We start from the raw sequence: 144,179 nt of genomic DNA on the forward strand, positions 1-144,179 counted from the left end.
TGGTTTTATGTTAAGCATGTTCATGGAATATGTTGTTTATCGTCTCGTTTTGGGTGAGGAATTAATTGTTGGCCTATATTGAGCTACATTTTAATATATCGTATTTTCTATAAAAACCATGAACTGGCAGACTATCTGATGGATGACGATAGGATGCTAGAACATGTTTTAGAAGCCCCTCTTTATAGTATAGATGATGGATGAATTTATACTATGAAGTGGTTATTTATGAGAGGCGTAACTATTTGTGCGTACCTAGTGGACACTATGCCGCTTGGGGCGAGGATCTGGTGTTGGCAGATAGGCCGGGAGAAATAATCCTTAGCTACGGGCTGAGGGACTTGGATTAGGCATTGGGCCGGGAGTTGGTAATCTCTAGCTACGGGGGCAGAGACCACATTGCTGGCATAGGGCCGGGAGTTATATTTATTCAGTGATCTTACTGGCAGCACACCGCGATTACGAGACGATCTATGAGACGATTGATGTTTTGATTTCCGCGATGTTTTTCCGTGATATGTCTTTTAAGATGTTTTTGGCATGCTAGGGTTTTCAGTAAAACTATCACTTATTATGCTAATAGTTTTCTTTTTATAAACTGTGGGAATTAGTATCTTGATAAACTTTCTATTATTATTGTATATATGAACTTGGTCCACTGACCTTTGTTTTGCGCTCCCATTCAGGACTTAGAATCGAGGCATATAATCCCTGCGTCAAGGCACTTCCGCAGCGATATCTTCGAGTGCTCTTGGTATAGGACTTAGGGGTGGTTTGGGAGTGAGGTGCTTAAAAAAAAAGCACCCATGAAAAAAAGCTGTGAGGGTTTTAGGTGTTTGGTAAACTGAAAAAAATGGCTTATTTTGGAAGCTGCTGTGAGAATAAGTTGAAATCAAAGGAAAAAGCTGAAGTTGCTATTTGTAGCTTTGGAAAACTGGCTTTTTTTCAAAGCACACAGAGTTACAATGCTCCTTTAATGAAAAAACCCACTATCAGACTGCTCTTTTTTCCAAAAGTACTTTTACAAAAAAGTTTACCAAACACTCAGCTGATTTATTTCACAGCCGCTTATTCTCACAGCACAGCCGCTTATTCTCACAACAGCTTTTTTTCAAAGCACAGCAATACCAAACCAGCCCTTACTCCTTTGTTCATTCAATTTTATATTATTTCTTTTAGTATTCTGGTTAGTTGTATACTCTGAACACATTCCTTAAATGCATATTCATTATTCTTTTATATTTCTAGGTCTTATCTATTTCCTATTCTCAGCATTTGCATTCAATAAATGGCTTTCGTCACCCTTGGGTGTCGGTCAACACATGCCTATCCTAGTATTCGAGGAATATCGGGATCGGGGCGTGTCACCACAGCCTACCTGCCATTGGCAAGGAAAAGTCAAAGCATGAAAGATAAGGATTAATTACCCAAATCGTATATTTAATACATTACCAATTGAAGATTGACTCCATTCAAGTAAGTAATCCCTATTTAAATGAATTAGGGATATTTACTCAATTATCTCAAAATATTATTTCCTATTTAATGTCACATCCTGGCCCCGGCCCCCACCACATCCAGGGCTCAACTCTGCCGTAACACGATATTGTCTGCTTTGGGCCGCGACCACGCCTCACGATTTTGTTTCTAGGAACTCACACGAGAACTTCCCAGTGGGTCACCCATTCTAGGATTGCTCTCGCGCAAACTCGCTTAACTTCAGAGTTCCGATGGAACCTGAAGCGAGTGAGCTCCCAAAAGTCCTTGTGCTTGGTAAAGATGAGAATATACATATAAGGCTTATAGGATCCACTCCCGTGGGCGATGTGGAATGTTACAATCCACCCCCCTTAGGAGCCCGACGTCCTCGTCAGCACATTTCAGGCCAGGGATTGGCTCTGATACCAAATTGTCACATCCTGGCCCGGGCCCCCACCACATCCCGGGCTTGACTCTGCCGTAGCACGATATTGTCCACTTTGGGCCTCTACCACGCCCTCACGGCTTTGTTTATAGGAACTCACACAAGAACTTCCCAATGGGTCACCTATCCTGTGATTGCTCTCGTGCGAACTCGCTTAACTTCGGAGTTCCGATTTAACTCGAAGCCAATGAGCTCCCAAAAGGCCTCGTGCTAGGTAGAGATGAGAATATACATATAAGACTTACATGATCCACTCCCCTAGACGATGTGGGATGTTACATTTAATATCTTGAGAATATTTCTCTATAAACCTTGGCCAATAGGAGGCCGCCATGTGTAGGGTAAAACCCTAACACTATGGTCAGCCTTCTCCCCTATATATATATCCCCAATTCTACCAAATTTTAATAATCTTTAGCTGCCTCTAAAAGCTCTAAACACTTACTCTTTTTCAAAGAAACTTACTTAAGCATCGGAGATCCATTGGCTTAACCCCCTACCTTGTTGGCGCGTGAGGCTTAGGTCTTTGATCAAAGGTATTGATTTTTTTGTAGGTGCATTTTCATCAAAGATTTGCATTGACAAATTGGTGTTTTCATTGAGAGCTGATTCAAATACTCTAAGAAAACTCTTGCAATTGGTTTTTAGAATTTTCTGTTACGTTGAATTTCTCACAAGTCATATCAATTAATTTTTCCTAGAAAAATTTCTAGATCAATCCCTAGAAAATGGATACAATGGTAGGAAATTCAAAAATCATGACGAACGGAACCCTATACGCACAAGGATTTGGACTGGAGAGCGAAGATGAGGACGTAGCCCTACAACGATGATTCTCAAGACTCAAAGCGACGAAGGGAAGACACATACCGCCACGGAGCAACACAACCTCTATGGCCATCACTTTGCAACCCACGGAAAGGACCACCGAAGCAGTAATAACCTAAGCCAAGTCCCATAGCAGGAGGCCCGACCTATTGCAGCAGCCTTTGCTACCAACCAAGAGACCCAGACCCACGGGAGCCCAGCATAACTGGCCTAGCATCTAGGAGCAGCCTATGGGTAGGCGGCCCAGGCCCAAGCCTAAGCCGTTGCCAGCCTAGCCTATTGCAAGCGGAGCCTAAGCCCGCAAGGAACCAACGCGAACCCATCGCACAACAGGCCCAAGGTTAGCTGCCACACGCACGAGTCCAACGTGTCCCCACACGTGCTCTGGTCACCCAGTTGGGTTGGTGTCACATCCTGGCCCCAGCCCCCACCACATCTCGGGCTCGACTTCGCCGTAACACGATATTATTCGCTTTGGGCCCTAACCACGCCCTCATGGTTTTGTTTATGGGAACTTACACGAGAACTTCCCAGAGAGTCACCCATCCTGGGATTGCTGTCGCGCGAACTCGCTTAACTTCAGAGTTCTGATGGAACCCGAAGCCAATGAGCTCCCAAAAAGCCTCATGCTAGGTAGAGGTGGGAATATACATATAAGGCTTACAGGATCCTCACCCCTGGGCAATGTGGGATCTTACAATCCACCCCCCTTAGGGGCCCAACGTCCTCATCGGCACACTTTTGGCTAATGATTGGCTCTAATACCAAATTGTCATATCCTGGCCCAGGCCCTCACCATATCGCGGGCTCGACTCCGCCGTAGCACGATATTGTCAGCTTTGGGCCCCGACCACGCCTTCATGATTTTGTTTCAAGGAACTCACACGAGAACTTCCTAGTGGATCACCCATCATGGGATTGCTCTAGCGTGAACTCGTTTAACTTCGGAGTTCCGATGAAACACTAAGCCAGTGAGCTTCCAAAAGGCCTCGTGTTAGGTAGAGATGTGAATATACACACAGCACACACACACCCCTCGCAACCTGCTTTGGTGACCATAACGTAACCTAATCCAATCTGAGGCCACCTCTGGTGATTTCGATTCAGGCCACCCGTCTCACAATCGACCCAGGGTTATTTTCACCCCACTTTTCTGCAAGAATGCCCGCTCCTGGCTTAAGTTTTGTACCTGCAGTCCAATACACTTCCACCACACATGGAGATGCTTATTATCCAAACTCTTCCAGTCCAAATGGCGAACATCACCTGCCTCAACATGTTGCCAACTTGACCAGCGACCTCGCACAACAGACCACCTTGGTGAACCTGTTCATTTGAGCACATTGAGATGCAACACACCCTATATGAGGTGTCCCAAAGTAAGACAAGGGCAGATGATCGTGACTCATTCTAACGACGTCTTAGTAAACAATAACTCAGCTCGCCACGACCTTGTGTTTGGGTAGTGTGTGCTTCGTTTTGACACTCAGAAAAATGTCTTCTCCCATCTTAGTGCATAGAGAAGTGTTCATTCCCGACTCGGCTCGCGAGTCAATATGCATTCAAGGTTGGGTCCACACTTCGAATAACATTTCAAACATTCTAAGCGTTCATTCTCGACTCGACTCGAAAGTCAGTATGTATTCAAGGTTGGGTCCACATTCTGAAGAGCACTCCAGACATTCCAAGCGAAACATCTACAAGAGGGTAGGCCCACAAGGAGATCTTCTTGCAAGGCATCGGAGTAGGCAACCATATGGCAGACCGAAGAGAGCACGAGAGCAGTCCTGATCGAGTTCCACTGGCAGCCGCTGCCAAGCATAACGATGAGTAGCACAGAATGAACCACGTGCGCCGCGACCATGGCAGAGACGAGTAGGAAATGCAGAATAACAACTTAGACCAGTAGGTTAACACCAGAGGCAGCTGGAGGCTCTGTTGCCCTTCCAGAGGCAAACCCAGGAGGAAGTACAAAGGCTTGTAGCATAGCAGCTGCGTGAATTCCAGAGCATTGAGACCATAACGATGTTATTCGAAGAGATGTGGTAAACATGAGCATGTCACCGTTCATAGATGAGATAGAGCAGACGGAGCCGCACAGAAGTTTAGCTCGTCACATACCTTGTTCAAAGGATATGAAGAAGGACCTGAAGGAGTCACTCCACACATACGTTAAGAGGTTCAAGGTAGAGAAGACAAAAATCGTCAGATGCAATGATAGCATTACAAGCTCAATCTTCTAAAAGAGGCTCTCAGCAGACCACCCACAATTTGAAAAGCTGATCATGGGCAAGAATTTGACCCTGGTAGATTCTTATGCTTTGGCAGAAAAACACTCCCCTGGAGATGAGGTTAAGTGCTCCTAATAGCTACCTGAGCAGCCGCGCAAAGACATAGAGCTAGCTCAGAAGAAGGCGAGCGATAAACCGCTCAGTGACAAAAATAAGCTAGGAAGCAGACGCAGGGGCCGATCCTTGGCGAAAAAAGGCTCAACGCCTAAGGTGTACACCAAGTTCTCAATCCAATTAACCAGATCCTTTGCGACCTATGAAGGGACATACCTCCAAGATGGACTAGATGAAATATTGCACATTCCATAGAGGTTCAGAGCAAGCTACGAATGACTGCATCACATGAATGAAATACCTTGAGAAGCTCATGAAAGAAAGCAAATGCAACCAGTATGTCAACATACCAGTTACCTAGCCGAGGCGAGAAGTAGACATCGATGCCGAACCCTGAGCCAAGACAATCCGAATCAACGACATCTTCGCTGAATCCGAGCATCTAGGGGCCACCAACAATTCCAAGAAAAGGTAGATCTAGCAGGTGAGATTGGTTTTTCATGTTCATGCCATAAATGTTATACCTGGACCAATCGTCAGCTTCATAAAGCAGGATGCTGAGGAAGTAGATTTTCCCCATGACGATGCCTTAGTGATATCTGTCTAACTGGCCCATGCCATCGTTGACAGAATCATGGTGGACAACGACAATTTGGTCAACATTCTATAACTATTAGTCATCTAGAAGATAGGCCTGGAAAGCACGATCAGATGCAAATAAGAGGTCTTGACCAGATTCAATGGACTTACCTCAACTGTGATTGGCACAATCACACTCGATGTAACCAGGCCTCCAATTAACTCATTGTAGACCTTCATGATTATCAGCGACCCATCCCCCATAACAGGATTCTGGGCCAACCTTGGCTAGTGAAGATTAGAGCTGTGACCTCGATCGAGTATTAGAAAATCTAATTTCGAATCCCGAGAGAAGTAGTTTGAGAAATCAAAGGCGACTAGGCCATGTCTCGGTGATGTACTATACAAGTTCTCAAGGAGTCAAAGAATAAGTCTTTTGCACTAGCAGTAGCAGCTGAAGTGCAGAAAGATGATTCTACCTACACCAAATAGCAATCACAGCAGATAGGTCAAGAATGTGGTGTTAAGGTCAACAATGCCTTGGCATATGAGATGAATCAGGACTAGAACCCGAAGAAGACACCAAGCACATCTTCCTTGACCCTAAGCAGCGGTCAAACCACGTCAAACACATATCCAAAGAAGATCTGAGTGATCCTGGATATGAAGTCCCCTACTACTCTGAAAGAGATCCAAGGTCTGACCTGACGGCTGCTGCACTCAACCGTTTCCTTTCACAACCTACCGATCGATGCAAGCTTTTTTCAAGGCGACCATGAGGTATAGCGAGGCAAATGGAATGACAAAGTGTGAGAAAGCATTCCAGCACTTGAAAAGGTACCTGACATCATGTCCTATACTATCCAAGCCAAAAATAGCGGAAGACATATACATCTATATAGTGCTATTTGAAGCAACAATGAGCTTTAACCTTATACGAGAAGAGCTAGGGCCCGACTACCTGTATTCCACAATTCAAAAGCTTTCATCGATGCGGAAACCAGATACTTGAAAATCAAAACTTTGATTTTGGTGCTAGTTGTTGTAACCCAGAAGCTCAAGTCGTACCTTCAAGCACACGTAGTCATCGTCATGATGCAATATTACGCACAATTAAGATGCACAATGACAAAAGCGCAGAACTTGGTAGACATTTTGACGAATGCACCAAGCACACTGTAACCACACTAGCCCCACCTACAGGAAACTTCTAGCATTTACACATCATAAAATCATTTAACTATTAGAGATCTGGAGTAGGCCTAGTTCTCATTATCCTAGCCGGTTAGATCTCGAGCAAGCAATCACTCTAAGCTTCAAAATGTCAAACAACGAAGCAGAGTATAAAACATTATTAGTAGGTCTCTTATTGGCCAATGACCTAGCGGTGAAAAAGCTCACGATCTATTCTGATTCCCAACTAATCACCAACCAAACTTCAAGGGAGTATGCATCGAAGCATCCAAGGATGGCCCGATACCTTGATAAGGTACGAAAGTAGTTAGCGACGTTCCAGGCATACATAGTCACTCAAGTTCCACGAGCAGAAAATGCCTATGCATACACACTAGCAGGCCTAGGCTCTGCCCTAGACCATCAGCTCAAACACTCAATCCCAGTTAAGTACATGGAGAAGCTGAGCATAGATGCAAAACCAGTAGTTAAGGTGGCGCTTATTAACATGACCCCGAGTTGGCAAGATCCCATAATCGACTACATAGCCAATGGAATGCTCCTACAGACATATTGGAGTATTGGAAGCTCCAGATGAAGGCAATATGCTATTACATGTGGAACAACATGCTCGTTCGTAGATGCTTTTCAGGACCACATCTTTGCTGCATATCGCCTCTCGACAACTTGAAGATTCTTAGCTTAATCCATGAAGGCGTATATGGAAACCACTTTAGAGGCTGCTCCCTAGTGCAAAAAGCTTTTAATGCTGGCTACTATTGGCCAACCATGCATCAAGATGCTAAGAAGTATGTTCAAAGGTGCAATAGCTCCCCAATGCTTCAAGCTCGTGCCCGCACTACCTGCTTGTGAACTCTACTCGCAGATAAGCCCTTAGCCATTCATGCAATGTACGATCGACCTGGTGGGACCTATGTCGCCTACCACTAGGGGCAGAGGCATGATGATCGTAGTGACCAAGTACTTCACAAAATGGGTCAAAGCTAAACCCATGACCATAACTACCCAGACGGACATAGAGCACTTTGTATGGAAGAACATCATCTGCCGCTTCAGCATCCCTTACTCCATCGTCACTGATAATGGCTCGTAGTTTGTGGGCAAATACTTGGAGAAGTTCTTCGAAAAATATGGCATCAAGCAGCATATGTCCACAACCCGATATTCGTCAAACGATGGGCAAGCCGAGATGTCCAACAAGACCATTCTCGACTGCCTAAAGAAGTCCCTCTCAGACAAGAAGGGCAAGTGGCTAGACGAGCTCCCTAGTGTTCTATGGGCGTATTACACCACCAAGAGACGAGCAACCGACGAAACTTTATTTTCCTTCACGTTTGGTTCTAAGGGTATCATTCATCCCAACATCAGTACTATACTGCCAAATCCTTAGTAGAACAAGAAGGAGATCACCATAAATTTAGACTTGGTAGATGAAAAGCGTTAAAAGGTTATCCTCGCATTACGGCCTATCTACAGCAGCTTCTCTCCAGTTACAATAAGAGGGCGAAGATCCAAAAGTTTAAGCCAGGAGACTTAGTCCTCAAAAAAGCCTTCATAACTGCCCGCTGGGAAGGCCAAAAAGATAAAATTAGTCGAGTAGGCGGGAAGGGTAGCTACACCCTTACCACTATGAGCAATAAAGAGATTGAAAGGCAATGAAATTCCTACAACCTGAGAAAGCACTATGTGTGACCTCCTACCATTCCTTGGACCCTATCCAAGACAAATAAAGTTCAAAGACTTAAGCAGCTCAATGAACAAGACCTCGCACACATCGGATTATCAATTGTTATGCTATTTCTGCCTACAAGCAAAGTTAATACATTTCTCTATTTTCAATGAAGATCGAAGGAATTATTTTACAAGCTTGGGCCAAATGCATAAACATCCCAATTGTCCACCCCTGTCGAAGCAGAAGACGCCCCTACCCTAGCAGACATGGCATCTGTTGTCCCATCAAGAGTGCGTAAACTGATCTGGGATATCCAGACATGTATGGGTTGTTCGATTGCTTAGTTCCTCTCAATGCTTTGACTATCTGCGGAGGACACTCCCAAAATTGGCCACAATAGACTCTTTCCTAAAAAGACTTAGCCGACTAAAGTATTCAATTCCACGGAAGCCTGGGTTTCTAACCGGAAAAGACGCTAAGTGCATGATCCCTGCCCATGAAAGATTCGCGTGACTAGATGGTTCACCCACGACGTGCAATCTTCATGAACATAACTCAACTTTAAATTGTTGCAATACTAGTTAAGCGACCTGTAGAATTAGTTACAATTGATGCACAAGAGATCTATATCGAGCTGGGTGCAGCTTAGAAGATTAAGAAATAGCAGCTCGAAAGGATATGACCATTGAGTGGCAATTTTGCATACAACTTAAGCCTAAAATGCCTCCGAGAGTTAGGGTCAACGCGTAAAGTGGTCACGTGGGTCGTCTGCTTTTGTAAGTAAGATGCTGAAGGAAATATTTGTGAAAACAAGTTCATTTGAGCAACATCTATGCATGCATTTAACAATTAAAAGGTAGAATCATGCTTGTATGCACTCAAAAACAAACTTTACCCATGAAATTCAAGGCCTAGTAGTTATGTTGAGCCAAAACTCAACTCAAATCTTAAAGAAAAGAGTTGAGAAACTTTTATACCTTTGAAGCACCTCTTTGCTTAGCAAATGATATTCACCCATGTGAGGACTTTCTTTCCTTAGTCTCATTTCTCCTTGACTCCCTGGATGTGGATGGAGGAACTTTGCTTCTTGGCTCCATGACATTTTGAATGGGTGAAGGAATGGATTCTCCAAGTTCCCAAAATAGGGAACCTTTAAGTCTTTACACCAAAGAGAGCATTGAGGAAGAGATGAGTGACCTAGAGGAAGAAAGATTGCTAGCTATTTTCCTCTAGGGTGGCCGACCTCTTAGGGAGAAAAGAAAAGCTTGTGTTCTCTCCAATTTAATCAGAATAGGTGGAGAACTTATTCAGTTTATTCATGTCAACTATCCAATGTGATTCATTTACTTATATGATTACCTTGAATATGATTTGGAACGACTTCCTAAATCTCATTCGTAATTTGGCCAGAGATTCTTAATCATATCATAGAGTATTCTCCCTCAAATGGTTTGAAGGTTAGAGATCCCTTGTTGTGCATTCACTTGTCTTTATGGCTAAGTGGCTTAACCCCAACTATGTCGTGGACACCCTTTGACAGAGTGACTTTGACATAGTCAAAGATCAAGGACCTAACCATAAGATAACTTTGATGCCTCAGGTCAAATGACTACTTTGCATTATCCCAACCATGAGTTCTCATGTGACATGAGTATGAGAACTCCTTGTTGATCCCGTTCAGTGGACTCATTCTCTATTGAGCACCTACATGCTTTTCTTGGTGTCAATCACACCAATGACTCGAGACCAGTCACTCTGTAAGAGAAGACATAGCACATACTGATCTTAACGGACTGTCAATGCCCAATTGGCAATCCTATGATCAGGAATGTTTAGGATATGTATACGAAAGAGAATGGTCTCATGAATCTTACTTCTTTAGATCACATTCTCCCAATTACATATTCCTTGGTCTTATCGTTTAAGCATATAATATTTATATGAGATGACTTTAAACAATAATCTTTCCCTTTATATTAAACTATATTACTTTAACATGTGAAATGTCTGTACAGTATCATCATATGATTGGCTTTAGGGCACATTTCCAACAATCTCCCACTTGCACTATAGCCAATTAGCTTGGTCATCAGTGATGATACCTCTTATGAATTCATTTCAAAAAAGGTTGAGCAGTAGGCCTAGACAATGGATATCTATATGTTATCCATAGAAGAAACCTTGAGAATAACGACATCACCATTATACATGATTCTCAATCATGTGGTTCAGTCTCTCATTTGAGTTCGGTTCTTGATAAGACCTTGATTCATTGGCTTGAGCTATCGTCCTATTAGTGTTATAGTGTCGGTACACTAGAGACACTTTCTGGTTAGAATTGAATGGAGAGTTCATAAATGAACTTTCCCATCCAAACAACATTGTTGTAAGCTTCTATATGGTGATATATTTTGCATGATGGAACACACAAAAGTCATTACTTTTAACGTTTCCACCCAAATATCTCTTTAGTCATAATAAAGAGATATTCAATTATCTCTTCATTCAAAATGAAGAGACATCCAATGATGGATACGATATTAGATTCATAATCTAATACATTTACGCTTCCATTGCGTTACTCTAATTCTTCCTCATTCTTGAGGAATCTATCCTTTAGTATTTCTTAAATACTTAAGGACTCACTTGACAGTTGCCATGGTTTTGATCTTGGGCTTGCACTGATATTGTCTTGTACCATTCTTGGCACAACTCATGTCAATGTTTTTCATATAATATGAAATACGTAAATCACCTTTCTACGTATACATAAAGGATTCTATTTACGCATTATGCTTCTTTGGGAGTCAAAAAGGTACATTCTCGTTTAGAAGAGCAATTTCCCAGTCTAACTAGAATTATCCTTTCATTTGAAGTTTATCATTCGAGAAACTTCCTGCATCTATCGTCTATCAATAAGGATTGAGGTAATCCAATTACATCTTGAAATCTATCATTATAGATTTCCAGCCCATGTATATAGACTATGTCTCCCATATACATTCTATCATTATAGAACGTTTAAAGTCATAACTTTAATGAAGAAGAATTCCCTTCATTTCCAAAATTAATATATCATGTAAATGTTCAAATTTAGGAATATGATTAACTCCCACTAATCTTTTGTAAACCTAGTAAACAAAAATTCATTTACATCTTTATGAGAAATCAAACGATTTGATCTTTCTCTCTGATGTGAAAATTAACTTGACACACAAATTAAACCCTATTGTTGACAATTGTAGTAAAGATGTAAGTAGGGATCGTTCTAGACCAGGGATTAACTAGGGATGCTAATTAACACAAATGAGACCCAAAAACACTAAACTAGACTTTAAAACAGAAAACTAGACTCTTATGACTCAAAACTGACTCAAAACACTCAAAACAGCAACAAACAATCAAAAAGACTCAATTCTAGACCTAACAAGTGATTTTGACGAAAATAAGACTTAACTTGACTCAAAAGACTAAAAGAAAACAGATTATGACTCAACTAACAAGACTTAATGAATGGGGGATTGTTTTTGACGAATTTAAAACTTAAAACAGAAACTTTGCATAAAACACTTTAAGAAAACGAATTTGATGAATTGAAAAGGGTAAAAAGCTAGTTAGAGGGTCCTTCTCCACACATGACATATGCAAACAAACCAATTTCTAGTTATTATTCCTTTAAACCATGAATGACAACACCCCAAGTTAACCGTGATAGCACAAATTAACCATCAGATTTTCCTTATTTCATTGAATTGGACGGGATACACATCACAACCAAATTATCCTTCTCAAGTCCCCTAACTATGAAAAGCATGATAGAAAACATATCAAAGGTCATTAAGTTCTTTGAAAATCATAAGCATTGACGAGGCATTCGTAACTATGTAAAGCATGATACTCCTGCTAAGGATTTACTTAACACAATCATGACTAGTGACTTCCACTACTTGTGAATATAAGTTCCTAACGATTAGGTGAAACTCCCTTATACTCTAGCATCAAGTTCATGCATGCAAACTAAGTATGCATCCTCAATCAACATACATAAACAAGTTTTGATAACTTAGATAAGAAAATCACATTCAAGACTCAAGAAACAATAACTGGATGTAATCAATTTATATAAAGCATATAATCATGGCTTCGAATTCACCTCTAACTAAAAAGAAATTAGCTCCTCATGTTCGCAATTAAACAAAGATAACTTAAATTAGACTTTGAAAATAAAAGATAGAAAACACCTAAGAACGCTCCAGCAATCCAATGTTGAATGGCAAGGCACGGAAAAGGTCTCTAAGAACTCTCTCAATTGTATCTGAATATATGGGTGTGTGGTGTAGGAAAATATGGTAGAGGGTGGTGGTTTGAGTTGTGCGGCAGAGATGTATATTTATAGGGCTGAGGTGCGGCACAATCCCTAAGGATTAGGCTAGGTTTTAGAAATCAAAGTGGGACAAGGATTATGTAACCAAAACCCAAGTGGAATGGGTTTAAAACAATCAGAAACCAAGGCTAACAAGGATAAGGGACACACGGCTTCTAGAAAGAATACTATAGGGATCAGGCGCCAGGTTTTAAGGACAAGGAATAAGGCCTTCTAGAAAACTTAAGGGAAAGGTCTTCTAAAAGGGATAGGTGTGGCGCCAATGTAGGATAGGGATAAGGCTTCTAGAAACCAATTTTAATGTGTTTTAAATGTATAATTATCCCTTAGAAATAGCTGGAATTAAGGCAAATACTGATTTGGATAAGATAAGGTAGGATAAGGCTAGAATAGGAAAGGATAAGATAAGATAAGGTTAGTTTGGATATGATAAGGTTGGATAAGGTTTTGGATAATGACTCATTCTTTTGAGCTGATTCCTTATCTTCTTTGTCTTGAATTTATTTTCTTCATCTTTTCAGCACATTCCTAGTCTCTTGAACTTCAATTTCGTCCATCCACCTTGCTCCACTCATAAGCTATCCATTTGATGCCCAAAACTGCTTCAAAATGCTCCAAAATGCATTTTCTTTCCAACTTTGTTATTTGAACCTACAAACACACAAAAATAACTTAAAACACTATAATAAGTAGAAACTAGCTATGAAAATGCAAGAAAACAAGCTAACTAAGTCGCATAAATATGCTCCTATCAAATTCCCCCACACTTAGCTTTTGCTAGTCCTCGAGCAAAACAAAGAAAACAAAATATACAAAGCATAACCTAGACCTTCCAACTTTCGCCTTAGGGATTTCCAATGAAACATGACACGTTAAAAATCACTACTCCCATAGATTTTAGTTATCCTTACCCTCAAGCACACACTTAATCACAGTCACCACTCACTAGCTCGCATTTAAACAATTAAAACAACATTTTGAATGTAGTAACATGCCTTAGAGAATTCCCTCAATTCCTCACCGGATATACACTCTATTTTCACATAGATTTTCTGACTACACTCCCTATACTAGGTATATGTGAGAAGATTAATGTAAACATGTAGACTATCACTCACATATGTTATAATCAAAGAAGGCACTTTCTGGAATTACTAATGCATGTATAGATATATGATCTCATTAATGGAATGCCACTACTTAGACGCGAGAACCAGGGATACTATATGCTCATACCAATCCCAAACTCCACATATTGAAACACACAACAACCAAGATTAAAGTGTAAGGGTTGTAACGGGGCTAAGGGTATTGGCTAACAAAGAAAGGTAAGGATAAACAAAGGTTCTTAAAGCAATAGTAAGCAAAGTAATGAAATCAACTTAGAATTCACTCTTGAATGCATCAAATAACTTGAAACACTAAGGGGATTCCGTACAACTTAAGGTCATAGTCAAACTTTTTGGACCCTTTCTTCAACAACCAATACTTATGAGTTTATTCTCACTTATTTCACAACTCTTTCTTTTTTTTCTTTTTCACTTTTTTTCTCTTTTTTTCTTCTCTTTTTGTTTTCTTTCTACCCGTGTACATAACCTTTCCCGACACTTAATTTATGCAATATGTTTGATCAAAATGAATTCCCTCTAAGTCATGCTCCACTATACATTAAGAACAAGGGTATGGATAGTCTTATTCTAGGCTAGGTCGGGGTAATGTGGCTAACAACGAAAATAGGCTAAATCAAGCTCAAAGGGGTTAAACCTACAAAACAAATGCATGGGATGAAGGCTTTTTGGCTCTGGTGGTAACTACTAAACAACTTCATCTTGTTATATGTTATGTACTCAATTTTAAGCTTTGAATGAAATGGCATGAGTTCTAGTATTTGGAACTAAAGTGATTAAGCGCATTCTAAGTAGCAACCAAGCAAAGAATAATGAGATCATGCAACAACTTTAGAAAACAAGAAATCACAGATTAATAACTCTTCAAATAAAGGTTAGGCTCAAGTTTCTCAGGATTGTAGCGTTAGTTTGAGTTCCTTCCTTCAAGCATGTTACAAAAACTGATTTTTTTTTTCCTTTGTGATTGCATGTGAATTCGTTAATGACAACTACAACCAAGCATAAACCAAAGAGCATGTCAAACTTCCACCCATGTTTGTAACTTTCTTCAACATTCATGCAATTAAAAACCAAGTCCTCATCATTGTGTTGGAAGGTACCCTAAGACACAAACACACAAAAACGACTTTAAAACAACTCTTTTTGGGTTTTTCAAAATGTTTTCTATTTTTTTTTTTTCAAATTTTCGTATTTTCTGCTAAAGACACACTAAAATAGTTCAAAAAACACTAAAACACTTAAAAACAGTGAAAAGCAACTCTAGAGGGTATAGGTGATAAAAACCCACGAATTTGCAATAAAAACACTTGTTACCCCCCCCCCCACACTTAAACCAAACATTTTCCTCAATGTTTCAAACATAGACTCACATAAAAGTAAGCAAACGACACAACTAATAGTCACGACAAGCATGGCAAAGTGAAAGCAATAAAGAGTAGAGTTTAAGAATGCAAATCTGGTTATGATGCTGGAGCTTCCTAGTTCTTCTTTATTTGCATGGGTTGCCTCCCAAGAAGCGCTTTCTTTAACGTCTTCCAGCCAGACGATACCTCCATTTAAGCTTCAATAGGGCCAACGGCATGGAGGGGTATGTCCTACACGGCATGCTCCTCAAAGTGCTCATAGTATGGCTTCAAACGATGTCCATTCACTTTGAAATCGTTTCCAGTCTTCAAACTTTGAATTTGGACTGCACCATAAGGAAAAACATTAGTAACAACAAAAAGGCCAATCCACTTAGAACGTAACTTACCCAGAAACAAACGAAGGTGGGAATTGAAGAGTAACACTTTCAGCCCTACAACAAACGTCTTGGTACAAATCATCTTGTCATGGAATGCCTTCGACTTCTCTTTGTAAATAAGAGCATTCTCGTATGCCTCATTCCAAATCTCTTCAAGTTCATTCAATCGAAGCTTCCTATGAATTCCAGTGGCACCTAGGTCCAAATTGAAAGTTTTGACGGCCCAATATGCGTTGTGCTCCAATTGTGCTCCAATTCAACTGGAAGATGGCATGGTTTCCCATAGATGAGCCAAAATGGGAAAACTCCAATTGGTGTTTTGTAGGCCGTACGATATGCCCACAATGCATCATTCAAGCACAAGCTCCAATCTTTCCGGTTTGGCCCAACGGTCTTCTCTAAAATCTGCTTGATCTCCCGATTAGAAACCTCGGCTTGCCCACTTGTTTGAGGATGATAAGGTGTTGCCACCTTATGCGTGACGTTATACTTCTTGAGCAGCGCCTCAATGGTTCGATTGCAAAAATGGGAACCCCCATCACTGATAAGAACTCTTGGCATTCCAAATCTAGCAAATATGTTAGTTTTCACAAAATCTGCAACCACTTTGGAATCATTAGTATGGGTGGCTTTTGCTTCCACCTATTTCAAAACATAATCAACCGCAAGTAAAATATAAACAAAACCATGAGATGAAGGAAAAGGACCCATGAAATCAATGCCCCAAACATCAAAAATTTCAACACAAAAGATAGAGGCCTGCGACATTTGGTCCCTTGAACCAATGTTTCCGGTTCTTTGACAACGATCACATGTTATGCAAAATATTCTAGCATCCTTAAAGATTGTAGGCCAATAAAAACCATATTCAAGTACTTTACGTGCAGTCCTTTGAGTGCCAAAGTGACCTCCATATGCATAAGTGTGACAAAAAGTTAAAATTGAATTAAACTCAGAATCATGCACACGCATACGAATGATTTGATCAGGGCAATATTTCCATAAATAAGGATCATCCCGTACATAAAATTATGCATCTTTCTTAAGTTTATCACGTTGGTGCTTGTTTAGAGTGCTTGGAACTTGTTTAGATACCAAATAATTCACTAAATCGTCATACCATGGCACACTTACCTCAACGGACAGCAGCTGCTCATCTGAGAATGTCTCTAGGATAGGCACGACATCCTCTTCATGCACTATACGGCTCAAAGGGTCAGCCACCACGTTTTCACTTCCTTTCTTATCCCAGATTTCGATATCGAACTCTTGGAGAAGAAGCATCCAACGAATAAGCCTTGGTTTGGCCTCCTTCTTCATAAGTAAATAAGAACGAAACTTATCTAAAGCAAAAACAACAGCAAGAAGTTCTTTTTCCTTCGTAGAGTAGTTCAATTGAGCGTCATTCAAGGTCCGAGATACATAGTATATGACGTGTGGCTGCTTGTCCTTCCTTTGTCCCATTACTTGATCTCTCCTCTAGTGCAAGCCCAAAATGGTATCAGCCCAGCAGCATTCCAGGCCCCACAACCAGACCCCAGCTCTCATTTCTCTTGAGCCCAGCGTGCCCAATAGGGCCCAAGGCCTCTCAGTCCAATTTGCCAACATCAGAGACCCGGCCCATGCCGACCTCTCTTTCTTTTCCTCCATAGCAAGCCCAAGCATGTTGCATGATGCTTGGCCCGTGCCAAGCCCAACCAGATAGGCTAGAGCTTCACGGCTCACCCAGCTCCGCGCCCCCACACTCCAAACCGTGGTTCTTACCACGCGTCACCTCAGCCCAGCCAAGCCGGGCCCATGGCCCATGCCAGCTGACTCCCGCCCCAGCACCACCTATAGCATAGCAGCACCATGGCACCCATGCCACGTTTCTCATGCCTCATCGGCCTTCGTCGAGCCAATTTTTCAAGCCTTGGAGTTCCAAAAAATTCTGAAGAAGAAAATTCAAACTTTCTTACCTTGGTGCGGCACTAAGAAAAAGAACAACAACGAGAGACGACTCTTTGCAAGGGCAATAGATGGAGAAAGCTAGGGGTGGGGGAACAATTTCCTCTGGCTTATCTCTTCCTTGTTGGAATGATGATTGTTCTACAAATTTATTTAATCCTCTGCTTAAGGCAGAATTAAATAGGTATTGGGGGCAATTGGTTTCCTTTTCCTATAAGAAGTCTATCTCCAAATCAAGGAAGGATACCTAATTCAAATTGGGAAACAACTTTACAAGCCCATGCAACTTGAGATTTCTACAGCTACTACTCTTTTCCTATGTGTAGCCTAACAGGTGTGAGGGCATTTGTGGAGACTAAAATAATCCCAAAAATTATATAGGCAACACGTGGACTTTTGCTCAAGAAAGACAAGATTGCCCTCATTAAATGGGCAGGCTCCTCAGATACTCCCATGCACAGCTCACACCCCTCAATGTCGATGCTGTTAAATACGACTGCCCATAGCTCACCTGCCCTTGGCAAGGAAAAGCCAAAGCATTAAAGATAAGGATTAATTACCCAAATCCTATCTTTAATACATTCCTAATTGAAGATTTACGCCATTTAAGTAAGTAATCTCTATCTAAATCAATTAGGGGTATTTACCAAATTTCAGTAAGCTTTAGCTATCTCTAAAAGCCCTAAACACTTCCTTTGTTTTTTTCAAAGAAACTAACTCAGGCATTGGAAATCCATTAGCCTAACCCCCCCCCCCCCAAAAAAAAAACCTTGTGGCCACGTGAGGCTTAGGTCTTTGACCAAAGGTGTTGATTGTTTTGCAAGTGCATTTTTGTCAAAGCTAGAGACGGCAAAAATTTGCCTCGACAAGAAGTATGCTCGCTCTCTCACTCTCTCCAACTGTCCCTAGCGAATATGGTATGGGCATCATTTATACTGTCATTGTTCAACCGTTGTTTCAACCCCAAGTTTTCTTTCTCCTCCTCCTCTCTATACGCCCTCCTTCTCTGTCGTTTTAGATGTTTCTCTCTTATTTTCCTTGCAATTCTTTCCAATTGATTGATTGTATAAGTTTATCTTGAATCTAATTATTGTTTTCACTCCAATTTTTCAATTGATTAAAATTAGTGTTTGCAAATTTTTTTTTGGGAAAACTAATAAAAATGTCCTCACAAACTTTTTTCCTTTTTTTACCAAAAACACTTAATCAACTTAATAATATATATATATATATATGTGTGTGTGTGTGTGTGTGTGTGTGTAAAGGGAGAAAGCAAAAATGGTAAAATATTTATTATCCCAAAATTACCCTTTCCCATTAAATTTTCAAATAAAATAAGAAATTCACAAAAACAAAACCCACGGAGTGGTTGGTACTAACTTTTTTATTTTTTAAAATATATTGCGATCGATTGCATCCTTGTTAGAAAAGTCTAATTAAGGATAGTCATATATTGTTTAAACAAATTTGCTATTTTTTTTTTTTTTGTTTTTTCAAATAAAAAATCAAAAGAGCCAATTGCCACACGCATAGGCCTGGCAATTCCTGACACGACGCGATAATCCAACACAACATGACACGAAATTAACAGGTGTTCGGGTCGACAAAATAATGAATTTGGTTGTTATCAGGTAACCCGATATGCACCTGTTAAGATAACGGGTTGTTTCGGGTATACACATGGGTAACACGATATACGATAAGCAAAATATTAATTTTATAATTTTATAACCCTCAAAAAATACTATAATAATTATCTCTACTAATTAATAAAACCCTCTTTGTCAACCAAAAGAGGGTGAAAAAACAGATTAGTCTTCTATCACACAAAAAAAAATGATGGGCAATAATGTAATTTCACAGGTTCAAATTTTACTTTTTTTTTATTGAAGCCTTACCTACATGTGATGTTAAAATACCTCCAATCTTAAAAAAAACAAAAAACAAAAAAACAAAAACCTCCCACTCCCCCACGTTCTCTCTCTCTCACTCTCTCCTTATTTTCTAAAAAAATGTGTTCATACACACAAAGTGTGTAGGCAAATACTAGTATATAATGAATGAACTCGACCTTCAATTTAAAATATTTACATTAGTAGATACCACAAAATCTTACGCTATACTTAATGAAAGTATGACTAAACTCTTAAGTGTTAGTTAATCTATTGTTTTGATGGGATACGCATTCTACGAAACTTGTTTCAACGATCCAACCGTCAAACATGTTTGTATATACTTCAAGATCGCATACGCCAAAAATTGCAAAAAAACAAACATTCAGAGATCAAGTAATGAGACAAAACTTTCCGACGGTTATAAAAAAAATCACGATTTAACGGTTATTTTCACTCCGATTCTGATGATTTTTTACACTTACACTCCTTGACCCTATATGAATACAATGAATGAATTCGATATTCAATTTAAAATATTTACACTAGTGGATACCACAAAATCATATGTTATACTTAATGAAAGTAGGAATAAACTCTTAAGTGGTAGTGAATCTATTGTTTTGATGAGATAAGCATTCTACGAAACTAATTTTAATGATCCAACCGGCAAACTTGTTTGTATATGCTTCAAGATCGCATATGCCAAAAATTGCAAAAAACAAACATTCAGAGATCAAGTAACGGGAGAAAACTTTTCAACGGTTATCAACGAAAAATCACAATTTAATGGTTATTTTAACTCCGATTTTGATTTTTTTTTATAGTTACACCCCTTGACCCTATATGACTCTTCAATTTAAAATATTTACACTAGTGGATACCACAAAATCTTATGTTATACTTAATGAAAGTATGAATAAACTCTTAAGTGTTAGTGAATCTATTATTTTGATGGGATACACATTCTACAAAACTAATTTCAGCGTTCCAAACATGTTTGTATATGCTTCAAGATCGCATACGCCAAAAATCGCAAAAAACAAACATTCAAAGATCAAGTAACGGGACAAAACTTTTCAACGATTATCAACGAAAAATGACGAATTAACGATTATTTTAACTTCAATTTTGATGATTTTTTACAGCTACACTCCTTGACCCTATATGAATACAATGAATAACTCGATCTTCAATTTAAAATATTTACACTAGTGGATACCACAAAATCTTATGTTATAGTTAATGAAATATGAATACTCTTAAGTGTTAGTGAATCTGCCATTTTGATGGGATACACATTCTATGAAACTAATTTCAACAATCCAACGGTCAAACTTGTTTGTATATTCTTCGAGATCGCATACACTAAAAATTGCAAAAAATAAACATTGAGAGATCAAGTAACGAGACAAAACTTTTCGACGGTTATCAAAGAAAAATCGTTATTTAATAGTTATTTTAACTCCGATTTTGATGATTTTTTACAGCTACACTCCTTGACCCTATACGAATACAATGAATGAAATCGATCTTTAATTTAAAATATTTACACTAGTGGATACCATAAAATCTTTTGTTATATTTAATGAAAGTATGAATAAACTCTTAAGTGTTAGTGAATCTATTGTTTTGATGGGATATGCATTCTACAAAACTAGTTTCAACGATCCAACCATCAAACTTATTTGTATATACTTCAAGATCGCATACGCCAAAAATTGCAAAAAACAAACATTCAGAGATCAAGTAACGGGATAAAACTTTTTGACGGTTATAAACGAAAAATCACGAGTTAATGGTTATTTTAACTCCGATTTTGATGATTTTTACAGGTACACTCCTTGACCCTATATGAATACAATGAACGAATTTGATCTTCAATTTAATATATTTACACTAGTGGATACCACAAAATCTTATGTTATACTTAATGAAAGTATAAATAAACTCTAAGTGTTAGTGAATCTATCGTTTTGATGGGATACACATTCTATGAAACTAATTTCAACGATCCAACCGTCAAACTTGTTTGTATATGCTTCAAGATCGCATAAGCCAAAAATCACAAAAATCAAACATTCAGAGATCAAGTAATGAGACAAAACTTTTCGACGGTTATCTAAGAAAAATCACGATTTAACGGTCATTTTAACTCCGATTTTGATGATTTTTTTACAACTACACTCCTTGACTCTATATGAATACAATGAATGAATTCGATCTTCAATTTAAAATATTTACACTAGTGGAAATCTTATGTCATGATGATCGATGAAAATTGAGGATTTTGTAAAAGGAATAACATGCAAGCTTTGAGTTCCATTGGCATGGTTTAAACTTTTGAGAAAGGCTTCACAACCTTGAAAACAAAAACTCTTTCATTTTGCATATCCTTGCACATTTAATATTTTGTAATAGACTAGTAGTGTATGGATGTTTGTTTATTAGGCTCTTATGTTCGAGTGTATCTGTAGTACTTAAACAACAAATGTGTTTTCATGTTTTGAAGTAATATTTATGTGGCAATGTGTGGTATGTGCAAATTTAAGAATTTTTTTTTTCTTAACGGATCATAACGGGTTGGGTCACTTTACATGTTGGGTAAAGTGACCTGACCTGTTAAGGACCCGTTAAGATAACGGGTGTGACACGACACGACCCATTAAAATAACAGGTGTTACACAAAAATGACACGAACACGAAAGACATGACCCCGTTTGCCAGGCCTACACACGCGTGTGGCAAGATGCTAGTATTAATAATAAGAACAACAAAAAAGGCTATGGCAGTTTTGTAAATAAATTGAACTTTGGTGGTGTCAACCTTTTATACATGATTAGGTCAACCGTTTATACACAGGTCACCAAATCCTAAACCCTAAACTTTGACCTAATTGTGTATAAACAGCTGGTGACACTAAAGTCCAACTTATTTAGAAAATGCGATTGCTCTCAAACTTCAACTTATTTACAAAAATGTCACCAATATTTTTTTCATGAACTTCAACTATATTTACGATACTACCACTAAACTTCTATTTATTTACAAAAATTCCACCACCTCTTTTTTGTCCTTATTATAATAAATTTCCTTTAAGTGTTTTTGATTAATTATTTTTAATCTCAAGGGATGCAAAGCTCTTTTTTTCAGATATGAAAATTAAGGAGAATATTTAATTTGTGTTTTTTCTGGTCTGGTTGTTATGGTTTATCTTACCATTATTTGCTAAACTGATAAACTTTTTGCTTCCACACCACACCTCACTTAAAAAAGTCATTATTTACTTAATCACACTCTCTTCAAGTCATTGATCCATCCGAGATACTTCCTATAGCACGCTAATTCTTTCGAGGTATTCTGGGACTCGGTACGTAAACGAACCAGGGGAAGCAAAACAGCGTCACCAAAGCTCAAGTCTAGCTCAGCCTAAAAGTCCCCTAACAGGTTTTGATTTCTCTCATTAGGAGAGTTTGCTAGTTTTATTCTCTCTATATAGAGTTACTTCATTTTAATTTTTGTTTTGGTGTGCTACATCTTTTTTGGATCAATGTATGAATGAATGGTGGAGCTGTTTGATTTACTAGATCTACTTCACTTAGTGGTCTGGGTTTATGGTGGTGATTAGGTTTTCGATTAGGCCGATTGGCATCATACTCTCTATCCAAATATGATTTGAGAGTTTTTCACATGCTCTTCACATAATACGAGGTTTAACGATTTTATTGATTTGTGTTGTGTAATCGTGCAATTTCCAATGAGCTTGAAATGTACTAACTGTTTATGATTGATGAAACTTTATTATAATATTTTTATATTTAATTTGCAAAGAACCTCGTACTCCATAAAATGTTGTAGTCACTGAGATAGTCATTTTATTTTGGCCAAGATTTTGATCCAGTTACACATTGGATGTTGAGTTTGAAGCTAGAAATCATGAAAGATGTTTGTGCGTCAGGATTGGGTTTAGCTAGTATGATACTATGTGTTTAGTAGTTGTGGTGCTATGACTTTGTTTAGGGATATTGGGAGAATGTGGAGCGGCAAAGTGGTTTTATTCTCTTTTGTTTTGATTATGTTTAATAATTTTCAAGAATTGTCTTAGAGTTTGGTTTCGATTTATCTCTTTAGGAGAGTTTGCAAGTTTTGTTTCTCTTTATATAGAGGTACTTAATTTTAATTTTCGTTCGGGTGTGCCACATCTCTTTTGGATCTATATGCGAATGGTGGAGCTATTTGATTTGCAAGATCTACTTCACTTGGTGTTTTGTGATTATGGCAGTGATTTGGTGATTCGATAGGTCCATTGGCATCATACTCTCTATCCCAATGTGATTTGAGAGTTTTTTCACAAGATTTTCATGTAATACAAGGTTTTATGATTGATGATGCCTTGTTATAATATTTTTAGATTTAGTTTGCGAGAACCCTTTTGGGCCAAATATTTCATAGAGTATGTTAGGTAGACCAACTTTTTAGACCACATTTGCAAACTGTGTAATGTGTCAATAATGGAAAATAATAATCTATAAACACTTTTAGTAATAATCCAATCATATAAACCACGTCATACAATTTAGGGAAATAGACAAAGCTACGCCTTTTTTCTTAATCTTGGGATAAAAATAAGCCAAACGAGTTATGCACACGCCATGCACACCATGCACAAAATCAAATTTATTAAAATACCCACATATAAATACTAAAAACCCTAAGCTCATTTCATAATTTTTGTCATTTGAAAGAAAGCTCTATGAACTTTGGGTTTCTAGGTTGAGCTTAGATCTCTGAGCTTCGATTTCGAAGAGAAGGAAGTCGAGAGTGAAGCTTCGAAGTATGGTTTTCTGGTTTGCATCAGTCTTTGATCCTTAAATATATGACCTTTGTACCAGATCTTCCGTTTTGGCCAGAAAGTTTTATTTTTTCCAGCAAGTGAAGCTTCAGCAGTCATATTTCCACAGCCATCCGGTTCGTCCCTCTCCCTCCCATCTCTTTCTCTCTCTAACTTGGTCTTCATCTCCATTTATGCATCTAATTACTTGTTTTTTCAATTAGATTTTTTGGATTTGCAGAGATAGGAAGTCGAAGAAAAGAGAGATAGGGAAGAAATGGCTCGGAATGTGTTATGGAAATCTTTATTTGTATGAGGGTTTTGTTATTTTAGATTCGGGGTTTCAATTTTTAGGTTTCAATCTTAGAGTTTTGCATTTTAATTTTTGTTTAGGGTATTAAAGGTTCATGGAGTTGTGTTGGTGGATTTGGCTTTGTGGGTTTATTACAGAATGCTCAATATTTGTTAGTTTTGTTATGAACTTGCAAATGTTCGTGAATTCAATCCCAGATTGGTGTTTGTTTGAAAAATGTTTGTGAATTACAAGTCTTAGTTCAATATGTAAGAAATTGTACACGATATGCACATGACATGCACATTTGTCATCTCCATTTGATTCGCCTTGTGCTTCTATATTGTTATTAGTATATACAAGGTGTTGGATTTTGGGTTTCAACAGGTCCTTCAGATGATGAGTTAAAACCATAAGAATGGGTTTAGAAAGAAACAAAAATGAAGTAAAAACAACCAAGTTTCGAACCATGTCTTGTTGAAACTATCAATAGTATAGTCACCAACTGGCCGGACGCTTTATATTGTTTATATTTGCACATTGTTAATGCACAAAATCAGCGAGACTTTGGAACAACGTAAAGTGTCAAGTTTATGACCTTCATTCGGTTGCTCCGGACACCAGTGAGGATATGTTAAGAGATAGAGATAGGGAAGTAAACACAAGATGTACATGATTCACCCTAAGTTTGGCTACGTCCACCGAGTAGAGGAGTTCTCATTAAAGCGAAGGGTTAGCATAATACATGGGTTCAAGCATAATCATCATTAGTGGGTTCTAATGACTAGTTTAAGTATAATAATGACATTGGGGGATTAATTGTAGGAGAATGGTCTTCTTTTATAGTTGAGGAGAGCCTCCAACTTTAGTTTGTAGTCGATGTGTGACTCTAGGAGCTTTCTTCTGACGTTGACACGTGTCATGTTGTGATTGGCCTCCTGAGTGGAGGGAAACTCTTGTGCTTCGGTAAGAGTGGCCTCAGCATGAACCCCTCATTAGGTCCTTGAAGGTATGAAGTTGACTAGTGCTTGGTAGTTTCAGGATTGGTCAAGTATGGTACAAATAGTGCTCCCCTAAGTTCCCGAATGAGGAAAGCTTCTCAATTGGGAACTTGAAAATCCAAGTCACTGAGTAATCACGAAACTTCTGAGTACTAAAGTGTAGTACCATACAGAAGGAGTCCCCCAAGTTTCCAAGTGAAGAGGATAGCCGAAAGAGGTGGCTTGATATTCTTGAGTCATTGAAGAAAAAGACTTCAAAAAATGTTCTCCTCTTCTTTTTTTTTTTTTTTTTTTTTTTTTGGGATGTAGCCCAAGCATATATATATATATTTTTTTTTTCCTTAAGTCCAATTTCTTCTTTCATTTTGGTGAGAAAAGAAAATGTGGCTGAAACTCTTTCCTTTATGTATATAACTTGAATGGTTGAAGCTTTTTCCTTTGGACACATGACTTGAAAGCTTGAAGCTAGCATTTTCCTTTGTGCACATAGCTTGAGTGGTTGAAGTTAGTTATACGACCCTATAAATTGATTTTGCTTCACACTGTCTTAATCAAGAGTGTATGAAGCTTTCTACATGTTGTAGTGTTGAAGCTTTTTGGTTGAAACTTTTTGCTTAGGCACATATCTTGAGTAGTTGAAGCTAATTGTAGGGCACCATAAATTGATTTTGCTTCACACTGTTTTAATCAAGAGTGTGTGAAGCTTTTGACATGTTGTAGTTGCCTCATGTGTGTTGAAGCTTTGTTGGCCTCCTCCACATGTCATAATTAGGCAAACCACATATTGTAGTAGTTGAAGGTTCGGAGGAACCAAATTGATTTTGCTTTGTAGTGATTGCATTGTTACAGAAGGGAAATAAGACTTTGTTGGTGACTATAACCCTTGTTAGGCATAAGTGCACCCTTAGTTAGGTTAAGTTAAGCTTGCTTATCCCCCTTTTTGAGTTGTAAGGCTTGATGGTTTTTGATTATTTCTGAAAGCTAAGAGTTCACATGTACAAGTTGTACTACTCCTCACCTAGTTGGTGGGAAGAATGGTGAGTTGCCGAGGCAAAAACATTTACTAATGGTACTAGTTGTACCCTTCATTGCCTGGTTGATGATACGAAGGTAAGTTCCTTCCTCAACTAGTTGGTGGCAAGAGTAACAAGTTGTCGAATGACAAAAGTGTATATTAGAGTAAGGGTTGTACCCTTCATCACTTGGTTGGTGATATGAATATGAGTTCTTTCATTACCTGGTTGATGAGAATAACGGCAAGTTTCCAAAACACATTGTAGCAAGTGTTGAAGGGCAAAATGTATGTTGACACTCCTTCAAAGCTCAGTTGGCTTATGTATAAATGTGTTAAAAGGTTTGATATTTATTTTGATCGACATAACTGATGCTTATGAATGTTTTGCTATGCATGAAGGAATCCATTGTTTGGATATGTGAACTATATTGGTTGTAACACTTAGTTTCACTTACTTTATGTCAAAGTACGTATGTTGAAGCTCTAAGTTAGAGTATAAAGGTAGGTCAGCATAGACCAAGTGTTCCAGTGCTAGGAATGTAAAAGACTCAGACGAAGTTGTTAGAAATCCCGCTTCATTAAATATTTGCCAAATGGCTTGTATTACAAAGGATCTCAAATGGTTGAAGGTTAAAACATTTGTAACGTGTATACCTTCTTATAATAGCATTTCCTTCAGCACTTAGTCCCCTCACTTTGAAAGAGCGAGGCTTGATCCCATGGTCATAATAGTTGAAGGTACATTCACCCTTGGTTGTCTTGATACAAACCATTATCCCTCTTGTAGTAATGAGCTTGCTGAGAGTAAAAATTCTTCCTCTTGCCAGAGACGAATACGTTTGGTGACTTAGCGGGTAGTTAAGTGAGGCAATAGAGGATCAATGGGTATCTGAATGGCCCAAACCGTTTCACTTGGTAGAACTTGACTTATACTCCCCACTTGTTGATAAGTGTTAATCATATGAGGGTTCTCTTGGTATGTCATTGCCTCGGTAAATGCATGATTGTAAACTTGCATCATCATCTCAGAGTAAGTCTTCCAAGTGTTAACATTGATCATGTACTTGAAGAAGCATTCACGTATGCTTACCATAAAGGCCTTGAGTGCTGTTTTATCATCTACCTCAGTGCAACGAGAGTACTTATGGTTGAAGCGACGGGCATATTCACGCAATGACTCGCACAACTTCTGACGAATGATGTATAACTCATCAGCGGAGTGTAAGCGATCAGCTTGGAAGATGTGTTGAGCTACGAAGAGTCTTCTTAGCTCAACGAAGGAATCCACAGTATTAGGTTAAAGACAATAATACCAATTGAGAGCTCCACCAAAGGGAGTTGAGGGGAAAATGAGACATCGTTCTTCATCATTTTGTCTTCAATATGCCATGGTGGATTCAAAGATGTGGATATGCTCAATTGGATCTTCCCTCGCAATATATGATTGTAAACCAAACTTCTGTTTCATTTTCCTTGTAGAGGGGTGCAAAGGATCTTCCTTGTTTGAGGGCCTGGCCTTGGCTGATTCCAGTCAGGTATCTTGTCTTGAAGCTCGAACTTCAACTTGTTTACTTCCTTAAGAAGCTGCAGGATAAAGTGGTTATGAGTAAAGTCAGGCACCATTGGAACCTTTTTTCATAAGTTTTCATCATTTCTTGAAAGTAAGGAAGCTTGGTCAAGGGCATGTTGTATTTCCTTAGATTCATCGTACTGCTTGTCGGGATGTGCCTATTGAAAGTCCCCCGAATCTCTTACACCCTCTTGTTTCCCTATCGTTCATTTCTTGAATTGGGGGCTAGCTTCGGTTGTTGATTCTTGAGCCTATATGGATAGGTTTTTCTCAACACTGCCTTAAGAAGTCTTGATAGTTGCGATAAATAGCTTTAGATCCTTCTATTCCTTTTGCGAAGAGATGTCTACTTCCACATCTCATGCTTCGGTTTGAAGCAGTTGGGTTGAGAGAAGTCTCATGTCGATCAATATTTGGGTGAGAATGTCACTCCTTATTAAGAACCTCCATGTTGAAGACATGTAAACCTTCACATTGATGGGTACTTATAAGGTGATCCACATAAAACGGGTTGTTATTTTGTTGTTTTGAGCTTCCAGCTCCTCAACTTTAGCTTAAATAGAAACCTTATTCCTTTCCCTTCTTCGTTGCCTTGCATTAGGCATGAGAAGGGTGTCGTTATGCATGCCATGACTTCCTTCGCTTCCCATGTTGGACAGGGGTGCTTGATCAAAGGAGAGTGTACGAACGATGGAAACCAACTAGACAAAGCTGGAGAGAGTAGGAATAAGTGTCGTTCCCATAGACGACACCAATTGTTGATGCACAAAATCAACGAGACTTTGGAACAACGTAAAATGTCAAGTTTGTGACCTTTGCTCTGGTCACTTAGTGAGAATAAAATGTAAAGAGAAAGAGATAGGATAAAATGTAAAGAGATAGAGATAGGAAAGCAAACACAAGATGTATGTGGTTCACCCTAAGTTTGGCTACATCCACGGAGTAGAGGAGTTCTCATTAATAATGAAGGGTTAGCACAAATACATAGGTTCAAGCATAATCATAGAGTCTCTGGCTTTCATTCACGGTTGATGTGGGACTCTAAGAGTTTTATTTTGACGTTAACACGTGTCGTGTTGTAATTGGCCTCCTAGGTGGAGGAAAACTCTTGTGCTTCAGCAGGGATGCCTCTGCATGAACCCCTTAGTGGGTCCTTGAAGGTATGAAGTTGACCGATACTTGGTAGTTTCAGGATTGGTTAGGTATGGTACAAACATACTTTTCAATTTTTCTTTGTAAAGATACACAAACAAGAAGCTTTAAAAACTAGGCATAATTACAAAAAAACTAACCCAAGGTGTCATAATTGTTGGAAATGTGCCCTAAAGCCAATCATATGATGATACTTTACGTACATTTCACATGTTAAACTAATCTAGTTTAATATAAAGGGCAAAGATTATTGTTTGAGCCGTCTCATATAAATGTTATATGCTTAAACGATAAAGTCCAAGGAATATGTGATTGGGAGAATGTAATCTAATGAAGTTAGATTCATAAGACCATTCTTTCGTAGACACATCCTAAATGTTCCTGATCATAGGATTGCCAATTGGGCATTGACAGTCCATCAAGATCGGTACGTGCTATGTCTTCTCTCAGGGAGAGTGACTAGTCTCGAGTCATTGGTGTGTGTGACATCAAGACAAGTACGTAGGTGCTCAATAGAGAATGAGTTCACTGAACGTGATCGACGAAGAGTTCTCATACTCATGTCACATGAGAACTCATGGTTGGGATAATGCAAAGTAGTCCTTTGACCTGAGGCATCATAGTTGTCTTGTGGTTAAGTCCTTGATCTTTGATTATGTCAAAGTCACTCCATCAGGAGGGTGTCCACGGCATCGTTGGGGTTAAGCCACTTAGCCATGGAGGCAAGTGAATGCGCAACAAGGGATCTCTAACCTTCAAACTGTTTGAGGGAGAATACTCTATGATATGATTTAGAATCTCTGGCCAGAGTATGAATGAGATTTAGAAAAGTCGTTCTAAATCACATTCAAGGAAATCATATAAGCACACGAATCACATTGGATAGTAGACATGAACATATAAACTATCAAACCAAACAATGTGGTCAAGAGTATTAGATTAGAGAAAGACCGTATTGCATTTGTAATCCCAAACTGAATAGGTTCTCTAACCTCTTCTGATTAGCTTGGGTAACCATGATATGCTGCTAGGTGTCACTCATGGTTTGTGGAAGCCCTAAACGTGTGTAATCACTAAAGGGAGAATTGAAAGTAAGTTTCAATTCACAATCGATGTAAAATGGTTTTAATCGCCCACTGCCTCGCTAAAAGGAACCTAATGGATCGCACACCATAAGAGGTGGAGATTGGAGATTAAACGGAGATGAGTAAGAATGATTAAATGGTTTAATCATTTATTTATGGCAAGGATTAATTAATATGTTAATTAATCAAACGAATAAGTTCGTTAAAGACCTCGGGATAGTTTTGGACCTTAAGGCCCAATGGGCTTCGAACGTCAAGCCCATTAACTTAAGTTGTATGACAACTTAATGAATAATGATTCACAAAGGCCCAAACAACCCAAAAATACCCCAAGGCCGGCCATGATGCTAAGGGTAGTGAACTTGGACTTAATTACAAGTTTGCCACTCAAATGTATAAATATGACTTTATAGCCTAAAATTCATTGGGGTTTGTTTTGGGGAAAATTGGAGAGAACATGTCTCTCCATTTCTCTCTAAAGATGCCGGCCACCTTGGGGGGTACATCTAGTAATCCTACTACTCCAAGGTCACTCATATCTTCTCCAATCTAACCTTGGTGAAGAGACTTAGAGGTTCCCTATTTTGGGAACTTGGAGAAACCTATTCTTCCATCCAAATCCATAGATTTAAGATGCAAGGAATGAAGGCCCTCTCTTTGGGTGATTAGCCTTTGCTTATGCAAAGAGGAATCTTCAAAGGTATAAATTTCAACTCACTTTGTTTTGAGTTGATTAATGGTTCACCAATCTACTAGGCTTTGAATTTCTTGGTTAATGTTTTGTTTTTAAGTGCATGCTAGCATGATTCCGCCTTTAATTGTTAATTGCATGCTATATGATGTTGCTTAAATGAACATGTTTTTACAAAATAATCCTTCAAGTGGTATCAGAGCCTAGGTCTAGTAGTTGGTGAATCCTTTTGTGTTTTGTAGTTCATAGTTTGTGATTTAAAAGTTGTAATTGTTACAAGCTTTATTCTTGCTTCTTTGAATGTAAATTTTGTTTGAAAATTTGCCATCTCAAATGTTGTAGATGTAGTTCATATGAGCATGAATATTGGAGCTAAAATTTGGTGCCATGACTTTGGGGATTTTCGGCCAAATCCAAAGGGTGGATTTTTGGGTTCTTGTTTGACTTGTTAAAAGTGTTTTCAAGTGACTTTTGGAACCCCTATGTACCCTAGTTTGGTTAGATGTTATTTCCCTAAAGTTTGAATGGTTTTGGGATGTTTTTGGGTGAAAAAAGTTCATGGAAAAATTTTGGGTTTTTCATGAATGTTCTTCATTGTTCTTGACATTTTTGCCAAGAACAAAAAGTTTGGTGTTTTGATTCAAAGTTTTGATTAATTTCATAAAGTCTTTGTTTTGTGTTGATTGGTGTGAAATATCTATCATCAAAACATTTATATTTTTGACAGGTGATAGAAATTGTGATGGGTGTGTAAGACCTACACACCTTACACACCTTACACACCACATGCATGGTTTTATGATTTACACCAACCAAAAACCACTTGCAAGGCATTATGAAATTGTTGAAAAAATTTCCAAATTTTTGTGGACTTATCTCCACTCCCTTTCCCTCTCTAAAAACCGGCCACCCTATTATTAGGGTTCTTTTGGGTCTTTTATGATATTACATAAAGTTTTGATACTTTTGTGTATTTGCACTTTGGCCCAAAAGTTTACGTTTTTACGTTTAGGTCCAAAAACGCTAAATGACAAATTGTTTTGCTCCTTTAATGAAGTTTTTGCATTGATTAAATTTTGGGTTCTATTGTAATTACATGAAGTAGTGGACTTTTGTGTCTTTACAAAGTGACCCCAAAAGTTTTGCAATATAGCCCAAAAGTTGAGGTTAATTGCTTTATGGCCCAAAAGTTGTGGTTATTGCATATTGGCCCAAATTAGGTAGAGAACAAAATTGTTTTGTCTCTTTAAATGAGAATTGGATTTTCATTTTGTTTAGCTCCATTTAAATCAATTTTATGGATACAAAAACCAAATGAAAATGTTGCATTCAATTTAATTAGTTAAAGTGTTAATTAATTAAAGGGTGATTATGAACCTAAGCCTAATATAATTGAGCTATGTGAAAGGCCGTTTCAAATTTGTTTGAACCATGGGAATGTGTAGATTAATTTTGGTTGTAATTTGATTTGATCAAATGTTGTAAAAGGGCTTAAGCTCTTCTTTACTTTAAAGTAATTTGTTTTATGCAAATGTTGTAATGAGCATAAGCTCACCTTTACTTTGAAGTACTTCTTTCTTGCTTTATTTGATATGCATGAAAATGAAGTAGTTGGGTCCAACGCCCCTAAGACAACACGCCTTAATGTGATTAAACGCGTAACTAAAATCAATCACCATCCCTAGACCGAGATTCAACACAAGGCTCGTGTTGAATCTAAACAAAGGTTCATAATCATCCTAAGGCCCTAAGGCAACTATATAGTCCATCAAATGAATGCAAAGGTTATGTTAGTAGTATCATATACTCTTGCTTTAAAAACCGTTTTATAAGCATAGTGGGAGTATTATGTACAACTAAAAACAATCATATGGACCAATAGTTGTAATAGGACCAAAATTGTTTTAATAGAGATTAAAATGTATGTTTATATGTGATGAGACCTAAAACCCTCAACCAAACCATTATTAAGTTGATAAGCGGAGAGTGCTTTGAACACTCTTTCGTGGCCTTCCACCGTGGTAGGCTCCAATCGTTTGTGACTTGTACACCGGCTTCACCCTATAATGGGGGAGTACAAAGTGCGTGCTTACACTCAGGAGGAGTTCTATATACGTACATGATGAAGTGAGGTAGGCAACGAGTTTAGCCAACATGATATAATTATGAGGCTATGCTTGAACCCCTACACGAACTAGGCATGGTGGGAATGACTTAACTAAGTGCAATGACGCCAACATGATATAATTCTGAGGCAATCATTCTCTAGAGGCCAAATAAGATGGGTACTTGCATTAGATGCAAATGAGTAAGCGTACTCTCTCATTATTATTAACGCTAGCCAACATGATATAATTCTGAGGTGGGCTTGGTAATAGTGAGCCTCCCATAACCTACTAAGAGTTTCCTCCAAAACTCTCGAATTCCAATGAGGGATATGGAATTTGCCAAAAATAGTGGGTGGTGCTATTTGATTTAAAGACCCGGATCAAATGGCTTAAAATCAATCAACTTATATTCGTTATGTATTTGTTCACCAATATATTTGCAAACGCTATCCAACACTTGACAAATAAAACCGAATGTTTTAGTTTCCGGACTTAGTACAACAATCCCAAAGAATGTCTTATAAAGATTGCATATGTATCTAAGTAGTCTCATCCTCACAATCTTCCTAATGATAATGTATCATTGGAAGAACATGTTAGAAAAGTCTATCATGAAGAGGACAACACAAACAACCAATGCTTAATCCTTTGTTAAATGAACAAAGGAACTTACGAAGATTAGCATAATGACAAGGACACTTATAGTGTTATTAGTTCTTCACTTACAAATCGTTGTATGAAGAAATAATAGTTGCTTTGAACAACCCTTAGTCAATGCAAACACTAGTGCTTGTTTCTTTGAAAAATGAACAAAGAACTTGAGAAGAAAGCACAAAGGCATGGACACTTTATGTGCCATGATTCTTCACTTACAAATTGTTGTATGAAGAAATGAGAGTTGCCTTGTACAACTCTTGAAGGTTTGTAATTATGTTTAGAACATAATGGTTGGTTGACAAAAATAGTCCATTAACATGGACTTATAATGATTTTGAATCATTAAGTGTTGAAGTGATAAACCACTTAATGAGACGGAAACTAGGCAAGGACTTCACCTTTATGTCCCTATACTAATGGTTCACTAAGTTTATTGTAAACTATATGGTGAACAATAACCACATGCTCTCCAAAAATGTTTGATGTGTATAACACAATTGAAATAAGTTTCAAGAGAGATAGTGGGAGTTTAGGGACCATGACTATTGTAGTCAAAGGAGAAGTCAAATGAAGAAGATAAAATTAACTCCAAGGGAACAAACTTTCTTTATGAAAGGATGGACATTGGAAGGGGTATTTGCAAGAAATGTCTTGCAAGTGTCAAGAACACACCTTTCGAAGGTGTTGTAAATTGTTCTTGAATAGTTCAAAACAGTTGGTTCTTCTACTTGAATGCTTGATTCCGTATTAGTAACTATGTTTTACAATTGTTGTAAAAGTGTGGCTAATAAGAAGTAGAAGATTAATGAGAGAAGAGAAAATACTTCACATTCGAAACGTGAATCAAATGTAGATCTCTGCGAAAGCAGATGGTACTTACTTCCTCATATGAACTACCAAAGAAATTGGAAAAACCAAAGATTGTCTTTACATTCCAATTTTAAGGAACTAAATTCCGTCACTATATGAAATGGATAAATGTTTTGTTTGACAAAACATTGTTCTTTATTAATCAATGATTGGATTATAGTAATCTAATTAATTGTCTCTATAGTAGAGATAATATGGTAGTGTTAACTGTTTAGAAAATAATGATGCTTAAAACCCAAAAGGTTGCAAGGTAGTGACTAATCCCAACTAAAGTTGTGATACCTCTAAAACATAAATTACGAGTTGGTCATAGATGGATGCTTTGGATCGTTAGATCCGGATCCAATACCTTCTTGTTAAAATTGTATAGAGGCGAAATGTTCGAATCTTTATTCTTTTGGAAAGAAGAAAGAATCACAAAGTTGTTGAGGTTAATTCACTTAGATGTTAGTGGCACTTGTCCACAAACATAATACTACTCATGTTGTATGACATTCACCGAAGATCACTCTCGGTTGGACTATAGTTTATTTTGAATAAACACAAGTCCGAATACTTTGCAAAATGTTTCAAAGAATTCAAGTAATGTAAGTTGATGAGTAAGACGTCTAAAGTATTTACCTCCTTAGATTTGATCCAAGATAAGGTAACACTTTAGAACAGTTTCCTTGAAAGATATCAAGGAAATAAGCATCATAAGATAATGTATTTCTCCATTAGGAGAAGAACGAACTCGAATAAGATTTAGTTCGTTAGATGTTATCTATTACCCATATATAGGATATATACTTCTAAAACAATATGATTGTCAATGAGAAGATCTTCCAATATTTTCATGACTCCATAAGATGTAGTTGGAAAGAAAGACAAATCTCAAACATGTTAAGATTTGGGGTTGTGTGCTAATAAACGATATTTGTTTGATAACAATCTTGTGGGATATCCTTAAATTAACTTTTGGATATCGCTTCTACAAATCAACTAACAAATGTTGTTTTGTTGGGTAGTTCATTGTAATCCTACAATGTGATTTGCCTAAGAGCAAATGAACGAGGGATAGAACTCAAAGAATGGTTCTTTGAGAGACAAGATAATAATCAACAAATATAACAACCTAGTTCCTATACCAAAAGCTCGAAGGTAGTCGATAAGGATTTATAAACCGTCTCAGTTGAATGGTTTTGAACTTTATGACTATGTCATAGAGTTGCACCTCTTAATTCGAAAGAACTAAGAATGAAAATCCTTATGACTACATTCAGTGTATATATATGATATATACTCAAGAAAATGGTAAAGTACCATTTGACTCGAAATAATGAAACCTTAATAGCTAATTGGTAGCTTAAGGTGACTACAATCAAAGTGAATGGTTGACTTTGAAGGAACCATTTTTGACGTAGTCTTAGTTTCAATTAATTCGAAGATTGCTAGCTACAACTAAATGGTGATTCAATGTTTGGACATAATATGGGTTTCCGAAACCATTATTAAGATAGTCTTGATAATATATGTCTAAAACTATAAATCACAAGACATGTAAGTTGTAGAGATCCATCCATCATGAATCTTAGCAAGCTAGTGGGAGCTATAAGCGTCTTATGAGAGAAAGGTCAAATCGTTTGATTTCTCATAAAGATGTAAATGAATCTTTTGTTTACTAGGTTTACAAAAGATTAGTGGGAGTTAACCATATTCCTAAATTTGTATATATATATATATATATATATAAATATATATGTGATATATATATATATATATGTGATATATATATATATATATGTGATATATATGAATATATATGTGATATATTAATTTTGGAAATGAAAAGAATACTTCTTCGTTAAAGTTATGACTTTAAGCATTCTATAACGATAGAATGTATATGGGAGACATAGTCTATATACATGGGATGGAAATCTATATTGATAGATTTTAGGATATAATTTGATTATATCAATCCCTAATAATAGACAAAAGATGCTAGGAAGTTTCTCATATGATGATAAACTTTAATTAGAAGAACAACTCTAGTGAGACTAGGAGGTAGCTCTTCTCAAAGGGAACGTACCCTTTGACTCCCAAAGAAATAATGCGTAAATAAGAATCCTTTATGCATACGCATAAAGGTGATTTATGTATTTCATATTGTATGAAAAACATTGATATGAGTTGTACCTAGAACGGTACAAGACGATATCAGTGCAAGCCCAGGATCAGAACCATGGCAACTGTCAAGTGAGTCCTTAAGTATTTAAGAAATACTAAAGGATAAATTCCTCAAAGATCGAGGAAGAATTAGAGTAACGTAATGGAAGCGTAAATGTATTAGATTATGAATCTAATCCATCATTGGATGTTTCTTCATTATGAATGAAGAGATAAACAGATATCTCTTTATTATGACTAAAGAGATATTTGGATGGAAATATTAAAGTAATGACTTTAGTGTGTTCCATTATGAATGCAAGGTATATTGCCATATAGAAGTTTGCAACAATGTTGTTTGGATGGGAAAGTTCATTTATGAACTCTCTATTCGGTTCCAACCAGAAAGTGTATCTAGTGTATCGACACTATGACACTAATGGGGCGATAGCTCAAGCCAGGGAATCAAGGTCTCATCAAGGTCCGAACTCATATGAGAGACTGAACCACATGATTGAGAATCATGTATAATGGTGACGTCGTTATTCTCAAGGTTGCTTCTATGGATAACATATAAATATCCATTGCCTAGGCCTACTATTCAGCCACTTATGAAATGACTACAAAAGAGGTATCATCACTGATGACTAAGCTGATTGGCTCTAGTGCAAGTGGGAGATTGTTGGAAATGTGCCCTAAAGCCAATCATATGATGATACTTTACGTACATTTCACATGTTAAACTAATCTAGTTTAATATAAAGGGCAAAGATTATTGTTTGAGCCGTCTCATATAAATGTTATATGCTTAAACGATAAAGTCCAAGGAATATGTGATTGGGAGAATGTAATCTAATGAAGTTAGATTCATGAGACCATTCTTTCGTAGACACATCCTAAATGTTCCTGATCATAGGATTGCCAATTAGGCATTGACAGTCCATCAAGATCGGTACGTGCTATGTCTTCTCTCAGGGAGAGTGACTAGTCTCGAGTCATTGGTGTGTGTGACATCAAGACAAGTACGTAGGTGCTCAATAGAGAATGAGTTCACTGAACGTGATCGACGAAGAGTTCTCATACTCATGTCACATGAGAACTCATGGTTGGGATAATGCAAAGTAGTCCTTTGACCTGAGGCATCATAGTTGTCTTGTGGTTAAGTCCTTGATCTTTGATTATGTCAAAGTCACTCCATCAGGAGGGTGTCCACGGCATCGTTGGGGTTAAGCCACTTAGCCATGGAGGCAAGTGAATGCGCAACAAGGGATCTCTAACCTTCAAACTGTTTGAGGGAGAATACTCTATGATATGATTTAGAATCTCTGGCCAGAGTATGAATGAGATTTAGAAAAGTCGTTCTAAATCACATTCAAGGAAATCATATAAGCACACGAATCACATTGGATAGTAGACATGAACATATAAACTATCAAACCAAACAATGTGGTCAAGAGTATTAGATTAGAGAAAGACCGTATTGCATTTGTAATCCCAAACTGAATAGGTTCTCTAACCTCTTCTGATTAGCTTGGGTAACCATGATATGCTGCTAGGTGTCACTCATGGTTTGTGGAAGCCCTAAACGTGTGTAATCACTAAAGGGAGAATTGAAAGTAAGTTTCAATTCACAATCGATGTAAAATGGTTTTAATCGCCCACTGCCTCGCTAAAAGGAACCTAATGGATCGCACACCATAAGAGGTGGAGATTGGAGATTAAACGGAGATGAGTAAGAATGATTAAATGGTTTAATCATTTATTTATGGCAAGGATTAATTAATATGTTAATTAATCAAACGAATAAGTTCGTTAAAGACCTCGGGATAGTTTTGGACCTTAAGGCCCAATGGGCTTCGAACGTCAAGCCCATTAACTTAAGTTGTATGACAACTTAATGAATAATGATTCACAAAGGCCCAAACAACCCAAAAATACCCCAAGGCCGGCCATGATGCTAAGGGTAGTGAACTTGGACTTAATTACAAGTTTGCCACTCAAATGTATAAATATGACTTTATAGCCTAAAATTCATTGGGGTTTGTTTTGGGGAAAATTGGAGAGAACATGTCTCTCCATTTCTCTCTAAAGATGCCGGCCACCTTGGGGGGTACATCTAGTAATCCTACTACTCCAAGGTCACTCATATCTTCTCCAATCTAACCTTGGTGAAGAGACTTAGAGGTTTCCTATTTTGGGAACTTGGAGAAACCTATTCTTCCATCCAAATCCATAGATTTAAGATGCAATGAATGAAGGCCCTCTCTTTGGGTGATTAGCCTTTGCTTATGCAAAGAGGAATCTTCAAAGGTATAAATTTCAACTCACTTTGTTTTGAGTTGATTAATGGTTCACCAATCTACTAGGCTTTGAATTTCTTGGTTAATGTTTTGTTTTTAAGTGCATGCTAGCATGATTCCGCCTTTAATTGTTAATTGCATGCTATATGATGTTGCTTAAATGAACATGTTTTTACAAAATAATCCTTCAATAATTACCGTTATTATATCTAGTTTACCGTCACTTTTTCCCACTCATCAATGCTTTCCTATCTTTTTATTATGTTATTGGGATATTGTGCATGAGTGACTGACATGAACAGGAAATACATATGCCATGCACATAATATGCACAAAAAATACACCATGCACATTAAATACACATGCACATGACATGCACAATATATGGACACGGCATCTTCATGTCATGTGAACGAATACAAAAAGTAGAAATAATAGTCAAGGATTGGTCTCATAGGTTTGTTGTGTGGTTGGGTTCTCGAGGGTTGTCTGAATTATGATTGATGACGGTTGGTTATTGTGTATGCATGGTTGGGTTGTAAAGTCTAAACCACCTCATCCAGTTGGTTATTGTGACAAGAAGCTTAAAAAAATAGGCATAATTAGGAAATTGTGATAATTAATTACGAAATTGTGCATGAATGACTTTTGGGTTGCATGAGAGGTGGTGTATTTATTCATGCTTGTCCAAGCACAAACATCTCATCCGGTTGTAGAACAATGAAGAAAGGCAGAGCGATGAAGAAATGAACAACGACCAAACTTTCATACAATCTCTTCCGGACGACTTCTTCTGGAAATACTCACCAAGGTTGCTTCCCGCTCCTTTTGTTCCTTATATTCAGCAAAAATGGTGTGCAAGAAATTCAACCAACTCATCTAACATGACTGCATCTTCAAACACATCAACATTTGGAGATTTGAAAGGGTTAACCCATTAACTTCACAGATAAAAGATGAAGAAGTGTAGGTGCAGGGAGTGCAACAATCCTGAGGCCCTGTATAGCCAAGGGATGTGATGGTACTTCAGATACAAAATTCTGAACTTGGAATTGAGTCTCTGAAGATGGCGATCTCCAAGGGTCATCAAGCATCAACGTACGTCTACGGTGTGATCTTAGTGTGCCATAGGGGGAATTAAAAAGAGAAAGGCTTGAAGCTTCTGCATTATCTCAATCGTCAGAAATTGGTGAGTGTAATGGAGTGTAGAGAAAGAGCTCGGAATTTTTTTTTTGTCAATTTGGGTGGATAGGGAAGTTAGAGGGAGAATTATAAAACTTCATGATGATAATGTTGTCGTCAAAGCATACAACGACTGTGGAAGTGCACAAGGTCCTTTCACAATCCGACCACATTGGGATTATTGGTGCCATGACAAATTCAGTAGCTGCAATTCGTGTAGATGATATCAGGAAGTGAGCATTTTTTGTGATATGTTAAATAGTTTTAGTAGGGACTAGATTTTTTTCTGTTCCTTTACTTTTCTTGAAATTTAGTTGTCATGTACTTTTTGTTAGTAAATGGAAAAGGGAGAAGTTTGTGGTAACATTAACAATGCCTACTTTCTTAAATGAAAAATGCATAGCACAAAGCATGCTTAAGTATCCAAAACCCGATGTCGTAGGTTCGATTGGTATAGGGCATGTTTCTGTGTCGTTGTTAATCTCGTTAGGTCAAAATTAGACTAAACTAATTGAGCACAAACACAAATTTGACCCCCTATATGCATCTCGTGTGCATACAATGTATAATTTTCTAGAAAATTGAAGGCAAAGCCAATAAATATTTGACTTGAGCCATAGAACATATGAGCTCCCAAAATACAGGCAAAGCCAAGAAACTCCTACACTTTTGAATCAATAGATTCATTGGTCAAAATTATTGAGTTGGCTGAACTAATAGCACAAGATTTTACTACTCAAGCTCCCAGCAGCCATAAAACATACGATCCCAGAAATTAATACTCATAAATATTCCACTTTGAAATCAAAACCCATAATCAAACCTTGAAAAAATTATTCCCCAAATATCGTAAAAAACCCGCATTACTCGTAGTGGGCTTTGGCTCATGTTGATTCATCCAATCCCATTGTGCCTTGAAACTAAGAATTTAAAGGAAACTGGCAAGAAGGTCATGAGTTTGGAAGTGCACTCTTCACATACGACCTTTGATGAGTCAATTTCATATTATATATTTTACCCTATTCTTAGTATATTTTGGAAGAATTTTGATACTTTGAGTTGTATTTTCAATATAGGACTTTCGACTTCCTTTAGAGCAAAACATGACCAAATGGACGAATTTTGGAGTCATTCCAGTTGGAGCTGTTCGTGAGTTGCTTAGCTTGATCGTATCAAAAAGTTAGATTTTTCCACCAAGTGGTTATTTTCTGGCAATAGAATAAAGGAGCAATGCGCGGTGCGGGAATAGTGACGTTTTGGGCTTGACTTGCATTTTTGGAGCCCAGGATAACCTCAACTAGGTTCGTGGCCTTCTGGAGATGTGTTCAGAACGTCCTGATCTTCAAAACAAGCTATCAAGGGCTAGATTTGAAGGATATTTGAGATAAAAACGTGACTGGACAGGTACTTGGCAGATTATCCTAGTTTAATTAGGATTTTATTTTCTAAGATATTTTATTATTTTTCTTAGTTTCCTAATTGGAATAAGAGACCTATGTTTTAGGGATTTTGCGGGGGCATAGCAGATATATTGCTTTGCCGTTCTCACTTTTACATGCGCTTTCTTTTATGCAACTTTGGTGATAAAGAGAATTGCTAGGGTTTTTGGAAATTTTCTACTTTAATGTGTTTTCAATCCTTTTCTTAATAATATTTTCTATGATTTTAATTATGAATATGCGTAAATAATTCCTTTTGTTAGGGCTGAGCCTTGAGCCTTATCATGAATATGTGATTTTTATTTGATTGCTTATGATTGATTGCATGCACACTTGAATTATTAATCACCGTGATTAAAACTATCTAATTGTCTTAATGCCTGATCACCATTAGGATCCTTAGACAAGTAATTTGACGCAATTTTGGTCGGAAGGTTTCCTGAAATTGGCGCTGGCTTCTTGTGATTAATAATTGTAATTTCACTTAAGATGAACATCACGTCTTAAGGGTTGCATGGTTTTTCAAAGGGTTTTCATAAAGCATAATAAGTCTCTCATGTTCAGATTTGATCCGAACGTCCAGACAGGTTGCATGTTAGATATATGTTCTATGTTGGAGGTTCCAAGTAGAATATAAATTAGAAAAACCTAACCTTCAATGTGGCATGTCTAGATCATAAGTAATTGGTAAAAGTTTATAGGATTGCTAGGTGATGGTGGAACCTTAGGTAGCGTTTGGTACGCAGACGGGATGAGATGAGATGGTACGGGACGAGACGGAACAAGACGGAACGGAACAAAAATTCATGTCATGTTTGGTACTAACAAGATGGAACAGAACGAAACTAGATTAAATGACTAGCTTACCTTTTTATTTGACTCTCTCTCTCTCCCGTTTCTCTGCTTTCTCTTCTTCCATTTGACTCTCTCTCTCTCTCTCCCGCATGCTCAGATCTCCCAGTAAAAATCAAACCCAGTAAATCAAACCCATACTTTCTCTTCAATTCCAGTAAATCAAATTACTTTTCCCCAATTTAAAACCAACAATATGAAAAGGCTAAGGGAGGCGAGTGTGGACTGAGTTGCATCAAACTATGATTTCCCTGCACTTCGCAAACGCTGCGTCGTTCCGGCCAGCGCAAGTCTTCAGCCAGCACAAACGCCGAGTTTTTCCTAGAAGGAAGTGCGTTTCGGTCTGTTTAGCCAATATTTCGGCAGATTCGTCTGCGACTCAGCCTGGAAAGCCCGAAATCTAGCTCGAATTCATCTGGGTTGCTGGGTTTGTGGTGGAGGAGGAGGTTACAGGAGAGAGGGAGGGTAACGAAGCTACGAGAGAGGGAGGCTGCAGGAGAGAGAGGGAGGGTAGACAGTGGAATTTTTGTGTTCCACATACGTGGAACAACCCCTTCTAGGGGGAGGCGGGACGCAAAAACACCCAATTTCTATCCCGTGGAACAGCGCGTTCCACCCATTTTTAGTGTACCAAACGCGAGACGGAAAGTCTCGTCCCGTTCTATCCCGTCCCGTCCCACATACCAAACGCAGCCTTAGTGCTTTCTTAATTTGATTTCTCCAAAACTGATTCCTTTTTCTTCATCTTTAATATTGCAGATTAGTTTATTTTTATTAGTTAAATTCGTTTTTATTAAATTAGGTCATAAAAATCAATTAAATTAGGTCATAAAAATCAATCATCTCATATTTATGTTTTACAATAATTAATTGAAATTTGGTTTACTTCGAATTATTTAATAATCATTGTGGACCTTCATGAGAGCTTTGGTGGATGAATTATTATTCATTACACACCAAGCTTTTGGGATTGTGAGTTGGACATTGTACTCACCTAAAATTTAGATGCGATTTGAATCTTGGGTCACTAGTTCGAAAAGAAAGGAGAGAGGAGACTGGTGAAAAGATGGGCATCATTGAGAGAGAAAGGGTTGCCGCCGATGAGGTGGGTTGTCAAAGGGTGAGTGTATCGTTAGGGTTCTTCAAGAGAGAGGAGAGAGAGATAATCAAAAAATTGGAGGAAATAACTCATTTATATACGAAGGCAATTAGGTTATTTTCAATTGTAGAAAAAAATCCTATTTCTATCCCAAAATTAAGAAAAATGCCTATTTTTACCCATTTTCCTATAATATATATGTACGTGAAACACAAGCGAACCGAAATGAAATTTGTGCGTCTCCGACAGGCTATGTGGTGGGAGCAAAACTTCCGGTTGGAATGGAATGATATTGTATAATACTCTTATGTTTGTATCGTTACTCACAAGCTTCCGTTTCCTCCTCGTCTCTAAGATCCCTCTCTATCTGCATGCGACTGCTCTTATTCGAATTTCGCTTTCTACAAAAGCCTGCGTGATTGATTCTCTCTCGCGTTCCACCTCCCAATCCGAAGATCTGCGTCTGTAAGAACAATTCCAACCCCGATGTCCTTTTTCCCGAGAAAATTCCCACAAAATTTCCCATATTTTCCCAGAAATTTACCATGTTCAGCTGCTGTGCTTTGCTCTGCGATGGTTTCTAGGGTTTTCTCGTGTTGAAGCTCTTGTATGTGTTTGCTTAATTTCCTTTTGTAGCTCAACCTCGTGTATTTATTTTGCACCTGTCGCTGTCAGATCTCCATTTCTTAGTGTTTTTTTATGTATGCAACTTTAAATTTTTTTCATTGGAGGGAGTCTGTTCGTGTTGTTTCGTATCTCAATTGCCTCTTTTTCTTGTTTGAGAATCTGAATTTGGATACTTGGTTTAGATTTTGATTTGTTCCGAAAGGAGTTGGCATTTATTGGGATGTTTGGTATCTTAGCTATTTTTAAGGGTAAATTTTAGGGGTTGTGATTCTTATAGATGGACAAGGACAAGTCCCATGCCCATGGTGGAGGTTTCCCACCCCCATCAGGCAGGTACTCGAGTTTCTTGCCAACCGGAGCTGCTTTCAATGTGAAACCTGAGCCATCCTCTTCATCGTCGTTTCCTCCGCTGGCCTCGGGTGCTAGTGCAGACTCTGGTCACTTTAGCCATGATATTAGCAGAATGCCAGATAACCCACCTAGGAAATTGGGTCATAGACGTGCCCATTCGGAAATCTTGACCCTTCCAGATGATATTAGCTTTGATAGTGACCTTGGTGTTGTGGGTGGTGCGGATGACCCTTCATTTTCGGATGAGACTGAGGAAGACTTGTTCTCTATGTACCTTGATATGGAAAAGTTCAATTCATCATCTGCTACATCATCCTTTCAGTTCGGGGAGCCATCATCTTCTGCAGCAGCACCTGCTCCAGTAATAGCACCAGTATCAAGAGCACCCACCTCATCCGCGGAGAATATTGCCATTGGTTCCAATGAGAGACTCAGAGTTAGGCACCAACATAGCCAGTCAATGGATGGGTCGTCAACCATCAAACCGGAGATGCTGGTCTCCAGTTCAGAAGATATCAATGCAGCTGATTCCAAGAAATCCCTGTCAGCTGCTAAGCTTGCTGAGCTTGCCCTGATTGATCCAAAACGTGCAAAGAGGTATTAATTCTTGAGTAATCATATATAATGTTACTCTTAACTAGGAATTCAGCTGTTAGTATTTTTTGGTAGCAAACTTGAGTTGATAGTACTTTGAATTGCTATTGCTTTTGCATGTAATTTTAACATGTGTTCAAGCCTAGGTAGTCATTTTTTAAAATCCTACTATATTAGAATTCTTAATTGTTAGCCTCTTAATAAACGTAGTTTATTGTTAAGTTTTGTCGATGAGTCTACTTTTCCTTTATTGATAGCAGTAGTGTTTCATATGCAAGGACACGTGTTTATTCTCTGTGTATCCAGACACATGTGGCATGGATTGAGGATTATGGTGTTCTAAAATTATTAGCGTTTGTAATTCCAGACAATAGTCTGTGTTTTTTGTTTTGAGTTCATGCAATGTTTTCTTTATGGTTTGCAGTCAAAGTTCTTAGCTTTTTAAGAATCCATTCAAGGTTGTTATTGTAGTGTATCAGTGGTGAATAACTTTGTACTTATTGCATAGCAGCTCCAAATAATTTGATGTATGAGGTGTTTGACATTGGTTTACAGCCAGATGTGATAGACAATGCATTTCCTAGTTCTCTTACTAATTGACTTATACCCTGCTTTTATTTTTTAAATGTTAAGTTGCTTTCAAGTTCTAATGTACCAGGTTTCTGTGTTGCTCATTTTTTACGTAATAGTCATTTACTCTCCTAATTGGACTACAATAAATTAATTGGGTCCCTTAAGATGCGTTCTTGTTAGAATTGGTATTACTTTGATCGAGTTCAATAGAAATATTGTTGTTCAAACCAATTGCTCAAGTGGTTGTGGACCATAGTTCATGACATGTAGCAGTATCATTCAATATATATTACTCTTTCTTTGAAAATTGTCTGGGATGAAAATTTTGTGAATCATATGTTATACTCACATTACCCAAGAGTAAGATTATCTGATGACTTCATCTCATCATATTGTCTGGTTCATATCTAGAAGTATGCCCCTTATGATTCTGTCTCTTCAGTCTTCATATAGACTGATTTTTAAGGCAATGGAGTTGGTCTTTCAAGAATCATGTCTAGATAGTATTAGGTGGTAAGGGTGGTTTGTTTTCCTTTTTTCTGTTAATGCCCCTGTGACATCTTGTTACCCTTGAAGTGGATCTGATTTTCTTTGGTGCTTTCTAGTTTTTACCCATCTTCATTTTCCCTTCTTAAATGAAAATAAAAGAGTTGGTTGCTCCCTTGTTTTGCATGTTGCTTCAACCATCATGTGTAATATTTTACGTGTGGTTGACATGCATTAGGATCTGGGCAAATAGGCAGTCAGCTGCAAGGTCAAAGGAAAGGAAAATGCGATATATTGCTGAGCTTGAACAGAAAGTCCAGACGTTGCAAACAGAAGCAACTTCCTTGTCTGCTCAATTGACTCTCTTGCAGGTAAATTTCATCGGCTTAACCCAGTCCTTTATTAGACCAGGTTCTCTTCATTGGACTGCTTAAATGACTCTTAGCTTATGATTTCCCTTTGTTTTCACTGCATTAGTCACATGGCTGTTTTATCTAGCTTACATAATGAGGATATAAGTTGATTATTCTTATGAATTTTTGTTATGAGCAGAGAGATGCAAATGGTCTGACTGCTGAGAACAGTGAACTGAAACTGCGCTTGCAGACAATGGAGCAACAGGTTCATTTGCAAGATGGTGAACTCCTTCTTCCTTTCATGATTAGAATTAACTTTCATGTGTAGTATTTCTTTCCTTATCATTGTCATCTGTCTTCTTCTTTTTATAGTAATGACTAATGTATAGAAAAACTCCGCCTGTGTAAGTTTATCTTACACTGCCGGTCCCAAGCCCGGATAAAGGAGGGGGAGGGCGTCAGGTAGTCGACAGCCGGCACTCCACAGTTACGTCGAATCCTTATGACAATGAATCCATAACGAAATCGCGCTAAAGCTAGGACGTCACCCGTAAGTGGCGCGCTGTGTGGCCCGAGCACAGTGATAAGTGAGCAAGGGTCGCTGTATCTCCATCGGCACCCGGATGCAGTGTTAAATGAGCAAGGGGGCCATAGAAACTTCTTTTCGAACAACTCCACTCAAAGTTGTTTGGGAGCATATGCTCCTATCAACTTTACACAGGACACACAAAAGAAGTACTTTGATCCTATTAGACGGGGGATGGTGAAGAAGTTAGGACAGAAGGGTAGAGTTCAAGAGAGTAGAATGCGTTTAGGAACGTGGAACATAGGAACCTTAACGGGAAAATCTATGGAAGTAGTGGAAGTTATGGTGAGGAGAAGGATAAATATTATGTGCCTACAAGAAACTAAGTGGGTTGGTCTTAAGGCAAAGGATCTAGAAAACTCAGGGTTTAAGCTTTGGTATTCGGGCACAAATAGAACGAGAAACGGTGTTGGCATCATTGTGGACAAGACCTTGACACAAGATGTTGTAGATGTCAAGAGGGTAGGAGATAGAATCATGGCAATCAAGATTGTAATAGGACAATAACTCATCAATGTGATTAGTGCGTACGCACCTCAAGTAGGGTTGGATACGAGTTCGAAGGAGAAATTTTGGGAAGACCTTGGAGACTTGGTGCAAGGAATTGCTCAGACGGAGAAGTTATTTATAGGAGGAGATTTAAATGGACACGTGGGCAGGGAGACAGGCAACTATGGAGGTTTTCATGGTGGCCATGGTTTTGGGGAGAGAAATTAGGATGGGGAAGCTATCTTGGATTTTGCAATGGCATATGATCTCTTCTTAGCCAACACCTTCTTTAAGAAGAGAGAAGAACATGTGATCACCTACAAGAGTGGGTCGTCAAAAACACAAATAGATTTTCTTCTAATGAGGAAAGGGGATCGTATAACTTGTAAGGATTGCAAAGTTATACCGGGGGAGAGCTTGGCTAATCAACATCGCTTGTTGGTGATGGATGTACATATCAAAAGAGTGAGAAAAAAGAACAAGACTTGGAAGTGCCCAAGGACTAGATGGTGGAATCTAAAAGGAGAAAAACAAGTCATTTTCAAAGAGCAAGTAATCACCCAGTGTGTGTGGGATAGAGAGGGGGAAGCTAGCCAAAGGTGGGATTCCATGGCTAGCTGTATCTGAAAAGTAGCAAAAGAGGTATTAGGAGAGTCCAAGGGCTTTGCTCCACACCAAAAGGAATCTTGGTGGTGGAATGAGGAGGTACAAACAAAGGTGAAGGCTAAGAAGGAATGTTGTAAAGCCTTATACAAGGATAGGACCCATGAAAATGGTGAAAGGTATAGAAGAGCGAAGCAAGAGGCGAAGAAAGCTGTGAGAGAAGCTAAGTTAGCAGCTTATGACGATATGTATAAGCGACTAGATACCAAAGAAGGAGAGTTGGATATCTATAAACTAGCTAGAGTAAGGGAAACGAAGACAAGGGACCTAAACCAAGTGAGGTGCATCAAGGATGAGGATGGAAAGGTTCTTGCTACAGAGAATGCGGTCAAAGACAGATGGAGAGGTTATTTCATAATCTTTTCAATGAAGGACATGAAAGGAGTACTCCTTTAGGGGAGTTGAGTAACTCAGAAGAGTGTAGAAACTACTCCTTTTATCGTCGAATCAGGAAGGAAGAAGTGGTTGTAGCTTTGAAGAAGATGAAGCATAGAAAAGCAGTGAGCCCAGACGATATACCGATTGAAGTGTGGAAAGCCTTGGGAGAGACAGGTTTAGCATGGCTCACTGACCTTTTCAATAGGATTTTGAAAACGAAGAAGATGCCAAACAAGTGGCGAAAGAGCACCTTGGTGCCTATTTACAAGAATAAGGGTGACGTACAAAATTGCATGAACTATAGGGGTATTAAGCTAATGAGTCATACAATGAAGCTCTGGGAGAGTCATTGAGCATAGATTGAGGCAAGAGACACGGGTTTCGGACAACCAATTCGGGTTCATGCCAGGGCGCTCAACCATGGAGGCAATCTATCTCTTACGAAGATTGATGGAAAGATATAGAGATGGGAAAAAGGATTTACACATGGTCTTTATAGATTTGGAAAAAGCGTATGATAGGGTCCCAAGAGACATTCTTTGGAGGATTTTAGAGAAGAAAGGAGTACGAGTAGCATATATCCAAGCTATAAATGATATGTATGAAGAAGCAAAGACTGCCGTAAGAACTCATGAAGGACAAATCGAAAGCTTCCCCATAACTGTAGGATTACATCAAGGCTCATCCTTAAGTCCTTACCTTTTTGCGTTGGTAATGGATGAGTTGACAGGACATATTCAAGATGATATTCCTTGGTGTATGCTTTTCGCAGACAATATAGTGTTGATAGATGAAACTCAGGAAGGGGCAAATGCGAAGCTTAACCTTTGGAGAGAAGTGTTGGAATCTAAAGGTCTTCGCCTAAGCCGATCAAAGACAGAATATATGGAGTGCAAGTTCAATGCAAATGGAGGCCAAAATGAGTTAGGTGTGAGGATCGGAGATCAGGAAATACCAAAGAGCCACCGTTTTCGCTACCTAGGATCTATCTTGCAAAAGAACAGAGAATTAGATGGAGATCTCAACCATAGAATACAAGCTGGATGGATGAAGTGGAAGAGTGCATCCGGCGTGTTGTGTGATCGTCGTATGCCACTGAAGCTTAAGGGAAAATTTTATAGGACGGCAATAAGGCCGGCGATGCTGTATGGCACAGAATGTTGGGTGGTGAAGCATCAACACGTACACAAAATGGGTGTAGCGGAGATGAGGATGCTTCATTGGATGTGTGGGCACACGAGAAAGGATAAGATTAGGAATGAGGATATCCGAGATAAAGTAGGAGTAGCCGAAATTGAAGGAAAACTGAGAGAAAATCGGTTACGGTGGTTTGGACATGTGCAAAGAAGGCCTACTGACGCTCCGGTTAGAAGATGCGACTACGGGACAGAGGTTCAAGGCCGAAGGGGTAGAGGAAGACTTAGAAAAACTTTGGAAGAGACTCTAAGAAAAGACTTAGAGTACTTGGATCTAACGGAGGACATGACACAGGATCGAGCACAATGGCGTTCTAAGATTCATATAGCCGACCTGACTCAGTGACTTGGATTTTTCAAGTCTCTAATCGAGAAGTTTTCCCCACTCGGGAAATTAAGGGAACACTACCTCAACCTACATGCTCCACTCACAAAGCTTCAACATACAAGCTTCAACAAAAGAAAAATTCAAAGAACTTAGTGAAGAAGGCTTTGGTGTATTTAACACAATACGTTGAAATGAAACAAAGCTTATTTATTGATATCTCTAAGAAGTTACAAATATGTACATATACACGAGTCAAAATAAACAAACAAGAGGGAGCCTTCACAAAGGTTGCTTAGGAGAAGTTTCAGCAGTCGGCAGAGCCCCAGAAAGAGAAGGCACCGGAGGGGGATCATTCGGAGCCTCAGTACTGGACAGCACCCTAGAAGGAGGAGGCATCGGAGGTTGATCATTTGGAGCTTCATTACGCGGTACAGCCCCAGAAGACGAAGGCAATAAATGCCTTTGGAACAAACCCACAGACCTCTGATGATCATGTAAAATCTGACCATCAGATTCCTTCATCTGGTCAAGCTTCCTCTTCATGTTTGTAGCATAGTCATGTGCGAGCCGTTGCAACTGTTTATTCTCATGCTTGAGCCCTCTAATCTCCTTTTTTAGACTCATCACTTCAGCCGCCAATGATTCAACTTGGCGGGTTCGAGCAAATAGGCGTTGGGCCATATTAGACACAGAACCTGCACACTGAACACTGAGAGCCAGAGAATCCTTAATAGCCAACTCATCAGACCGTTTGGAAAGTAGTCTGTTATCTTTGGGAGTGAGAAGGTTCCTGGCCACCACCGCAGCGGTCATATCATTCTTCATCACGGAATCCCCAACGATAAGAGGACCAGTAAGGGATATGAAGGATGGGCGCCATATGTTGTCTGGAGAAGGTGTGGCTGCCTCTTCAACAAGGTTCAAGTCAAAAGACTGTCGGAGGGGCCAGACATTTTCAAAGGTGTTGAAGAGAAAAGAGGTCGGACAAATCAAGATCTTAGAAATGCAAGAAGGGAGCTTCTACTGGTGGAGATTCAAGTGTGCTTTGGAACTTAATACCAGCCTTTATAAAAATCTGCACTCGATGGAGCTTCAGAAATCGAAGAGGCGCCTGCTCAAAAATTGAAAAGGCGTTTGCTTTCTCAAAAGTTGGGCTGCTCAGAGACCACGAGGGCCGATCTCAGGAATCGAAGAGGCGTTTGCTTTCTCAAAAGTTGGGCTGCTCAAAGACCACGAAGGTCGATCGCAGAAATCGAAGAGGCGCTTGCTTTCTCAAAAGCTGGGCTGCTCAGAGACCATGAGGGCCGATCTCAGAAATCGAAGAGGCACCTGCTTTTTCAGCCTTCTCAGCACCTGTTACATGCACACTCAACTTTGCGGAAATTACGGGCATTCTGTCGAAGATTTCTGGTGAAGTAGAAAGCACGTGAATGTTACTGTTCAATCATCCACTTTCCACACGCAACATCAGCTCACGGGTACCACAGATAACTTTGCCAAAAATCTCTGACAAAGTTTAGTCACGTGAAGCTTGCAGCTCCCATTACATCGCTATGACCAAGAAGGGTAAAAGAATAGCAAAGAAACAGCACTAACAAAGTTGACACATAAATTTTGAAGGTCTAGCTACCATATTATTACCCACAAGGGTAAAGGAATAGGACCACTGCTGGATAATTGGAAAGTCCCTGTGTGTCAACCTCTGTGCTCCGTGGCAAGGTAGACTAGCAAACAGGCCTAACCTTTACTCACATTCGAGAAAACACTCCCAACAAGATTGCTTGCTTCAAGATCGAAGAGGCACCGTCCTCCGAATCTCGAGAGCCAGACTCCCAACATGATTACTTTCTCAAAAAGCGACGAGACACCGCTCTCCGAATCTCGAGAGCCAGACTCCTAGCAGGATTGCTTTCTCAAAAATCGAAGAGGCACCGTTCTCCGAATCTCGAGAGACAGATCCCCGACAGGATTGCTTGTTTGAAAATCGAAGAGGCACCGCTTTCTCAACTTCGAGAGCCCCTTAGATAAAGCTTGTCTGTAGTCCTCACACCGCTTTCTCAACTTCGAGAGCCAGATCTCCTTGGATAAAGCTTGTCTGTAATCTTCACACGTAACATTAGCTTTCCAGATACCACAGACCACTTTTTCAAAGTGCTCTGACAGAGTTAAAACACGTGAAGCTGGCAGCTCCCACTACCGTGGTATGACCAAGCAAGGTAAAAGAATAGTATTACTCCTTCTTGTTAGGGAGACTCCTATATATGTCGACCTCCATCCTCAACGGACAAGCAGACCTGCAAAAATGCTCAACCATTCCTCATATCTGAGAGGGCACTCCCAACGAAGCCTCTCGAAATACTCAGCTTTCTTTCCCCCCCGAGAATACCTCTGTAAACAAGCTACACCAGAGCAAGAATATCTCATATCATCAGGGTTAAAAGCAAGAGTATCCCATATCATGCTTTTTCCCTGTCTTTTCCTTTGGCCTTGTTCTTACCTGCAAGACAAGGAGAAAGAGAGCAATCAATCAGCACTTGGAATCAAGCTTCCAGTCCGGAACTGACTGCCTGGAACCCCATTGCTCTCGAGTACTCATCTTCAACATCTTATGCTTCCCGAGAAGATACCACATCTGCTTGAGGAACAAATAGGGCAAGTGAGAAGGATACAAGGAAGCATGTGGAGACAAGCGTAACAGAACACGTGCCGATACATCCATTACTTTGTCAACAGCAAAAGTATTCCATATCAGCAGGGTCGAACGTACTCTAGATTTGATGGACTTGTTTTGACCCTCAAATTCTTCAGTCGGCCTTATACTCTGGCGGAAACAAGAAAACCCTCCGGCCCAGTTCAAGAATAAGCCTGTGGAAAGTTACTTCTTCAAAAGCAAAAGTATCTCACATCACATTTTCTCCTTTTCTTCTCTTTATCCTTCATGCTACCCTGCAAGATAAGGAGAAGGATAACAATCAGCCGGAACTCGAAATCAAACTTCTAATCTGGGACTGATTGCTTACCTTGTCTGTCACCTCTTTCAGCAGATCCCCTAGCTCGGCGACTTGGGGGACTCCTACTACATGGTTTGTGTCGCGCTTGACCAAGCCTGAAACTACAAGTAAGCGTCAAGTGAAATTGATACATTACCTTGTGCATCTCCACCAGTTAAAGATACCACCCCTGGAGGGAGGAAGAGTACTTCCAAAGAAGATGCCACATCTACCTATGAGACAGATAAGTTAAGTGAAGACGATACCACACTTCGGTACTTAAAAGTTTCGTGATTACGAGATCATTCTTCCACAATATTTCCTAATGTCATTTGTACTAAATCATTCACTTGTACTCACTAAAGGAGAGCTTGAACCTATATACTGTGTAAACCCTTCACAATTAATGAGAACTCCTTTACTCCGTGGACGTAGCCAATCTGGGTGAACCACGTACATCTTGTGTTTGCTTCCTGTCTCTATCCATTTACATACTTATCCACACTAATGACCGAAGCAATCTAGCGAAGATCACAAACTTAATATTTAAGATGATATTCTTTGGTGTATGCTTTTTGCAAACGATATAGTGTTGATAGATGAAACGCAGGAATGGGTAAACGTGAAGCTTAACCTTTGGAGAGAAGTGTTGGAATCTAAAGGTCTTCGCCTAAGTCGATCAAAGACAGAATATATGGAGTGCAAGTTCAGTGCAAACGGAGGCCAAAATGAGTTAGGGGTGAGGATCGGAGATCAGGAAATACCAAAGAGCGACCGTTTTCACTACTTAGGATCTATCTTGCAAAAGAACGGAGAATTTGATGGAGATCTCACCCATAGAATACAAGCTGGATGGATGAAGTGGAAGAGGGCATTCGGCGTGTTGTGTGACCGTCGTAGGCCACTGAAGCTCAAGGGAAAATTTTATAGGACGGCAATAAGGCTGGCAATGCTGTATGGCATAGAATGTTGGGCGGTGAAGCATCAACACGTAGGTGTAGTGGAGATGAGGATGCTTCGTTGGATGTGTGGGCACACCAGAAAGGATAAGATTAGGAATGAGGATATCCGAGGTAAAGTAGGAGTAGCCGAAATTGAAGGAAAGAGGAGAGAAAATCGGTTACAGTGGTTTGGACATGTGCAAAGAAGGCCTACTGACGTTCCGGTTCGAAGATGTGACCACGGGACAGAGGTTCAGGGCCGAAGGGGTAGAGGAAGACCTAGGAAAACTTTGGAAGAGACTCTAAGAAAAGACTTAGAGTACTTGTATCTAACGGAGGACATGACACAAAACCGAGCGCAATGGCGTTCTAGGATTCATATAGCCGACCCCACTTAGTGGGAAAAGGCTTTGTTGTTGTTGTTGTTGTTGACTAATGTATAGAAACAAGAAAAGCCAGATGTCTTAATTTTATTGAATTGTCTGGTCATTGGCTGAAAGGAAGAATTGAGCATGATATAAGCACGCTGACACACTGAAAGGAAGAATTGAGCATGATTCAAGCACGCTCACATGTAGTACAAAGTGGACGATCCAATAAGTAGATGCTAACATACATATACTTGATTTCTGTTGGAGATTAGAATCCAAGATGGCAGTTCACAAGATGCCATAAGTGATTTTGGCAGACATTGTTTCCTCTTGTTAACTCAGAATAAAAATTGGTTGCTAATTCTGATTTTTGTCGATGATGATTTTTTTCTGCATGTACTTTTACCAAATACCTAATTTCTGGTAGTCTACGATATAAGATTCTGCAAACGAACTTTGGTCCCTTGACATTTCCTATTGCATAATGAGTTTATGATTTTGTGGTTTATTCAACTTATCCAGAAGGTACTAAAATTAAGTAGAATGATTCTTTCTTTGTATATTTTCATTTTGGTTTAGTGTTTGTAAATTTATATTTGCATGAATTGAGCATCTTTACGATGAATGCTTTGTTTGAGGGGTTTACATGTTTGATGCTTTTATTACTGAGCTGGAAATGTATAATTGCATTGACCATTTTACTGCTTGTCTATCAAATCTATCAAATTGATTACATTTTTGTTCTTAGTCCCCTTATTTGCTTCTATGACGTAGCCTGTGTACAGTCATTGGATCTAGTTTCGTGGCTTGTATAAGCTGTTCTGGTCCTACCTCCACCACCAATATGGGCAAGAAAGATTTACCTTGAATTTATGCTCGTTTACAATGTTCTAGTAGCCATAAACATGTTTTTTGTGTTGTAGCATTGAACGATGCACTGAAAGAAGAAATTCAGCATCTGAAAGTTGTTACTGGCCAAGCTATGCCAAATGGTGGACCTATGATGAACTACGCTTGTTTTGGCGGGGCGGGCCAGCAGCAATTCTATCCAACCAATCAAGCTATGCACACCCTTCTAGCTGCACAGCAGTTTCAACAGCTCCAGATTCATTCTCAGAAACAGCAGCACCAATTTCAGCAGCATCAACTCCATCAACTTCAGCAGCAACGGATGCAGCAGCAGCTTCAGCAGCAGCAACAGCAACAACAACAAAGTGGGGACTTGAAACTAGGAGGATCCGTGCCTTCGCCAAGCCAGAAAGAGAATACATCAGAGGTCAACCAATCTGTAACGAAGGATTGTTGAGAAGTGTTTTCCAGTTAGCATTTGTTTGTAGTCAGTTGTATACTTATCATTTTAGATGTAGATCGAATTATCATAGTTGTAGCACCTTGTGATTTGTGTTTTGTTCTGGGTATTTACGGTGGATTTAGATTATGAAGATTTGTTTACTGAATATTAGAATGTGTAGTCGTTGATTTATCCTTTGTAATCCCATAGCTATTGCCCTCCGTTGAAATAGGATGCAATCAAGAGTGGTGGATAGCGTGATGATCTTGTCATGTCAAACCACACAATACTGTAAGCGCTCTAGGGCGCCTGGAAGATATGTTTTTAAATATCGCTATACAATTACAACCTGTCTTTGCTCAATGGATTACGTCTTCAAATACCGGTATACAATTACAACCTGTCTTTGCTTAATGGACTACGTTTACGATTTGTAAAACAGTTGGATTTGATAACTCCCAACATTTCAATTCAAGGAATAAATGTAGTTTTGTAAGAGTTGAGTTTAGAAGATGAATTAGTCATTGATGAGTAGATTTTAAATTATATATTGAATTGTATTTTCAATATAGGACTTTCGACTTTCTCTTGAGCAAAACAGGATCAAATGGACGAATTTTGGAGTAATTCCAGTTGGAGGACGTTCATGAGTCACTTAGCTTGATCGTATCAAAATTTGGGATTTTTCCACCAAGCGGTTATTTTCTGGCGATAAAATAAAGGAGCAATGCGCAGTGCTGGAAAATGATATTTTGGGGCTTAAATTGCATTTTTGGAGCTCAAGATGACCTCGGATGCGTTCGTGGCCTTCTAGAGAAGTGTTCAGAATATTCCAAACATTAAATCCAGCTATACTGGGACAGTTTTGGAGCAGCTTATGGGTCCAAAACGTCTCTGTTCAGATTTTGGACGAATTTTACCATTTTAATTTAGGGTTATGTTCTTTTTTTTTTTTATGGGGATTAGGTTTTGTGTGGTGGCTTAGCAAATATATTGCTTGGCCGTCTACAGTTTTTGAGGACGCTTTATTTTATGCAATTTTGGAGACAGAGAAAAGTGCTAGGGTTTTGGAGATTTTCTACTTGAAGGTGTTTTCAATCCTTTTCTTAATAATATTTTCTATGATTTCAATTATGAATATGTGTAACTAATTTCTTTTGCTAGGGCGAAGCCTTGAGCCTTAGCATGAATATATGATTTTTATTTAATTGCTTATGATTCATTGCATGCATACTTTGAATTGTTAATCACCGGGATAAAAACTATCTAATTGTCTTAATGCCTGATCACCATTAAGATCTTTAGAAAAGTAATTTGATGCAGTTTTGGTCGGAATGTTCCCTGAAATTGACACTGGCTTCTTGTGATTAATAATTGTAATTTCACTTAGGATGAATACCACGTCTTAAGGGTTGCATGGTTTTTCAAAGGATTTTCATAAAGCATTATGAGTCTTTCATGTTTAGATTTGATCCGAACGTCCGGATGGGTTGCATGTTAGATATACGTTCTATGTTAGAGGTTCCAAGTAGAATATGAATTAGGAAAATCTAACCTTCAAAGTGGTATGTGTAGATCATAAGTAATTGGTAAAAATTCATAAGATTGCTAGGTGATGGTGGAACCCTAGTGCTTTCTTAATTTGATTTCTCCCAAAATAGTTTTCTTTTTCCTCTATTTTCAATATTGCAGATTGTCTTATTTTTATTAATTAAATTCGTTTTTATTTTAAGTAGTTTATAAATCAATCACCTAAATTTCTACTTTACAATAATTAATTGAAATTTGGTTTGTTTCGAATTATTTAATAATCCATGTGGAGAATGACCTTGCGAGATCCGTTTATACTACAACAACATTGTGATTCTTGCAAGTATAATATGAGTTTTTAGCCCATTCACATGAGTAGTAAAATCCCTATCAAGAAAATGGCGCTGTTGCCGAGGATTATTTAAAATAATTCCTACTGATCAAATTTTCAATTAGTTACTATTTCCGTTTATACATATAAAAAAAATTTAATTTTCGTTTTTATTTTATTTTTCACAGATTACAACAGTACAGTTCAGATTACAAAGATAATCTGTGCATGGTCAGCACCCATTCAACAGTGCAGAAATTGATTCCATTTGATCCAAAACTTGAGCAAATTGTACGGAGAGGACGCCGGGAGCAAAATTTGCAGTGGGTTCCGTTACTACAGGAGACTTTTCTGCAACCTTCATTTTCTGGGGACCTGCACAGTAAAGAAAAAATGGCATTTGTAATTCTAGAGGCAGGTCAGCCTTTGGGTGAATCTTAAACAGCCCATACCACAAATATACCAAGTAGCATTACTTATCCGGCAGTGGAGGAAGGGTCTACATTTGAAATAAAGCAGCACATGTTGAATATTCTACCTACATTTCATGGGTTATCATCTGACGATCCAAACATGCATATTGCAGAATTTTTAATGGGATGCAAAAATATTTTGGTAAGGGGATTCTCAACCGAATCTATTAAGCTGCGTTTGTTTCCATACACTCTAAAAGATCAAGCAGGAAGATGACTCCTCACACTCCCATCTGGTAGCATTAGTACTTGGGCCCAACTTAGTGAAATTTTTTTAAACAAGTATTATCTTGCTTCAAAGATTCTTGACATGAGAACTCAAATTTTATCTTTTGCCCAAAAGTCAAATGAGGAGTTTCATGATGCATGGGAGCGGTTCAAAGAGTTGATTAGAAAATGTCCACATTCGGGTATTAACACTACTGATCAATTGCATATATTTTTCAGATGGTTGAATATGACTACAAAAACTCTTGTCAACGCTTCATGCGGAGGTTCGTAGAAAGATAAAAATGCACAGGAGGCTTGTTTGTTATTTGAAAAAATGGCAGCAGATGCACAACAGTGGGCAGTTGAGCAACCACAATCTAGGTCTGTTTTTGAGATGTCTAACAGTTCTCCGTATGTTACAGCACAAATTGAAAAAATGGAGAAAAGGCTTGATGCAAAATTTGACATGTTATTACAAAGAATACCAGGTTCACAGGTTGCTGTACAGCAGCCCTTACAAGCTGCTTGCAGCATTTGCAACATGATAACTCATGATTTTATGAGCTGCCCACATAAAGATGTTTGTCTAGATTTTACAACAGAGCAGGTTAATGCATTTAACAATTTCCAACGTCCCCGATATGACCCGTATTCAAATTTCTACAACCCAGGTTGGAAAGATCATCCTAATTTAAAGTGGGGCAAAGATCAGCACTCTAGGCCTCAATTTCAACAGCAGATACAACAACCTGATGCACCTAAGGCTGCTTGGGAGGTTGCAATTGAAAAATTAGCAAGTACTACCACTCAAGAAATCCAAAATATACAGGCAGCAATGAAAAACATGGAAAAACAAATTGGGCAGATTGCTTTGCAGGTTTTAGAAAGAGCTCCGGGTACATTTTCTAGTCAAATAGTACCTAATCCAAGAGGACGAGAAGAATGCAATGCTGTACATACTTTACGGTCTGGCAAAAGTTACGACAACAGACATGAAAATTCTGCTGGAAATTCGTAGGCAGCAGAACAGCCCCAAACTAAATCTGCAATTTTTGCAGATTCTGCAATTTCTAGGCAGCTACAAGACAGATCCGAAAATACTGCAGAAGCTACCACAAAAACTGCATAACATGTTTATGAGCCTCCTATGCCTTATCCTGAAAGGTTAAAGCCTAAAGCTAAAGATCAACAGTTAAAAGATTTTATGAAGACTTTGGCTAAAGTTCAAATTAATCTTCCATTAATTGATGCAATGAAGAACATTCCATCTTATGCCAAGTTTTTGAAGGACGTTTGCACAAAGAAAAAGAAGCTTGGGGATTCCGAAAAAGTTATTCTAACAGAACAGTGCAGTGCGGTCCTATTGCATAAATTGCCTCCAAAGAAAAAAGATCCAGGGAGTTTTACTATCTCTTGTACTATTGGCAATTGTGATTTTAGTAGTGCTTTAATTGATTTAGGTGCTAGTGTAAACTTAATGCCTTATTCTGTTTTTAAACGTTTAGGTGAGGGTGAGCTAAAACTAACATCCAACATTATTCAATTGGCTGACCGTTCAATTACCTATCCTAGAGGGATCATTGAAGATGTTATTGTGAAGGTTGACAATTTATATTTACCAGCTGATTTTATGGTGTTGGACATGGATGAGGATTTGACAACACCCATCATTTTGGGCTGCCTATTCCTAGCAACAGCCCGGACTTTTATTGATGTTGAAGTCGGAACACAAACATTTAGGGTCGAAGATCAAACAGTTGTTTTTAGGTTGTTTGAAGCAAGCATACATTCAGGTGATAAGCAAGAATGCATGCGTGTTGATGCATTTGATGGTTTACCAAGTGTCGAGTTTATGAGCAGATCATCAACTGACCATTTGTCCATAAAGCCTCCAAATTTGACTCATGATTGCATAAGTCCTAAACCACAGTAGCAAAGGGTGCTACATGATGACCAGCCAATTAACATTATGAAAACACATGAAAATTTGCCAGGCAGACCAGATTTTAAGAAAATACAGCCTGGTAAAAAGGTGTGGCTATTGAGTACCAGTTTCAAGTTAGTTCCAGGGAGACAAGAATCTCGGTGGAAAGGCCCTTATATGGTTAAGCGGGTTTTTCAAAACAGTAACGTGGACATTGAACCAGAGGGCAGGGGTTGTTTGCTCAAGGTCAAGAAATATCAACTAAAACCATGCATAGGGAAATTTGGTGCAAGCAAGTCTTTAATTCTGAAAGAACCAGTGATCTAGCCACCGGACTTCTCAACGTCTAGCTACAAACTTAAAATAAAGCGCTTATTGGGAGGCAACCTAATTTTTTTTAAACTCTTTCCTAATTTTATTTTTCGTTTGATTATTCACTTTAACAAAAACACAAAAAAAATAAAATAAAATAAAAATATAAAATACAAAATACCAAAAAAAAAAAAATTGAAAAAAAAAACGAAGAATTCAAAAATGGAAAATTGCAGGTTGATTTTATTTACCTAGTTGATTTTATTTTAATGCATATCGGTTAATTGCAGGTTACGAACGTGGAAAATAAAAAGCATCTTATACTGGAATCATGCACCTAGCAGCAAGTCTACATTAACATCAACCACATCTACACTATGCTGGAAATTTAAAGCAGTCAATATAAAGTCATTCATAGATGCAAGTTTGGGGTGATTGTCGCAGATCCAGCACATAAACATAATTTTGAGGAGTTAATTTTTTGCAGCTCAGTTTTGCAATGCATGGAGAAGCACAGTTAAATCACAGATCCATACACCACATAACTGAGTACAGCTATTATTACCAGATCTACAACAATTAAACTTGCAGGAATTCGAATTTTACCTCCCAGATACACAGATCTGGGTCCTGAGGCCTTTGTTGTTATTGTCCGTTAAGCTTGTGTGTTTACTTATGTTCCCTCAGCTCTATCATGGATCCGCATACCCTGCACACAGAGCACCGCAATGAAACCATGTTGGGACATAAACATCATCTTTGCATATCAAGACACATCACAACCCAGTATTCGTTTTACCTTCGGATGGGAGGCGGAGTTGTGATGTCCGAGTGGGTGCGGTCTTCCACCTTTGTCCTAAGGCCAACTTGCTGTCCTACACAGCTCACACCAGAAAGCTTGTTGACATTATGACTTCTATAATCCATGTTATGAATCACTTAAAACACACAATTTTGTGAGAGTCATATTTTCTGAAGGTCTTATTCATTGTGTTATATGTTCATCAGATCTGGGGTCCTTTACTTTTTAGGGTCCATATTTTTCGTGCTCATTTAGTCTTCGTTAAGTCTCACACATTTCGTTCCACTTTCATCGTCTACATGTTAGTCCGTATGTTCTTAGTTCGATGCATGCTCAAACCCGCATATACATATGGTTTTTGTTAGCATTTTTCACAAATCCATGGACGAAATTAATCATGACATTTAAATCAGAGCAGGGCTGAGTTTATACCTTCATAATCAATAGATCACAACTTTTAAGATGTGTCATGCTTTCTGTCCAGTGGATTTTCTGTTGAGATTTCTTTCTCTCGGATTTGTCACGGGTCTCAGTGTTCTGCACAAATACCACACCATTATAATTACATGTAGAGGTAATGACGCTATTTTCTCACAACATGGGGTTCATTAACCTACGGAGTATAAGATTTTTACCTTTGCAGGAACCGGATCTGCACAGTCTTTGCTGTTGTTCCTTTTCATTGCCGTTGCAGAGCTTTGAGGTCATGAACATTTGCACATTCATAATATACACAGACCTGAGACCAAAATGCACCAGTCACAAAACAATGGTGTTCGACCAGTTACTCAGAGACTATAAAAAAAAAAAATCATCAACTGTGCACCTATTAAACTGTTAGCATACAGACTATGATCTTGTATGAGTGTTTCAATCAATTTATATATATTGAAGAAAGGAAGAGAGTAAGAAATCTAGAGAGAGAGTGAGAGAATTCTGCTTGGGAAGAAGAAACAAACTCTGCACACTGTTTCATTCATTCACACACACTTAGCACATGTAGCAAGAGGAAATATTAATTAATCTAAGATTACATCTTAGCTGCACACTTGGACTATGATCCAAGGGCTGATATTTAAAACTGACTTCTTATTATATTTCAGCAAATACACTTATAAACTAACACTCCCTTCTAAGTGATGTGCTGAAATCACTCCCAAAGCTGTCCTCAGTACTTCAAATCGATCCCTTGCCAAAGCTTTAGTGAATATATCTGCAACCTGCTCCTCAGTCTTGCAGTATACCAGATCAATCTCACCATCTTGAAGTGCATCTCGGATGAAATGAAATTTCCGATTAATGTGCCTGGTTTTGTGATGATGGACTGGATTCTTTGATATGGCAATTGCTGAAGTATTATCACACAGCAACTTAGTTGGTTCTGCTTGTTCTTCCCCAAAATCAGAGAGTACAAATCTTAGCCAAATGGCCTGTGCAGTAGCTTCTGCTGCACTGATGTATTCTGCCTCTGCAGTTGAAAGAGCAACACTGCTTTGTTTGATTGAGGCCCAAGAAAACACACCAGAACCAAGATTGAATGCATAGCCAGATGTACTCCTCATATCATCTTCACTTCCACTCCAATCACTATCACAATAACCAACCAACACTGCTCCTTTTCCCTTTTCATAGACCACTCCATAGTTCACAGTGCCTTGTATGTATCTCAGAACTCTCTTAGCTGTCCCCATATGCTTCTTGGTAGGATTGTGCATAAACCTAGCCAATAAGCTTGCTGCAAACATAATATCTGGCCTTGTTGCTGTCAAATATAGCAAACTTCCCACCATTTGTCTATATAAAGTCTCATCTGCCAGATCACTTCCATCTATTTTTGTAAGTTTTTCATTCATAGCTAATGGTGTTGCAACCGGCTTACAATCCCTAAGTCCAAATTTCTCAAGCAAAGTCTTTGCATATTTCTTTTGATGCAAGAAGATGTAATTATCTGTTTGCAATACCCCAAGACCAAGGAAATGATGAAGTAATCCTAGATCAGTCATCTCATATTGTCTCATCATCTCACCTTTAAACTCAGCTATCATCTCTTTTGAACTCCCTGTGTAAATAATATCATCTACATACAGTGACACAATAAGAATGCCACTGTAAGATGTCTTGATATAAAGAGTAGCTTCACTCGGACTTCTGTGGAATCCAGCCTTTGCAAAATAGGAATTTATTTCTTCATACCAAGCTCTTGGAGCTTGTTTCAAACCATATAAAGCTTTCCTGAGCCTGTACACTTTGTCTTCCTTGCCCTGTATAACAAAACCAGATGGTTGATCCACATACACCTCTTCATTCAACACTCCATTTAGAAATGCAGACTTTACATCTAACTGAAATAATTTCCATCCTTTCTGTGCAGCAAGGGCCACCAAGGTTCTCACAGTATCAAGTCTTGCCACAGGTGCAAAAGTTTCATTGAAATCGATTCCAGGCTTCTGAGAGTACCCCTTTGCAACCAACCGTGCTTTGTTTTTCTGCACTGAACCATCCAGATTTAGTTTTGTTTTATAAACCCATTTGACTCCAATGATTGGTTTATCAAATGGTCTATCAACAAGATCCCAAGTATGATTCTTCTCAATCATAGAGATTTCATCTTCCATAGCCTTCTGCCATGATTCATCCTTGGCAGCCTCTTCAAAACATTCGGGTTCTATTATGCACAGATTACACTTTTCATATATTTCTGCAATGTTTCTATACTTGAGAGGAGTGTGATCAAAATCCTGTGGACCTGTCACTCTTTCTTGATCAGATAGCTCAGTAACTAAATCTGACCCAACATTCTCTTCACTGACTTCACATTGTGTTTCAGAATCACAAGCACTTCCTTCACAGTTTTGTTCTCCTGCAGACATTTCAAAGATCTGGATACTCTCCCTTCTTTCCTTCTGTGCATTCCAATCCCAACATGCTTCTTCATTAAACACAACATCTCTGGAAATAGTCACCTTTCCAGATTCAATGTTATACAGTCTATATCCCTTTTCACAACTACCATATCCCAAGAAAACACACCTCTTGCTTGCCAAATCGAGTTTTTGTCTCTGTTGACTTGGTACATGAGCATAACACAAAGAACCAAACACTTTTAGATGCTTAATTCCTGGTTTTCTCCCACTGTAAGCTTCAAAAGGTGTCTTCTTATGTAAGGCTTTGGTTGGGCATCGATTCAAAATGTACACAGAGGTATTGACTGCCTCAGCCCAGAATTCAAGTGGAACCTTCTTCTCCAACATAAGACACTTAGCCATTTCCACGATGGTTCTGTTCTTTCGCTCTGCCACACCGTTTTGCTGTGGTGTGTATGGAGTGGTAAGTTGTCTTTCCATGCCTACATCTTCAACAAACTTGTTAAACTCCATTGAAGTGTATTCACCTCCTCGATCACTCCTAAGCTTTTTCAGATTATAACCACTCTGTAATTCCACAGTGACTTTGAACTTTTTAAACACACTGAGAACTTCAGATTTATGCCTTAAAAAATACACCCAACACATTCGAGTACAATCATCTATGAAAGTAAGAAAATATCTATTTCCAGCTTTTGTAGTTTTCTGCATTGGACCACAAATGTCACTATGCACAAGCTCTAGAGGAATTGCAGCTCTAGTATTAGCTTCCTTTGGAAATGCTTCTCTACATTGTTTGCCGAGAACACAACCTTCACATACTCCTTTAGCTACTTTGATTTCTGGTAATCCTACTACCATTTCTTGTTCCTGCATCAATTTCAAACTGCTCAGGTTTAGGTGTCCCAACCTTTTATGCCACATAGTAGTAGAAGCACATACATTTGCCTTGAAAGCAATATGTATTCCAGTCTGTAATTTCATTGGAAAACTTCGATTTCCCTTCATTGGAACTTTAGCAACCATGTTGGAATATGAACTGTCATCATAGATTTCCACCTTGTGACCTCCAAACACTAAATAATAACCGTGCTCCATCATTTGACCCACACTGAGCAAATTTTCCTTCAGTCCAGGCACAAGCATAACCTCCTTGATATATCTCTTGCCTAGTTTAGTTTCAACTACAAGACTCCCTTTACCAGTTACATCAACAAGCTGTCCAGTACCCATTTCAACTTTTGCAGTTACATTCCTATCAATATCCACAAGTAAATCCTCCCTTCCAGTCATATGATTGCTACACCCACTATCTACATACCATACATCATCACAGTCCTTTACACTAGTAAAAGTTTGATTACTAGCATAAAACATGGTGGGTGTAGATTCTACCTTGTTTGCATAATTGAGCTGTTGCACTGGTTTCTTGCTATTACAATCCCTTGCAATATGACCAAACTTATCACAGTTATAACATTTTGGTTTACCCTTGAATCGGCATTCACCAAAATGTAGCTTATCACAATGTTTACAAGGATTTCTAGCACCATCAGTGGGTTTGTTATCCCACCTCTTCCCTTTTTCTTTCCAATTCTTATGATACCTTGCACTTTGATTTCCTGTGAATTTAGCTGGTTTGGGATTTACATTGAGACTAGCAAATGCTTTCTCAGTTTTGTGCTCAGAATGTCTATCTAGACGTAGCTCAAAACTCTTCAAGGAAGCAACCACTTCTTGTACCTCAATCACATCCAAATCTTTCGAATGCTCAATAACAGAACAGATAGAGTCATAAGCTGATGGCAAACTGATTAATAATTTCTGAACAACTCTCTCTCGAGATAATTCCTCTCCATAGCTCCGCATTTGATTTATCAGATCAAATAGTTTTGTAAGATAAACAGAAAGTGATTCATCATCTCGCATTCGGGTATATTCAAATTCCCTACGAAGACCTTGCAATTTAACACTTCTAACCTGTTTATCACCGTGGTATTCTTGCTGCAGAATGTCCCATGCGCCTTTTGAAGTTTCTTCATGAGAGATTCTGGGAAATATCTCATCTGAAACAGCGCCCTGAATCAGACCCAGAGCTTTAGCATCCTTCATGAGCACCTCAACAAGCGTCATCCTCCCAGCACCACTAGACTCTTCTTTGTCTTTCTTCTTCGCCTCAGATTCATCAATCTTCTTCAGATCTGATTCATCGAAACCCTTTTCAACCAGATTCCACAATCCGTAGGACTTGAAAATGGTCTTCATCTTAATACTCCAGAACTCATAATTTTCACCATTGAAAATTGGTGCTCTCACCTCACCACTACCCGATCCTGCCATGTTAGACTCAGATCGCAATCAACTCGATCGCAGCTTTGAGTTGCTGGGTAGCTCTCTTCACAAATCCAAACGCCCAGTATCAATTGATCGAACACAGCTCTGAGGCCATGTTAGCATACAGACTATGATCTTGTATGAGTGTTTCAATCAATTTATATATATATTGAAGAAAGGAAGAGAGTAAGAAATCTAGAGAGAGAGTGAGAGAATTCTGCTTGGGAAGAAGAAACAAACTCTGCACACTGTTTCATTCATTCACACACACTTAGCACATGTAGCAAGAGGAAATATTAATTAATCTAAGATTACATCTTAGCTGCACACTTGGACTATGATCCAAGGGCTGATATTTAAAACTGACTTCTTATTATATTTCAGCAAATACACTTATAAACTAACATAAACAAGGACAAGGACGAAGATTACCTTTGTAGGAAGATTTGAGCTTCACATGTGCTACGATTTCCATAGCCGAGGCATTGGTTTTGGGGTTCTTGCAACGGAGCATGTGTGTGGTTGAGCGGCTGAGGGTGATGAGAGGTAAGGAAATGAGAGAAAGAGAGAGGTCTGAGATGGATGGGTTTGAAGTGAGAGCACTGATAACATTTTCTGCTATTAAGAGAGAGAGAGAGAGAGAGAGAGAGAGAGAGAGAGAGAGAGAGAGAGAGAGAGAGAGAGAGAGAGAGAGAGAGAGGTTGAAGGTTTTAGGGGTAATAGACATGGGGACTTGGGACGCTTCATTATTACTTCTCTTTCTACACGGATTGGTTTGAAAAACAAAAGAAAGAGAAGAGCCGTTCGGCTCGGTGTTCCAATGCTTTCAAATAACCGAGCTCAGGTTTGTGCACGTGTGTGGCCTGCGTGCGCAGCCAAGTGGGCTGCATTATGTCGCGAACCCATGCCATTTTCTTTGTTTTTCTCGTGGCCCACTTCAGTTGTTTTATCAACATTGCCAGGGCTTGCATGGGAAAGCCCCGCACGTGATGGCTATCGCTTTTTGTCCTCACCTTCCTAAGTTCGAAGCTTCAGGTCACCTTTTTCTTTTCTCCTTTTATTTTGTTTTTCTGTCAGCTTATTTTCATCTAGTTTTCATTTTCATGTTTTTCCATCAGCTTAGTTTATTTAGTTGACTTCAGGTTGTTATGCACTATCGTTTTTTGTGTCAATTTTTTTTATTTTAGTTTCCACACCTTGAGGACAAAGTGTGAAATAAGTTTGGGGGTGGGAAAGTAAACTTTTAGGATTTTAATTTTTGTGTCAGTTAAGCATTTTTATTTTTTTTAAGTTAATATCCATAAATTATTTTAAACGTTAGAACAAATGGACATGATGAAGATTAATCCTATAATAGAGTCTTTTCTATTTATCGTTGTTAGACACTAATTCATGAATTATACTTTGAACTTGGCACTTCACACCAACATGGTTTGTGGGGAGTGAGATTGGAACACTTGCTTTTAGTCTAAGTTTATTTTTAATTTTTGTTTTAAGTAAAGTCAGTTATTATTGTGAATAAAGTAATAATTCATAGTGACAAACTTTACAACTTTTATGAAGGGGTCAACTTTGAAATCCAACACAATAATTCATAAACCTTAAATTTATATTTAACCGTCGATTGCCATTTACGCTTTATTCTTCTTACTGAATTTCATTTTTAAAATTTTCTTTTTTGAAAACGTGATCATCTGGCGGATGTAAGAAGATGAACGGTTCAGATTTTTGATATCACGTTTTGATATTTACAATTAACTGAAATATGAGTCGATGTCATAGAGTTTGTAGAAACTTTATAAACATTAAACAATATTTTCACTAACTGTAAAACTCTGAATATAATATCAATGATCCAAACTGTTCATCTTCCTGCATCCTCTGATAGATCAAGTTTAAAATAAAAAAACAATTTGAAAAAACAAAATTTGATGAGAACAATGAAGCGTAATTGTAAACAATAATCAACGGTTAAATTTTGATTTATGATTTATATGATTATAGTGGCGAATTTCGAAGTTAAGTTCTTGAAAGTTGTAAAACTTGTCATTACGAGCTTTTATATATTTTTTCTATGTTTTTTTTTACACTTCTACATTAATTAAAAAACTATTAAAGACTTTAGGTAAGTGAAATAAACTTAAAAGATAAATGTGTTTTTATGTTTTGGATGTGACAATATGATATATATATACTTATTTAGTATTATGTTTTTCATTTAATTATTTATTGGTTTAAAAGATATTTTCCTTAACGGATAATGGATCGGATCATATTACCTGTTAATATTATCAGGTCGATTTCAGGTCGGATCATTTTACCCGTTTATTTTAACGGGTATTACACGACACGACCTGTTAAGATATCGGGTATGACACGAAAACGACACGAACACGAAAAACATGACACGAACACGGAAAACACGACACGAATGCCATGTCTAGTCTGGTTTTCCATGCTTCAGTGTCCAGGAAGCTATTCCTTTCATTATATAGCTGATGGGCAGTGGCGAAGCCACGTGAGGGCGAGGAGTGGCGTCCGCCACTCCCCTCGCCGGAAAACACAGCCCCAGCGCAGGTTCAGCCCCTCCCCTCCTGGAAAACCCAACCCCTCCATGGCTGTTCTACCTCCGCCACTGTGGTGCACCACGGACCTGTCCTCGGTTCGAGTTCTTGCTTGGGAGGGTCCTAGGGTGTGCGTGTGTATAAGATTGTGGGTATGGATGTTGCTCACAGGTAGAGAGGGAGAGGGTGAGGGCGACTTGAGGGAGAGAGAGCTCGGGGAGCTTCGAAGAGCATAAGAGGGAGTGGGGAGAAAGGAAGAGATATGAGAGAGGGAGTACAGGAGAAAGGGACAGATATTAGGGGGTGGGCCCTTGGGCTCACCAATTAAGACCCAAAAACTATTTTTAATTAGGAGTGGGGTGTGACATCACGTGTAGGCTTGTTTGTATTAATACATTATGAACGACAACCGTTGTAACTTGTTTGTATTAATACATTACGAACGACACTTAAATTTTTTACTATATAAAAGGATTTTGTTGTCTACATATTTTTTGGAATTTTGTACGCTTTTAAATTTCGCCCCTCCCCTAGAAAATTTCTAGCTTCGCCACTGCTGATGGGCAGAAAACATTGGCGATTAAGGTTTGAACGAAAACTATATTATGAGACAATACTAATCAAAGTAATAAACAGCAACAGGATCTCACTGTTCTAGAGCACTTAAAAGGCCAGGCCAGGAATAAGTCCATGCTCAAAGTCCAAAACAGAAAGCAATGGATTTTTCAACTAACTGGTCGGAAGTTGTGAGCTCTGTACAGTTCTTCCCATATCCATGAATTTCTTAAAGCATCCCAATATTTTTCCATGCTTGAGCCTCCATTAAGTACACGGAATGTAGCTTCTGCAGCTAGCATGCCTGTAGGTAATATAACCAATAAGTTAGACATTTTCATGAACTTAAAAGCAATCCATAGAAGTAAAAGCACTTCTGTAACACATCAAAAGATTCTGAGTTTTCCAATCCATGATACCACTATGTCCCTTCAGCCATGACAAATATGTACTACAAGCTGGACTACGAGCTGGACCATTTGGACCACTTGATGTTCCAACAGAAATGATAAACCGTGCATTATGTGACTTAACAAATATAATCTACCAGCATTTGTTGTAACAATTGAAATTTTGAGCATGCAGAATTATTTTCACATAATTAGACATAATGAATAGAAACAACTATTTGGTGAAAGATACCTGATTTCATTGCAGTAAGAGTTCCTTTTATTTTGGGTACATTTAAAAATCCAGCTGAACATCCAATATCCGCTCCTCCAGGGAAAACTGGATATGGGATAGACTGAAATTTAACTAGCATCATATTTGTATTTGTATAACATATTAACATGTAGAACTGAAAAATGGTATATGCATAGTTACGATCGCACACACACATTATATAGGAAGCGGAGAGAGTAATGTTACCTTATCATATATCAGATATGTCGCAAGACTATCAATCTGGCACCACAAGTTAAGCAAACATCCATCTTATCAATGGTTCAGAATGATAGCCTGACCACATACACCAAACTGTAATTCTAAACCATTGATAGGTAAACTTTTGCCTCAATGTGTGATCCATTTACACTGTCTCTATGTTGCCAGAATGTCTAGCAATAGGGTATCACCCTATATATTCAAAAGTTGAGAAACCAAGGGAGAAAGAATTGTCTCCTTGTGCTTGTAATGTGCTTTAACTACATCTTACAGTGGTGACAACTGTTTGTACTCAAAATATACCCATTTTTACTTATTTGGGCAATTTGGGTAAAATATGGCATTTGGAGGATTAATGAGCAAGAAGACTAACTTTGAAGATATTTAGCTATCAAGTGGAGGGGTTTGACACTATAATATTGTTTCTCCTATTTGTTTGGGGTGGTAGAGGTTTGCTAAAAGAATTGTTTAATCAAGACAAATGCATGCTTTTTCATGCAAGTGGATGAGAATGCACCATGAGAGTTTTCGGACAAGGAACATGTGAAAGAAGCCAACTTGCTTCTTTTAAATGTTAGTTTATTACAAGTGGGAAAAGATGTGATGAAAGCATGTGGTAGAAATGCAAGTTCCTCTTTTAATATTGTTTCTACATGCAAGTTGGCAAATGCAATGCAAGCTGCCCAATCAATGAAATGCAAGCTGCCCAAGCTTCTTTCGGGCAAGTACAAAGATCTCAGCAAGGGGGCTCTTTCAGACCTCTATATAAAGAAGCAGATGGAGAAGGATTATGGACACTCAAACAAACAAACAAATACAAGCACAAACTCTGCTCAAGCCAGATTTGCCTTCAACGAAGCTGTAGTCAGCCCAAGCCTTCATCCCTTTCGGGATCAGCCCTCACAAAAGCCATCTTTTGTCTAGTTTATTAGCTCTGCTGCTCACTTGCAGTATCGATTTCCTTTGTAGTTTTCATGTACAAGCAATCTACAATATTAGTCACTTTCCTTTGTCATTTATATTTCCAAGCAACCTTGTCATTTACATATTGTTCTATCTCTTCATATAAGTAAAGTCCTTATTTTTAAGGCAAAGAAAGAACCTTGATTTGAGCAACTCCCACTCAAATGGCACAATCTCTTGATTTGAAGTCAAAAGGCGCAACCTCAATCATTCAAATCCCATCTACTGGCATCTAGTAGTGGCACGCCCGCACCCACCAATCTCGTATGTGAAGTAAATCCCCGGCTTACCCGCAAGGCCCCATGGCGGATTTAGGGAGTGAACAACAACATACTTGTAGGGGATTTTTTTTTTGGATATTTACAATTGTTGTCCATGGATATCCAACTCAAAAGGGATAATGATGCAGCCATGTGGAGAAATTTCAGAGTGATAGCATTCCATTGAGCTTCTTTCTTGATGTACACATATCATGTAAATATAACTTGAAATGAAATTACTAATTTACCTGAAAACCACCCTCATTCAAGGTGCGAGCACAATATTGAAGAACAGTCCCACTTTCTAGCAGTGTTTTGATTGCAGGATGATGTTTGAATTTCTATTGGGAGAATACTAAACAGTCGTCAATACAATTCTAGTACATATAATTAAAACACATCAGAAATTTCTCTCAAACTATTAACTTCCCCCGGCCCCCCGCCCCCCCCCCCCCCCCTCCTCCCTCCTCCCTCCTCCCTCCTCCTCCCTCCTCTCCCCCTCCTCCAAACCCAAAAAAAAAAAAAATGAAAGATTAAACTCCATGTATACTTCTCCAATAATATAAAAATATCAAACAAGATAAATTACTACATCAGCCATTCAAGCAGAAAAGGAGGGAGTGCAGACTAAGTCCTGTCAATTAAAATCACTGTAATATCAATTCTCACGTGTGCACAAATTAAAACTATTGATAGCAGCTTGGCAATGACTGTCATTGTGCACTAATCCTGAAATGAAAACATAGCAATGGCTGAAACGTCTAGCTGAAACAGAAGTAAGAATACAACTGATATTTAAAGTAGGAATAATTTATTTGCTTTAATCAGTACGCTACCTCTTTAATTCCCAAAACATAGGTCTGATGCTGAGAATGCCCCTTCTCTCTCAAGTATTTATTTCAGGGAAAAATAATGGAGTGCATGCAGGAAAAATATGCCATATCCATTTGTTCAAAATATGACTGTAAACATGCAAACTGTATCAGAATCAATTTTTACAAGCTTCCACGAAAACTTTTTTCTATTGGAACTTCTTTTGGAGGCCAAAGTATTCAGCTAACCACAAACAAGTAAAAGTAAAAGCCTCCATTTTTATTTCATATTAGGAATCTACTTGATACGACCACATAGACTGTCCAAAACTAGATGGGGCTAAACAATAGCAAAATCAGCAACAATGGCGATGTACAATGCAACCAACAATCTGATCACCTTCCAATCGTAATTTGAGTTAATTGCAGATATGAAAAACATAGTAACCCGAAGCAATCAACATCAATGCACAGTAAGATTTCAATAGCTTAGCAAAAAAAAAAAAAAAGGAAAAAGGGTATAGGGTTCAAGTAAATTCTTAGCCTTGGGGAAACAGAAACCGGAGGGAAGGTTAATGGAGGAGGATCCGTACCTCTTCTTCCTTTCATTTCATTGAGGGCCTGGGGTTCAAAAACACTACCAGAAATAATGTGAGCACCTATTATTAAGGCTAATATTGTAAAAGATAAAACTTAGAAGATATTTCTCTGATATGGTTAGTTTTCATGAGCTGTAAATTAGTTAGGTGAGCTGTCATTTTTCATAGGTTAAATTGGTTGTATATATAACCTTCTGTTGTAATCTTATTGATCAAGAAATATAATCATAAGTTTTCTATCATGGTATCTCTCGCCATCTGTCTCACGACTCTTTCTTGATCCTTTCCCTAACGGCTTTCGCACCACCCTTTTTCCCTTTGCTTTTCTTCCCCAAATCATAACCCTAATCGTCATCAATGGCGGCATCTGCATCTCCTTCCTCTGAAAATATCTCTCTTTCTCCTCCTTCTCCAGCAGTATCTTCGTCACCTTCTTCCATTACAATCCATAATATTGGTTCAATGGTGCCGCTTAAGCTCACTACCACCAACTATCTCACCTGGAGTGCGCTATTTGCTCCGATCTTCCGGTGCTATAATCTCACCAGTATTGTCGATGGATCTCAGGTGGCTCCGCCGAAGTATCTCTGTGATTCCTCTGGAAATCGCACTTCTACCTTGAATCCTGATTTTGTTTCTTGGTATGAAAATGATCAGAATATCCTATTCTGGATCAATTCGACTCTTTCTGATTCATTGATTCCTCACACTGTTGGTGTCAATTCTTCTCCCGACCTCTGGTCTAAACTTGAATCAAGACTTGCAACGGCATTGCACTCTCACATTCATGAGCTCCGATCTCGGCTTCGCACCATTACCAAAGGCGAGTCCTCCACTGCTTTCTTTTTACAACGGATTAAAGAGATTGCTAATGCTTTGGCCAGCGCTGGTGCTCCGGTTGATGATTCTGAGTTGATCTCTGTCACACTTCATGGTTTACCTCCTGAATTTGACTCATTTGTTGATGCTGTTCAGTTCCGAGTCGGTTCTACAACTCTTGACGAACTACACGGTCTTCTGTTGAGCAAAGAAATTCATATCGCAAATCGAAAGAAATTTTCCTCTGCACCGATCCAAGCCTTCAATACTTTTACTGGTATTTTGCCTACACCTACTGATCCTCCTACTTCTCAGGCCTACATTGCTCAGAGTTTCTCCAATTTTTCATCCAATCAAGGCCGTGGCTCGCATCTCCGAAATTCGCCGAATCGAGGAAATTTCAAGGGTAACAATCAACGTAATCACTACACCAGGTCCAATAATCAGAGGTATTCTCAGAATTGTGGCTTCAGATTCAACAACTCCAATTCTTTCACTTTTGGCAAAAGATTGACTTGTCAAATCTGCAAGCAATTTGACCATGAAGCTATGGAATGTTCTCAGCGCCTCAACCCTAATTTTGGTGCTCCATCCCAATCTGCTTTCTGTGCTACTACCTCTACACCTCAACACACATGGTTGCTTGATTCTGGCGTTTCTTCTCACATGACAAACTCCTATGCAAAACTGCAAAATCCTGAATCCTACTCTGGTCTTGAACAAGTCTACATTGGCGATGGCAAATGTTTGCCTATTCTTCATCTTGGCTCTTCTCGTGTCTCTACTAATACTCACTGCTTTGATCTTAAGAATGTTTACATGTTCCTGCATTAAAGCAAGATTTTCTTTTTGCAAACAAATTCATTCTTGATAATCAATGCTCAGTTCATTTGTATCCTTTCCACTTTCTTGTGAAGGACCTTTCTTTGGAGAAGGTGCTTTTTAACGGACATGTACGTGACGAACTCTATCCCTTACATACTACAATTCCCTCTGCTGGTACTCAACACGCTTTTGCAACAACATCCAAGGCATCTCAAGATATATGGCATCAAAGATTAGGCCATCCTTCATCTAGAATAATGAATAAGATTGCTTCAACTTCTTGTATTTCTTTCACTAGCAGTTCCCATCAATCTTTGTGTTCCAGTTGTGCAATGGGAAAATGTTCCAAGTTACCATTTTCTTCTGTTTCTTGTTCATCAAGCAAGCCTTTGGGGCTTTTACATACTAATGTATGGGGACCGTCACCAGTTAGTTCTATTCAAGGTTTCCGCTACTATATCATTTTTGTTGATGATTTCTCCAAATATTGTTGGGTTCTTTCCACTTAAATACAAATCTGAAGCTTTCATTGTGCTTACTCAATTCAACTCTATGGTTGAGAATCTTCTGTGCACTAAGATTGTTACTTTTCGATCTGATTCTGGTGGGGAATTTACCAGTACTCAATTCTCCAATTTTTTAAGAACACATGGTATCATACATCAACTTATCTGTCCCCACACCCCCGAACAGAATGGTTGTGCTGAAAGGAAGCACAAGCACATAGTCGAGACCGCAAGAACCCTTCTTGCAGCTTCTAAAGTTCCCCATGAATTTTGGGTTGATGCTTTTGCTACAGCTATATACTTGATTAATAGGCTTCCCACTGCTTCAAAGTGTTCTCCTTGGGAATCTCTATTTCACAAATCTCCAGATTATCATACACTCAAAATATTTGGTTGCAAGTGCTTTCCCTAGTTGAAACCTTATGTTTAATTGAAACTTGATCCAAAAAGTCAGCCATGTGTATTTTTGGGATACAGTTTGCAACATAAAGGTTACAACTGTCTCGATGATGTTACTCGAAGGATTTATATCTCCCGCCATGTGATTTTTGATGAACTCCGATTTCCATTTCATCACATTCCCAACCCTCCATCTATGTCTCCCCCTCTAAGTACCTGTCCCAATCCCATTCCCACATCTTTAACTTTTACCAATCCCATTCCCCAATCTCTGTCTCCATCCCTTTCTTCCTCTTCTTCTAATCCTTATCCTGCACCCCCTACTCCCACACCCTCCTCCCCTTCCTGCCACCTCAAGTTCCTCACTCTTCTTCACCTCCGGTCAATATTCACCCTATGCAAACCATGTCTAAATCTGGTATTCACAAGCCTAAAACCTACACAGCTACCAAACATCCTCTTCCATCTTCTCTATCCCTAGACTATATCCCATATACCTACTTACAAGCCTCCAAACACGCTCATTGGCGACAGGCAATGTAGGAAGAGTACAATGCTTTGATCAACACTAGGACTTTGTCTCTTATTCCATCACAGCCCTCTCAAAATTTGGTCGGTTGCAAATGGGTTTTCCGCATCAAGATAAACCCAGATGGTACTATTGCACGGTACAAAGCCCGGCTTGTTGCACAAGGGTTTCATCAACAACACGGTCTGGATTATACAGAGACCTTCAGTCCAGTTGCAAAGCCAGTTACTATTCGGTTACTTCTTACTATGGCTGCTCAATTAGATGTCAGCAATGCTTTTCTGCATGGGAACCTCTCTAAATCTATGTTTATGGTTTAGCCCTTAGGCTTTGAAGATCCTACATGTTTGTCAACTGCACAAATCATTGTATGGGCTAAAACAAGCCCCTGGGGCCTGGTATGAGAAGCTATACTCTGCTCTTTCTTCTCTTGGTTTCCATGGTTCGCAGAATGATCATTCTCTTTTTGTTAAAAAGGATCCTACCTTGGTATTCATTCTTGTATATGTTGATGATATCCTTGTTACCGGTCCTGATGCTCAAGCTTGTCAAGCTACAATTGATGTGAAAAATAAGTTAACACACAAAATTAAACCCTCTTTTTATCAATTGTAGTAAAGTATGTAAGTAGGGATCGTTCTAGGCCGGGGATTAGGAGGGATTGCTAAATCACTTGGAAACTGACTTGAAAACGTAAAAACAAAGTTTAAAACACTAACTAGACTCAAAGAATGCAAAACTATACTTTAAAACACTAAAACAAACCAAAAGACTCAAAACAGCCCCTAAACACTCAAAACTACCTTAAACACACAATCTGGGCAGTTTTGGGACTCTAACACAAACTTGGACGAATTTTGGTTTTCTAATGAACTAAAACACTTAAAAACATAATCTAAGACAAGTTCTAATTAATATGACTCAAAGAAATAAGATGGGGTTGATTTTGGACGAAAATAATTAAATTAAGACAAGAACAAAGTAAACAAATTCTTAGACAAATTTAAGTGAATCAAAATAGATTGTAAAATGAATTTGAATGAAACTTATGGATGGAAGGCTAGCTAGGAGGTTCTTCTCCACACATGTCACACTTGCATACAAAACGATTTCCAGTTGCTTTTCGATAAGCTATGAATACTCAACGCCCCAAATTAACCGTGAATTGCACTAATTAACCCTCAGTTTTTCCACAAGTTATTGGATTGGATGATTGCATACGACAACCCAAAACATTCCCTACAAGTTCCCTACATGAATTGCATAATAGAGATACAAGCAAGAATCATTAAGTTCTATGAAAAACATAAGCATTGACGAGGCACTCGTTACTATGATTTGCATGAAACTTATGCCAAGAATTTACTTAATGTGATTGTGACTAGCAACCTTCACTACTTGTGAATATAAGTTCATAACGATTAGGTGAAACTCCCTTATATTCTAGCGTTAAATTCATGCATGAAAATTAAGCATGCACTCTCAACCAACATACACAAATCATTTTTTATACGATCGGATAAGTAAATTGAATTCACAACTTATGAATCACAACTGGATGTAATCAAATCATATTGCAAGTATGAACATGGTTTCGAATCACCCTCTAACTAAGAGGGGTTTAGTTCCTCATACTCACAAAGCAAAGATACATAAAATTAGACATTAAAATCAAAGGAAAGAAAACACCTAAAATGCTCCAACTTGGGTAGCAAGTGCATCCAAGAATTCTCCTTTGCTTGCTTGCGGCAGATTGCTTTGTGGACGGATTTTTGGGTAGTTTTATGATGTAGAATGGATGGGGAATGGTATGGAAAGGTTTAGGGTAAGTGTGGAGGAGTGTTTGAGGGTTGGAGGGTGGTGGAGAACTAGGCAAAGAGGGTGGAAGAAGGTGGAGTGGCTGTTATGTTTTCTAGGCACTAAAATGGTGTTTTTGGGGTGTTTTGCTACCTAGGGTGAGTATGGACGAATTTCTGTGATGAATGGTGAATATGAGAGTGTGAACCCTTTGCCAAGGGGTGTAAACATGTATATATAGGCCCCAAAAACCTTAGAGAATCAGGTTAGGCTAGGGAGAATGCACGACAAAGAGTGTATGTGGTGTGCAATGGTCCAAGGGTGAAAATGAAGTGATGATGCAAAGTGTGAAGGGTAAAATGGAGTGGTCTTGTAGCTAGGGGGCATGAATGATTGTGTACATTGCATAGAGATGGAAAGGGAGGTGAAAATGTGTCAATAAATGGGTCAAAGGTGCAGCAACATATGGTACACAAGGCATGGGATTCCAAATGTGAATGATGGAGCATCAATTGGTGCATGTTATGGTTGTGAAAGTTGTATAAAATTTTGTGGGTGAAGGGAACAAGAGGTATCAAGCAATTAAGTGTAATAATTAAATGAATTGAAGCATGAAATCAGAAATTATGTAGGGGACAAGAGTGATCAAGCATGGCATGGGAATCCAAAGGGAATTCTATGTTGTTTTGCATGGCAATGAAGGCAAGTTGGGGTGACAAATTTTTGGGCTGAGTTCTTCATCTTTTGGACCATAATTCTTCACATTCTTGGCCTCTTTAGTTCTCAAATTCGTCCATCCACTTTGGCCCAAATATGTGACATGCATTCCAAGCTCCATTTTGCTCCAAAATGCTCCAAAATGCATCTTCTTGCCTACTTTGTCCATAAAATCTGAAAACACACGAAAATGACTTTAAACATTAAAATAACTAAGGAAACATGACATAAATGCACAAGAACAAGCCAACTAAGTCGCATAAATATGCTCCTATCAAATTCCCCCACACTTAGCTTTTGCTAGTCCTCGAGCAAAACAAAGAGATAAAACGAAACAAAGTAAAAAAAAAAACACAACCTAAACCTTCCAACATTTGCCTCAGGGATTTCCAATGCACATGACATGTTAAAAATTATTATCCCCACAGATTTGAGTCATCTTCACACTTAAGCACGTACTTAATCATAGTCACCACTTATTTGTTCACAATTAATCGATTAAAATAATGTTTTTGATGTAGTAACATGCCTTAGAGAAATCACTCAATTCCTTACAAGATATGCACTCAATTTTCACTCAGATTTTCTAACTACACACCCTATACTAGTTATATGTGAGAAGATTGATGTAGATATGAAAACGAACGCTCACATATATGTATCACAAAGAAAGCAATTTATGGAGTTAATAAGCATGTTTAGATATGATCTCATGAATGGAATGCTACTACTTAGATGCGAGAACCAGTGACACCATATGCTCATATCAATTTCAAACTCCACATATTGAAACGCATGACACTCAAGATGAAGTTAAGGGTTGTAACGGGGCTTGGGGTGATGGCTAACAAATGAAGGATAAGGATAACAATCGTTCTTAAAGCAATAGCAAGTAAAGTAATGAAATTGAAACTTAGAATTCACTTAGATTGCAGAAATCAGCTTTTAGACACGAAGGGAAAATTCAAGCAATATTTAGGGCCGAATTCTATGTTTTGGACCCTTTCTTCAACAAGCAGCACTTTAAAACTCTTTTTCGCATATTTTTCAACTCCTTTTTTTTTTTTTCAACTCTTCTTTTCTTTACAACAAGCATAATAACTCACACTTCCCCCACACTTGTTTTCTGCCATACATTAATCAAAAGAAATTCAATTTGAATCATGCTTTACTATGCTTCAAGAATAAGGGTATGGATGGTCCTAAACTAGGCTAGGTAAGGATAATGTGGTTTAACAAAGAATGTAGGCTATCAAGGCTCAATGGGGTTAACTTAAACATATAACGATATGGGATACATGGCAGTTTGGCTTTGGTGGTGGTAACTACACAACTTCATCTTGAATATGTTTTATGCAAATCAATAGCATGCTTTGAATGAAATAGGCATGAGTTCTAGCATTTGGAACTAAATGATGAAACGCCTTCTAAGTAATAACCAAGCAAAGAATAATGAGATCATGCAACGACTTTAGAAAACAAGAATGCACAGATTTTAACTCTCCAAATAAACGTTTAAGCTCAAGTCTCACAAGGTTGTAGCGTTAGTTTGAGTTCTTTCCTTCAAGCATGTTACAAAAACTAATTTTTTCTTTTATGATTACATGTGATTTCATAAGTTATAACCACAACCACGCATAAATAAAGAGTAAATCAAACTTTCATCCATGTTTATAACTCTCTTTAACAGTCATGCAATTACAAACCGAATCCTCATCATTGTGTTGGAAGGTACCCTAAGACACAAATAAGCTCACAAAAACAACTCTTTTTTTGGATTTTCAAAAACAATTTTTCAAATTTTTATGAATTTTCGGATTTTTATGTCAAAACACACTGAAACACTCCAAAACAGCTTAAAAATACTTAAAACAACAAGGAACAACACTAGAAGTAATGGGTGATAAATTTCTACGAATTTCATGCAAAACAATGGTTACCCCCCCACACTTAAATCAAACATTGTCCTCAATGTTTCAAGCATATACTCACACCAAAAACAAGCAAATAACAAACGACAAATAAACATGACAAATATGGCAAAGTAAAAACCAGACAGAGTAGAGTTTAAGAACGCAAATCTGGTTTTGGAGATAGTTGATCTTGTTGACTTTCCACAGCTTTGATCTTGAACTGGATTGGAATTGTACAGCGAAGCTTTGCTCTTTGGTGATGTTGCAGTTCCTTATTTGTTCTCCAAGCAGATGTGGCAGCTTCTTTAGTTCTTCATCTCAGACTCCTTGTGCTGGGTTGATTGTGCAAGCTGTATTCTTCTCTGCTTGTTTCTTCTGCATGACGGGCGGGCACGAGGTAAAGGTGTTGGTCTGTTTCTTTCTTCAATCTTTCCAAGTGCCCACCTCTTGCTTTCTTTCTCCTTGTCCCTTGTTGAGGATGAATCAGCACGTTGTCTCCACATGCTTCGAGGTATCATCTTCACTTCCCTTATACGTGAGAGACGAAGCGGAAGCATAAGATGATGAGTACTCGAGAGCAGGTGCTGGCTGGAGAAAGGACAGGGAGAAAGCATGATATGAGATACTCGTGCTCTCAACCTTTATGATATGAAATACTTGTGCTCTGGATGGGTTGTTTGCAGGGGTATCCCAGGGGATGAAAAATACAGAGTGACTTGAGAGGGTTTGTTGGAAAGCCATTTCAGAGAGGATGAAGGGTTAAGTGAGGCTGAAAGTTGGGTGAGACTGCTTCACTTTGAAGTTCAGCATTTATAGAATTTTCTTAATGGCTGGGAAGGCATTGTTCCATTACTCGTGTCGGCAAGCCTGGGATAATTTAACAGTAGTTTTCACGTGCATTCCGCTTCTCCAAAATTTTTTGACAGATTGCGCGTGATTTACGCAACGCAGATGTGCAAATTGACAGATGCTGACACGTCTCGATAAAGCAGAGGCCTCTTTAATATCCGGAATTTACGCTTCGAGTTCTGAGCTTCGTTGAGGGCAGAGATTGCATGTGACAAGTGCTGACGAGGCTAAGAGAGACAGATGGTTGGAATCGGTGCTTCGACAGACTGCTCGTAATTTTCGCAAAGCTGAGTTGCGTGTGATGGGTGCTGACGAGGCTGAGACAGTTGACACTCTTCGGTATCTGGAATTGGTGGTTTATGAGCAAGCCCAACTTTTGAGAAAGCTGGCGCCTCTTCGATCTCCGAATGGCTTCTTCGATTTCTGAGCTCACCTCTTCGATCTCTGAAATCCCATCGCGTGCTGATTTTTATAGAGGTATGCAGGACGTTCAAAGCACTCTTGAATTTCTGCCTGTAAAAACTCCCGTTTTGCACTTCTACGATCTTGACTTGTCCGATCTCCTCTTTCTTTAACACCTCTGAAAAATGTTTGGCCCTTCCGACTGTCGTTTTGACTTGAACCTTGGTGAAGGAGCAGCCCCTCCTTCTCCAGACAACATATGGCGCCCGTCCCTCATATCCCCGACTGGTCCTCTAACCGTTGGGGATTCGGTGATGAAAAATGACATGACCGTTGCGGTGGTGGCCCGGAACCTTGTCACCCCCAGAGATAATAGACTGCTCGCTAGACGGTCTGATGAATTGGCGGTTAAGGAGTCTCTGGCTCTTAGCGTGCAGTGTGAGGGTTCTGTGTCCAACATGGCCCAACGCTTATTTGCTCGAACCTGTCACGTTGAATCGTTGGCGGCTGAAATACAGAGTCTCAAAGAGGAGATTAGAGGACTCAAGCATGAAAATAAACAATTGCACAAGCTTGCACACAATTATGCCACAAACATGAAGAGGAAAATTGACCAGCTGCAGGAAACTGATGGTCAGATTTTACTTGATCACCGGAGGTTTGTGGGTTTGTTCCAATAGCATCTGCCTTCGTCTTCTGGGGCGGCACCGCGTAGTGAAGCTTCAACTGATCAACCTCCGATACCTCATCCTTCTGTGGCCCCACCGACTGCTGAGACTCCGCCGACTACTGCAACTCCGCCGACTACTGCGACCTCTCCCAAGCAGCCTTTGTGAAGGCTCCCTCTTGTATTATGCTATGTTTCTTTATTTCCCAGTTTGCTGTTCATTTCCACGAAGTTTAATGTTAAAATCCTTTGCATATTTGTTAATGTTTCAAAATAGAAAGTCACAACCAAAAATAATTAAACAAGTAATAAAATTGACAATCACGCAGAATAAATGGGTTGCCTCCCTTAAAGCGCTTGCTTTAACGTCTTCCAGCCGGACGATGAACACCTTGATCAACCTTCATGGGAACCCACGGCATAGTGGGTTGTCTCCTCCACATCTTGTTCTACAAAGCTCTCGTACATTGCATCCTTGAACGGAAATGGATAGTGATGTTTGTTGATGGGTGTGTTGTGTTGCCTAAGGTTCATGTTCCTGTGCCCACCGTCGGGGATCTGCTTGGGTATCTGCACCAAAGAAGGGAACCACCTATCAACTTTAATGGGAATTGGATTTAGATTAGGTGGCTTACCTATGTGATGTGATGAAGTGGTAGCAATGTGAACATTCTTCCCCATGGTGCTTTCGGCCAATTTGAGCACTATGAGGGCAGTGGCCGTATGGTCCTTGTACTCCACTCCAATTCCCTCGTCTTGCATGGTTGTTGATGCATCCTTTGTGCTTGGTGCTGAACGGTCCAGTCCTATCTTTTCAATTTTATCAATGGCACAACAAGAATGAACAACATTAGGAGTCTCAATGGATTCAGAAATTTTAAAACTAATCATGTCACCACCAAATGCCATAGTGACTAATCCTTTGGCCACATCAATCTTCGTTTGAGCCATTTTCATGAATGGCCTTCCAAGGAGGATGGGCAATGAAGGGGCATGGTCCGATTCATCCATTTCGAGGACATAGAAATTTACCGGGAAGATTAAATGATCAACCTGCACTAAAACGTCTTCCAAAACTCCCTTTGGATAAGCGTTAGATCTATCGGCCAATTGTATGATTACACCATCATTTTTCAATGCTCCTAAGTTCATAGATGCATAAATGGAATATGGCATAACATTTATAGAAGCACCTAAATCAAGCATGGCAGATTTGAAACGGGTATTACCAATGACACACGGAATTGTAAAACTCCCCGGATCTTTGCATTTGGGGGGTAGTTTATGTTGCAAGATGGCGGAGACATTCTCACTTACATGTACCACCTCTTTCTCCCGGACACGTTTCTTTGTTGTACAAAGCTTCTTTAAACACTTGGCATACTTCGGGATTTGCTTTATGGCATCAAGGAGGGGAATGTTGACATGCACCTTTCTAAATGTCTCTAGAACATCTTTTTCCTCCTCTTCGTTCTTTGATTGAAAAAATCTGCTAGGAAAGGGGACATTCAAAGGAAAAACATTAGTCGGAATTGAATTTAACACATTCTTACCCTTATTGGACAGATTTGAAGGTTTAGGGGCCATGGACACTTGCGGCATAGGTGTGTCCATCCTTGCCGTGGGTGGGCTTGATTCCTCCTCTTCCATTTGCAACATTTCATCCTCTTTGGGACCTGTTTTTGATGAAGAACCTACCCCAACCTCCTTACCACTTCTTAGGGTGATTGCTTTGGCTGATTCAAACCCTCCATTTGGATTTGGAATGGTAGAACTAGGGAGCCTTCCTTGGTCTCTAATCTGCCCAACAACCTCGGCAATCTGTCCCATTTGTTTCTCTAGTTGGTCCACCCTTTTGTTTTGATTTTCCTGCCCATTAGTCAAAGTGGTTAGTAACTTAACAAGTGTATCATTATCCAAAGCATTACTTGAAGTATTTGGGGCAGATTGTGGTTGGAATTGAGGGGGTGCGTATGGTTTGTTGTAGAAGCCCGGGGGTTGTTGCCTAAAGCCTCCTTGTGGTTGGGCTTGTTGTGGCTCTCTCCATTTGAAGTCTGGATGGTCTCTCCACCCCGGATTATACGTGTTGGAATATGGATCATGTCTTGGCTGATTTTGGCTCTGAAACCCAATGGCATTAGCGCTCTCCCATCCACCATTCTCAATGAGTTGAGGACACTTTTCGGATGCATGTCCTTGGATAGAACATACGCCACACACCATGGGTCCTTGAATCTTCATTCCCTCGGCCATCTGTGAAACAAGAGAAGTAAGATTAGCTAACTGAGATTGAATATTGGAAGTGGAACTTACCTCATGCACTTGTTGCCGTGGGGGTCCTCTTTGGCCTACACCCTCGTATTGTTGAGCGTTCAATGCTCGATTAGCAATCAAGATTTTTGCAGCCATGGGCGTTTTGTCTACCAATGCTCCACCCACCGAGGCATCGAGCATTTGACGTTCTAGTGGTAGGAGCCCTTCGTAGAAGTATTGCAAAAGCAATTCCTCCTTCATCTGATGCTGTGGACAAGAAGCAACAAGTGATTTAAATCGTTCATAATATGTAGGAAAAGACTCACCTTCATCTTGTTGAATTCCACTTATTTTTTTACGAAGAAGAATGATGTGAGAAGTTGGGAAAAACTTCTCCAGAAACGCCCTCTTCATACCCTCCCAAGATGTAACTGTACCGGGAGCCAACTCGTATAACCAATCCTTGGCTTTGTCCATTAAAGAGAATGGAAAAGCCTTCATCTTTAAAATACTTCCGTCAATGGTAACCAGAGTCATACTTGAGCACACCACTTCAAATTCTTTCAAATGTTTGTTCGGATCCTCCATGGACAGCCCATGGAACTTTGGAATGTGGTAGAGCAAACTTGACTTTAACTCGAACTCTTCAGTTTTACCTTGAGCAGCCATGGGATATTGGATACACAATGGGGCGGCATTATCCAAACCCGAGGCGGCAAGCTCCTTGAGCGTACGGTTGTCCATGGCTATACCTTGCTCTTCTCCACCCACTTGTGCCGTGGGCTTCTCTTCAACCTCAACTTCTTGCTCTTCTAATTCAGGCTCGGGACTAGGAGGATTAGACTCTTGCAATTTCTTTTTCCTTCTCAAAGTCCTCTCAAAATCACCGTCAAAGTCGGAGATATGCTCACGAACAGGTTGTGAGCTACGGGTCATAAACTAGTACCTGCACACAAGAGCAACAAAGTTAGTAACCAACCTAAGAGACTCGGCACAAGTAAGGAATTAAGGTGCCTATACACGGCACACAAACAAAACACACAAACACGGTGCAAAGAAAAAAAAAAAAAACAAACAAGAAAAACTAAACAATTTAAACAAGACTCAAGACAAGGAATTAGCGACTTTGCTAATCCCCGGCAACGGCGCCAAAATTTGATGTGAAAAATAAGTTAACACACAAAATTAAACCCTCTTTTTATCAATTGTAGTAAAGTATGTAAGTAGGGATCGTTCTAGGCCGGGGATTAGGAGGGATTGCTAAATCACTTGGAAACTGACTTGAAAACGTAAAAACAAAGTTTAAAACACTAACTAGACTCAAAGAATGCAAAACTATACTTTAAAACACTAAAACAAACCAAAAGACTCAAAACAGCCCCTAAACACTCAAAACTACCTTAAACACACAATCTGGGCAGTTTTGGGACTCTAACACAAACTTGGACGAATTTTGGTTTTCTAATGAACTAAAACACTTAAAAACATAATCTAAGACAAGTTCTAATTAATATGACTCAAAGAAATAAGATGGGGTTGATTTTGGACGAAAATAATTAAATTAAGACAAGAACAAAGTAAACAAATTCTTAGACAAATTTAAGTGAATCAAAACAGATTGTAAAATGAATTTGAATGAAACTTATGGATGGAAGGCTAGCTAGGAGGTTCTTCTCCACACATGTCACACTTGCATACAAAACGATTTCCAGTTGCTTTTCGATAAGCTATGAATACTCAACGCCCCAAATTAACCGTGAATTGCACTAATTAACCCTCAGTTTTTCCACAAGTTATTGGATTGGATGATTGCATACGACAACCCAAAACATTCCCTACAAGTTCCCTACATGAATTGCATAATAGAGATACAAGCAAGAATCATTAAGTTCTATGAAAAACATAAGCATTGACGAGGCACTCGTTACTATGATTTGCATGAAACTTATGCCAAGAATTTACTTAATGTGATTGTGACTAGCAACCTTCACTACTTGTGAATATAAGTTCATAACGATTAGGTGAAACTCCCTTATATTCTAGCGTTAAATTCATGCATGAAAATTAAGCGTGCACTCTCAACCAACATACACAAATCATTTTTTATACGATCGGATAAGTAAATTGAATTCACAACTTATGAATCACAACTGGATGTAATCAAATCATATTGCAAGTATGAACATGGTTTCGAATCACCCTCTAACTAAGAGGGGTTTAGTTCCTCATACTCACAAAGCAAAGATACATAAAATTAGACATTAAAATCAAAGGAAAGAAAACACCTAAAATGCTCCAACTTGGGTAGCAAGTGCATCCAAGAATTCTCCTTTGCTTGCTTGCGGCAGATTGCTTTGTGGACGGATTTTTGGGTAGTTTTATGATGTAGAATGGATGGGGAATGGTATGGAAAGGTTTAGGGTAAGTGTGGAGGAGTGTTTGAGGGTTGGAGGGTGGTGGAGAACTAGGCAAAGAGGGTGGAAGAAGGTGGAGTGGCTGTTATGTTTTCTAGGCACTAGAATGGTGTTTTTGGGGTGTTTTGCTACCTAGGGTGAGTATGGACGAATTTCTGTGATGAATGGTGAATATGAGAGTGTGAACCCTTTGCCAAGGGGTGTAAACATGTATATATAGGCCCCAAAAACCTTAGAGAATCAGGTTAGGCTAGGGAGAATGCACGGCAAAGAGTGTATGTGGTGTGCAATGGTCCAAGGGTGAAAATGAAGTGATGATGCAAAGTGTGAAGGGTAAAATGGAGTGGTCTTGTAGCTAGGGGGCATGAATGATTGTGTACATTGCATAGAGATGGAAAGGGAGGTGAAAATGTGTCAATAAATGGGTCAAAGGTGCAGCAACATGTGGTACACAAGGCATGGGATTCCAAATGTGAATGATGGAGCATCAATTGGTGCATGTTATGGTTGTGAAAGTTGTATAAAATTTTGTGGGTGAAGGGAACAAGAGGTATCAAGCAATTAAGTGTAATAATTAAATGAATTGAAGCATGAAATCAGAAATTATGTAGGGGACAAGAGTGATCAAGCATGGCATGGGAATCCAAAGGGAATTCTATGTTGTTTTGCATGGCAATGAAGGCAAGTTGGGGTGACAAATTTTTGGGCTGAGTTCTTCATCTTTTGGACCATAATTCTTCACATTCTTGGCCTCTTTAGTTCTCAAATTCGTCCATCCACTTTGGCCCAAATATGTGACATGCATTCCAAGCTCCATTTTGCTCCAAAATGCTCCAAAATGCATCTTCTTGCCTACTTTGTCCACAAAATCTGAAAACACACGAAAATGACTTTAAACATTAAAATAACTAAGGAAACACGACATAAATGCACAAGAACAAGCCAACTAAGTCGTATAAATATGCTCTTATCAACAATCTCTCAGCTCAGTGCCTTATTTCTTATCAAAGATTTGGGACCTCTTCACTATTTTCTTGGCATTAAAGTAAAACGATCCTCCTCTGGTATTTTTATTTCTCAGATCAAATACATTTTGGATATGCTTCAGAAATCTAAAATGGATGGTGCTAAACCTTGTGCTACTGCCCTCAGCACTTCCTTTCTGGATCATGAGTCTCCCTTATTATCTGATCCCACTGAATATCGATCCCTTGTTGGTGGGTTGCAATACCTCACTTGGCCTCGGCCTGACCTTTCCTTTGCAGTCAACTTAGTGTGTCAGTTCATCCATCAACCGAGGGAATCACATATGCAAACTGTCAAGAGAATTCTTAGGTACCTAAAGGGTACTCTTGAGCTTGGTCTTTGGTTTTCTAAAACTGCCACACCTCTTAGCATCACTACATTTTCTGATGCTGATTGGGCCGGCTGTCACCTGGATAGAAGATCAACTGGTGGTTTTTGTATCTTTCTAGGTAACTCTTTACTTAGCTGGAGTGTTAAGAAACAGCCTACTGTGGCCCGCTCTTCCATTGAAGCTGAGTATCGTTCTCTAGCTAATTCTGCTGCTCAACTAACCTGGATCTGCAAGCTTTTAGTTGATGTTGGTCTGAAATATCTCTTCAACCACAACATCTCCTAACATCATTATGTAATGGTAATGTACTCTGCCTCTGTAGTAGACAAGGCCACACATTTTTGCAATTTAGATTGCCAAGACACCACTCTGATAACTCGTATATTTCAAATATTTATACCATCCATTCCTAGTTTCTTTGTGATATTTTTGAGTTAAACTGGTTGTGTTTTACTCTCTTTTGGGTTAATGTGTAGTTAATTGTATTTTAGAACCATTTGAGGTAAATAAGGCAAAATGGTGCTGAAAGTGGAGAATTGAATAAGGATTTTGATGTAGAGAGCGATTCAAAGTGTACAATTGAATATGGTGATGAATATGACCCTTTTAAGAGAACAATAACAACAAAAAAACGTGGGAATTAAATGCCCAATTACTAGGATGCATTAGCAATCTGTAATAGCCTCTTTAACCTTATAAAACTAAGAGTTTCAGCCACTTTTAGACAAGCCCCCATTGGGGTCACCTAGAGCTCTCTCTCTTCTCTTTCTTTGGCCTTTCTTCCAGAAACAAAACCCTATTTCTCTTCACCATCCACTGCCACCTAAGAAACCATGCAGCCGCGCTGTTCTTGGAGAAGTTCAACATCAGAATTGCTTCAAGGGGGTTTCTTCTATGAACTTTAATTTCACTCATGTTGTTCTTGATATTTATATATTTTGTAATCATGTTGCGTAATTAAGTTCATAGCTGGGGATTTCGATGTAGCCTTGCAAACCTACTGTATGTTATTAAGTTAAAGTATTCAAACTACCAATCTATGTTCTTGTTTCATTCACTGATTTTATAGTATAATTTGTTTGTTAATCTTAATGTTTGATCACCATTAGGGCTGCTTACAAATGATTTGATCAAGTTTATAGTACACATCATGCTTAATCTTGGTAGACATGTGAATGGATGAAGAAACTGCTATGCATACATCCTGACATGTGATTTCTTTGGTTCTTTGAAGTTTTCTTGTTTTTAACGGATTCTTATTTGGTAATCTAAGTTGAACATCACAACTAGGTTGCAGATTAGGAGTACTTGATCACAACCACACATCAAATGGATGATCATAAATGAGTAAAACAAACCCTAGTTGCAGATTGGAGAGTTGAATGCGTTTTGACTTAATTTTCATGGAATTGGCTTGTAATGGTGAAATTGGTATCCCTACTTTTGTCTTATTGTTTCTGAATCAATCTATCATTCATCTTTATCTTGTTTTGCATTTTAAGTTACTTTAGCTTTCAAAACAAAAATCTAAATTCAGTTTTCATTTTCATTGCTTAGTTAGGGTTCACATAAAGCTAGTAATTTGTAGAGGTCTAATTAGTCCCTGTGGTTTGACACCCTTACTTGTGCCGTTATACTATCCTTATATTTTCACTTGAAAGGAACACAACAAAATTTTGGCGCCATTGTAGGGGACTGATTTCAGTCCCCTCTAATTGCTTGCTTTATAAACACTATCTGTTTTTGTTTTCTTAGTTTAGATTTTTCATTTACAATTTAGTTCCTTTTGATTTTCAATTTGTAACCAAGATGTATGGTGAATATCCGTTATGTGCTAAAATTGGCCATCCTCTTCAATTCTACCCAAGGAGAGATGAGTTTCCTATGTTTGTCTGAGAGCACTCACACTGCATGTGTTTCTCTAACAAAGGGCCACTACAACCATTGCCAAATACATACAGCCCCGCTTGGAGAAACTCTCATGATGACTCTTGGAACAACATACAAGCTCCAAATCAAACATTTGCACCTCCCCCACAGCAGACCCTCTTTGACACTTCGTTGGAGGACACTTTGGATCTACTTGCTCAAAGCACTTCACAATTTCAACAATCAATGAGTAGCATGATTCAAGAACACTTTATTGCACTTACCAAGTTGGAAATTCAATTGGGGCAGATTGTCCAAGCTTTAAATGAATAACGATGTGGTGATGGTCAAGATGTGAATGGTGAACAATCATTGGAATCTAGCTGTGCCGATATACATAGAGAAGTTCTTGAATTTGAAGCTCTTTCCCAATCTTCTAATTCTCTTGATTTTTTCTCAAAAGTTATGTTGGATTCTCCCTGTTGTTTTACATCTTTACATGTGCCATCTTTGGAGTCTTTTGGAGATGATTTGCTGCCATATCAAGAGAAAAACAAATTGAAGTTGGATGATGAATCATTATTGCCCATTCATCATAAGAAAGAAGATTCGGAGCTAGACGATGAGGTTGTTGCCTTGAACAAATTTCATTCATCCATTGAAATCATTGCTCCAGCCACACCTTCAACAATTTTCGAGGATATGTTTATTTGCAAGGAGAGACAAAAACACCATCACAATCAAGTCCTTGTGGAAATTTAACACACCATATTCAAAGTCCCTCGAAAGAAACCACTTCTTTCGACCAAGGTTCAGAGGTACCTTGATTTCCTGCCACCCTAGGTGTTCATCCATCATACCCACTGCATCTTGCCTAGACGTTAAATAAAATGCTTGCTAGGAGGTAACCTAGCTGGGTTTGTGTTCTTTCCTTTTATTTGTGTCTTTTTGTTTTTGTTTTATTTTCATTCCATGTGCACTCTACCTATTCGCATTGCATGCATTCCATTCATTTTTAAGCATAAAGGACAATGCTTAGTTTAGGCTTGGGGGTGTTGGAAATTGAAAATTTTCTTTTGATTTTAGTTTTGGTTAAAGTTTGCTTTTGCATACTAATGTGAATGTGTATGATGGCTGTGTATACAATCTGACTATGGTGCTGTCATGAAAAGTTCCATATCATAATTTTTGTAGTTCACAAAGTTATTACTCTTGAATGATGGTAAAAGTATCATGCTCAAATTATGGAAGAAGAATAGTGGAGACTACCCTAGTGGGTTATTTTGAGCCTATTTGCTTCTTTGAGAGGGTTTAAAAAGCTTTTGCTCCTATCTTTTTCTTTCAATTTCACTTTAAATGATCTCATTATTTCTCTTTGATTGAATGCTAAGAATAATCCTATGTTGTAGATACCATGTGTTTATTATCACCTATGAATGAACTCATTGAGATGATGTTAGGTTATGCATGTTTTTAACCACCAAATGGCTTTATTCCCAACCCTTTGTGTGTTCCATTCATTTTTTTGTAGTCAAACACTTTTAACCTGATTCTTTCATCACCCACGACAAACTCTACCCATCTTAGCCCATTATAGCCATACCTTATAGTTTGGGGAATACCAAAGTGATGAAGACAGATAGATTGAGCTCTAGATTAAGAATGTGGCATGTACCAAGGTAACATGTGTTGGAATTGCAAAAAAAAAAAAAAAAAAAAAAAAAAAAAAAATAGAAAACAAGAAAAAAAGAAAAGAATAAAGATGATGTAATTTCCAAATCCTTCACTATTGCACGTGTGTCCTGGTCAGCAAGAACAAATAACAAAGATCAATTTAAGTGAAGAGCTTGCTTATTTCATAACAAAGACACTTTGGTATGTCCCAGGCTTTAGTATTTCTTATCCATTCTTTTGTAGCCCCTAGCCTAAGCCTTACCTTACAACCTTGTGAAAGACCTAGCTGATCTTTAGGGATATATTCATGGGTGCTGGTAAGTATGTATGCTATCCATATTCTTAATGTTTGATTCCTTTCATAAGATATATTAAAAAATTGTGCTCTTATTTCATATTTCATATGTGAGAATTTTGATTCCCTTTCACATAACTTCACTCATATATGTTTGATGAGAGACAAAACTTTAGGATCTAAGTAAAAATTTGAGTGACAATTTGAGAGAATTAGAGTTGAAGCGAATTCTATCTTTGGCATTTGAGTATGGTGTTTTTGAAGTAATGAGTCATGGAGTAATATTTTTACACTATACACATGATACGATTCATTGAAGTGGCAGACTTTTGGTTTAAATGTATGACTAAGCTTTCATTGGTTCTTATTAGTTTGTTTCAAGTATGCTTTAACCAATTTATTTGTCGATTCTGTACATGTTTATGGGCGTCATCGCTGTAAACCCTCAGGAGACACAACTCCTCCTACTAGGGACACCTAGAGGTTTAAAGGCTTGTGGCACATGCTCAGTGCAATCATTTAGCCAGCGAAAGTGGTCTAGTTAGATTTTTCTTCGTTTTGTTTGTTTTAGCTTTAGTTTTGCTCGAGGACTAGCAAAAACCAGGTCTGGGGGTATTTGATAACTTATATATTTCAAACATTTATATCATCCATTCCTAGTCTCTTTGTGATATTTTTTAGTTAAACTGGTTGCGTTTTACTCTCTTTTGTGTTAATGTGCAGTTAATTGTATTTTAGAGTCATTTGAGGGTAAATAAGGCAAAATGGTGCTGAAAGTGGAGAATTGAATAAGGATTTTGATGTAGAGAGAGATTCAAAGTGTACAATTGAATATGGTGATGAATACGACCCTTTTAAGAGACCAATAACAACAAAAAAACGTGAGAATTAAATGCCCAATATGGTGATGTATTAGCAATCTGTAACAGCCTCTTTAACCTTATAAAACTAAGAGTTTTAGCCACTTTTAGACAAGCCCCCCTTGGGGTTGCCTAGAGCTCTCTCTCTTGTCTTTCTTTGGCCTTTCTTCCAGAAATAAAACCCTATTTCTCTTCACCATCCGCTGCCACCGAAGAAACCACGCAGCAGCACTGTTCTTGGAGAAGTTCAACAACATAATTGCTTCAAGGGGGTTTCTTCTATGAACTTTAATTTCACTCATGTTGTTCTTGATATTTATATATTATGAAATCATGTTGTGTAATTAAGTTCATAACTGGGGATTTCGATGTAGGCTTGCAAACCTACTATATGTTATTAAGTTAAAGTATTCAAATTACCAATCTGTGTTTTTGTTTCATTCACTGATTTTATAGTATAATTTGTTTGTTAATCTTAATGTTTGATCACCATTAGAGCTACTTACAGATTATTTGGTCAAGGTTATAGTACACATCATGCTTAATCTTGGTAGACATGTGAATGAATGAAGAAACTGCTATGCATACATCCTGCCATGTGATTTTTTTGGTTCTTTGAAGTTTTCTTGTTCTTAATGGAATTTTATTTGGTAATCTAAGTTGAACATCACAACTAGGCTGTAGATTAGGAGTACTTGATCACAACCACACATTAAATGGATGATCATAAATGAGTAAAACGAACCCTAGTTGCAAATTGGAGAGTTGAATGCATTTTGACTTAATTTTCATGGAATTGGCTTGTAATGGTGAAATCGGTATCCCTAGTTCTGTCCCCATCGTTTCTGAATCCATCTATCATTCATCTTTATCTTGTTTTGCATTTTAAGTTACTTTAGCATTCAAAATAAAAATCGAAATTCAGTTTTCATTTTCATTGCTTAGTTATGGTTCACATAAAGTTAGTAAGTTGTAGAGGTCTAATCAGTCCTTGTGGTTTGACACCCTTACTTGTGCCATTATACTATCTTTATATTTGCACTTGAAAGGAACGCAACATGCTCCCCTTGCAAAAGTGAATAAATAGCCTGAAGTTGATATTTTCGTGTCTCTATCTTCTGCCAAATATGCATCCGTGAAGCCTTCGGCAACAGGCTTATTACTTCCAAAACACAAAGATAACTTTGAGGTACCTCTAAGGCACCTTAGAATCCATTTAACTGCTGCCCAATGCTCATTCCCAGGATTTGCAAGAAACCTGCTCACCACTCCTACCCAATGTTTTAAAAGGCTTGCCTCAGGGCGTGCCTAGGTGTCCTCTGAGGCTGGGCGTGAGGGTTGCCGGCTGTGTTTTGATTGAGTGGGCAGAAGGCGTCGCCGGAGCCACCTAGGCGTGCCTCAGTGCTTTTTTATTTTATTTTATTTTATTTTTTTACTCCCAAACCTAAATTTTGGGTAGCTTTTAACTGCCTCATACCTCTTCCTTGCATCATCGTCTCTCTGTCTTTTTTTTTTTCTTTATAATTTTTATTTATTTAGATAATGGATGTGCGCTGTCTGCGTGCATTGTTATATGTGTGCTCATTGTGCTTTTCATCTTCTATTATATATATATATATATATATAATATAATATAATATATGTATATTTATGAGTGTATATATATTTATAATATATGTGTATGCTCCGTGTATATATTAAAAAATTTAGGTCACGTGAGGTTTCACCTCACGCCTCACGCCTAGGACAGGCTATCCCTCGAACGCCTCGCCCACACCTCACGCTTGTAATACATTGCTCCTACTGCATAGGCAAGGTTTGGCCTAGTGCAAACCATTGCGTACATTAAACTTCCTATGGCTAAAGCATAGGGAATTTTCTTCATTTCTTCCATTTCTTCCTTTGTTGAAGGGCTTTGATTGTTGCTTAGCTTGAAGTGAGCAGCAAATGAACAACTTACATACTTGGCTTTGTCTATGTTGAACCTTTCAAGTACTTTCACAATATATCTTTCTTGAGACAACCACAATTTGCCTTCTTTCCTGTCTCGAGAGATTTGCATGCCAATAATTTGTTTCACAGGTCCCAAATCCTTCATATCAAAGTATTTGCTTAACTTCTTCAACTTGTCAATCTTATCAACATCCGGACCAACAATTAACATATTGTCCACATATAGAAGCAACATAATGAAATCCTTAATGGAAGATTTCGAATGAACACACAATGATCAGAAGCTGTCTTCTTGAACCCATTATCAACCATGGAGGACTCAAATTTCTTGTACCATTGTCTGAGAGCTTGTTTAAGTCCATATAGACTATTTTTTAGCTTGCATACCATATGCTCCTTCCCTTTGATTTTAAAACCTTCCGGCTGCTCCATATAAATATCTTCATGCAAATTACCATGTAGAAAGGCTGTTTTGACATCTAAGTGCTCAATCTCCAAATTCATGCCTATTGCCAATCCCAAAACAACACAAATTGAAGTCATTTTCACAACCGACGAGAATATCTCATCAAAATCAATGCCTTTCTTTTGTGCATACCCCTTCACAACCAATCTCGCTTTGTACTTTGGTTTTGAGTTTTAAGTTTCCTTTAGCTTGAAAACCCATTTGTTTGGAAGAACTTTCTTTCCCTTTAGTCTTTCCACCAAATCATACGTATGATTCTTATGCAAGGAATTCATCTCCTCTTGCAAAGCCTTCAACCATGCTTCTTTGTGAACATCAGACTGCACTTCTTGGAAGCATTCGGGTTCGCCACTATCTGTAAGGACACATTTGTGTGGCGAATATTTCACGGATGGTACACATTGTCTGGTGGACCTTCTTAACTCCATATTTTGTTCATGAGTGGGTTGTTCTTCTTGACTCTCTTCGGTATTAGAATCCCCCGGTGCATTTTCTTGGCCATCATAATCATCATCTATAATTTCTGGTTCAGCTCCCCTATCAACATCATGAGTTGCAATAGGAGAAATTGGATCGAAATCAATTAGACTATCAAAATAAGGCTGATCACATTTTTCATTCTTCTCAAAATCTTCAATTGTTTGGTCTTCAAAGAAAATCACATCTCGACTTTGAACCACTTTCTTGCTTATAGGATCCCACAATCTGTAGCCAAATCTTTCATCTCCATAATCCTAGAATACACACTGCTTGGCCTTGTCATCAAGCTTTGATATCTCCTCCTTGGGTATATGCACAAACACTCTGCAACCAAATGTCTTCAAGTCTCCATATGAGATACCTTTCTTACTCCATCCCTTCTCTGGAATATCAACATTTAAGGGTGATGAAGGAGACAAATTAATCAAATAACAGGATGTTCTCATTGCCTCCCCCCAAAATGTTTTGGGCAATTTCGCATGAGACAACAAACACCTTATTTTTTCCACAATGGTGCAATTCATCCTTTCCGCAACACCATTGTGTTGTGGAGTTCTCAGCACAGATTGCTCTAATGCCATGCATTTTACAATACTCATCAATTAAACAATGAATGTATTTTAATGCCATGCATTAAAATATTTGATTTTCTTTCATGATGTCTATTGCTAATTAAACAATGAATGCAACTATTTATGTGCGTACCTTTAATTTCAAGGAGGATTTCTCTCTCTGCAAGAATTTGCAAACCCTTCTCGCTTATATAACCCAGCTACTTGTGCCATAGATCGATTGAAGCATCCTTTTCCATTGCATTCAGCTCCCCTTTCCATAGTTGAGCATGGGTTCTGTATACAGTGAAGCATTTTCTTCCTCTTGCAATTACAAGGGATACCTTTTTGAGCTTCCATCTCCCCATTCGAAAACTTATTCTTGTATCCAGCATCATCCAACTTTCCGATAGAAATTAAATTTAGGTGGAGGTCTGGCATATATCTAACCTCCTTGAGCATGAGTTTGTTGCTATGATCAGTTTCTAGAATCACTTCACCAATCCCTGCAATTTTTAATGTATCTTTATTTCCTAACTTCACTAAGCCAAAATCAACAACCTTATATGATGAAAATAATGCCTTATTCAAAGTAGCATGAAAGGAGGCTTCGGAGTCTATTGTCCAAGTGGTATCTTCATAAGACATTCAAGCACGATTTTACACACTTCGAGAGAACAATAATATCACCATATGAAGATATAGCAGCAGTATCTTTCTCTTCTTGCTTTTCTTCATTTTTCTTCTCCTTCTTGAGTTCTTTGCATTCTTTTCTGTAATGACCTTTTAGACCACAATGATGACATACGATGTCATTTTTTGGCTTTGATTTGTTTCTTGACCTCCCATGAGACTAAGGATAAGCACTTCTATTTTTATTACTCCCCCTCTTTTCTACAACCAAAGCTTCTGTGTAGGAAGAAGTTTCTTCTCATTTCTTCGTTCAGTAAACCAGTGCTTGATTCACTAAGAATAAGCACTTTAGTTTTGTTTCTTCCATTCCTCATCGGACATTTTTTCCGGCTTGTCACCTTCAATTGGACCGAACATATCCTTTTGCAATACAGTAAGCCCTCCATTTTTGACTTCCAAATAATGTAGTTTCTTCCATTTAGGCTCACCATTTGACTTGTGTTGACATCCATGATCTCCAAAGCAACCCAGCTCTAATCCCAATTGTCTAGTTTGCTGCAGCGGAACTGTTGGTGTAAATCACAGGAAGTAAAACACAAATAAACAGAAATTATAAGTGAACAAAATGACACTAGAATTTTGTGGAAAAAAAACCATCTGATGTGAAGGGAAAAACCACAGGACAAGGTTCAAAATACTTCTACTATTAAAATAGGATTACAGGCGCTAATCTCTCTCAACTTTAGACGCTGACTAACTCAAGAGCACACACACACTCTTGGATGAACTCATTATTTTTCTGTTACTCACACTCTGTAGAAGAGCTACAGGCTAAAAACATATAAATATTCATAATCAACTCCCTTCTAGAAAACTATGGAAGGGGTTAGAAAAAGCAATCAATATTGGGCTGCTTTACATTTACACAGTTCTTGAAACTGGAAAGACCTTTCTTTGTCCAAGGATTTTGCTTCTTAGATAGCTGCGCATTAAAGATGGGCATTTAATTTCATGAGGAGGGAATTCTAACAGTATATGGGTTGTTTTTTGGTGAAAAGGAAAATGGATGAGAGCGATTGGGAGAGATTAAAGACAAAAATGAGGATGAGAAGCTTGGTTTCCTAAAAGATTTGGATTTTGATATAAGCTAAGCTATCATGCTATTGTACAGAAAACAATATGAACATATATTACTGATAATAAAAGAAGATACAAGAGTACACCAACTTTTTTCTTCCTTGGAGGATGCAAAGGGAAAGATGGGTCATGGTAAAGTATTTCACACAAGTTTAGATCTTGTGTGTTGTTTGATCATACACTACATACTCTTTATATAGAGCCATTTACATGAAGAAGTCTACAAAAGAAATTAATGCATGTTGAAAACCATTCCATACAACAACAACAAAATCTAACAATACTACTACTTTTAGTCCTTACTTTTCACTTTTGTTTAAACCATGCGGGCATTCGAATCCCACAACTTTTACAACGTGTATATATCTATATATATATATATATATATATAGAGAGAGAGAGAGAGAGAGAGAGAGAGAGAGAGGAAACATATCTCATACCTAGATAAAATGATGATCTTCACCTACATAATCAATGGCAACCTCACGTAGATCAATATCACTTGATTGAGATGATGACTCTAGAGAGTATGGAAGAAACGTAACACCATTATGTCATGTTCATGGTCCACTAACTATACGTTGGTTCCAGGTTGCATATAGTGTTTAATAACTGATATAACAGAAATATGTTTAGAGGGGTATTATTGTAATTAGGTTATATGACTATATAAGGGATTGTGTAGCTATCATTTCCTTAAGTTTATTTGTATACATTTTCTCTAATCAATCAATACAATCTCTCTTGTTTCTCTCTACCAATTCCTTCCCTTCCTCTGTACCAATTTCATCTTTTGCAATGTAGTTAACATGGTATCATAGCCACCAGGCTCACGCCATGGATTCTGGTGGTTCCCATTTTTTTTTCTTGTGTTTCTAGCTTTAGTTTCTTTCCAAATTTTCATTAGATGTTTCGATAAATTTTTGGGTGCTTCCACGACCGTTCTACTATTTTTGGGTTGTTTTGTTTCTGGGTTTTTTGTTCATTGGGATTTGCTAATCCTATATCCTCGACATCAAATTTTCTTTCCCCTGCGGTTTCTCATACACTGGAAGCAGGTGTATTCTCATAAGTTGGTGGTGCTGCTTCGCTGGGATCTGGGTTTTTCCTCAGAATTTGGGTTTTCTATGATTGTTCTGGTTAAGTGTTCTTGTTCGGTTGATCGTTCTTGGGGAAGTCGTGTAGCAGCTTTGTTGACGACAGCCTTGCCGTCGAAGTCACTCGGTCTTAGCGGTGTAGATAAAAAACCATGATCCGTTGGTTCATACGCGGCGGAGTCCAATGGGCTTTGCTGTTCTTCGACACTACCGGTCAATTCGATTGCTGGGTTTTCTTGAAGATTTTGCGCTTGGAATTTATGCAAACGTTCGATCTCTGGTGTAAATCAGGTGATTTTGTTCTTGGTACCTATATGCAAATCTATAATGTTGTTTAAGAAGTTTACCACGATTTGAGAATTAGGAGCTCTCTGATATGAGAAATTTGTTCAATTTCTGTGAATTGGACTTTCTATGATTTGGGTTCATACAACACCATGTTCAGTGCACTATGGAACTGTGGAGACAGAGTTCGAGCTTTGAAAATGGTATCAGAAATGGTCATTAGGTGCTGTTTCGAGTACTCCTCAATTTAGCATATCAACTGGTTGTGTTAATGTCTCAGTGAAGATTTTTCATGTGAAGGTTATATTTGGTTTCTTGGTTAATTTTGGTGTTAGTATCTAGGAAGATTGGTTAATTTAGTTTCTTGAAGTGTCATTCTCCTTGGTTGATTTAGTTTCTTGGAGTGTCACTCTCCTTTGGTTGATTTGGTTTCTTGGAGTGTCATTCTCCTTTGTTGATTTAGTTTCTTGGAGTGTCATTCTCCTTGGTCGATTTGGTTTCTAGGTGTCATTCTCCTTAGTTGATTTGGTGCTAGTCTCTGTCAAGATTTAGGAGGGACAATTTGCATATACAGTGAATGTGTTACTATGGCTTCTCAGTTAAAAGTTGAAAACTTGTTAGGTACGTTCAGACCAAGACTAGATTTGGTTGTAATTGTATTGCTAAGCTCATTAATAATCAAGAAAGCCTTGCAATCTTGTAGATTCATGTACAATGAGAATTCGGTCCTGCTCCAGATGTAATACTACCTGGTTGTGACAACTTGGGAAAGTAAGCACAGTGGGCACTGTCTCATCCCACCATAACCTCGCAATCGGTCTTTTCGATTTGCCTTGTTCATATGTAAAGCAATAGTCTGGTACTAATGGCCTTTCAGATGGCAACAGAGAATGCTTTTCAGTTGACTCTCTCCGAGCCACATTGTCACTTCCTCCAACAACATCAAGGTATGGGTTTGGATCGTACCTAAACTATAGTTCTGGGTTCTTTCATATGAGGATGAAGATTCCAGGGAATAATGCAGGAGTTATCACAATTTTTTTTTATCTCATGTTAAAGGCTAATAGTAGTCAGCGTGATGAACTGGACTTTGAATTCTTGGGTCACATAGAAGGTCAGCAAATCATATTGGAAACAAATATAAATGGTGTGGGCAACAGAGAGCAAAGGATTAACCTATGGTTTGACTCAGCAGCAGATTTCCATGATTTCCATGATAAGCTTCATAACAGTAATTGCCAATGTATTTAGAAAAGGATTGCCCAGTCCAATGTTCTTAAAGTATTGTAGACATCTTAGTCTCGTAGTTCCAGATGAGTCTCAAATACCTGGATAGTTCAAACTTCACTTGGATACGCCAAGTTTAGTTTGAGGGGGAAGTAATAACTGATATAACATAAATATAGTTAGAGGGGTATTATTGTAATTAGGTTATATGGCTATATAAGGGATTGTGTAGCTATCATTTCCTTAAGTTCATTTGTATACATTTTCTCTAATCAATCAATACAATCTCTCTTGTTTCTCTCTACCAATTCCTTCTCTTCCTCTGTACCAATTTCATCTTTTGCAATGTAGTTAACAGATTCATCCCTAATATCCACTAAAAACATACATTTGACTGAATTATGCATTCATTCACTTCAACAGATTCATCAGCAGGCAACACATATCATTGCATGCCACATTAATAGAAAAGTGCGGAGGAAACAAGGGAAACTGAGTTCAGGATGCTTACAGTGGGGTTGCTGGAAGACACATATGCTACTTGGACCCCCTTCACTTGCTCTACATTTCAATATGAAAAGAAAATAATACTACAATACAAGTTGGGAGGTGGGGAATCCAAGCAGCACAGATGTGGACATTGTTCAACTCCTATATTCAGATCCAGATTCAAGCACAGACATTCATTAAATGGGGCATGCAAGCATAGGAAATACAAGTCATGAGTATGTCGAAAAAATTATTTAGATCCAAGGAATACATTTAACAGATCCATATCAAAAATAGCACGCTGGGTTGAGGATTTATACCTGTATTTCTGAGATCTGTGGACATCGAGGTTGCCACAGCTCATTTTTGTTGCGAATTTAAAGTCTGACCTTGCTACCGTTCCTTGTCTTGTTCGCCATATCGTCGCATATCGTGGTCTGCAACACAAGCTCACGGACATGCAAATATATTAGACTCGGATTTCCCTATTGCATTTGTGCTGAAAATAAGAAATTAATGAGCAGAGAAGAGATCGATGCATTTTACCTCTGTGCGTCGGCCAATCGGGATGTCTGAAATAGGTGAGCTGGAGAGAGAGTACTAGGGTGACTGTTATGGGAAATGAAGGACCACGCTGATAATTCATTTTATATAGCTGAACTTGCTAGGGCTTTCAAACGAGTGCTCCATCACGTGCAAGCCTCTGTGCCTTTTATTGTTCTTCTAAGTCAGGAGTTCGAGACTAGAATAGCGCACATTTGTGCATTATTTTTGCCAATATTTTTCCAGCGCCTCTGTTTCTTTGTATCAAGTCACCACTTTGAATCCCAAGTATGTCAGTTTCCTTATGTTTTCTTTTATTTTCTGTTTTCTATGTTATTATTATTATTATTATTTTATTGTTTTATATTATTTTCTGTTTTCTATGTTATTATTATTATTATTTTATTGTTTTCTATTTTTATTTCCTATTTTAAGTATCCTAGTTTATTTATGCCACATGGCAAGGCAGGCTTTCTAGGTTTCCTCTCGAACCCTAGGAGAGCAGTTGGTGATGAACAGAAATTGGAGGATTTCGTATTGCTTTTTCGGCTGCCATTAATAGGGCTTCAAAGGGCTTCTGCTTAATTCATGGTGTGGGGAAGGATCCGTAAAGGTATCGTACGATGCTTTCTGGTTGGCGCACGAACTTGGGGTTTGATTATGAACAGTCTCATGGCCATGGAGGATCTAATGGCAAAGTTTGCAGGTCATTTTGCGATTACGGTGGAGGAACACAAACTGATCATCGTTGATCAGTTGGAGACCGCTACGTTGAAGTCCTTGAGAGTCTTTCTCATGGGAAGGGTTCTCTCACACAAATCGGTGAACAAGGAAGGATTTAAAAGACATGAGAAATCTTTGGCATCCTAAAGTGAATGTAGTGGTGACAGATTTAGAGGATGATCGTTTTGCATTTGGTTTCAATTCCATGCAAGAATGTAACACCATTCTTCGAGGAGGGCCTTGGTTGTATAACAAGCAATATCTATTGGTGCTTGGCGAGGCAAATAATTTGGCGTACCCAACTCAGATCCCACTGCACTTTCAGGAATTTTGGGTGCAGTTCAAGGGATTACCCCTCTGCTACTTGACTCGGCCTATGGGGAAGTTTTTAGGCAACTTGTTTGGGGAATATATCCTAACGGATCAAAGTCACATGGAGGAACAATTTGGTAGTATTCTTCGAGTACGAGTGCGACTGGACGTGAAGAGACCGTCGAGAAGGTTTGTGAATATACAACTGGAAGGCACGTAGATGCAAATTGATGCTAGGTATGAGAAATTACCACTCACTTGCTTTCTATGTGGAATGATGAACCATGTTGAAGAACGATGTGAGTGCTATGAAGGACAACAAATGGCCGATAAGGCCAAACCATATGGTAGATGGTTCTAAACGAATATGCTGGATAAGGACTATAGATGTCCTATAGGGAGACGATTTGGCTTAGATGAGAAGGGTGGCTGGGTAAGGAAGGCTTCACCGTCGGAGGAGCTGGATGAACCACTGGATGAGGAATGAGGCAAACTATTAGAGACGAGGACAGTGGGGCAAGGAATGTTCTCAATACCTGATTTGAATAAGGCAGTATTTGAGCAGGACAACGGGGGAAATCAGATGGCAGTGATACCCTATATGCTGATGGAACATGGTAGACAACAACTCGACCTTATAAAGGATATGAGGGAAGATATAGTGACAGGTATGAGGCAGCCATTAAGGTTGTTTGGGTTTGAGATTGAAGCGAGTGTGGGAGATAAGGGAGGAAGGCAGGAGGTGCAGGGGGGTGGTGAAGGGACCTTAGTTCTATCTTTGGTAAGTGGGGTTAATGAAGATCAGGTGATGGCAAAGGGTGACTCTCCCTGGTCTATTGATTTTGACCCTTTTAATTTAGCTCAGTTTATCTTTAGCATCGGCTTTGTATAGGGTTATCGATCAGGAGGAAGGGTTTCTCGTAGGAACAAAACTAGGCAACCAAAAACCCGATGTTTTCTCCCTCAAAGTTCGTAAAAATAGGACAGTGTGAGAAAAAGGAGAAGGGGTTACTCTCGATCACAAAGAAGCGTGCTTCTTCTATTTCAATGAGTTTCACAATGGCGGAGGTTGATAGAGATTAGACCCGCCGAGTCCAATGAGTTGTATTAACTGGAATTGCCGGGGGCTTGGGAACCTTTGGGTAATTCGGGCGCTTAAGAAACTTATTCTCTTTAAAAATCCTATGGTGATTTTTCTGTGTGAAACAAAAAGCTCGAATGAGCGTATGGAGAGGTTAAAATCACAGTTGAAATTTGATTTTGTGTTTACAGTTCCAAGTTCGGGAAGGTCTGAGGGTTTATGTACGCAATGTGGTGGCATCTCGGACAATTATTTGTCGAGGTGCGAGATGGAAGGTGGGGGATGGTCTACGAATTCATATTTAGGGGGGGTAACTGGCTGCCATGAAAGCATTGCTATAAAGTTCTTAGCCTCAAGCCGATGAGGGTGCACCCAGAGCTTACGGTGAGATCATTGATGATGGAGGAGGATGGGGTCCGTTGGAATTCCACTTTAGTTCGTAGCTAGTTCTTTGAGGAGGAAGCTAATTTGATTTTGAGCATACCCTTGAGTTTATTCTACCCCACTGATTCTATGATTTGGGAAAAAGAACCTAAGGGTTTGTTTACAACTAAGAGTGCGTGCTTTGTGGCGAGATCGTGTCAGGGAATGGGTGGTGATAAGCCTATGGGATTGGTGATTAATGTCGATACAAAGCTCCTATGGAAAGCATTGTGGCAAGCTCAAGTTCCGAGGAAAATGAAGATTTATGTATGGCGTGGGTATATGAATGCATTGCCTTCCAAAGTGAATTTGAATAACAGAGGATACTTGTGGTTTTTGTGATAAAGAAGCAGAGACAATAGAATATGCTTTATTAATGTGCCCTAGATCGGCAACAGTGTGGTTTAGAAGTCCATTGGGACTCCGTTCGTTTCACCGAAGTGAGGAGGGATTTGGAGGATGGAAGGAATATATGGCGCATAATGTGTCTAAGGAGAGCTTTGAGCTGCTACTTGTCCTTGTTTGGAGTTTTTGGAAGGTACATAATGATTTTATTTGGAATGGTGTTGATGTTTCTCCATTGGATACCCAAATCAAAGTACAAACGTGGCTAGCTAAATTTAAAAAATGGAATGATGTGGCACCGCAACAATCCTCGGCAAGAATATATAAATGGCAGTCTCTGGCTTCTGGGTGGATAAAATGTAATTTTGATGCAGCATGGGATGAGAAGAGATCAACTAGAGGTTGTGGGATGGTAGTGAGAAACTCGGAGGGAGGGTTTCTAGCGGCACAAGTGAGTAGGGAGGAAGGTGTAAGATCGGTATTACACGCAGAGGCAGTTGCTGCAAGAGCAGTAGCTATGTTCTTGTGTAGATGGGTCACGGAACAAGTCCAGGTGGAAGGGTATGCATTTCTGGTGATTTATGCAATTCAAAATGAAGGTGTAGCGTATAGTGGTCATTACGGGCATATGTTCGATGATACAAGGCGGCTCCTGCAAGATTTCAAGCAATGAAAAATCACATTTGGTCGAAGAGAGACAAATAAGGTGGCTCATCGCCTTGCGAGGTTTAGTTTAACTGTTGATCACGCAGTTTCTTGGTTCGAAGAGCCTCCTGATGTAATTTCTGATTTGTTATTAGAGGATAGTACTAGTAGTTAATTTTGGTGCGGGACACTCTTTTTTAGGATAGTACTAGTAGTTAATTTTGGTGCGGGACACTCTTTTTCCCTTCGATTGGGTTGAAAGCCTCGGCAAGGTTTTTATTGGGGCCCAGTGTAAGCACACTATCCTCGATTTTTACGTATTTCAATCTTCAATGGATATCGTACTTGTTCTAAAAAAAAAAGTATCCTAGTTTATTTTCGTTATCTTTGTTTGTTGTTTTACATTTTTATTTTAGGACTTAGTAGTTTTTTTTTTCTTTCTATTTATTTTCCACATCTTAAGGACTATGTTGGTTAACTTTACACCAACAAAAGTTCATGAATTATTTTCTAGTTGATTCTAAATGGCTTAGACTCTGTAGTGGGATTAGTTGGAGTTTTTTTAAAAATGTTTTGATTTTTAACATTTTCTAGGGCTTGCAACTTAAAGTGAAAATTGTTTTAATTAAGTTTCTAGTTTGTTAGTTTTTATTTTTGTTTTCTAGTTTTGTTTTGCTTGAGGACAAGCAAAAAACTAAGTTTGGGGGTATTTGATGAGTTGATATTATACAATATATTTTACCCTATTCTTAGTTATAATTTAGTGCTTATTTTGTGAGAATTTTGATATTTTGATTTGTATTCTTAATGTAGGAAATTCAAGCTCCTCTGGAGCAAAACATGATGAAGCGGGCAAATTTTAGAGTGATTCAAATTGGAAGATATTCGTGTGTCTTTCAACTTGTTCATAGCAAAGTTTCATATATTTCCACCAAGCGGTTATTTTCTGGTGATGAAATAAATGAGCAGCGCGCAGTGCTGTCAAACTAACGTTTTGGGCTTATTTGGGCTTTTTGGCATCCAAGATGATGTCTTTTGGGTTTGAGGCCTTCTGCAATTAGGTTCGGAACATCTCAAGCTTTAATTCTTGGAGCCCTGAAGATCCAAAAAGGTGGCTGATTTGTGGCTGGGCAGATTTCCCATATTTGGTTAGGATTATGTTTCCTAATTTATTTTAGTTTATTATGTTTCCTAGTTTTTAGAAGATATTTTATGGTAAGGATTTTAATTATGTAGTAGTATAAATAAGTCGTTTTAGCCATTAGAATTTTGGGGGAGGACAAAAAGAGAGGAGATGGCACACCACGATCCGGAATGTTCATTGGGACACCTGAAATCGCGATGTGTTGGCCTACATCTAGAAGGTGACAAAGCCATAAAATATAGTGCGATGTGTTGGACTAATTTAGAGTGCGCATGTGAGCAGGATTGAATCCATATCACACAAGTGATGTTAGAGAATAAGTAAATTGCAGTGAAAGATAAAGTTAGAATGTTTATATTGAAAGGAGGGATCCTCCTACATGTCAGCTTTTGCCATTAAAAGTTGTCGACAACATGAGCTATGCCGCTAAAACCTGGAGGGGCAAAAAACAAGGGTGAGTGGACCTGAAAAATAAGTTTTGTAAAACATTTTCGAAAAGTGTAATGCTGTAAAAAAGTATATGGTTTCCTAAAAATAATATAATATTAGTATGTAATATGGTACTCTGCAGCAAAAGTGAGTGAAAAGATGTAGGGTATTCCAACAAGATATCTCAACATTAAATCTCAAATCAATATCACAAGAAAACAATGCTCATTAATTTATGTAGGCACACAAGTCCATTGCAGAGATAATCAGATAATGGAACAGGTTGGGTGTAGGTTTTACATTCTAGTACTACAACAAGTAAGCTATGCTAGTCGCATCACATATGAGTCCAAAATATCACACAAAAGGATAGGTTGGCACCTAACTCTGGATCTAAGGTGAATGTAAACGGTGCATGTGAACTACACATGAAGCTAGTTCTTGGCCCATGATAGTACAAATAACTAAGAGACACCGTGCAAACATGTAATAATGAGCAGATAAAATGCAAGGATATCATGCCACAAGTTTATGCTCACAAATAAAAAACATAAAGTGTACGGAAAGTCTATTTGTAAAGCTAAACATGGCATGTCACATCATAGTATGTAAAAGCAGTTGTTGTGAAAAATCACATATACATATATATACGTAAAAATGAAAAGACTCGCTCATAGATACTTGCAATGTCACATCCATTCGGGCTGGGAAAGCCGGAGTCTTCGATAGTAATCGCACCTAAGCACATTATTAGGACCTATTAGTAAAACTCAACTTAAACGACTAAGTTTGGGAAAACGGAGTGCGGATTCAGAATCAGAGCGTTGAAATACGCTAAGAGAGGCCTGGGCAAATTTTGTAAAAAGTCAATGAAAAGGTCAACGATCAACCATAAAAAGTCTACTGGGCCGCCCCGATGGTCAACTACGTTAAAACGTTGAAATTTCACTAAATGGATGTCAAAAATGGACCCGGGGCATCGAAATTAACCTAGGAGAGTTTCCAAGAAAATTTCAAAAAAGTTAACACAAAGACTATTTCAAGAAATATTCCAAAGAATACTCCAGGAATATGCTGGAATATTCTAAAATCCCTTTAGCAATTGGGCTGGGCTGGATCCTAGGTTCAAATCTGAATCCGAGTTAGGGGGTAATGGGTTTGGGCCGACTAGGTTTGGGCCATTTTTATTATACCAGGTTGGCCCACGGATCCAGTTGGCCCTTCTTTTTTGTTTTTTTTTTTACATTCTTCTTCTTTTGCTGATTTTCATCGGAAAATCTGGGGAGAATTCAAACCCTCCGTTCAGACCCATTTCACAACCAAATTTTGCCCATAATATATCAAAATGAAGCTAGGAAAGTGTAGAACAAGATTGTACCTATTTAGAGTTCAAAAAGTGGCCAGAAATGGCCGGAAAATGACCTGAAATTTGTTGAGGTCGTAAGAAAATAGGGGAAATGAGTATAAACATGCATGCAGGGGTTAGAGCTCGAGATTGAGTTCCACACTGTACCCAATCTATCACCGAGACATAGAGGGAGAGATTTGAGGTACTAAGGACACCCATTAACTCCAAACTCGACGACAGTTCGCTGAAGTTTGTCGTTGGTGAAGACATGCATGCATCGATTCATAACAGGGTTTAAAATATCATCCATAAACCCATAAATTTAGAGAAGAAGGCATAGCTTGTGGAGCCTAAAATAATCCCAAAAATTCTAGAGGCGACACGTGGACTTTTATTCAAGAAGGACAAGATTGTCCTCAATAAATGGGCAAGCTTCTCAGACGCTCCCATGCGCAGCTCACATCCCTGGAGGACTCAGCAGCTGAACACAATTGCCCACAGCTCACCTGCCCTTGGCAAGGAATTAAAGATAAGGATTAATTACCGAAATCATATCTTTAATACATTCCTACTTGAAGAATAACTCCAATCAAGTAAGTAATCCTAATTTATTTAAATTAGGATAATTACACCATTATCTCAAGATATTATTTCATATTCAATATCTTGGGAATATTTAGAGAATATCTCTCCATTAAACACTATATGGCCGGCCCTAGACCTATAAATACCCTATATTCTACCAAAATTTTAGAGCTTTTTGCAACCCTCAAAAGCCTTAAACACTTTAGTCTCTCAGAGAAACTAACTTAGGCCTTGGAGATCAGTTGACCTAACCCCCCCCCACCTCGTAGGCATGTGAGGCTTAGGTCTTTGATCAAAGGTGTTGATTGTTTTGCAGGTGCATTTTCATCAAGATTGAAGACGACGGAAATTTGCATCGACAAATTGGTGCTTTCATTGAGAGCTGATTCAAAATACTCGAAGAAGCCTTTCGCATTAGTTTCTTGAATTTTCTGTTACGTTGAATTTCTCACATGTCATATCAATTCATTTTTCTTAGAAAATTTTCTTGATCAATCCCTGGAGAAAGGATGCAATGGTAGGAAATTCATAAACTATGACAAACGGAACCTCATATGTGGAAGGATTTGGACTAGAGAGTGGAGACGAGGAGATAGCCCCACTAAGGAGATCCTCAAGGCTTAATGCAACGGCATGATAAGCTTTACCAGCACCACCGTGACCCAGTGGCCACGACACCACTCCCACCAAACCCTAGGTAGGAGGCCCAGGTCCACTTCTAAGCCCATGGGCAGGAGACGCATAACTTGGCAGCTGCCACAGCAAGCCCTGGGCAGGAGGCCTAGCCTAATGTAGCAGTAGGCCTTGTTGCACAGCATGCCCAAACCCGAACCTAAAATACGGCAGCTACTACCAACCAGGCAGCTTAACAAGCCCAAGCCCAAGCCATTCAGCTAGCAGGCCAAGCTGTGGCAGCTCAACGGCCAGGAGGGCCTACGACCATATAGATCTAAGATGAGCAGGTGCTGGTCCAACACTCCCTGCAACTCGCTCTGATGATTCGACTTGCTACCCAATCCATTCCAAGGCCATCTCCAGCAATCCAGATTCTGACCACAGGTCCCGCGATCAACTAAGGGTTACTTACACCCCACTTTTCTAAAGGAATGCCTGTTTTAGGCTCAAGTTTTGTACCTGCAGTCTACTATACTTCCACCACACACGAAGACGCCTATCATCCAAGCTCTTCCAATCAAAATGGTGAGCATCCCTTGCCCTAGTAGGTCGCCAATTTGACGAATGCCCTCGTATAACAAACCACCTTGGTGAACAGACTTCTTGAGCACATCGAGATGCAGTGCGCCCTAGATGAGGTATCCCGAAGCAGGACAAGGGCAAAAGAATGTGACTCATTCTAGCGATGTCCCGGTAAAGAGTCGCTCAGCCCATCACGAACCAAGCATTTGGGCAGTGTATACTCTCATTTAGGCCCTCGGGGAAACGTCTTCTCCCGCTTAGATGCGCAGAGAAGCTTTCATTCCCGACTCAGCTCACAAGTCAGTGTGCATTCGAGGTTGGGTCTGCACTCCGATGAGCACTCAAGACCTTCCGAAAGAAGCGTTCACACGAGGCTAGGCTTGAAGGGAGATACTCCTATGAGGCAACGCAATACATAGCCACATGATGCACATAGAATAGCACGTGAGCAGTCCAGCTCAGGTTCCACTGGCAGCCCTCGCTAGGCACGACGGTGAGCAACACATCATGAACTACGTGCATAACAATCATGACACAGACGAGCAAGACATGTTGAAGAGCAACATAGACTAGCAGGTCAACACCAGGGGCAGTTGGAGGCTCCGCTGCCCTGAAGGAAAAATTTTGTCCTAGCTAAGAACATGTGAGAATATTTGAACACATATGCAAACTATTAACATATTAAAGTGGGCATGCATTAAAAAACAATTCTAAAACCCATGACTTTCAAAGCCTAGTGAATGGTGAACCAAGAAACTCTTCAACAACATTAAAGAGAAGGCAGGATTTAGAGATTCATTACCCTTGAAGCTCATCCTTGTTTACATAAGGGATTCACCTAAGTGGAGGGCCTTCAAGTCACCTCCTAGCTCCTTGGATCCTCCTTGTGATTTTCTACCTTTTTATGCTCCTTTGCTCCTTGAGGATGTGAGGAAAGGATCTCCAAAAACACCAAAGATTTGGTGTCTCTAAGTCTCCACACCAAGGATGAGGTGTGAAGATGAAAATGGATCACTTAGAGAAGAAAAGATTGCTAGCTATATCTTCTCTAAGTGGCCGGCCTCCTTTAGAGAAAAAGAGAGAAAGTGTTTCTCATTTTTGTCTCAAGAATACCCTAATGAGGTAAAAGCTATAAAGATGCTTTCATATCTCTTTTCTTAGGTGAGTGGCAAACTTGCAATTAAGCAAAACTTCCCACTACCCTTGCTATGGCCGGCCATCTTAAGTGATTGGGCTATTTGCCCATACTTGTTTTAGTTGTCATACAACTTAAACATAATGGGCCTAGTGGACCAAAACCTTTTGGACCCCGAAGCCCAAAACTAACTTAAAAGCCCAAGACGAACCTTTTGTAAAATTAATTAACTAATTAATTAATCTTGACCATTCTCAATTAAACTATTTAATTGCTTATCCATCTCATTTATATTTCTTCACTTTCATCCTTACTCAGTGTACGATCCATTAGGTTCCAATTAGCGAGGCGGTGGGCGATTATTACTCTTAACGATCGATTGTGAATTGAAACAACATTTCAATTCTCCCTTTGTTGAAGATTAGTGTTTGCTAATCTTCAGGGCTTCCACAAACCATGAGTGACACCTAGGAGTATGTCATGGCTACCCAAGCTAAGTAGAAGTGGTTGGAGAACCTTTCTAGTTACAATTACAATGCAATATGTTCCTTCTCTAATAGAATACTCTTAATCACATTGTTTGAGTGATAGTTTGTTTCATGTCTACTATCCAATGTGATACTTCTTTATATGATTCAATTGAATATGATTTGGAACATACTTCCTAAGTCATATTCGTATGCTTTGGCCAAAGACTCTCGAATCATATCTTAGAGTATTCTCCTTCCACCATGGAAGGTCAGAGATCCCTTGTTGTGCATTCATATGCCTACATGACTAGATAGCTTGACCCCAACAATGCCGTGGACACTTTCGATGGAATGCCTTTGACATGATCAAAGATCAAAGACCTAACCATTAGACATCTATGATGTCTCAGGTCAAAGGACTACTTTGCATATTGCAACTAACGAGTTCTTATATGACATGTATGTTCGAACTCTCTTTTGATCGTTGTTCAGTGTACTGGATTACTCTTTCGAGCACCTATGTGTTTGTCTTAGTGTCCAACATTAAATGAGTTGAGACTAGTCATACTCACGCTTGAGTTGACATAACACATACTAACCTTAGCGGATTGTCAATGCCCAATTGGCAATCCTATGGCTAGGAATGTTTTAGGAATGAACATAAGAGAAAGGTCTTGTTAATCTAACTTACTTAAATCACTTATCTCTTAGAGCAAATACATTCCTTGGATTCCCTTATTGCTTAAACACATGATACAATAAATAATGATTAACAATAAGCTTTGCCCTTTATTAAATATATAATAGTTTAATACAATAAGTATTCCAAAAGCTATTACATCAAATGAGTGGCTTTGTGGGCATACTTCCAACAATCTCCCACTTGCACTCGAAGCCACCTTCCCATGTATCTAATGCCCATCTTTTCCATATAGCGGTCAAGTTGGATTTGAGACATTGGCTTTGTCAGTGGATCTGCTACGTTATCGGCTGAGGCAACCTTGAGGATGTTGACTTTCCCTTCGGCATCATATCTTCTAATGATATTAAAGCTCCTATCAAAATGCTTGTTCTTTTGATGAGCCCTGGGTTCCTTGGCTTGAGCTATCGCCCCACTATTATCACAGTACAAAGTTACTGGTGATGTAATGGTTGGAACCACTCCAAGTTCAGTAATGAACTTTTTCATCCAGAACGCTCATTTGCCGGCTTTAGCTGCAGCGACATATTCTGCCTCTATCGTGGAATCAGCAATTACATCTTGTTTCTTGCTTTTCCAGCTAACAGCCCCACCATTTAGAGTGAATACATATCCGGAGTTGGAACTTCTATCATCGATGTTAGATTGGAAATCTGTGTCTGTATAGGCTTCCACGCACAACTCTGTTGCTCCTCCATAAACGAGGAATATGTCCTTAGTTCTTCTTAAGTACTTAAGGACCGTCTTGACAGCTGCCCAGTGTTCTGATCCTGGGTTAGATTGATATCGACTAGTAATGCTCACAACATATGCGATATAAGGCCTTGTGCATATCATGGCATACATGAGACTTCCTATGGCGGAAGCATAAGGAATAGCACTCATCTACCGTATCTCTTCAGGAGTCTTAGGTCCCATGGACTTAGAAAGGTGAATTCCATGTCTCACAGGAAGAAGACCTTTCTTAGATTGTTCCATCTGGAACCTACTTAGCACCTTATCTATGTACATAGATTGGGATAATCCAATTAATTTTTTGGATCTATCACGATATTATCCCAAGTACATAAGATGTATCTCCTAAATCTTTCATGTGGAAGGTTTTGGACAACCACACTTTTACAGAAGAAAATACTGCAGTGTCATTCCCGAATAGTAATATGTCATCTACATATAACACTAAGAATACAACTGCATCCCCAACGACCTTTTGATAAACACAATTGTCGTCTTCGTTTTGAGAAAAACCAAACGATTTGATTTCAGTATCAAAACGAATGTTCCAGCTCCTGAAGGCTTGCTTAAGTTTATAAATGGACCTTTGAAGCTTGCATACCTTAGTCTTTTCAGACTTGGACATGAAACCTTCGGGTTGAGTCATATAGAGCTCTTCCTCTAGGTAGCCGTTGAGAAAGGTCGTCTTCACGTCCATTTGCCATATCTCATAATCATGGTACGCAACTATAGTAAGCAAAATCCGAATGGACTTAATCATAGCAAGCAAAATCCCTTCTCGTTGCCTATAACCCTTAGCTACTAGTCTAGCCTTATAAGTTTCCACGTTCCCATCAACGCCTAGCTTCCTCTTGAAGACCCATTTGTTTCCAACATGTATTATACCCTCTGGAGGGTCTACAAGAGTCCAGACTTGATTTTGATACATGGAATCCATCTCAGATTTCATGGCCTCTTGCCATCTCTTTGAGTCAATGTCGGACATTGCTTTAGTGTAGTCCCTAGGGTCCTCCTTTGTGTCATTGTCACCTAGAAGGTGCAATTCCCCAAAGTCATTATCTAAGCCATACCTCTTAGGTGGCTTGCTAACCCTTTCAGATCTACGTGGAGCTAGGGGTTCAGGAACAGGGTTGTCAACTTGTCGAGTGCTTGTTTGTGGTTCATCATTAATCTCATTAATTTCCATCGTTTTACTTATAGTTTCTTTAAGAACAAATTCATCCTCTAGAAACTTAGCAGTTCTGGCGATAAAGACTTTTTGGTCGTCAGGATGGTAGAACTCATATCCCATAGTTTCTCTAGGATATCCCACAAAATAGCACCTAACTGATATCGCTTCAAGCTTCTTGACATATGCTTCACAAACTCCATTAAGTTATGGAGTTCCTGGTGGAGTCAACTGTGATATTATTCCACACTCTTTGAGATAATCTAGGAACTCGCTACTTAGATACTCTCCCCCTCGATCTGATCTTAGGATCTTTATCTGTTTCCTAGCCTGCTTCTTAACTTCATTCTTGAATTCTTTAAACCTTTCAAAGGATTCTGACTTGTACTTCATAAGATACACATAGCCAAACCGAGAGTGATCGTCGGTGAATGTGATATAGTAGGAGAAGCCTTCTCTCGACGTAGGAGACATAGGTCAACATACGTCAGTGTGGATTAACCCTAGAATATCAGTGGCATGCTCTCCTTTCCCAGTAAATGGAGATTTGGTCATCTTCCCTTGTAAGTAACATTCACAAGTACCCATTTGGTCATAACCTAATGGGCGGAAATATCCGTCTTTCGACATCTTGCGAATCTTATCAAGGTTCACATGTCCAAGTTTAAGATGCCACATATTTTCTTGGTTAACTTCTTCTCTAGCCCTTTTGGGTTTTGAGGTATTCCCGCTTTCTATACAGTGCATCCCACTACTTGTCTCTAGGTGAAAAAGTCCCTCTATCATATTACCATGAGAGATAATACGACCGTTCAAGTATAAAGTGCAACTCATTTTGTCTAACAATATTGAGTGCCCATCTCGTAAAAGCTTAGAGATAGAAATCAAATTCTTTATACATGAAGGAAAATATAAACAATTTTTAAGTTCCAGGACTTCCCCAGAGGGTAGTTTAAGCATGTAGGTGGCTATTGCTTTTGTAGAGATCTTAGTGCCGTTCCCAACTCGCACAATCATCTTCCCATTGCACAGTGTCCTGCTCCTTGTTAGTCCCTGCAACGAATTGCAGATATGTTGACTAGCGCCTAAATCAAATATCCAGGAATTGGAGCTCACTGTAAAAGCACTCTCTATGACAGAAATAGTCCCTTCTAAAGTTCGTGTCATAAGGCTCGCAATGCGCACCCTGTATTTCTTCTTCCAACGTTCATCCTTTCCATAATGAAAGCATGTTCCTTTGGATTTTATTGCCTTATTCTTATGTAACCTTTTCCTTGTGATTGCATTCTCACTCCCACTGTCTTTTTTGAAACCCTGTTCAAACTTACAACACATGTCAATCATCTCGGTAAAAGTATGATCGAATTATTCACTTTATAGTTTACAATAAACTTAGTGAAATCATCCGAGAGAGATGCAAGGAAAAAGTCTTGGGCCATTTTCCCATCGATGGAAGTTCCTAAACTCTCAAGATCTTGAAAGATCCTTTCCATCTTTTGTCCATGTTTATGAACTGATGTCCCCTTTGCCATTTTGGCATTCAATAGACTACAAACATTTGAGAATCATACATTACTAGTCTCAATGTCATGCATCTTATGCAAACTTTCAACCATGGCACAAGAAGTGTCCATGTGCTTATGTAGCTTCATAAGCTCCTCACTAAGTGAAGTGAGGATTAAGCATTTGGCTTGTAAGTCATCCTCATAGTGTCTATCATAATTTTGACACTCCTCCTTTGAAGCTAGTTTCGTAGGAGGTACATGAGGAGGGGATTGCTTAAGCACATACAATATGTCTTTCGCCTTTGAGACATTCTCAATGTGGCAATACCAAGCAAGGAAACGTTGGCCCCTAAGGCCCCTTTTGTCAAGTATAATGGTGGGTGTAATTTTAGGCATGTCGCTAACTACATAACATAACAGAAATCGTATTAGATTGTTGATTTTAAAACTACTTGATTGGGTCTTAAATCAAATAGTACCACCCACTATTTTTGGCAAATTCCACATCCCTCAATGGAATTCGAGAGTTATGTTGAACTCTTAGCGGGGTATGGGAGGCTCACCATGACCAAGCCCACCTCACGATGATACGATGTTGGTTAGCAAAAATAATGATGAGAGAATAACGCTTTAATCATTTACAACTCTTGTAATTACCCATCTAATTTGGCCTCTAGAGAATGATGCCTCACAATGATATGATGTTGGCACCATTGCACTTAGTTAAGTTATTCCCACCATGCTAGTTCGTGTAGGGGTTCAAGAATAGCCTCACAATGATATGATGTCGGCCATCCTTGTTGCCTACCTCACCACATCATGTATGTACATATGGACTCCTCCTGAATGTAAGCACATACTTTGAACTTTCCCATGATAGGGTGAAGCCGGTGTAGGAGTCAGAAACGATTGGGGCCCACCATGGTGGAAGGCCTACGAAGAGATGTTCAAAGCATCTCTCGCTTATCAACTTAATATCCGTTTTGTTGAGGGAGTAGTGTTGGGCTACATCAATTTTATTTTAATCTTATTAAAAGGAACTTGGGCCTATCACAACCATTGGTCCAAGTTAATATGAATTAGTAGTATATAATACTCCCACTATTTCGATTGAAACAAGCGGGACTATATGGAACTACTAACGAATGCATTGCATCCTCATATGGACTATATAGTCATATTAGGTCTTAGGATGATTATGAACCGTTTGATTTGATCCAACACGAGCCTTGTGTTGGACCTTGGGTCTAAGGTAGGTAGTTGTTGATTTTAGTTACGCGTTTAATCTAATTAAACCGTTATTTCCTATTGGGCGTTGGACCCAACTATTCCAATTTGCATACAAATAAACAATTAGGAATACTTGAAATAAAGAGAAGGGCTTATGCCCTATTACAACACATTAGATGGACTTATGTCCATTTACAACAAATTTGAACTAATCAAATTACATTCAAATCTAAACTACTTAACCCAAGCATTCATAATGTAAAGCGACCAATCACATAGCTCAATTATCGAGGCATTTGGTTCATAATCACCATTTTCTTAATCAATCAAATTAACTAAGAAAGCAACTTAAACAATTGGTTTTCGGATTCATAGAATTGATGTAAATGGAACTAAATGAAATGAAAATCCAATTCTCATTCAAGAGACAAAACCATTTTGTTCTCATCATCTTTTAGGCCAAAAAACAATGACCACAACTATTGGGCCATAAATTTAAAACATAAACTTTTGGAGTCACTTTGCAAAAACACAAGAGTCCACAACTTCATGTAATTACAACTAGAACCCAAAAATTTCAACAATAATAAAAACTTCATTAAAGGAGCAAAACAATTTTTCCTTTAGCGTTTTTGGGCCTTAAAAGTATCCCTACTAAGGGGTGGCTGGTTTTGGTAGTGAAAAAGGAGGGGGGGAAAAGGTTTTTGGTGAAAAATTCAAAATTTGAAAGTGTTTGGTGCAAGTGGATAGGTAGGTGAAGAAAAGTTGATTGGGATGGGTTGTAAGAAAAATGTTTTGTCAAACAATAAAAGCATAAATCATCCATCATCAATCATCCATAAACCAAAACTTTATTCAAAGCAACAAACATATTGAATCAAAACACCAAAACTTTTTGTTCTTGGTAAGAACATCAAGAACATTGAAGAACACACATGAAAACTCATAAGAGCTCCATGAGTGTTTTCACTCAATAAAACTCAAATTTTCACTACACAAAAGAGGGTTAACATCCTAGGGTACTTAGGGGTTCCAAAAGTCACTTTAAAACTCTTTTAACAAGACAAACATGAATCCAAAAATCCACCCTTTGGATTTGGCCGAATCTCCCCACATACATGGCACCAAATTTTAGTTCCAATATTCATGCTTATATGAACTACATCTACAACATTTGAGATGCTAAATTTTCAAGCAAAATTTATATTCAAAAGCAAGAACAAAGCTTGTAACATTTACAACATTTAAATCACAAACCATGAAAAACACAAAACCCAAAAGGATTCACCATAAACTAGACCTAGGCTCTTGATACCACTTGAAGGAAAAATTTTGTCCTAGCTAAGAACATGTGAGAATATTTGAACACATATGCAAACTATTAGCATATTAAAGTAGGCATGCATTAAAAAACAATTCTAAAACCCATGACTTTCAAAGCCTAGTGAATGGTGAACCAAGAGACTCTTCAACAACATTAAAGAGAAGGAAGGATTTAGAGATTCATTACCCTTGAAGCTCATCCTTGTTTACACAAGGGATTCACCCAAGTGGAGGGCCTTCAAGTCACCTCCTAGCTCCTTGGATCCTCCTTGTGATTTTCTACCTTTTTATGCTCCTTTGCTCCTTGAGGATGTGAGGAAAGGATCTCCAAAAACACCAAAGATTTGGTGTCTCTAAGTCCCCACACCAAGGATGAGGTGTGAAGATGAAAATGGATCACTTAGAGAAGAAAAGATTGCTAGCTATATCTTCTCTAAGTGGCCGGCCTCCTTTAGAGAAAAAGAGAGAAAGTGTTTCTCATCTTTGTCTCAAGAAAACCCTAATGAGGTAAAAGCTATAAAGATGCTTTTATATCTCTTTTCTTAGGTGAGTGGCAAACTTGCAATTAAGCAAAACTTCCCACTACCCTTGCTATGGCCGGCAATCTTAAGTGATTGGGCTATTTGCCCATACTTGTTTTAGTTGTCATACAACTTAAACATAATGGGCCTAGTGGACCAAAACCTTTTGGACCCCGAAGCCCAAAACTAACTTAAAAGCCCAATACGAATCTTTCGTAAAATTAATTAACTAATTAATTAATCTTGGCCATTCTCAATTAAACCATTTAATTGCTTATCCATCTCATTTATATTTCTTCACTTTCATCCTTACTCAGTGTACGATCCATTAGGTTCCAATTAGTGAGGCAGTGGGCGATTGTACTCTTAACGATCGATTGTGAATTGAAACAACATTTCAATTCTCCCTTTGTTGAAGATTAGTGTTTGCTAATCTTCAGGGCTTTCACAAACCATGAGTGACACCTAGCAGTATGTCATGGCTACCCAAGCTAATTAGAAGTGGTTAGAGAACCTATCCAGTTACAATTACAATGCAATACGGTCCTTCTCTAATACAATACTCTTAATCACATTGTTTGAGTGATAGTTTGTTTCATGTCTACTTCCAATGTGATACTTCTTTATATGATTCAATTGAATATGATTTGGAACAGACTTCCTAAGTCATATTCATATGCTTTGGCCAAAGACTCCCGAATCATATCTTAGAGTATTCTCCTTCCACCATGGAAGGTCAGAGATCCCTTGTTGTGCATTCATATGCCTACATGACTAGATAGCTTGACCCCAACAATGCCGTGGACACTCTCGATGGAATTCCTTTGACATGATCAAAGATCAAGGACCTAACCATTAGACATCTATGATGTCTCAGGTCAAAGGACTACTTTGCATATTGCAACTAACGAGTTCTTACATGACATGTATGTTGGAATTCTCTTTTGATCATTGTTCAGTGTACTGGATTACTCTTTCGAGCACCTATGTGTTTGTCTTAGTGTCCAACACTAAATGACTTGAGACTAGTCATACTCACGCTTGAGTTGACATAACACATACTAACCTTAGCGGATTGTCAATGCCCAATTGGCAATCCTATGGCTACGAACGTTTTAGGAATGAACATAAGAGAAAGGTCTCGTTAATCTAACTTACTTAAATCACTTATCTCTTAGATCAAATACATTCCTTGGATTCCCTTATTGCTTAAACACATGATACAATAAATAGTGATTAACAATAAGCTTTTCCCTTTATTAAACATATAATAGTTTAATACAATAAGTATTCGAAAAGCTATTACATCAAATGAGTGGCTTTGTGGGCATACTTCCAGCATGCCCCACCAGGCACAAATCCAGGAGGAAGTACAAAGGCTTATAGCAGAGCAATTACGTGGTTTCCAGCGCGTTGACACTACCGACAATGCCCTCAGTAGAGAGTGGCCAACCTGAGCAGGCCATCATTTACAGACGAGATTGGACGGATGGAACCACCGCGGAAGTTCAACCTACCACATTTCACCTTGTTTAGGGGAAATGAAGATTCAGACAGATACTTGATGCATTACCAAAGTGCCATGACATTTTACACCAACAATGACCCTTTAATGTGCAAGATCTTTGCCACGACGCTAGAAGGTGAGGCGTAAGACTGGTTCCACACCCTGCCGCCACGTTCAATCCTGCATTTCGACAAACTTTCCTTGATTTTCACTAAGGAATATTCATCCTTCCGCTCATTCAAGAAGAAATCTGACCACATTTTCAGCATGAAGAAAAACCCGAGGAGTCACTCCACACTTATGTCAAGAGATTCAAGTCGGAGAAGGCAAGGATTGTTGGATGCGATGATAGCATCGCGTGCTCAGCTTTTTGAAAGGGGCTCTCAGTATATCACCCACTTTTTGCAGAATTGATTATGGGTGAGAACCTGTCCCTGGAAAACTCTTATGCTTTGGTAGAAAAGCACTCCCTCTGGGATAAAGAAAAACGTTCCCAGAAGTCGCTTGAGTAGCCATGCAAAGACGCGGAACCGACTCAAAAGTAGGTGAGCGACAAACTGCTTGACAACAAAAGCAAGCTAGGAGACAAACGCAGGGACTAGACCCCAGCTAGGAGACAAACCGTTTGACAACAAAAGCAAGCTAGCTGAAAAAGACGGCTAGGATCGACTCACGGCTGAGCCTAGTGGAGAAGGAAGAGCTCACGGCTTTCCTTAGGGGAAATCATGACGTCTTCGCATGGTCACCCTCTGACATGCTCGACATTGATCAAATGATAACTTGTCACAAGCTACACGTCGATCCTGCTGCCAAACCTGTGATTAAAAAAAGGTGACATTTTGCACTTGCGCGAGTAGCGATTATTGAGGTGGAGATTAACAAGTTACTGGAGGCAGAATTCATTGAGGAAGTGGCACATTCAGCATGGCTGGCCAATGTCGTCCTAGTGATGAAAAAGAAGAAGGGCAAATGGAGAGTATGTGTGGACTACGCTGATCTCAACAAGGTATGCCCTAAAGATAACTACCGGTTCCCCGAGTTGACCTTCTCATCGACTCAACGTCTGGGAACCAGCTGCTTAGCTTCTTGAACGCATCCTCAGGCTACAGTCAGATTGCCATGCACAAGCCTGATAAAGAAAAGACCACATTCGTGATCGAGTGAAGCACATACTGCTACAAGGTAATGCCCTTTGGCCTCAAGAACGCAGAAGCAACCTACCGGCGACTCGTAAACACGATGTTCAAGAAGCAGATCAGAGTCACCATGGAAATCTACGTCGACGATATCATGGTGAAAGGCAAGCAGCGATCAGACCACATTTGCAACTTGGTGAAAACTTTTGCCATTCTCCAAGAATACAACATGAAGCTTAACCCAGTCCTTAAGGCCGATTCTTAGGGTACCTTGTAACCCAACGAGGAATCGAGGCTCATCCAAGGCAAATCAAAGCAATCTTGGACATGAAATCACCCATAACTCTGAAGGAAATCCAAAGTCTAACCAGACGAGTGCCACACTCAATCGTTTCCTTTAGCGATTTACCGATCGATGCAAGCCATTCTTAAAAGCAATCTAAAAGGCGCAGAAGGACAAGTGGGGCGATGAGTGCGAGAAAACATTTCAAGACCTGAAGCAGTACCTGACATCACATTTACTACTATCCCAACCGAAAGAAGCGGAGGACCTTTACATCTATCTGGGGGTATCAGAAGTAGTAGTGAGCTCTGCCCTTATACGAGAAGAGTTGGGGGCCCAACTGCCTGTATTTTACACTTCCAAAGCTCTCCTCAATGTGGAAACCAAATACTCAAAGATTGAAAAACTAATTTTGGCACTAGTTGTTGCAGCTCGGAAGCTCATACCCTACTTTCAAGGGCATCTGGTCATCGTCATGACCCAATATCCACTTTGATCAGTTTTGCACAGTCTAGACACTTCTCAATGAGTAATGAAGTGGGCATTGGAACTTGGTCAATACGCCCTAGCATACCAACCCTGCACAGCGATAAAAGCCTAGACATTGGCAGACTTCATAGCAGAATTCACCCCAAGCCTGAAGGATGTAGCAACACAACCCGAAAGCACCCCTGAGGTAGCCGAGCACGCTATAGCCCATACCTGCCCTACCGTTTGCAAGTTGATGGATCATCTAACCATCAAGGATCTAGGGCGGGCCTAGTTCTTACTACCTTGGATGGTTTGATGCTCGAGCAGGCGATCACTCTAAGCTTCAAGGCGTTAAACAACGAAGCAGAATATGAAGCCCTATTAGCAGGTATCCGATTGGCAAGGGACCTAGCAGTGAAGAAGCTCGCGATCTATTCTGATTCCCAGCTGATCACTAACCAAATTGCAAAGGAGTACGCAGCAAAACATCCATGGATGGCCCGATACCTCGAGAAAGTACGAAAGCAGATAGCGACATTCCAAGCATACACATTCACTCAAGTTCCACGGGCAGAAAATGCTCATGTAGACGCACTAGCAAGCCTAGGCTCCACACTAGACCATTAACTCAAGCGCTCAATCCCAGTTGAATACCTGGAAAAGCCAAGCATAGATGAGGAACCAGCAGTCGAGGTGGCACAGATCAACATAATCCCGAGTTGGCAAGATCCTATTATCGACTACATAGTAAATGGAAGACTCCCCGCAAATAGACTGGAGTCCTGGAAACTCTAAATGAGGGTAGTACGCTACTATATATGGAACAACATGCTCATTTAAAGATTTTTTTAAGGACCACACCTTCGCTGCCTATGGCCTCCAAACGACCAGAAGATTCTTAGCTCAATCCACAACGACGTTTGTGGAAACCACTCTGGAGGTCGCTCTTTGGCACAAAAAGCTCTCAAAGCTGGCTAGTATTGGCCAACTATGCACCAAGACGCAAAAGATTATGTATAAAGGTGCAACAACTGTCAGCGCTTCAAGCTCGTGCCCGCACTACCTGCCAGCAAACTTCACCCGTAGATGAACCCATGGCCATTCATGTAGTGGGCGATCGACTTGGTGAAGGATGATTTTGTGAAAACATGTTCATTTGAATAACATCTATAGCATGCATTTAACAATTAAAAGGCGGAATCATGCTTGCATGCATTCAAAAACAAAACATTAACCATGAAATTCAAAGCCTAGTAGATTGGTGAACCAAGACTCAACTCAAATCAAAGTGAGTTGAGAAATTTACACCTTTGTAGATTCCTCTTTGCATAAGCAAAGGCTAATCACCCAAGGAGAGGGCCTTCATTCCTTGCATCTTAGATCTATGGATTTGGATGGATGAAATGGTTCTCCAAGTTCTCAAAATAGAGAACCTCTAAGTCTCCACACCAAGGTAAGATTGATGAAGAAATGAGTGACCTTAGAGGAGAAAGATTACTAGCTAATCCCTCCAAGGGGGGGCCGGCCTCTTTAGAGAGAAATGAGAGCTTTGTGTTCTCTCCAATGTCCTAAAAGAAACCCTTAATGAATTTAGGCTATAAAGTCCTTTATATAGTCCCTTCAAATAAGTGACCTAAAGAACCAAAAAGCCATTCTTCTAACATGGCCGGCCACTTTAAGGGATTTGGGCTTTTGGGCCCTTGTGAATCTTTATTCATTAAGTTGTCATACAACTTAAGTCCATGGGCTTTGACGTTCGAAGCCCATTGGGCCTTAAGGTCCAAAACTATCCCGAGGTCTTTAACGAACTTATTCGTTTGATTAATTAACATATTAATTAATCCTTGCCATAAATAATTAAACCATTTAATTATTCTTACTCATCTCCGTTGTTTCTTCAATCTCTACCTTACACGGTGTACGATCCATTAGGTTCCTTTTAGCGAGGAAGTGGGCGATTAAAACTCTTTGAAATTGATTGTGAATTGAAAGTTACTTTCAATTCTCCCTTTAGTGTTTATACACGTTTAGGGCTTCCACAAACCAAGAGTGACACCTAGCAGCATATCATGGTTACCCAAGCTAATCAGAAGAGGTAGAGAACCTATTCAGTTTAGGATTACAAATGCAATACGGTCTTTCTCTAATACAATACTCTTGACCACATTGTTTGGTTTGATAGTTTATTCATGTCTACTATCCAATATAATTCGTGTGCTTATATGATTACCTTGAATGTGATTTGGAACGACTTTCCTAAATCTCATTCATACTCTGGCCAGAGATTCTTAATCATATCATAGAGTATTCTCCCTCAAACGGTTTAAAGGTTAGAGATCCCTTGTTGCGCATTCACTTGCCTCCATAGTTAAATGGCTTAACCCCAACTATGCCGTGGACACCCTCCCGATGGAGTGACTTTGACATAATCAAAGATCAAGGACTTAACCACAAGACAACTATGATGCCTCAGGTCAAAGGACTACTTTGCATTATCCCAACCATGAGTTCTCATGTGACATGAATATGAGAACTCTTCGTTGATCGTGTTCAGTGAACTCATTCTCTATTGAGCACCTACGTATTTGTCTTGATGTCACACACACCAATGACTCGAGACTAGTCACTCTCCCTGAGAGAATACACAGCACGTACTGATCTTAACGGACTATCAATGCCCAATTGGCAATCCTATGATCAGGAACGTTTAGGATGTGTCTACGAAAGAATGGCCTCATGAATCTAACTTCTTTAGATTGCATTCTCCCAATCACATATTCCTTGGACTTATCGTTTAAGCATATAACATTTATATGAGACGGCTCAAACAATAATCGTTGCCCTTGATATTAAACTAGATTAGTTTAACATGTGAAATGTCCGTAAAGTATCATCATATGATTGGTTTTAGGGCACATTTCCAACAATCTCCCACTTGCACTAGAGCCAATCAGCTTGGTCATCAGTGATGATACGTCTTCTGTAGTCATTTCATAAATGGCTGAATAGTAAGCCTAGACAATGGATATCTATATGTTATCCATAGAAGCAACCTTGAGAATAACGACGTCACCATTATACATGATTCTCAATCATGTGGTTCAGTCTCTCATTTGAGTTCGGACCTTGATGAGACCTTGATTCCCTGGCTTGAGCTATCGCCCCATTAGTGTCATAGTGTTAGTACACTAGATACACTTTCTGGTTGGAACCGAATAGAGAGTTCATAAATGAACTTTCCCATCCAAACAACATTGTTGTAAGCTTCTATATGGCAATATATTTTGCATTTATAATGGAACACACTAAAGTCATTACTTTTAATGTTTCCATCCAAATATCTCTTTAGTCATAATAAAGAGATATCTGATTATCTCTTTATTCATAATGAAGAAACATCCAATGATGGATTAGATTCATAATCTAATACATTTACGCTTCCTTTACGTTACTCTAATTCTTCCTCATTCTTTGAGGAATCTATCCTTTAGTATTTCTTAAATACTTAAGGACTCACTTGACAGTTGCCATGGTTCTGACCCTGGGCTTGCACTGATATCATCTTGTACCGTTCTAGGTACAACTCATATCAATGTTTTTCATACAATATGAAATACATAAATCCCCTTTATGCATACGCATAAAGGATTCTATTTACGCATTATTTCTTTAGGAGTCAAAGAGTACGTTCTCTTTGAGAAGAGCAACTTCTTAGTCTCACTAGAGTTGTCCTTCTAATTGAAGTTTATCATCATATGAGAAACTTCCTAGCATCTATTGTCTATTATTAGGGATTGATATAATCCAATTATATCATGAAATATATCATTATAGATTTCCATCCCATGTATATAGACTATATCTCCCATATACATTCTATCTTCATATAATGTTTTAAAGTCATAACTTTAACGAAGAAGTATTCTTTTCATTTCCAAAATATATATTTAAATTTTAGGAACATGATTAACTCCCACTAATCTTTTGTAAACCTAGTAAACAAAAGATTCATTTACATCTTTCTGAGAAATCAAACAATTTGATCCTTTTCTCATAAGATGCTCATAGCTCCCACTAGCTTGCTTAGATTCATGATGGATGGATCTCTACAACTTACATGTCCTGTGATTCATAGTTTTAGACATATATTATTAAGACTATCTTAATAATGGTTTCGGAAACCCATATTATGTCCAAACGTTGAATCACCATGTAGTTGTAGCTAGCTATCTTCGAATTAATTGAAACCAAGACTACGTCAAAAATGGTTTCTTCAAAGTCAACCATCCCTTTGATTGTAGTTACCTTAAGCTACCAATTAGCTTATGAAGGTTTCATTATTTCGGGTCAAATGGTACTTTACCATTTCCTTGAGTATATATCATATATACACTCAATGTAGTCATAAGGATTTTCATTCTTATTTCTTTCGAATTAAGAGGTGCAACTCTATGACATAGTCATAAAGTTCAAACCATTCAACTGAGATGGTTTATAAATCCTTCTCGACTACCTTGGAGCTTTTGGTATAGGAACTAGGTTGTTTATATTTGTTGATTACTTTCTTGTCTCTCAAAGAACCCATTCTTTGAGTTCTATCTCTCGTTCATTTGCTTTTAGGCAAATCACATTGTAGGATTACAATGAACTACCCAAGAAAACAACATTTGTTAATTGGTTTATAGAAGCAATATCCAAAAGTTAATTTAAGGATATCCCACAAGATTGTTATCAAACAAATATTGCTTATTAGCTCACAACCCCAAATCTTAACATGCTTAAGATTTGTCTTTCTTTCCAACTACATCTTATGGAGTCATGAAAAATTTGGAAGATATTCTAATTGACAATCATATTGTTTTTAGAAGTATATATCCTATATATGGGTAATAGATAACATCTAACGAACTAAATCTTATTCGAGTTCGTTCTTCTCCTTAATGGAGAAATTTATTATCTTATGATGCTTCTTTCCTTGATATCTTTCAAGGAGAATCATCTAAAGTGTTTCTTTTCCTTGGATCAAATCTAAGGAGGTAAATACTTTAGATGTCTTACTCATCAACTTACATTTCTTGAATTCTTTGAAACCTTTTGCAAAGTATTCGGATTTGTGTTTATTCAAAATAAACTATAGTCCAACCGAGAGTGATCTTCGGTGAATGTCATATAACATGAGTAGTATTATGTTGTGGACAAGTGCCACCAACATCTAAGTGAATTAACCTCAACAACTTTGTGATTCTTTCTTCTTTCCAAAAGAATAAAGATTCGAACATTTCGCCTCTATACAATTTTAAAAGGAAGGTATTGGATCTGTATCTAACGATCCAAAGCATCCATCTTTCACCAACTCGTAACTTATGTTTTTAGAGGTATCACAATTTAGTTGGGATTAGTCACTACCTTGCAACCTTTTGGGTTTTAAGCATCATTATATTCTAAACAGTTAACACTACCATATCATCTCTACTATAGAGACAATCAATTAGATTACTATAATCCAATCATTGATTAATAAAGAACAATGTTTTGTCAAACAAAACATTCATCCATCTCTACTATAGTGACGGAATTAAATTCCTTAAAATTGGAATGTAAAGACAATCTTTGGTTTTTCCAATTTCTTTGGTAGTTCTTATGAGGAAGTAAGTACTATCTGCTTTCGCAGAGATCTATATTTTATTCACGTTCCGAATGTGAAGTACCTTTTCTTCTCTCATATATCTTCTACTTCTTATTAGTCACACTTTTACAACGATTGTAAAACATAATTACTAATACGGAATCAAGCATTCAAGTAGAAGAACCAATTGTTTTGAACTATTCAAGAACAATTTACAACACCTTTGAAAGGTGTGTTCTTGACACTTGCAAGACATTTCTTGCAAATACCCCTTCCAATGTCCATCCTTTCATAAAGAAAGTTTGTTCCCTTGGAGTTATTTTTATCTTCTTTATTTGACTTTCACCTTTGACTACATTAGTCATGGTCCCTAAACTCCCACTATCTCTCTTGAAACTTATTTCAATTGTGTTATACACATTAAACATTTTGGAGAGCATGTGTTTATTGTTCACTATATAGTTTACAGTAAACTTAGTGAACCATTAGGATAGGGACATAAAGGTGAAGTCCTAGCCTAGTTTCCGTCTCGTTAAGTGGTTTATCACTTCAACACTCAATGATTCAAAATCATCATAAGTCCATGTTGATGGACTATTTTTGTCAACCAACCATTATGTTCTAAACATAATTACAAACTTTCAAGAGTTGTACAAGGCAACTCTCATTTCTTCATACAACAATTTGTAAGTGAAGAATCATGGCACATAAAGTGTCCATGCCCTTGTGCTTTCTTCTCAAGTTCTTTGTTCATTTAACAAAGAAACAAGCACTAGTGTTTGCATTGACTAAGGGTTGTTCAAAGCAACTCTTATTTCTTCATACAACGATTTGTAAGTGAAGAACTAACAACACTAAAAGTGTCCTTGTCATTATGCTAATCTTCGTAAGTTCCTTTGTTCATATAACGAAGGAATAAGCATTGGTTGTTTGTGTTGTCCTTTTACATGATAGACTTATCTAACATGTTCTTCCAATGTTACATTACCAATAGGAAGAATTTGAGGATTAGACTACTTAGGTACATATACAATCCATTTAAGACAATCTTTGGGATTTTTGTACCAAGTCCGGAAACTAAAGCATTCGGCTTTTCTTTGTCAAGTTTTGGATAGAGTTTGCAAATATATTGGTAAACAAATACATAATGAATATAAATTGATTGATTTTAAGCCATTTGATTCGGGTCTTTAAATCAAATAGCACCACCCACTATTTTTGGCAAATTCCATATCCCTCATTGGAATTCGAGAGTTTTGGAGGAAACTCTTAGTAGGGTATGGGAGACTCACTACTACCAAGCCCACCTCACAATGATATGATGTTGGCTAGCATTAATAATAATGAGAGAGTACGCTTACTCATTTGCATCTCTTGCAAGTACCCATCTTATTTGGCCTCTAGAGAATGTCACCTCACAATGATATGATGTTGGCTCCATTGCACTTAGTTAAGTCATTCCCACCATGCAAGTTCGGGTAGGGGTTCAAGAACAACCTCACAATGATATGATGTTGGCTATTCTCGTTGCCTACCTTTCACAACATCAAGTATGCATATAGATTCCTCCTGAGTGTAAGCACGCACTTTGTACTCCCCCATGATAGGGTGAAGCCGGTGTACGAGTCACAAACGATCGGAGCCTACCACGGTGGAAGGCCACGAAAGAGTGTTCAAAGCACTCTCACGCTTATCAACTTAATAATGGTTTGGTTGAGGGTTTTAGGTCTCATCAAATATAAATATTCATTTTAATCTTTATTAAAACAATTTTGGTCCTATTACAACTATTGGTCCATTTGATTGTTTTAGTTGTATTTAATACTCCCACTATGCTTATAAAACGGTTTTTAAATCAAGAGTATATGATACTACTAACATAAACTTTGCATTTATTTGATGGACTATATAGTTGCCTTAGGACCTTAGGATGACTATGAACCTTTGTTTAGATTCAACACGAGCCTAGTGTTGAATCTTGGTCTAGGGATGGTGATTGATTTTAGTTACGCGTTTAATCACATTAAGGCGTGTTGTTCCTAGGGGCGTTGGACCCTCTTCTCCATTTTCATGCATATCAAATAAAACAAGAAAATGAGTACTTCAAAGTAAAGAAGAGCTTATGCTCTTTACAACATTTGAATAAAAACAAATTACTTTAAAGTAAAGAAGAGCTTATGCTCTTTTACAACATTTGATCAAATCAAATTACAACCAAAATCTAATCTACACATTCCCATGGTTCAAACAAATTTGAAACGGCCTTTCACATAGCTCAATTATCGTAGGCTTAGGTTCATAATCACCCTTTAATTAATTAACACTTTAACTAATTAAATTGAATGCAACATTTTCATTTGGTTTTTGTATCCATAAGATTGATTTAAATGGAGCTAAATGAAATGAAAATCCAATTCTCATTTAAAGAGACAAAACAATTTTGTTCTCTACCTAATTTGGGCCAATATGCAATAACCACAACTTATTTGGGCCATAAAGCAATTAACCTCAACTTTTGGGCTATATTGCAAAACTTTTGGGGTCACTTTGTAAAAACACAAAAGTCCACTACTTCATGTAATTACAACTAGAACCCAAACTTTTAATAATGCAAAAGCTTCATTAAAGGAGCAAAACAATTTGTCTTTTAGCGTTTTTGGACCTAAACGTAAAAACGTAAACTTTTGGGCCAAAGTGCAAATACACAAAAGTATCAAAACTTTATGTAATTGCATAAAAGCCCCAAAAGTACTCCCACTTGAGGGAGGGCCGGTTTTGGAGAAGGAAAAGGAGTGATGTGTGTGTTGATTTGTGAGTTTTGACATAAGGCATGCAAGTGGTGCAAGTGGTGTGTGTGAAAGGGAATTAATCCTTTCACAACCACCATTATTTCTACCACCATTTAAACAAATATCTAACACATTAAATCATTTGAAAAACATAAAACATAAACTTTATGAAATAAATCAAAACTTTGAATCAAAACACAAAACTTTTTGTTCTTGGCAAAAATGTCAAGAACAATGAAGAACATTCATGAAAAACCCAAAAAATTTCCATGAACATTTTTACTCCAAAAACATCCCAAAACCATTCAAACTTTAGGGAAATAACATATAACCAAACTAGGGTACATAGGGGTTCCAAAAGTTACTTGAAAACACTTTTAACAAGTCAAACAAGAACCCAAAAATCCACCCTTTGGATTTGGCCGAAAATTCCCAAAAACATGGCACCAAATTTTAGCTCCATTATTCATGCTCATAAGAACTACATCTACAACATTTGAGATGGCAAATTTTCTAACAAAATTTACATTCAAAGAAACAAGAATAAAGCTTGTAACATATTACAACTTTTAAATCACAAACTATGAACTACAAAACCCAAATGGATTCACCAACTACTAGACCTAGGCTCTGATAGCACTTGAAGGATGATTTTGTGAAAACATGTTCATTTGAATAACATCTATAGCATGCATTTAACAATTAAAAGGCGGAATCATGCTTGCATGCATTCAAAAACAAAACATTAACCATGAAATTCAAAGCCTAGTAGATTGGTGAACCAAGACTCAACTCAAATCAAAGTGAGTTGAGAAATTTATACCTTTGTAAATTCCTCTTTGCATAAGCAAAGGCTAATCACCCAAGGAGAGGGCCTTCATTCCTAGCATCTTAGATCTATGGATTTGGATGGATGAAATGGTTCTCCAAGTTCTCAAAATAGAGAACCTCTAAGTCTCCACACCAAGGTAAGATTGATGAAGAAATGAGTGACCTTAGAGGAGAAAGATTACTAGCTAATCCCTCCAAGGGGGGGCCGGCCTCTTTAGAGAGAAAGGAGAGCTTTGTGTTCTCTCCAATGTCCTAAAAGAAACCCTTAATGAATTTAGGCTATAAAGTCCTTTATATAGTCCCTTCAAATAAGTGACCTAAAGAACCAAAAAGCCATTCTTCTAACATGGCCGGCCACTTTAAGGGATTTGGGCTTTTGGGCCCTTGTGAATCTTTATTCATTAAGTTGTCATACAACTTAAGTCCATGGGCTTTGACGTTCTAAGCCCATTGGGCCTTAAGGTCCAAAACTATCCCGAGGTCTTTAACGAACTTATTCGTTTGATTAATTAACATATTAATTAATCCTTGCCATAAATAATTAAACCATTTAATTATTCTTACTCATCTCCGTTGTTTCTTCAATCTCTACCTTACACGGTGTACGATCCATTAGGTTCCTTTTAGCGAGGCAGTGGGCGATTAAAACTCTTTGAAATTGATTGTGAATTGAAAGTTACTTTCAATTCTCCCTTTAGTGTTTATACACGTTTAGGGCTTCCACAAACCAAGAGTGACACCTAGCAGCATATCATGGTTACCCAAGCTAATCAAAAGAGGTAGAGAACCTATTCAGTTTAAGATTACAAATGCAATACGGTCTTTCTCTAATACAATACTCTTGACCACATTGTTTGGTTTGATAGTTTATTCATGTCTACTATCCAATGCAATTCGTGTGCTTATATGATTACCTTGAATGTGATTTGGAACGACTTTCCTAAATCTCATTCATACTCTGGCCAGAGATTCTTAATCATATCATAGAGTATTCTTCCTCAAACGGCTTGAAGGTTAGAGATCCCTTGTTGCGCATTCACTTGCCTCCATAGTTAAGTGGCTTAACCCCAACTATGTCGTGGACACCCTCCTGATGCAGTGACTTTGACATAATCAAAGATCAAGGACTTAACCACAAGACAACTATGATACCTCAGGTCAAAGGACTACTTTGCATTATCCCAACCATGAGTTCTCATGTGACATGAATATGAGAACTCTTCGTTGATCGTGTTCAGTGAACTCATTCTCTATTGAGCACCTACGTACTTGTCTTGATGTCACACACACCAATGACTCGAGACTAGTCACTCTCCCTGAGAGAATACACAGCACGTACTGATCTTAACGGACTATCAATGCCCAATTGGCAATCCTATGATCAGGAACGTTTAGGATGTGTCTACGAAAGAATGGCCTCATGAATCTAACTTCTTTAGATTGCATTCTCCCAATCACATATTCCTTGGACTTATCGTTTAAGCATATAACATTTATATGAGACGGCTCAAACAATAATCTTTGCCCTTGATATTAAACTAGATTAGTTTAACATGTGAAATGTCCGTAAAGTATCATCATATGATTGGTTTTAAGGCACATTTCCAACACTTGGTAGGACCAATGCCACCTGCTATTGGGGGCAGAAGCATGATGATCATAGCAACCGATTACTTCAAAAAATGGGTCGAACCTGAACCCATGACCATAACTACCCAGACAGACATATAGCGCTTCATGTGGAAGAACATCATCTGCAGCTTTGGCATCCCATACTCCATTGTCACCGACAATGGTTCACAGTGCATGGACAAATACTTTGCAAAGTTCTTCAAAAAATATGGCATCAAGCAGCACATGTCCATGCCCTGATACCCACAAGGCAACGGGTAGACCGAAGCATCTAACAAGACCATCCTTGACTGCCTGAATAATACCCTCTCAGACAAAAAGGGCAAGTGACCAGACAAGCTCCTTGATGTTTTATAGGCATATCGCACCACCAAAAGGTGAGCAACCGACGAAACTCCGTTCTCCCTAGCGTATGGTTCGAAGTCAATCATTCATCCCAAGGTCGTAGTGCCAAGCATTAGCACTGTATCGCCGAATCTCGAGTAAAACAAAAAGGAGATGGCCACCAACTTAGACCTGGTGAAGGAAGAGCGCGAGAAGCTTATCACCCGCATTGCGGCTTATTAACAATAGCTTCTCTCCAACTACAACAAGAGGGTAAAAATCTGGCAGTTCCAGCCAGAAGACTTAGTCTTCAGAAAAGACTTCATCACTGCTCGAAGGGAAGGCTCCAAAAAGATGGCTCCCATCTTGGAAGGTCCTTACAAGATTAGCCAAATAGGCGGAAGGGGCAGCTACACCTTCACCATTATGAGTGACAAAGAAATCGACAAGCAGTGGAATGCCTACAACCTGAGGAAGTACTACGTGTGACCTCCCACCGCTTCTTGGACCCTGTTCAAGATAAAAAAGTTGAAAGACTCAAGCAGCTCGACAGATAGAGACCTCGCATGTCGAGGATTATCAGTTGTTATGGCATTATTGCCTATGAGCAAAGTTAATAAAAGCCTCTATTTTCAATGAAGATTGACGGAATTATTCGCAAGCCTGGGTCAAATGCATAAACAAGCTGACCATTTCTTACGATAAGCAGAAGACACCCGCTGCCCTGCAGACATGGTGTAAAACGCCCACTGCCTGGTAGACATGGCGTGAGAATGTTCGCTACCCTGCAAACATGGCGTAAGATGCCCTCTACCCTGCAGACATAGCATAGCCACCCTTGTGACAAACAAACAACGCTTTCTACACGTTCAGACATGGGGTATCCGGAATATCTAGACGTGGATAGGTAGTATGACTACTTAGTTTCCCCTGATGTTAGTGACTACCTGAGCCGGACGACTCCCAAAATTGGCTAAAATAGTCTTTCCTTGAGAATAGACTTAGCCAACTGAAGGATTCAATCTCACGGGACCCAGGTCTCTAACTGGAATATACAATTAAATGCAAGACCCCTGCCCATGAAAGATGTCGCGTGAACCGTCCTTGATGTGCAAATCTTCATGAAGTGGCTTGATTTTAAAGTGTTACAATACTAGTTAAGCGACCTGTGTGATGAAAGATACAACTCGGAAGGATATAGTTTCTGAGGGGCGACTTCGTTTACACCTCACGCCAAAAAATGCCTCCAAGAGCCAGGGATGACGCCTGAAGTGGTCAAGAGGGTCGTATGCTTCTGTAAGTAAGATGCCCGACTGACGACCCTGCAGCCACAAGCCCAAGGTAGCTCGTAAGCCGAGACTTACACCTGTTATGACCACGCGAACTTGCTTGCTTACTTACGAGCAGCACTTCTGGTCCACGGTCTGTGGTTTAAGTTTTTCTGTGACAAAGTCGAGTGTCACGATTATAGCAGTTACGCAGACCTCCTCTGCTTCCTACGAGAGGCACGAGTCTGGCCGACGGCTCTATAAGTAAAAAATCTCACAACATGCCCCGGGAGGGCTAGAAGCTTAAGAAGCCACTAAAGTCAAGTGTCACGACTATAACAGCTACACAGACCTCATCTACTTCCTACAAGAAGCACGAGTCCGACTGACGGCTCTATAACTCAAAAATCTCATAACATGCCCCGGGAGTGCTAAAGCTCATGAAGCTACCTAAAGTCGAGATTCACAGCTATAGTAGCTACGTGAACTCGCCTACCTCCTATTGAGACAACGAGTTCGGCCCCCGGCTCTATAAGCTGGAAATCCCGCATTTCTTCCTTTTACAGGTAAAAATCTAGAAGCCCCAAAGCTAAAACTGAAGCCTAAAGTGATTGCGTGAGTCAACTGCTCCATCAAAGTAGCCAACTCAACTGCCCGTCCTGTGGCAAAGTTTTGGAAGATGCCTCAAGCAGGCAAGGCTCTAGAAGCCTCGAAGCTGAAACTAAAACCTAAGTGACGATGTGGGATCAACCGCTTTGTTGAAGTAGCTCACCCAGCCACCCGTCATACGGTAAAGTTTCACAAAAAACATGGTAAAATTGAAGGATGAAGCAAAAACAGGGAAAATTGTTTATTAAATTTCTAGCAAATTGATAAACTGGCTCGAAGGCCAACAAGGTTCAAGGAAAGCAAAACAAAAAGGAAAAGAAGAAAATTCCTAAGTCTAAGAAAAAAGACTACTCCTTGACAGCCTGCACAACCACTAGTTCCTCGACCGCCATGCCTTCAACAGCCGCACCACTCCCACCAGCCAAAGCTTCCATCAGCTTATCCTCAGCCACCCCTGCTTAGATTGCCTGACCCTCAACTGCTCCACCAAAGGCAGCTTCAAACGAGAAATCAAGAAGATCAACTAGAGAAATGGAAAACGTCTCGAAGTCTTTCTCGGAAAACTCATAATCCGATGGCTTGCCCTGAAGATGATCTACATAGCCAAGCTTGTGGAAATCAGCCTGACAAGAGGCAAGCGCCACTTCGTGACCAACTTTCTCATTTTTCAGCTGCACATTCTCCTCAACAAGCCTAGTATGAGCACCGTGCAGCTTATCCAGTTCCTTTTTCAGTTTCTCACTAGCAGACAGTGCACCTTGTAGATCTACTTCCATGGACTCAAGCTTACTGGCAATCTCCTTAAGACGAGACACTTCAGCATGCATGAAGATAAGCTCCTCATCCTTGGTAAAACAAGCAGATCATAGCTCTGAATTGACATGCTTAAGGTCCTCGACCATCGGAGAAAGATGACTGATTTCCTTCTCTGCAACTTCCAACATCGCCTAAGTTGCACTAAGCCTAACATTCAAATGGGCAGCATTCTCACAAGCGATCTCCAACTGCAAAGAAGTGGGAGAAGAGACATCAGACCCCTTCAAAATGTTAAGTTCAGATTCGAGTTTCTCGATCTTTTCACCAGTTGAGCGAAGCTGAGCCGCCAACGCCACTTCAGCTTTTTTAGCACACTTAACAACATCCTGATCAACGCGCATAGACTTAGCTGCCAAGATCAAAGTCTTATGCATTATAGCAATCAGGGAAAACCTCCTCGAGTAGGCAAGACGCTTCGTAAATGAGTATGAGTGGATGACAACTTTCCTAACACTGTCAACAAACTTGGCGCATACATCAACGTCCTTAAGCAAGTCAGCCTTTAGCAGCGCATAAACCTCAAGAAACTCTTCAGCCTCAGACCTGGTGGATCTCTCACAACTACCCGTGCGAGCAAATTTCCCCTTTTCAGTAGACGAGTCATTCACAAGGGAAGGAGAAGTAGGCTCAAGCGCCACTTTAACAGCAGAATCCACTTTCCCGTTCTTCATAGCGGCGAGCCTCTTAGAAGCAGAACCAGACTTAGCTCCCGACGAATGCTTCGATACAAACTTGGACATTAGAGGTACCACCGAACTCTTCCATTAGGCAAGTCTCTCAGCAATGGATGCAGTTACCTTCAGAGTAGCAGGTTTCACAGGCTCAGGCTCAATGATCATCTTCGCCCTCTTAGGGGAAGTTAGATCAATGACAAGCTTCTTAGCAGCAGACGAACTCCCACGAACAATGGAGGAAGTTCTTGGCTTCTTATTGACTGAAGGGTCATAAGAAGGTGAGGAATATCTTTTGTTTCCACCCTCGTTGGCAGCAGGCTTTACAGCAATGATCGGGCGAGCCAACTCCTCATCCTTTATCCCCTTTATCTCTTCCTTCGGAAGCAGGCCACCTTTCTCCAGACGAAGAGGGCTAAGCAGCCAGCGCCACTCACAGTACTCAGCAGGAATGCCTAAGGTGACGTGCATTTTCTTCATATCTGCCAAAGTCCTTGGAGTTGAGCCAAACTCCAAATCTACACAAAGAAAGACGATCAATAAATTGAAGTCATGGAGCAGCTTAACAAAAATTGAAGCGGGATAAGAATGAAGCAGTTCACTTACCACTGATAAAGGTAGTTGGGACACGCAGCCTAGGAGAGGAGTCAGACTCCCACTTTCCACTCACTTCTAAGGTATCTCATGCCTATTCATGGTCACCTTTGCTAGAAGCATCGAACAGCCTATGGTGAGATCTCAACAACCCCATGCTTTCCTTGTGGCCGATCTTAAAGAAGTACCAAAACTCATTTATGGTCAAGCCGAGCTTAAAGAACTTGCTTCAGTTTAAGAATCCCACCATCGCACAAACTGCATTTGGGGAACACTGAGCAGGCGCGCATTTTATGTTGGAAATGTGCCCTAAAACCAATCATATGATGATACTTTACGGACATTTCACATATTAAACTAATCTAGTTTAATATCAAGGGCAACGATTATTGTTTGAGCCGTCTCATATAAATGTTATATGCTTAAACGATAAGTCCAAGGAATATGTGATTGGGAGAATGCGATCTAAAGAAGTTAGATTCATGAGACCATTCTTTCGTAGACACATCCTAAACGTTCCTGATCATAGGATTGCCAATTGGGCATTGACAGTCCGTTAAGATCAGTACGTGTTGTGTCTTCTCTCAGGGAGAGTGACTAGTCTCGAGTCATTGGTGTGTGTGACATCAAGACAAGTACGTAGGTGCTCAATAGAGAATGAGTTCACTAAACACGATCAACGAAGAGTTCTCATATTCATGTCACATGAGAACTCATGGTTGGGATAATGCAAAGTAGTCATTTGACCTGAGGCATCATAGTTGTCTTATGGTTAAGTCCTTGATCTTTGATTATGTCAAAGTCGCTCCATCAGGAGGGTGTCCACGGCATAGTTGGGGTTAAGCCACTTAGCTATGGAGGCGAGTGAATGTGCAACAAGGGATCTCTAACCTTCAAACCGTTTGAGGGAGAATACTCTATGATATGATTAAGAATCTCTGGCCAGAGTATGAATGAGATTTAGGAAAGTCGTTCCAAATCACATTCAAGGTAATCATATAAGCACACGAATTACATTGGATAGTAGACATGAATAAACTATCAAACCAAACAATGCGGTCAAGAGTATTGTATTAGAGAAAGACCGTATTGCATTTGTAATCCTAAACTGAATAGGTTCTCTACCTCTTCTGATTAGCTTGGGTAACCATGATATGCTGCTAGGTGTCACTCATGGTTTGTGGAAGCCCTAAACGTGTATAATCACTAAAGGGAGAATTGAAAGTAAGTTTCAATTCACAATCGATTTTAAAGAGTTTTAATCGCCCACTGCCTCGCTAAAAGGAACCTAATGGATTGTACACCGTGTAAGGTAGAGATTGAAGAAACAACGAAGATGAGTAAGAATAATTAAATGGTTTAATTATTTATGGCAAGGATTAATTAATATGTTAATTAATCAAACGAATAAGTTCGTTAAAGACCTCGGGATAGTTTTGGACCTTAAGGCCCAATGGGCTTCGAACGTCAAGTCCATTGACTTAAGTTGTATGACAACTTAATGAATAATGATTCACAAAGGCCCAAATAGTCCAATGAATCCCTATGGCCGGCCATTTAGAGATGGAGTGGGTTTTGGACTTATTTACAAGTTTGCCACTCCAATGAATTAAGGTATAAATATGACTTTATAGCCAAAATTCATTAAGGGTTTCTTTTAGAGAAAATTGGTGAGAACTTGTCTCTCCTTTTCTCTCTAGGAGGCCGGCCCCCTTGGAGGGTGGATCTAGCAATCCCACTACTCCAAGGTCACTCATTCCTTCTCCAATCTCTCCTTGGTGTGGAGACTTAGAGGTTCTCAATTTTGGGAACTTGGAGAAACCTTTTCATCCATCCAAATCCATAGATTTTAGATGCAAGGAATGAAGGCCCTCTCATTGGGTGATTAGCCTTTGCTTATGCAAAGAGGAATCTACAAAGGTATAAATCTCAACTCACTTTGTTTTGAGTTGATTCTTGGTTCACCTATCTACTAGGCTTTGAATTTCATGGGTAATGTTTTGTTTTTGAATGCATGCAAGCATGATTCCGCCTTTTAATTGTTAAATGCATGCTATAGATGTTATTCAAATGAACATGTTTTCACAAAATCATCCTTCAAGTGGTATCAGAGCCTAGGTCTAGTAGTTGGTGAATCCTTTTGGGTTTTGTGGTTCATAGTTTGTGATTTAAAAGTTGTAATATGTTACAAGCTTTATTCTTGTTTCCTTGAATGTAAATTTTGTTAGAAAATTTGCCATCTCAAATGTTGTAGATGTAGTTCATATGAGCATGAATTTTGGAGCTAAAATTTGGTGCCATGTTTTTGGGAATTTTCGGCCAAATCCAAAGGGTAGATTTTTGGGTTCTTGTTTGACTTGTTAAAAGTGTTTTCAAGTAACTTTTGGAACCCCTATGTACCCTAGTTTGGTTATATGTTATTTCCCTAAAGTTTGAATGGTTTTGGGATGTTTTTGGGTGAAAAATGTTCATGGAGCTCTTATGGGTTTTTCATGAATGTTCTTCATTGTTCTTGACATTTTAGCCAAGAACAAAAAGTTTGGTGTTTTGATTCAAAGTTTTGGTTAATTTCATAAAGTCTTTGTTTTAAGTTGGTTGGTGTGACTTTTCCATCATCAAAAACATTTATTTGAAAAGGAGATGGAAATGTTGCAAGTGTGTTTAATTTATGTACATAATTGTTTTTCTTTCTTACACACACGTTCCCACCAACCAATTTCAACTTGCAAGGCTTTATGACATAGTTAAAAAAAAATAAATTTCCAAATTTTGTGGCTTCAATTTTTTCCCTCCCTCTCTCCTAAAACTGGCCCTCCCTCAAGTGGGAGTACTTTTGGGGCTTTTATGCAATTACATAAAGTTTTGATACTTTTGTGTATTTGCACTTTGGCCCAAAAGTTTACGTTTTTACGTTTAGGTCCAAAAACGCTAAAGGACAAATTGTTTTGCTCCTTTAATGAAGATTTTGCATTGTTTAAATTTTGGGTTCTAGTGTAATTACATGAAGTAGTGGACTTTTGTGTTCTTACAAAGTGACCCCAAAAGTTTATGTTTTTGCAATATTGCCCAAAGGTTGTGGTAATTGCATTTTGGGCCAAATTAGGTTGAGAACAAAATTGTTTTGTCTCTTTAAATGAGAATTGGATTTTCATTTCATTTAGCTCCATTTAAATCAATTTTATGGATACAAAAACCAAATGAAAATGTTGCATTCAATTTAATTAGTTAAAGTGTTAATTAATTAAAGGGTGATTATGAACCTAAGCCTAATATAATTGAGCTATGTGAAAGGCCGTTTCAAATTTGTTTGAACCATGGGAATGTGTTGATAGGAGCATATTTATGCGACTTAGTATGCTTGTTTTCGTGCATTTATGTTCTTAGTTCTTAGTTATTTTAGTAGTTTAAGCTATTTTTGTGTGTTTGTAGGTTCTAAGGACTAATATGGCAAGAAAGTGCATTTTGGTGCATTTTGGAGCAATTTTGGGCCAAAGATGGATAGCATATGCTTGGAGCAAGAGTGATGGACGAAATTGAAGGTTTGAAGGGTTAGGATTCCTAATTCAAGAAGGATTCCTAATTCAAGAAGGATTCCTAATTCAAGAAGGAGTCCTAATTCAAGAAGGATTCCTACTTGAAGAAGGAAAGTTAAGCCTAGGGTTTCCTACTTTGGGTTTGACCTTTCCTAATCCAAATGTTCCAGCAACAAAGTGAGGTTCCTAAGCACATTAGGACACCAAACAAGAACTTCTAGAGCATTACACCCTTGTGCCGCACCTTCCCCACTTTCTTTCCTATTTTCCTTACTTGTTTTCCTATTTTCTGTTTTCCTACTTTGACTTTTCCCTATTTCCTCTTCTCTTTTCCTTATTCCTGAAATAAAAAGACCTTTCCTTTAGTTCTAGGGCCTTGCCGCACCACATCTGACCTTTCCTCTTCTTTGCCGTGCAAGGGAGATGGTTATTTCCTGTTTCCATGCATTGAAACACATTCCTTTTGTGTTTCACACCTTTGCTGCAACTTTTGGTTAATTTCCCTTAAGTTTCTGATTTGTTTGCCTAGTTTAGGAAGCTTTGGACTTAATTTCTGTTTACCAAATAGAACTTAGGTTTTTTAATTCCTGAAATCCTAGAAGTAAACTGGGTTGCCGCAGCCTAAGGGGAGGGCATTCAGCCACACACTATCCCAAAATTCATCAAAACCCATCCACAACCTCAGAAACCATTCCTCCTCCATCTCTGCCGATTTCCACCACCATCCTTCATCTCCACACCTTCCACACAACACCCATACACTACCCCCAAGCCTTGCCGTGCCCCTACACCATCCATAATCCATTCTACATCACACAAACCCCCCAGAAATCATCCTCCCCCAATCTGCCGCAAGGAGAAGAGAAGGAGACAGTTCATGAAAGTTGTTTGGCTCTTCAATCTGAGTTGTTGAACAATTTTAGGTGTATTCTATCTTATATTTCAATGTCTACTTCTTGTAATCTTTGTTTTTCATTGAGTATGATTGGCTAAATTCGTTTTGGCTAAGGGTGTATTCGAAACCATGTTTATTTATGTGAAATAAGTTGATTACTTCCAGTTATCGTTGCATAAGTCGTGAATACAATTTGCTTAACCGTTTAATTCAAAACTTATTCTTGTATGTTGATTGAGAGTGCACGCTTGATTTGCATGCTGGAATTTGGTGCTAGAATATAAGTTTGTTACACCTAATCGTTATGAATTTATATTCGCAAGTAGTGAAGATCGCTAGTCACGATCGTGTTAAGTAGATTCATGGCAGGAGTATCATGCTTTTCATAGTTACAATTGCCTTGTCGATGCTTATGATTTCCAAAGAACTTAATGATTCTAACTTGTATCTTTATCATGCTGTTCATATAGAGAACTTGTTAGGAATAATTAGTTTGCGATGCATATTCATCCAATTCAATGATTCTAGGGAAATCTGAAAGTTAATTTAAGCGGACCTAATTAACTTGGAGTGTCGAGGTTCATAACTTATTGAATTGATAACTGGAAATCGATTACGTTGCATAAATTTCATGTGTGGAGAAGAACCCCTTAGCCATTCCATCACCCATTGATTCATCACATTTAGTTTACAATCTGTTTTAATTTACAATCTGTGCATTTAGTTCAAATTCGTCCAAACACAATTCCCCCATATTTTGTTAAGTTTGAGTCTTCATAATCTGTCCTCTTTGGTGTTTTTAAGTATTTTGAGTCATAAGTTTTGTCAAATTCGTCCAAATCTTGTCTTAGTTGCTGTTTGAGTCAATTAACTTGTTTTAGTCAGTTTTGGGCAGATTTGAGTGTTTCAAATCTGTTTTGAATCTTAGTAGTCTAATTAGAGTCTTTAAGTTTAGTTTTTGTGTTTCTAAGTCGATTTGTATTAGATTAGCACCCCTAGTTAATCCCCGGTTAGAACGATCCCTACTTACATCATTACTACAATTGTCACAAATAGGGTTTAATTTGTGTGTCAAGTTAATTTTCACATCATGTGTAGATTAGATTTTGGTTGTAATTTGATTTGATCAAATGTTGTAAAAGGGCATAAGCCCTTCTTTACTTTAAGGTAATTTGTTTTATGCAAATGTTGTAATGAGCATAAGCTCACCTTTACTTTGAAGTACTTCTTTCTTGTTTTATTTGATATGCATGAAAATGAAGTAGTTGGTTCCAACGCCCCTAAGACCACACGCCTTAATGTGATTCAACGCGTAACTAAAATCAATCACCATCCCTAGGCCGAGATTCAACACTAGGCTCGTGTTGAATCTAAACAAAGGTTCATAATCATCCTAAGGCCCTAAGGCAACTATATAGTCCATCAAATGAATGCAAACTTTATGTTAGTAGTATCATATACTCTTGCTTTAAAAACCGTTTTATAAGCATAGTGGGAGTATTATATACAACTAAAACAATCAAATGGACCAATAGTTGTAATAGGACCAAAATTATTTTAATAAGATTAAAATAAATGTTTATATGTGATGAGACCTAAAACC

The 144,179-nt window shown here is 38.8% G+C and overlaps 3 protein-coding genes, 1 long non-coding RNA gene and 1 other non-coding gene across 5 annotated transcripts; 2 read left to right on the plus strand and 3 right to left on the minus strand.

Annotated features, from left to right (window-relative positions):
- Positions 1 to 43,873: 43,873 nt before the first annotated feature.
- LOC103447023 (probable transcription factor PosF21) lies at positions 43,874 to 56,314 on the plus strand. The gene is made up of 4 exons (XM_008386200.4): positions 43,874 to 45,503; positions 46,798 to 46,930; positions 47,112 to 47,196; positions 55,781 to 56,314. The coding sequence occupies exons 1-4, from the start codon at positions 44,833 to 44,835 to the stop codon at positions 56,161 to 56,163; spliced, it is 1,272 nt and encodes a 423-aa protein (XP_008384422.2). The 5' UTR covers positions 43,874 to 44,832; the 3' UTR covers positions 56,164 to 56,314.
- Positions 56,315 to 58,789: 2,475 nt separating this feature from the next.
- On the minus strand, positions 58,790 to 58,894 carry LOC114820783 (small nucleolar RNA R71). Its single transcript, XR_003768261.1, has one exon. It is a non-coding gene; the product is annotated as a small nucleolar RNA R71 (small nucleolar RNA).
- Positions 58,895 to 59,839: 945 nt separating this feature from the next.
- Positions 59,840 to 60,625, plus strand: LOC108174500 (uncharacterized). The gene has a single exon (XM_070811457.1). The coding sequence runs from the start codon at positions 59,840 to 59,842 to the stop codon at positions 60,623 to 60,625; it is 786 nt and encodes a 261-aa protein (XP_070667558.1).
- A 9,447-nt stretch (positions 60,626 to 70,072) lies between these two features.
- On the minus strand, positions 70,073 to 70,757 carry LOC139190318 (uncharacterized). Its single transcript, XR_011574457.1, has 2 exons — positions 70,690 to 70,757; positions 70,073 to 70,351 (listed from the first exon to the last, which is right to left on the minus strand). It is a non-coding gene; the product is annotated as an uncharacterized lncRNA (long non-coding RNA).
- A 16,573-nt stretch (positions 70,758 to 87,330) lies between these two features.
- LOC103447025 (uncharacterized) lies at positions 87,331 to 102,640 on the minus strand. The gene is made up of 5 exons (XM_070810917.1): positions 102,576 to 102,640; positions 102,350 to 102,466; positions 102,052 to 102,101; positions 98,283 to 98,360; positions 87,331 to 88,526 (listed from the first exon to the last, which is right to left on the minus strand). Exons 2-5 carry the CDS (start codon positions 102,391 to 102,393, stop codon positions 88,312 to 88,314), a joined length of 387 nt encoding a protein of 128 aa, XP_070667018.1. The 5' UTR covers positions 102,394 to 102,466; positions 102,576 to 102,640; the 3' UTR covers positions 87,331 to 88,311.
- Between the last annotated feature and the right edge of the window lie 41,539 nt (positions 102,641 to 144,179).

The sequence above is a fragment of the Malus domestica genome, chromosome 13 (genome assembly GCF_042453785.1).
Source record: "Malus domestica chromosome 13, GDT2T_hap1".
NCBI classification, from domain to species: domain Eukaryota; kingdom Viridiplantae; phylum Streptophyta; class Magnoliopsida; order Rosales; family Rosaceae; genus Malus; species Malus domestica.

What these genes read in the sequence shown, in the direction of transcription:
- LOC103447023 (XM_008386200.4), top strand. Translation starts at nt 44,833, where the DNA reads ATGGACAAGGACAAGTCCCATGCCCATGGTGGAGGTTTCCCACCCCCA. An exon ending in GATCCAAAACGTGCAAAGAG is followed by an intron (nt 45,504 to 46,797) that starts GTATTAATTCTT and finishes GACATGCATTAG; the next exon opens with GATCTGGGCAAATAGGCAGT. An exon ending in ACAGGTTCATTTGCAAGATG is followed by an intron (nt 47,197 to 55,780) that starts GTGAACTCCTTC and finishes TTTGTGTTGTAG; the next exon opens with CATTGAACGATGCACTGAAA.
- LOC108174500 (XM_070811457.1), top strand. Translation starts at nt 59,840, where the DNA reads ATGCCTTATCCTGAAAGGTTAAAGCCTAAAGCTAAAGATCAACAGTTA.
- LOC103447025 (XM_070810917.1), bottom strand. Translation starts at nt 102,393, where the DNA reads ATGAGCTGTGGCAACCTCGATGTCCACAGATCTCAGAAATACAG. An exon ending in CACAGATCTCAGAAATACAG is followed by an intron (nt 102,102 to 102,349) that starts GTATAAATCCTC and finishes ATTGAAATGTAG; the next exon opens with AGCAAGTGAAGGGGGTCCAA. An exon ending in TGTCTTCCAGCAACCCCACT is followed by an intron (nt 98,361 to 102,051) that starts GTAAGCATCCTG and finishes TTACACCAACAG; the next exon opens with TTCCGCTGCAGCAAACTAGA.